The sequence below is a fragment of the Ochotona princeps genome, chromosome 13 (assembly GCF_030435755.1).
Source record: "Ochotona princeps isolate mOchPri1 chromosome 13, mOchPri1.hap1, whole genome shotgun sequence".
In the NCBI taxonomy this organism is placed as follows: Eukaryota; Metazoa; Chordata; class Mammalia; order Lagomorpha; family Ochotonidae; genus Ochotona; species Ochotona princeps.
The window spans coordinates 18,235,016-18,379,194 of NC_080844.1; the positions used below are offsets into that span (position 1 = coordinate 18,235,016).

A 144,179-nucleotide genomic window follows, 5' to 3' on the forward strand; every position below is an offset into this window, starting at 1 on the left:
TGAAGGGAAATCCACCTCTTTTTGATGTTGAGTCCTTGTATCCATTATATAGAATTTTTATCAAACCTATTTTCATGTTTTCCTAATTTTCACATTTCTTAGTAAATTTATATCTTGATTTTGATGTTTATTTTTCTCTCAGTATTTCTTTCAGTAGGTTACTGTTTGAAAGCTATTGATATCTTGTATGCCCATTTTAAACCTTGCTACCTTACTAAATTCTTTTTCAGCTTGTGTTTAGAAAGGTCAAAATACTCTTTGGAAAACTAGCACAAACTGTAAGAATTAGCTCTCTTTTTCTGTTTCTAGTTCTCCAACTTGACTTGTGTAGTTGTATTAGTTAAGATCTCCAATATAGGATTAAAGAAGAATGGAGATGGCCTTCTGGGCTTGTTCCACTGCTTCCTATGCTAACTTTTGACTGAGGCACATATCTTTACATTTCTATGTTGGTGTAGCAGGCCAAGGACTTGAGTCATCCTCTCCTGCTTCACAGGTCATAGTCAGGGATCTGGACTGAAAGAGGATATATATAACCATTTTTAGTTTTTTTCAGAGTTATCTGATTTTAAAAAAATATCTGGAAGTCCTGTGTGGTTTTGATTTGTGCGCACATGTGTATTTTTAATTTGTGGTAAAGCTCTTTTGTGATATTGTTTATTACTTTAATGGATATTAGTCTGGACTGACATTTTGTCTTTACTGATTTCCGTGTAAGCAGTCATTCTTTCTAGGTTGGCACGCTTCCATTTATCTTCCAGGACTGAAAAATAGCGTTATATTTGAGGGTTTTCATTGGTTTCTTCTCAGCAACATAATTTTATATTGGTTGTTTCCTAGAAGAGGAATGTTCTTTCCAATATGTATAGTGCACTCTCCTTACAGTGTCTCCTGCTCAGAGACACCTTCCTTAATAGCCTGATATAAAGCAGCTTCCTCCCCTGATGGCTCCACTTGTATTATTTCCTTCCCAGGAATCATCAGCTTATTAAATTGACCTAAGGCATTATTTGTTTACTGCTGTGATCCCAGTGCCTGTAACATGGCTTGTTTAATAACTTTTTCTGGTGAACAATTCTTTTTCTAAAGATTCATTTTTATTTCTATTGCAAAGCCAGATATTCAGAGAGGAGGAGAGGCAGAGGGGAAGATCTTCCATCCGATAATTCACTCCCCAAGTGGCTACAATTGCTGGAGCCGAACTAAACCAAAGCCAGGAGCCCAGAACCTATTCCAGGTCTCCCATGCAGGTTCAGGGTCCCAAAACCTTGGGCTGTCCTCAACTGATTTCCCAGGCCATGAGCACGGAGCTGGATGGGAAGTGGAGCAGCCGGGATTACACCCAGCGCCCCATGTGGGTTCCTGGTATGTGCAGGGCGAGGACTTTAGCCACTGAGCTGCTGCACTGGGCCCCTGATGAACAATTCTTAAGAATTGTTTCTGAAATACAATGATAAGATGTATCTTCTGTGTGTCTAGACTCAGATGACCTGCTTTGGGAGAAGGGGTGATTGCTCCTATTGTAAGAATGTCTTGGTGCAAGGATTTTCAGTTTATCATAGACATCATCACAAGCTTCATCTACCTTTGATGTTGAAGTTCTGGTTTTGAAAAAGATATTTATTTCAAGTGTAGTCACCTGTGATGATAGACTGGATATAAGGACAAATTATATTTCTGGAACTAAGAAATATAGGAGAAAATGGGTAATGTTCCTCAAATACCTGGATGCATGGTCAGTTGTCTAATTTGTGTAGCAGAAGTTGCCATTCAACACAAGGCACGTCAGGGAACGCTGGTTCTTTAGACACTACAAGCCAGGGGGCGGAAGTGGGAACTATGGGATATGTGGGGCCTCTGATGCACTTTTGTCTTTATGTCCACATCAGTGTTTTCAGAAGAAAATGATAAATGAATCAGAGTTAACAGGAAACTATAATCTCATGGTTCCCCTGATTTCCTATAAAATTCTTATTAAATTACTAATTACATATGAGGAAACAAAATTAGGCATACATTCATTTTGGTTAACTATCTTGGACAACTGAGAACAAAACAAACTTAAAAATATTAAAAGCACTGAATACCACAAATCAGTAACCATCAAATAATAGTAATTATTCAATGTGATTGCATAAGGCTGTATTGTTGAAATGAAATTGCCACTTGAAATGTAATTACGGTCCTGGCTGTTCTTGTCTGGGTTTTTCTGAGCCTGCCTGTGATGTCCCACTGAGCTGCGATGACTCATTCCGTTTATTCCTGTTCTCGGCTTGTTCCAGTGCAGAGTTCACAGTGGAGAAGGTGCTGTGGCATCCGTTGGTGTCTGTGCAGCTGAAAGCATCAGCAACATCTGACCCTGCCCCACTTCTTTCTCTGGGAACTTGTGACATTGGCATAAGTCTGTTAATACTTTACGGCATAGCACAGGGTGTGGCTTACAAAGGCGGACCTTGGTGGCTACTTGGCTTGGATTTGAGAATCATCCTCATGTGTTATTGGCTGTGCACCCTTGAGCAAGTTAATAAATGTCCCCTGCTTTTTCTTCATCTCTAGTTTAACATTTTTGTCTCATGGTTGTAAGGTTAAAATACATATATTAAACATTTATCAAAATGTCTAGCACATATAATAACTCAATAAAGTGTATCGTATGCCTACATAGATATTTTAAAAATTTCTTTGGATTCGAGATATAGCATTATATACTTTGTACAGATGTGTATTGAATTCCTGGAAAGAACTGTGTGAGAAACACTGTTCTACACCAAGACCACATAAAAATGCACAGAATAGCAGCTTGGGATACTAGAGAGGGCAGAGAAAGCCACATGTTCATGCCCAGAATGATTCTACATGTGCTGAGTTTTCCCTACATTAAATCTGCAGTGCCATCTACTGAATCAGACAGGAACTAATGTAAAGGCTGCAAAAGCATGCCAGACAGCAACGAGAAGAGATCTTGCACTTTAAGATCACATGTTTTGGGCCAGCGCAGTAGCTTAGTGGCTAAAGTCCTTGCCTTACACTCACCAAGATCCCATATGGGCACTTTTTCATGTGGCCTGGGAAAGCAGTCAAGGATGGCCCAAAGTCTTGGGATCCTGCACCCATATGGGAAAACCAGAGGAGGCTCCTGGCTCCTGGCTTCGGATTGGCCCAGCTCTGGCCGTTGTGGCCACTTGGGGAGTGAACCATTGGATGGACAATCTTCCCCTCTGTCTCTGCTCCTCTCTGTATATCTGACTTTCCAATAAAAATAAAAAACTTTTTAAAAAATCACATCTTTTACATTTGTTTATGCATTTCCAGCTACTTGAAAGGCACACACAGAGAGACAGAGAGAGCTCTCGAGCATATGTTCACTCTCCAAATGCTGGCAACATCCTGGACTGGGTCAGCCAAAGCCAGGATCCCTGAACACGGGCCAGCTCTCCCGCTTGGGCAGCAGGGCTCCCACCCCCACCCAGGACTCATCCTCTGATATGGGATGTGGTGTTCCAGCTGGTGGCTTAACCTGGTGTGCCAGAATGCTCTCCTAAATGCACACTGCAATGTTTTGATTGAGCTATTTTGGAAAGTTCCCACAGCAATTTTAATTTAATGTAAATGACAACCATGCATATATTGTCAATGCATGTTGAATCATTGTTTCTTTCTTAAAAATTAGAATTGAAGTGAAGGAATTAAATAATTTTAAAAAATCCAAGCCAGAATTTTACTTCTGATAACTTTCTCTTAAAGTTTAAACAAGTGCAGTATGAGTGGAGAAGTGTTTGTTAAGAATCAGATTTTGCTCCAGTTTGGTGCTTGCAACATTGCTTGTTTTAGTGTTTTAAAAGAGGTGAAAGAGGTGTCACAATTCATGGTTTGGGGAATTGCATGATTAATCCCTCGTACAGATTCATAGGGTATGTTTAGATAGCCTGGAGTTTGAGAAGCTTTTGAAGATAAGACATCTGCTTTTTTGTTCTAATTTACTGTTTCTTAAGTGTAGTTGAAGCATTTCACTATTGGTCCCTCATGTGACAGATACTAAAGTAGGGGTTCCCTATATGCTAACTTATTTAAGTCTTTATAACAACTCGGTGACCTTATCCTCATTTCAGAGAGGAGGGAGTTGGAACCTGTGCAAAGTATGCCATTTGAGAGTGTCAATGGTAGCATTAAAACCCAAGCCTGCCTTGTTCCAAGCTCAAGCTGTTTCCACCAGGCTATTGTCCGTTCAGTTTTTTTTTAAGATTTATGTATTTTTATTGCAAAGTCAAATATACAGAGAAAAGGAGAGACAGAGAGGAAGATCTTCCATCTGATGATTCACTCCCCAGGTGGCCACAACAGTAAGAGCTTAGCTGGTCTGAAGCCGGGAGTCAGGAGCTTCTTCTGGGTCTCCCATGCAGGTGCAGGGTTCCAAGGCTTTGGACTATCCTTGACTGCTTTCCCAGGCCACAAGCAGAGAGCTGTAAGGGAAACAGGGCAGGCAGGGTTAGAACCAGTGCCCGTAAGGGATCCTGGCGCATTTAAGTGAGGACTTTAGCCAGTAGGCTACTGCACTGGGCCTGGTCTTTTTAGTTTTCAAAGTCCTCTGATAAGGAACATCACAAAAACCCTTGTCAGTTGGCTTTTCACTGAGATGGACATTTTAAAGTTTCTCCTTGGAGAATGAAGTGGCTGCTCCTTCTGGATGCTGGAAATTCTGTCCTGTGAGTGCCAAGCAATCTTTGTGTGTCACTCCTCAAAAACACAATCCACTCAGGCTACTCCTAAAGCTGGCTTGCTTTGAAGGATACCTTGAAAGAAAGTACATTTCTGGAGAATTCTCTCTGTGTAAGATTAGCATTTCCTCTGTTCCATCCCTAGGTCTCTACTGGGTTGTTTTTTGAGCCATGAAAGTAGAACTCACTTTTCAAAGTCACTCTCATGCAGAGATCTTAGATTGTATACATTGTCAGGAACAGACATTGAAGAACAGACAGCTCCAGGGGATTCTTTACCCAGAAACTGCTTTTAGGTAGACTGCTTAGGGTGGGTAATGTGTGAGAGCTGGTGGGGATAGGAGTGTCCATGTATGAGACAGGGCGAGATGGGTTCTTGGACTCCTGACTCTGCACATTGTTTGATGTGCCTCTGAGTGTCAGTTTCTTCACATGTTAACGGGAAATAAATGCATCTACCATTCTGGGCTGGATTGGTTCTCAGGAGGTACTGAATCTTTTCCTCATATTTCAAATTCTTGTGAGGCTTTAAAACCACATGAAGACAACCAGATATGAAAGCAATTGACATGATTTATGAATCTGGCAGAGGACACCTGAGAGTTTCATGAATAAATAGAAAATATATTCTATATTCCGCTTCTGCACCCTGTCTGCTCCTGAGCTGTGGCGACTTTCCCACTGAAAGAGATCAGCTGCCCAAGAGACCTTCTGGGTTTCTGAGCCTATAGCCGTTGTCAACCAGCCGCACTTCCCTGCAGCTATTGATCAACTCTGTGCTCCTTGTAAGAATTATTCCCACACCCTTGTAGCTTTCAAATACTCAAATCATTGAATTGTCAAGGATGCTTCCTTCCACAAGGAAATCTTCAGCAACTGGGCTATCACCTTGATTCCAGGTACCATCTATGCTCTGCATTTATTTGGGGTGGAGTGGGGTATTTCTCAGCAGGTAAGCGACAAGTAGGCAAGTCCTGAAACTTTGTATATTGCCTGTTTCATTGAATTACTTCAGGTGCTCCCTGTGTGTTTTCAGAGTAAACCAAGCAGGGATTGCACATGTGGGAGAGTTACTGGGGAAGCACTTGTTTAGGGTAAAGGGTGACGGAGAGGTAACAGGCTAGAGGAACTGTAGACTGCAGGGCAGAGTTGGCATTTATAAAAGGAGAGATGGGGAAGGAATGATTGAATAGTGAGAGCCTCAGACCACAGGGCAGACTTTAGAAAGCACTGGACAGGCTGATGAGGAGTCCCTCATGAAAGGATGCTTGACAAAGCAAATCACATGAGGGAAAAGAATGGACAGAATGGCTCTTTTCTAGTACATTTCTGTGCCTTGTCATTTTGCCCAGCTCATGGAAAATGTGGCCTTGATATGAACGATAGGGTGGACCCAGCTATGCACATTGTGGCAAGTTCACTTAAAGGATGTGTGAGTGTCACCGCTTCACGGCCACTACAATGGTTAGTAACCTCAGTTCTCAAGTCAAAAATTCCTGAGTTTGAAACTTGATTGTGTGACTTGGTTGTGATCATTCACAAGGCACTTAAAAGTCTCTCAGCTCTACTGATTACATCTTAAATCCTGAGTTTCATAATAGTTATCTCATGGGGAAGCTGCAGCACTTCAATCAGTTAATTCATACAAAATTCATAGGACATGTTGGACATACAGAAAGGGTGTAATAAATGGTATCTAAGCAAATAAATATATGACTGGCGGCTCTTGATCCATTCTCATCTTTTTGTCTATCCTACTGTACTTGGATGTGAACTAAAATGTCCTGGTAGTGCAGTAAAAAGGAATACATTCTCAATGAGAGGATCAGGAAGTTCTTTGAAAAGGCGATTGTATGTTATTTATGTTCAGTGCTAAAATGGTTAACTTTTGACCAGTGGGAATGGGTAAGAAGATTATGGTGATAAGACCTAAGGGAGGTGGACATTAGGGAGAAACTCCAGGTAAAGGAAAATCATGGTTGGCAGAGAAGTAGAGAAACATTTTAGGGGGCAAGGTCAGGGAAGAGGGAAGTTGGTGAGGCAAACAGGTGGCAAGGCAGGAAGATTTTTTTTTTTTGCCAAGGTTACTGGGGCTTTGTATTCATGTTCCCTCAAAGTCATTGGGAAATTAAGTAAAGGATTGAATTCCTTGTAAATAGTTTCTTCAATGTGACTTTGCTCTGAGACTAGACTGAAAGGGACTAGTTTTATCAGAGCAAAACAGGCAGTGGGTATTACAAATAATTCTTATCTGGGAAAAGTATCCCAAGTATTTGTGGCTAATCCAATGACTAATGGTATAAAAATTTCTGCCTGGGTAGGAAATGACTTATGACTATTCCTGTAGACTGTGTTTAAGGGTTTAGAATGTGGCAAACCAAAGCCAATTTAGCTGCAAGGAGAATGCTCCCTCTCACAATTTGAAACTTTGAATATTTCTAAGTTTATATTTTCTTAGTGTATTTTCTTACTTGATTAAACACAGGACTCTCAGACACTATGAATAAATGAGTATCCCTTAGTGACCTAGATTCATCATTACGGATTTTATAATAACTATTACATCACATTGTATGGGGTGAAACTTTTGGAGCATAAAGTGTGTTGGAATTTTGTCCCTTTGGTATCAGCACTACGTACCAATTTAAAATACACTGTCTAAGATTATTACTTCTGTCTCCTTAGTGCTGACTGCTCTTGGGATGTGAAGGCCTTAGGCTCATTTCTGGTCTCCAGATTGTCAGAAGAGGAGTTTCATGGTAGCTCTGCCGGTTTTTCAGGATGAATAAAGGATCCTTGTGACCACAGTTAATGTTTTAGAAGCCTTGCCTGCAGGTAAAGGGCATGCTTATGCTGGCTATAACCATAATTAATTGACAGATAACGTTTGTGAGTTTTAGGTTCCAAGCCCCAGATTTGTTCTCAGTTATGTGTTTTTTATTTTTCTTGTATCACATAACCTTTCTGAGACTGGTTTCCATTTGTAAAATTGAAATATGTTCTTTGGAGTCTCAGAAATATGCATGTAGCATGGTTTCAGGAGTCAGTATTTTAAAATTTCTTCTTTGAAGGCTTGATACAGTATTTGGGCAACTTAGTTAACCTCTGTGCCTCTTTCTGTTTCCTTTAAAAATTTTTTTCTTTCTTAATTTTTGTTTAATTTAAGGGAGGGAGGGAAGGAGGAGCGAGCACACATTTACGAAAGAGGTAGGTAGATAAAATACAGTAGTTCATGTAGTTTCTGCCCCAAATAACCACAGCAGTCAGATTCTGGCCAGGCTAAAGCCTGGTGCCTGGAACTCAGCCCAGGTGGCTGTCAGGATCCCAGTGGTTTGAGTTTTATCTGCTGCCTCTCTGGTGGAAATCCCCAGGAAGCTGAGTCAGAATCTTATTGGGTAGACAACTGTGCGTTTCCAAATGAGATGTGAGCCTCCTGGCAATGGCTTTACTATGGTGCCCCGGGCCCACTGGTCTGTTAGTTTGTGGTTTTGGTGGAGAATAATATTGTTTTCACGGCTCCTATGGAGGGCAAGAATAAATGGGAACAATCTCTTCTGCAATGCCTGTAAACCAGTGGAGAATATTTGTTATTTCCAGTTTTTTCTTCAGTTGAAATGTTTCTCAGCCAGATGAGTGCCAGTGAGGTCAGAATCCTCCAGGTGATTTGAAGGTCTCTGTGTGTCATTAGCAAAAGAGGCCACTGGATGTCACACTTGATCTAAGCTACTGTACTCAAACTGCCCAGTGCACTGAGGCATGGATACTGGTGAACTTTTAGAACTGGAGTGACTATTAATGATTTTTGAGATCAGGTTTTGAAAATAGCCTACTGGCAAGTTATGTTATATACATATTTAGTTTTTCTCAGTTTTAATTGAAATGGTGCACATTTGGGCAGAGAGTGTAGTCCAGTGTAACCAAGATTGGGACCCCCTAGAGGCCCAGTTGTTTGCATTACCTGCCAGATTCCATAAGGCAAAGGAGGATGGAATGCTGTGATTTCCTTTTATGGAGGGACTCAATCTCCCAGGTAAACCTAACAGAGCTGGACTGAGGACACAGGTGAAGCTGGTAACAAATCTGAAGCTAGAACTCAGGTCGATTTTCCAGGTTGGTCCCTGGCATTTGGCCTGGCACTGTGGGGATATGTGAATGTTTTGCACCGTTAGGATATTTCTACTGTGCAGTGTCAGCTGAGAATACCTGGCTCTGGCTCTCTCCCAAACTGGAGCTAATCACAAAGCACAAACTTTGTGGGGCCTTCAAATTGGCGCTAGATTGGGTGTTTTAGCTCATGATTTTGGTTGAGGCAATTGGGACTGTGGTTGAACATCGGAATGTGATTCCCAAGACTCTTCACAGAGACACGTCAGGCTGAAAGTCAGTAAGACCAGCTAGGGTTATGATTGACTCCAGCTCTTATCAGCAAAAGCAGACCAAAAGAGCTTGTTCAGATGGTTCGTAAGTTGTAAGTACATGTGCGCACACGCACACACACACAGAATTTTAAATTTTGTAGCTGCCGAATGGAGGATATAGCCTAGTATTTCTCATACAACCCACTCTCTTTGGAAAGTACCAAGAGACCAGGGAGAAGGGCAATTGCCTCTGAACTCTAGGTTTCTCAGGCTGTATTCTAAAGAACAGTAGAATGCTGCTTGTGCAATCTTGGTGGCAGAAACACAGACCTGCACAAGAGAAGAGTGACTGTAGCTTCCTTTGAACTCGCTTTGCTATTTCAGAGTTCCTGTTCTGAGAGATTGTGCAGTTCAGGGAGATGTAGTCTCTTCTCTAAGGATCTGGAAATGTGGAGGATAAGCATGTTTATCTCTTTAGTTGACAAGAATTTTCAAGTTTCCCAAGGAAGCTCACTGACAGTCTCTATAAAGTCTATTTTGAATAATCCCTCATTAGTGGTTAAAAATAGTAGCACAGCCTCTTAGAAGTAGAGCAAATATTAGAGAGCATTGCGTCCAGCTACTTCATGCCATAGAACTAAACATGGATATCTGCTGTGGTTATGCAGCCATTTATCGGAGCCAATTCGTTACTTTTGTGAAAATGTATTTATTTGAGGATTGGCATTGTCTTGCAGCATGTAAACTTGAAGCTTATGATGCCAGCATCCTATATTGGAGTGCTGGTGCCAGTACCACTGTTGTTTCCAGTTTAATTTCCTGCTAATATACCTGGCAAAGGTAGAGGCAGACAGTCCAGGTACTTGGCCCATTGCCACTGTGTAGGAGGCCATGATGGAATTCTTGGCTCTTGACTTCAGTCTGGCCCAAATCTTGCTGTTGCAGTCATTTGAGGAAGTGAACCAGCGGTTGAAAATTTTCCATTTTTCTCTTCTTCTTGCTCTGTCACTCTGACTTTAAAATATATATAAAATCTTATATATATATATATATATATATATATATATATATATATATATTAATAAGGAGAAAAGATAGAAGGTGGGTGAGAAAGACAGAGAGCTCTCACTTACTGGCTTACAATGGCTGGGGCTGAATTGGGGCTGGAACTAGGAACCTGGACTGAAATCCAGCTATCCCCAAGGGGTGGATTAACTCATTCATTGGGACATCACTGCGGCTCCCCAGGGTAAGCATTAGAAAGAAGTTGAACTCCAGAGCTGGAGCCAAATCCAGAGGATGAACCTAGATCCACACACAACTGTGGGATGGATCCCAAGCAGTGATGTCAAGCGCTTGCCCTATGACCCAGTACTTTCTAGTACTGAGATAACCAGAATGCACATTTCTTTATTTCTTTAATTACCATAATAGTTTTACTGTTTCATATACTTTTTGCTTTTCTATTGAAGTATTACTGATACACAATGAACTGCACATAACATTGTATAACTTGCTATATAACAAATTGAGTAAACATGTCCCTCTGGCATTGCCACATGTCTATTGAAGCCCAGTAACTCAGATTTTTTGCTCGTTTCATGCTGTGCCAAAGTTCCTGTAAGCTTTGTTCACTCCTTTTGATTGTTTCTTTCTTTTTCTCCTCCAGTTGTGTATTTTCATGTAGCCTGTATTTGAGCTTAATGGTTCTTTCATCTATTTGATCTATTCTGCTAATAATGGCTTCTTTTTAACTTTACTTAATATACTTCCCAGTATAAGAATGTCTGTATGAATTTCTTTAATTACTTGCATCTCTCTATATCTCCCTTAGAATGTTAAAGGTTTCTCTGGGCTCCATTGGATTTTGTTGAGTTTACTCAAAATAGCTGCTTGAAAATGATCATCTGGGCAGAAATCTTCATCTGAGCATTTGAAATTCTCGGTGTTGAGGTGGCTGTTTTTGGGTTTTTTGGGTGGCTTTGCTCTTTTAGGTATATTTCCATGGAAATTCTGGACACTGTTGATGTGTGTTATCCTCTGTTCACTGAAGGACTAGTTATGGTCACCTGAGTGTTTTGTGGTATCCTTCTTGTAACCCCAGACTGTGTATTTTCTCTGAGCGTCTGGATACTTCTGTCCTAGAGAGCACTAGGTAACCCTCCGAGTTGAGGTTTTTCCTGATACATTTTTTCTGACTCAGTCCCTTTAATACTTCCAAAACTAAATTTTCTCAAATCTTTGATATGCTAACTAGTGTAAATTAGGGGACTGCCAAAAAGGGGATGGCCGATTTCTGCAACCTCTTCCTGGACCAGTGGCACTTCAATATTCTCTGCCCTGTGTCCACCAATGAATGCCACAACGTTAGATCATACCCTGAGCTCCGAACCCAACAAGACTAGTTTAGCCTAAGGACTAGACCGAAGCTCCCCTAGTTGTGGCTCTGTTCTGTCTGCTGCTGAGGTGGATTCACTCCTTGATGCTACACCCAGCCACTGATGATGCTTGCTAAAGTACACAATTACTCAGCTGGGGCCCTGGAACTTGACTAACACTGAGTAGGCACTGTCTGCAGGCACTCGCCTGGAGAATGGGACTGTTAGGATCTGCTCATTGCCCGGTTTTGCCAGCCTGATGCTGTGTTCCCAATCAGTCCTGTGACTCCTTGCTGTCTTTCCAGGGCTGTAGGAGGGGTCATAGAGGCATATTTGAGCTATGCAACCAGGTACTAGAGTCACACTTGGGTGTCTGTCACCGTGTTCCATGAAATTCTGTCATTTCATGTCAGTGCTATGTGGGGCTGGTGGTGGTATATTCCAAAGCAAGTCCATGTCACCTGAGCCTAAGCCTCCACCTGATACCAGGAAAAGCCCAGGAATTCCATTCATAGGCACTTAATTTCAGCTTTGGATAGGTTAATGCTAATATATAGAAACGCAGCTCATTTTTTGCATATTGTTCTTATATTCTGCAATCATCCTGAATTCACTTATTAGCAGTAACTCCTATAGAATTAATCATGTTTTCTCTACAGCCTCTCAGTTGTCCGAGTAGAGACATTATTGATCCTTTTTTTACAAGCTGGAATTTTAATTTCTTTTTCTTACTTTATTGGTTAGAATATCCAATATTTGGCTAGATGATTACTTTTGATTAGTATTTGTGGAACCATACTGTGTAAGATCCAAATATTTGGAGATTTTCCAATTATCTTTATGTTATTATTGACTTTCATTTTAGATCCATTGTGGTCAGATAACATACTTTTCATGACTTGAATTATTTTAAGTGCATTGATTTGCTTGGTGACCCAGATATAGTCTATCTTGTTAAACATATTATGTGTTCTGGAAAGGATATGTATTCTTCTGTGGCTGGGCATTTTGCAAATTGTGATTGAGTAAAATTAGTTGATGGTGTTTTTTTAAAAAAATATTTATTTTATTTTATTGAAAGGCATGGCTACAGAAAGAGAGGGAAGAAACAGACACACACACACACACACACACATACACACAGAGGGAGAGAGAGAGAGAGAGAGAGAGAGAAAGAGAATCTTCCATTTGCTAGTTAACTCCCTGGATGGCTGCATGTGCCAAAGGCAGGCCAGGTCAAAGCCAGGAGCTTCTTTCAGGTCTCCCAGGCGGCTTACAGGACCCAAGCAATTGGAATATCTTCTACTGTTTTTCCAGGCCATCAGCACAGATCTTCCAGGATAGGAACCTGTGCCCATATTGAATGCCAGCGTTGCAGGATGTAACAAAGATGGCTCTTTGAATGTCTGTATTTTAAAAAAACCTTTCAGACTTTCATTGATCTTCTTCCTATTTATTCCATCTCTTATTTAGAGGAGTATTTTCATCCTCCAAATGTAATTATGCATTTCTGTACTAATGCTATCAGGAATCCTATGTAGCTTTATTTTTCTAATAAAAAGGATACTTACAAGGTTACTTCAAAAAGATAATGGAAAGGTTTATTTAAAATAATAATTATTGAAAAGCAGCAAATTCACGCTCATGACAATGTGAATCGCTGCCACTTGGGTGAGAAGTAACAAATTGCTATCTTAAACTGCCGTTTGTTGAAAGGTTTTTCAGTACCAGCTGAACCTGATCTAGTTAATTCACAGGTCAGTACCTACAGGTGAGATGCTACTTTTAGTCACACCAAAAGTAGTTACATTGGTTTAGGGTAGAGTTGGCAAGCTTTTCTGTAGAGTTAGATAGTGAATATTTTAGGTTTTGTAGATTTTATGTAATCTTAATCACAAATCCTCCATTTATTGTTTTTAACAACCTTTCAAAAAAATGGAAGAAACATTCCAATATCCAAGAGGCAGCTGTACTGGGGACCGAGGCCATTCGCGGCAGCCATTTGTGTGTGCCTTCTGGGAGCAGCAGCTGATCCCAAGAGCATGTGTTGGCTTCAGAGCTCTATCCCTTTTCTGGAGTCCTGTTTTGTCATTATTTCAGCTTCCAAGTTTTCCTCTTATTTTCTTTATTGGTTGCAAAACGATGCACTCAAGTTAAATTTACTCTCAGAAGATGTGTGAGAAGGAGCATACAGAAAAGGCATAAAGAATTCATCCCAAACACATTACTGTTATGGATTATTAATATTCAGATATGTACCCCTAAAAGTTAAAATACATTATTTGGAAAGAAAAAAAAGTCAGAAACTCATGTTGATAGTTTGTAAGGCTTTATGATGTTACTTGAACATTCAATTAAACATGTTATCATCCTGGAATTAATTACACAGTATTGTATTCTCTTTTCATGTGATTTATAATTCTAAAGTGCCCATTACATTAATATCAACTAAGCTTACAATTATTTTCCCAATAAGCAAATGGTGTAATTTTACTTAACAGATTACAGACTTCTATAAAACATTGTACTCAAAGTACAAAAATATGTGTTTTATTCACATTCTTTAATACTGTTTTATCTCTTTTTGATATACCTTAGATAACTATACATAAATAAAAACAGTAACAAAAAGGAAAAGAAACAGATTTTTTAACATCTGGGACTGGAAATGCATTTTTCTGATAGCTAACTTTTCAGTAAGAGATTGGAAATAGCAACCTCTTGCTGCTTTGCTGTCATAAAAATAGGGGAAAAAAGTACATGAAAGAATAGAAAAAAATATAGAATTACAATAAATATCTAAGCCAGTGGTTGTGAAAATTGATGTAAGTGGATTTCTCTGAGGTCTATGAGCCCAAAAATATCATAGGAATTAAAACGAGGAATATGAAATTTGTCATTTATTTTTTTAAAAAGGTGTTTGTCCTTCATTGCAAATATTTATTGCAAAGAAATATATATGACTAAGGCTTGTTAAATACCTTTTTGTAAACAAAAATAGATTTGGAAAACTACAATAATTAATGATCAAAATGTTTTCAAGTAAATTGAAAGTATGGTTACCCACTCATTAACAGTACCTACTCGTTAACCCATTACACACTCATTACTTTAAGAATCTGTCAATTCTGTCTCTTAAAACTCCTTTTGCATCTCCAGCTAAGCCGCCTTCTCCTCCAGTTTTGTGCAGTCTTTATATCTGAAAACTCACTTTACCTAAAATAACACTAATGGTTTAAGTGTTGATTCATCTTTAAATCTGTCTTTTAGTGATTTCTAAATACCGTATCAACCTAGTGTTTGGTAATAATAATGGAAACCTGAGGTTTAGGTCAGAGTTGATTTGGGATTCTGAGCAGCAGAATCCATGAGCTGATGAACGTATGTCCTGTTTTTAAAATGCAAATGGTTCTCTAGACCTCGCACTTCACTGAGGAAAGAAGGAAGAAACATGAGGGGCTCTCAAAAAGCTCATGAAAGTGCATATTCTGGAAAAACTGAGTTGATTTTAAGAATATTTTGCACCAAAAGAAATATTTTCCAGGAAATTTTGGAAGTACCTTTGTGTGCATTGGTGTTTAGTTTCTGGCACAAGAACAGGTGCATAGTAAACACAGACTGATGGTACATTCTTTGAAGAACAGATCTGTGAATCAATAGTCATGCAAACTATAAACTTATTTAATTCTCTATATCAACAGACAATCAAGGAACAGTAAAAAAAATCTATAAAAAGGAAAATAATCAGTTAATATTACTTTTTCATTAAGATAATTAAATTTAAGAACATGATTGCAAGATAATTTTGGTAAGGAATAACTGATAAGTTACCATATTAAGTTTAAATGCAAGAGAATTAGTCTTTGAATGAATTTGTGAACTGCATGCAGGAAAATGCAAACATTTTTTGAGATAAAAGACTCATAGAAAAATTTCCCTGGTTTGGAGAATAGGTAGCTTGACTCAAGGAAAAACGGAACCAGCAAATAATCTCTATTATGCCTTGTGGGTTTTGACAGGCCAGGCAGTGCACCAAAAAGTTGCCTTTCTTCTTGCTCTCTGATTTATCTGGTTCAGTGGCTACCAGCTCTGCTAAATGCAGGTAGAAATTGGGACCCACAGCCCAGGAATAGTGAGCGGGAAAGAACTAGGTAGAGGGCCCGCTGGAAAGGAAAGGATTAAAAGTGATATTGGAAGAAAGGAGGATATGTTCTTTGCTCACTGTAATCCTATCCCAGTCTGAAATGTAATCTGGCCTCTTAGCTTTAAGCTGTGTCTGCTTTGGAGAGAGCAATTCTTCAATATTACAAAAATAAAATAAAATAAAATAAAATAAAATAAAATAAAATAAAATAACCTACAAAGATGGGGGAGATGTCACTGTATAGTGTATTGTCTTAACTGAAATGTGTTGGAGATTAAGTCATGGTTAATATTTATACTGAGACAACAGGTATTAAGGCAGTATTGTTGGAGCAGACCAGGGTGTACTGTCACCCCACAAAAATGTTACTGAAAACTCAACCGCATTGACTGTCTTCAGTCTCCAGAAGTTCTCATGGAAACTTATTTTTAAGGTGCTAGGGATCATCATATGGATGTCAGAAGAGGATCAATGATAATGGCCTTAGGTGATTATTTGGCACATTGTTCACTTTTATTTGTAAGGTATAACTTAGTTTCCATCTCACATTCAAAAAGTTGGTGGATTGTGCTTTGGAAATAGGACCTCTTTTGTAAAATAGTTTTTGAAATTTTATTTCGTCAATACAAGGTAGTTTTTTAGCAGCATTTTGGGTCATGTTACCAGTGTGGTTTGGTGTGATCCAGGGTGGGAGGAAAGCATCAGCATCTGGAATTACTTGCTATGGCAGGTGAACATGCTCTTCTAGCTATCCTAATGCGATGACAGAGAAGTAGTGTTAGGAGGCATCAGTCTCATGGGGGAACGTAGATACCCAGTCTCGTTGTTGTTCCATTGTTGTCCTCCCATCTTAGTAACTTCAGGCTGATTCTAATGATAATCATCAACTTTAGAATCCCATTTCTAGTTTATGACATGTTTCTAAAGTATTGGTTAGGTTGTTTTGTTATTATCACTTGGGAGGCTAATTTTAATTTTTCCTATGAAGAATTAGGAAGCAGTGAAAATAATAGAAAAAGGGGTAACTAGGATGAAGTCATGAAGCTACTACATAGGTGCTAATTTCTCAAGTCTAAATATATAAACAATTTGGAAAATTATCTTTGGTTCTACATTCCATTTTAAAGAGCCCATTTTCTGAACATTTTCAATGTAGTGTAGAATTAGTGCTCTACAATACTGATGTTGGAGAAAAGTACGAGTAAACATAGATTGTGGTAGAGGCAATGACCCTTTCCATGAATATATTCTAACGTAATTCCGAATATTCACCAGATGTTACCAAAAGGCAGCAAAATTCCATCGAAAGACAAATCCCATGGGTACAGCTTGTGTAAAATCAATAGTAAGAAGGGAATACTTGTGCTTTTCTTTGAGGCAACAAGACAGTATGCAAGGGTAATGTTGACACACACTCATATCCTTAAAGGTTCAGATATTAACTCCCATAAAAGCTAACCTTATCTTGAACAATGATTTTTCTCATACAGAAATTTCTGAGTTAATTATCTCTTCATTTTGATTACTTCTAAAACTTCTCTGACCCAGGCTTTCCATTTTGTAGTGACTAATCATGCAGAATGCTTTTTGCTACTTGTTTCCAAGGATTCTAACGGAAATCAAAATTTTTATTTTTGGAATTGGTATTTTTTTTTTTTTTGACTTAGTAGAACTTGCCTGCCCAGGGATATTTGCTGTTTTACTGTAATTGCTCTTTTTGGGAATGAAAGCAAGTCTGGGGGAGTATAAATCTGAATCTAAGAATTACTTTAGGAGGAATGTTTTACTTTTCAATTTTAGAGTTATTTTGGCCCAAGCATAAATGTGAAACCAATATGAATTATGTTCAAAATCATGGTTTTTATGAGATGAAAATACAGGAAGAAATATTTGGCTCTTTGTTTTAACTTTTACTTTTTTCTTACTTTTTCTATTAAATACAGTGAAATAAAAAGAAAAAAAAAACCCTAGGGGATAGAAGAAACAAGGAAGAACATAGCCATTCCCAAACTTCACTGCATATTGAATTCACCCAGGAATTTTTAAAAAGTACTGATGCCAGCTTCTCATTCCAAGCCTGTCTGGTGCATTTGGTATGAGGAGTGATGTTGGCATTAGAATTTTTAAAAGCTCTCTAGGTGTTTCTAATGTGCAGCCAGGTTTGGGAACCACTGTCCTTGGCCATGTGAGGAGTTAAATGTAAAACAGAAAACAGAATCTTACACGAACCTGAGCAGTAGGTTTGGAGCTTTTGCTATCTGATTGGAGTCAGGACAAAAAATTACAAAGACTTTCACCTGTGACTGAAATTGATCTAATTTTGATTGCAGTCCGGCCTGAGTTTGACTCACAGAACTCCATGAAAGAATTGACCACATTTTCAACACCTTTGCGGGTGTCTTTTCCTTTGAGTCCTGTTGACTTTTATAAGCAGCAAGGACATTTTGTTTTAAATGGAAACTGTAGCGCAGTAACTCTTACACCACGAATGTGACTGGAACAGGACCGTGGGACTTGGAGTACTCGTGTTTGGAACAAAGCAGTCATTTAAAATTTGGCAAGGAAATAGTGTGTTCTTCCCGCCTCCATTCTGGATCTGTAGCGCACGACCCACCCCCACCCTAACCACAGTCAGGTGTGTGGTGAGAAGACGCCAGGAGCTGAAAGGATTTTTGAAAAATAACACCCTTACTGCATTTCTGAAGAAACTTTCTGTCAGCAGTGATGGAGGTAAGATTTGCTTGTGACAGCTTCAGGATAAAAGGATGCCAGTAAGGTAAAACTGCCGGATACTGGAAGTCTTTTTTTTAAAAGGAAGATAGGGCCTTTCTCAGCACAGTTAACAAGCAGGCGAGTGAGAAAATCCATGGTTCAGTTCAAGTTAATATTCACATGTCTTTGAAGGGTAGTCCAACAGTTTAGATTAAAGAAAATGAGAGCAAATCACTGCTCTTGTTGAAAGGACCTCTTGACCAGTGTCCTAAATAGGAAAAAGTATCTTAAATGACACTGTACGTATCAGCCAAATAAGTCTGAGGTGAATGTAGATCCATGTGGAGCAGTCAAACATTTTTAAATGAGAATATGTCATTTTATATCGGGGTAGCTGTGTTCTGGGGATTATTGGTGAAGGTGTGGTAATGAGTTGGGCCACTGAGTAAGCACAGGGCCTGGATTTGTTTTAACCGTATCTACAGCCTGTCCTGCCAATTTGTTGGAAACCCTCAGTCACTGCAGGGGATGGGAAAGACCTGACCTGTGGCACGTTAACTGGATGGCATTTTCAGACTGCTGTGTTGCTGAGTTCAGTCCACAAAACCTTGGAGAATCTTTTATGGCCCAAGTCTGTGGGTGATGTGGACAAGTTTGAAAAGAAACCTACTATTTTCCATTTGCTTCTTTACAACTATGTATTGTGAGCCAGGAGTTGAGATTTTTGGAGCTTAGTGGACTAGTCTGTGGTTCTGACCACACAGGTCTGCTCAGCCCCAATTGTGTAGCCAGCTAAGAGGGCCCACTGCATTGCTGGGATGTGTAAATACACTCCCTGGCCATCCAGGATCCTTGGAAGAATAACTTACAGGGGTAAGGGCTCTTTTGCTTTTTGGTAAAAGAAAGGATCCTTGACATGAATTTCAGTTAGGGATATCATTGTCATTTCACAGTTCTACAGTGTCTATGGTATACAGTTTCAGGAGAGCATGCTTTAGGGAAGGTATGACTTATAACTAGCAGACTGAGTTAGAGGTTTACTTCTTCTCTGTAGAGCTGTATAGGACTTATTCTTAATTTAAAAGGAAGATATCTTCAGAAGGCACCGTATCCATCTCCTCGGGCGGTCACTGCAAAAGTAGGGTAGACCTCATAGGCTGCATATGCTGCCAAGTCTTGTCCAAGCGTTACTGCTTGCTTGAGCTGGGTTGCAGACACAGGAGCAGTGGCATTAGGGATGGCATAACCTGCAAGAGGAGGCAAAGAAAGTGTCATAAAAGGATTCAAATTTGTTCCCTTTGGTTTACCATGATCTTTTAGGATAGGAGAATCTAACATTGCTTAAAGCTAAAGTGTGCTTTCAGGAGATCCACCTGTAAACAGAATACAAGCAACAGCTGGGGTTTAGCTAGCTGACACCAGGAGGTGGGAACTCAGCACAGGGCTCCCACAGAGATGACTGGCATCCAACTACTGGGCTATCACTTATTGCCTCCCAGGGTTTGCATTAGCAGAAAACTGGAATCAGGGACTGTGACAGGGGAGCAAGCCTGGGAACTGTAATGTGTGACATAGGTGTCTTAACTGGAATGTTTCCCAGTAAGCCAAATGCCCAATCTAACTAAGTGATTTTGATATGGCATTTGAGAAGACTCAAAACTGTTCAAGGTGACCACTTGTGTCAGCATTCCTTCAAACTTAGAGAATTAAAAACATGAGAGATAGGATTCAAAAAACAAATTCAGCAGGATGCAGGGTTGATAGAGGCTTGTGATTAGAACTTTTTCATAGGTTCCAGGCAGATGTAAGTAAGGGAAGGTGTGGAAGGCAGGGCCAGGCCATGGTGGAAGTTGTGCTATTGGTTTGGGATGTGGTTCAGCTGTGACTCCACACTTGCCTAAATGAGACAGGAAAAGCCATTACTGTCACCCAAGAAGGATGCATGGAGACTGGGGAACCCAGGAGTAGAAAGAAACAGTAAAGTCTGAGTGTGTTCTTTTAGATCATACTGTGCAAGCAAAGGTGTAGCAGCCCCTCCAAATCCAAAGCTCAGAGTGAACAGCAAGAGCATCAGTTTGTGATCCCATCCTCAGGCTTTTCTGGGTGTCTTTAGAGGGCTTGCTGCTGACCCTTGCTCAGAGAAGTGGTGAAGGAAAGATCCCATGCTTTCCCATTACCATTAGGTAACACACTCCCGGAGAAAAGAGCTTAATGACTACAACCCAGAGCAATACTTCCCTGTAAATGTTTATGACAAGGCCAGGCTATTTCTGAGACTTGCAGAAGATATTAAGCAAAAGGACACGGTACATGCAAGTAACAAATGGGGCCAGAATTTCCTCTTAAGCAAGCCCATTGGGTGCATGTGTGGTGAAGTCTGCCCAGCTCCAGATGCACTCAATATGTTTTTTCCCCAGTGGCTTCTTAGGAAGTGGTGGCAGGAAGCCGGCTGGACTGTTGTCTTATAAATTGATTCCATTCCGTGTCTCATTCAGTTTAGTCAGTAATGCTGACTAATGCACAAGTGAAATTTGCCATATATATATACACACACATGCCAGAGGAATGAAAAATGTGTTAGCAATTACTTTCTTGATTTTTGTAAGCAGTATTTCTCAAATAAGCAGGTAATGGGAATGTGAAATTTGTGTGTGTGTGCACGCGCTTGCACATGTGTGTACAGCAAAGATTTTACCCATGAGGATTTTGATCCCTTTTCAATGTGTATAACTTCTTCAGTGCAAAGCATTTGTATTTCCAACACTCTGTTTCCTGGGAGTCTATGCTTCGTTTGTTTCCACAGCCATGTTTAAGGGAGGCCCTCCAGTTCTTATGTGTTCTCCAGAAAACTCACATGCCCTAAATATTTTTAACTTCTTGAAGGAGCAAATAAAAGTGAGGATAAGAGAAAACATTCCAATAAGAAAACAAACTTGACAATCCTGCTGGCGGTGGCTGCTTTATTTTTACAGTGTATCATTCATTAGGTGTCTTTGGAGTACGCCTTTTGGCAAAACACAGGCTCAGCTTTCTCCAGGAACTGAGAAGCCCTAGCCTGTCTTGAGAGGAAGGGCGTCTGAGCCTGCTGCTCCCTGGGTGACAAGCACAGGTAGTGAATCCCGCTCAGCTGGGAAGGACTCCTGCCCTCTGCAGGGTCAATGGTCACCTTGGGAACCTCTCAGGGACTCACCAGAGGGTCTGCATGTTCCGCTGGAGAAACAGGTGGTGAGCGTGAAGTGTGATCGGCCTCACTTACAGTGAAGCAGTAGATCAAGTCTGAGCCCAGATGTCTTGGATGTGAAGAATGTAGACATTCTTACACTTAACACATGACTGATGAATGAATTATTTAAAAGATTGTCATATTTCTAGGGGTAATCAGGATTCTCATGTGGGCACATCAGGAACATGCTGACCCAATGGCGTGGTGGAATGATACATTCTTTAGGAAAAAAAATACACTTTTATTACTGGAAAAAAAGAAAAGGAATTACTCCAACTGAAGAGAGCAAGTTTTTGAGAGACCATCCTTGCCTAGTTCCTTTTCATCTCTAGCAGATTCATTTATTCTTATTATTCTTATTCTTATTGCAGTTGTTACATTTGTAATGGCCACAAAATAACTGGAGAAAAGCCTTTTAAAAAGGGTCCCCAAAGACATGTTAATTGCAATAGGCTTTATACTAAGCAGTTAGCATATGCTTCAGGCTCCAGTTGCAAAACAAGTAAGTTGAGGCATGATGATTTACGTTTGAAACGGATCCATCTGCTTGTCTTTGTCACTAGCATAGGCAGGATTTTTGACTTTAAATAATGGAAGAACAATGTGATCTACACATTTCTTTCAGGAAACAGAAAAATAGGTTGAGGGTTAGAACTAGGAAGGAGCTCAAGGAATTGTTCCAGAGCTAATTGATATTGATTGAATTATTTAACCCCATGAGTACTCAGTTGCTTCACCTGCAGAATGGACTTTATGAGCAAATCTTAACTCTTGGTTTAGTACTATGAGGATTACTGCGATAACATGAACTCTGCTGAGCATTTAGGTGAATTCCCTGCAGAGTGGGAAGCAATCACTAGCTCTTAAAATAGTCCCAAATTCTCTTACTAAGATAAATCTCCACCCAATTCAACCCAACCCAAAGAAACCAGACCATGCAGCTGCTTAAAGCTGAGCTGGGATTGCCATTCACATGTGCCTAGCTGAGTTTTCTGGCCTCATGTTTTCATACTTCAGTTAGGAAGTTTTTTAGTCCACACATGGCAGAAGTCTGATTTATTGCAAGTGGCATTAAGACCGTGGTACCAGGAAGGCCCTCCCAAGCACCATGTGCAGGCTGCCCTTTCTGGCACCGCTCCTCTTACCTGGGAAGACAGCAGCAGAGGTGGCGGCAGTGGCAGTAGTGGTCCCCGTGTCGCCTCCGTCGGTGGGGATGCCCAGGGTCTGCAGTGTGTATTCAGCGGCATAATTCTTTGCTTCATCCACGAAAGCACTTAGCTTTGGAGGAGTGAAAGGGTGGCTGCAAGGCATATGCAGGGAAAGCAGGCGCTTTTAAACTTGTGTTATAGTCAGTTGAAAACCTAAGGCCCCAGATTGGATGGTGGAAGTTCATTCTCTTTGTTCGTAAATACATGTGTATTCAGAAACATCTGTAAATTCACATAGAATTCAGGTGGTGGTTGACAATATCAGGGCACATCTGTAATTCACAACATGGCTTTTCCTAAGGTATGTGCGGAACACATTGGTTCCTAAAATGCAGATTTCAGGTAAAAATGCAAAAGGTGTTATGTGCCAACAGAGACGTTGTATTTGCTTACGTTCTAAATAATGAAGTATTTTGTTCTTATAAAAATGGCAGTAAATATGGCAATTTCAGATGATTCAACCTAAGTACTCCATGGATAAGGGAATGGGTTGTACTTTACATGTCTGCTACATTTCCTATTACCTACTTTATTACAGTGGTTGTGAATACTGCTGCAGTATTCACTGTGTGTATGAAATTTTGGGACATTAAGATGCCGGTCTCTTAGCTGACAGGTCAATTCCCAATTATACATCTTGCTGTTGACATTCACTAACAAATGAGTGGAGAGTAGCTCTGAGCGTTGGTAGCAGCAGCACACTTCATTTGCAAGGGAATCTTAGCCTAGCTTGGGGATGACTAGGAATTTGGAGGAAGTACGCACATTGCTGGGTTCTGGCTGGCCAGGGCTGGGATCGTGATTTTGTACAGGAAGAGTTGCCTTTGATCTTGTCCAATGGCAGAATGAAGCTGATATACAGGCTGTCCCCAGTTATTTTTCTGACAGATTTCCTCTAATATCTATAAGAGTTAAAAAAAATGTCATTTTTTCCTCAATTGTCATATTGGCATTATTTCTCCAGTTTTCAGTTTTTTAAACTTTACTCTTTGAAGTCAAAGCTAATAGGAATAGATATAATATGCTACATGGCTTAATGTATGATTCATAAAATTTAAGTTGTACTCAGTTTGAACTCTCTAAAATGCTGTATCTATTCATAAAAAATCATTTTCACACAATTTGCTTTAATGTTTTTAGTTTAGCCTGCTAGCTGTAACTTTTTTCCAGGAGCTTAATTTTATGATTTGTTTGATATATTTCTTTCTTTAAAAAATACATGCTTCAACACTATGTGGATGGACTTACTTATTATTTTGTTAAACGCCTCTGATTATAACGGTTTAAAGAAAACACTCTAAAACTATATTCTTCTTTAATGTCATTTGTCAAAGTGTTTTACTTCACATTTTCACACACACACACACAAACGCAGTGAAAAAAAGTTCAGTGTGTTTGTGTTTTCCGGTGAGCATCAGTTATGGGTGTGGACAGTGTCAGTGGTTTAGTTTCTGTGACAAGGCACTCCTCCTGGCTATTTCTATCATGGTCTGATTTGCAGCACCTGCCTGTGTGTTTCTTTTGCTTCTACAATGAGTTCAAGTTGAATCTGCTGAAGGCTGGTCATTGTGTGGAATTCCTTTCCAGGGTCCCAGAGCTCCTGAAGTCCCCCTTGCTAAGCAGAGCAGAGGTGGCCTCCGAGTGGGTAACTGGCACTGAACGGGGTCCCAGGGTTTCTGCAGATGCGATCCAGCTGTAGGAGCCTGCCATTCCCCAGTTTATTTGTGGATGGTGCCTATTTTTGCTATCATTTTTTTCTTTTTAGCACTCTTGTAGTTGCTGGTGAATCTTTAAAGCATTCTTTATCTTCCCCAACAACAATAAATTCGCTTTTTTCTGGAAAAATGTTAGGTAATTAGTTAGCTGTTGCTGGTTCTGCCTGCTTGTTTATACCAGGTATACAAACACAGCACTCATGCCAGCTGCTGACTTTGCAGGGCAGTCCTTGTCCTGTGCTCTTGTCCTTTGAAGTTCATAACCTTTCTGTGAGACTGCTTAAACCCCATCTACATTGGTTGAGAGTAGCATGACCTTCTATCTGTAAGCCACATTTATAGGAATTCAGAGTCAATTATAAAACAGCCACTAATTTAGAGATGGTTACAGACTTAAAAATATGTATCTATTTGAAAGGCAGAATTAGAAGTAAGAAAGCAAGGGGTGTTGGGGGGAGGGAATGGGGGATAGAGAGAAGAGAGAGAGAGAAAGAACAAACGAGAGAAAGACTGATAAATGAGTTGATTCCATTTGCTGGTTTACTTCTCAAATGACCACCACAACAGGGGCTGGTCCAGGCCAAAGTCAGGACTCTGGCACTTGGGTCATCCTTTGCTGCTTTCCCTGGTTCTTATTAGCAAGGATTTGGTTCAGAAGTAAAATAGCTGGGACTCAAACCAACACTCATATGGGATGATAACATCACAAGCAGTGACTTAGCCCACTGTTCCATGGTACTGGCCCCAGGTGAATGCATATTGATATAAGGCATGATCCAATTCTAACCTCCATTTAATATAGAAAGTACAGCTTTTCATTCATGTGCTAGTAACTCTTAGATCTGTTACACAATGTTTGTGACTTCTTATTTTCCTCAAACTTTCTTAGAATATTTACTTTTGAGTTAAATTTTACTTATTTGAAATGCAGAATGACAGTGAGAGTGAGAGTCACACAAAAAATATCTCCTCCAGTTTGTTCATTCCCCAAAGGAATGACCATAACATCTAGGGGTAAGGAAGGAGCTGAAAGCTTCATCTGGGTCGGCCTCCGGGGTGGCAGGAGCCCAAGTACTTGGGTCATTGTCCACTATTTCCCAAGTGTTTTCTCATGAAACTATATTGGAAATAGAACACCTAGAAGCCAAGTTAGAGATGGGATACTGTGGCTTCACCTGATGTGCCACACACACAACTGGCCCCTATCCCAGCACTTTATTTAGGTTATTTTGGGTTTTACCCCAGGAGTCTTGAGTGACTTGGGTTTGTGTGTTTGGAGCTAGCTCTATCTCCTTACTTAACAAATGTTATTAGAATTGCTTATTTATGTGTTCAAATTTCTCCTCTGGATATGTTTTTGATAGGAAGGATTTGAGTATATTCACTTTTACAAACACCTCCGCTACCTTGTATAACAAACACATGGTTGCGTGAAAGTCTAATAAATATTTTTTTTTTGGACAAACAACTTGTTTATCACTCTGATAAGCTTTTTAAAAAATGGTTATAGTTAACAGAAAGTTTATATAAAGTAATAGAAAAAGAAAGTTTTTAATCTTCCATCTTCATCCAAAAATCAACCAAGGTGAACTTTTTAAAATCCGGTGTTTCTTCTTGGTTGCAATCCTAAGGCTTACTTCCATAAACTTGGAGCTTACACTGTTCTGGTGGGATGAGGAAAGCTTCCTTAGGTGCATGTAGACTGTAACTCTGATATTTTCAGCCAAAGTGTATTTCGGAAAGGTCACCCATAGCCTACACAGTCTTAGAGAATAATCCAAAGGTTAATATAGGTCTTGTTAGATTTTCTTGGGAATGTGGGCATTCCATTCTCATTTGAGTACAACTTTTGTAGCTTTTCATTTTCTTACAATAAAAACCATAGCTTCATTCAGAAACATGGAAACTTACGACTATTCAGTAAAAACAAAAAGATTTGCCATAATGTCACTGTCCAAACGGGAACATTATAGAAGACTTGTCTTGGCATGATTGATGACACCTTAACAGAGATGACAGTTCACCTCCATGTCAGCCTGCAGTTGTCTCTCAAGTAGAGTGTTTTCAAGTAGAGTTGCCCTGGATAGTCTTTTCAGGATTTTCTCTCTCTCTCTAACAGTTTTCACTTGGCAATCAACATGGCTTTCACGCCATATTCATCCATGTTGACCCCCTTTGGTCTTTCCTTGATTTGATTTTCACCATACATATTGGTTGGAAATTTTTCATAGCTCTGAAATCATTTGTATCTAAGTTGAAAATTTATACCTTACCACTTTAAAAAAAATGAAGAAGATAATGGAACAATGCCCACGCCTCCCTCAGACCACTTCATGTTGATGGGCCACTCAAATAAAATTTCAATAAACCAAATAATTTGATGGAAAGTGTATGATAGTTATTGATTCCACTTCCAAACCGTGTCTGGAATGACATTACCTACCTGAGGTGCAAGTTTAATTCCCTGAGGTTTTAAGGTGACAGGATTCATTGGAGTGAGCTCCATCCCAGGTAAAATGTCATAGAGTTTTTCTTCTCTCTTGTCTCCTTTGACCTGGTATCCTCGACCCAAGCCTGTGTATGCCAAATAGCCACGGCCGCCCAGGCCTCTCACTCCCGCAGCCCCTACAGGTACATTCATGTAAATTTCTAGGAATGTAAGAAGGCATTAAACTGAATCAAACCACCAGAAAATCACCCTGAATCTTACTGTAATGGAAAAGTTAGCCCAAGTCACATTGATTATTGCCATGAAGATGGGTGGAAAATGCTAGGATTCTAATGTAATGAAACTCAACTTAAGGTAAGGTTCATCATAGCTCACTCGCTTTCTCTCTCTCTACTGTAAAAAAAATTTAGAACACAGAAATTCTTGAATTTATGTCTTCAGTTAATGTTTTCTTGACATTTTTCCTTAGACTAGCCAAATTGGGAATGTGCCTATTAAAACATTCCAACATAGAGTGATCACTCATATTGAAATCTGTCTTGCATAGAGACTGGCACTGATCACTACATTAGAAACAAATTCTACCTTCCCCAGTTACACAACCCCCAATGACTTACTGGAAAATCAACACTTAGAAAGCCATGTTTTAAAAGTCACCATCTATGATCTTACATTCTGACAGTGTGAGACTTAAATTTCCGTTGAGTTTCATGCATAGATTCCTTTTGATTTTTGTTTTCCTGTATTCTTACTTTGATTTCCTATTAGTGGCATCAAGAGATAAAAATTAAACTGATTATCCTTCATCTGTGAATATTAATTATTCCTTCCTTTCCTTTAAAGTTTCCTTTTCTTTGCATTACAACTGGTTGACAACTTACGTATAATGTGTAGATTGGTTAGTGACATAATTGTAGGTTATAAATATGTAATGTTTCTGACATTAGTTTGTTATATAGACAAGAAATTTTGAAGGAATCTCTGATAATTTCTTTTACACTACAATTTGGAAGTAGAGCAGTGGCTGCATTTTGAGTAAAGAAGTTCCAAGATTTTTGAATGCTAGAACTTCTAGGTTTCCCAGTCCAGCTCTCCTGAAAAATGTTAGAACAGATGAGAAGGTTGTTTCTACAGTGATCTGGAGGTGTCCCCTTTGCTTGTAGGTCAAACCAAAGAATAAATTTAAACATAGTTTGTTGAATTGCTCAGGTGGGTTTGTATTTGGAGATAGAACTGGAATTTTATTGCCATTTGCCACATCATAGAAAATCTATTCAGGAAGAGTCCAATAAACAGAAAAAATTTGATTTCTAGGAAATAAAAAATAATGTATTTATCGTCTACATGGCTTGAACTAACTGAATCAGAAAACTGCTTGAATATTTGGCATTCTTACAGATTTGAAATATGAAATATTTATTGTCTGGTAAACAGATTAAGTTTTGCTTTCCATTTGGAGTTTATTTAGTTACCCACATACTACAGATGTAAGTTGATATCCTGGAAAGTTTACCTTTTTAAAACTGCAATTCCTATTTCTTGAGATGTATTGTAAGACACCTTCTATTTCTGGAATGTTTATGATAATTTGTGATTTAATAGTACACATAAAGATGATGCCACTGAGTCGCTAAGGAGTACATATGTGCCTTGAAGTGTTTTTGACTAAGATTTTTTAGCAACCAGTTGTAATGTAAATAAAAGATTCTTAAGGAATGAGAACTTTTGATGAATTTGATTTTTGGTACACCATTTATGCATCCTTTTCTCCCAGAGGAGTCATCCATTTTTTCCAAAGCTATTACAGTGCAAATCATTTGACATCTTTGGGTTGTTGTAAGACCAGAGCTAACTGATGTTACCTCTCACAGAAGGGGCTCGGATAATGGCCCTGTTGCTGAAGTGTCCCTTGGTAGCTGGGAAATGAAGACTGGGAATTGCTGCATAGGCCTGGGGGGCGTAGAAGACAGGCGCTCCAAGGTAAGCTGTGGTGGGATCATAAATATGGCCCAAAGAGTAGGCATACTCTCCTTGCAGCATGGTGCCCCTTCCACCTGTGCCTCGGGTGTACCTAACGTAGCTGTCTTTGTCCACTGGTTTGGCTAGGGTCACTTCAATAGGAGAACCATCCAGTACCTGTGTGAAGAGCAAAGACACCATGAGAAGGTCTGATTCCTAATTAGCCACACATGTTTCCTTCTAAGGGCAGGACCATTTGCTGGGTGTTGACTGTTTCACTTACTTATATTTTGTCACTGTATTGGCTTATGTTTATATGCCAGTTGAATTTTTTCTGGTCCAGTTGGTGAGTTACATATAAAATGCTACCAGGTTTGGCAGTCATTATATTGGGCATGTCCATTAATGTGTTGGTTATAAATTTTAATTTTGAAATAATCACTATGACTGAAAAGTATGCAATATTTTTAATTTCATTACATATGTATTAATAGTACAATTTGCAGAAGTAAATAAAAATTTAGGTTATTGATGAGTAGAATATATTCTCCATTGCTAAGTCAGTCAATGAAGATGAAAGCAAAACAAAGAGATCTTATGAAATATCATCTTGGCATGGCAAACCAAATTAGACTTTTCCAACTTAATGTCTTCTTCCTTAGAGCAGCCTGCAGATTTGGTAAATCTTTTCTTAGGGAAGAGGAGAGACTTAAGTATAACTCTACTTAAGGAAGAGGAGTCTGTGAGGCTACTGCATTGTCTCCCACAGGTGCTTCATGACTTGCTAAACAGCTGGGAATTAAAAAAAAAAAAGATAGTAGGGACTAAGGGTGACAGTGGGAACAGTACTGAGGTCTCCAAGGCACACATCACTTAAAGCTGTGCTCAAGAATCACTGCAGTAGTTCCTCCTAAACTTTTGTAATAGCAAAGCATTCCAGATGTTGAAGGCAATGGGTGTGTGCAGGTCTACACACACAACTAACTTCTACATATTGATTGTCTACCAAAGAAACCAAGGTGCCTCTCAACAACTACTTAACAGATGGGCATTCTCCTCATTAAAAAGCACTGTCAGAAAGTGTTTGGACCTTCTTTTTATATAAATAAAGGAAATACTTAACAAAATCTTGAGAAAATTGCCTTTCACATCACTTGAATTTTCAACCTTGTTCACATCCCTCAGTGGTCCATGTTTCTTAGTCACCTGGGCTACTTTGGTCAGCTGTTGAAAGCAGTCTGTTCCTAACTTCATGTTACCTGCCTTACATTTTAGTGATCAGAGGCAGTGTCAAATATGACTATGTTAGATGAAACACACTGAGAGGTAAGATACAGATAATCTGTAGCAGTCTTACATTAGAAGAAACAGACTTGGAAGGGTTATCTCGGACTAAACATTCTCTATGTATTTAGTCCCATCTTGGGGAAGAAACTTAAATAGGTCTATAGTTACAGGCACTTCCATATCAGGAGATGTTCTGAGTTGAATGAATCAGTAATTCCTGACTGTGTAATAGATTTTGTTCTGCATTCTTTTGCTCCTTCCAAGAGTGCATCATTCTTAAAGTACTTGATTTAGATATTTCAAAAACTTGGACAACACCTTATTCACTTATATTGCTCAAGCCCAAAAACATTTCCTTCAAATCACAGATATTGACAAATTTATAAAATAAGTGGATACTCATAAATATATGGAACAAATTAATAATCATCTAAAGCTCAATTCATCACTTTTCTTTCCTAATGGACTTGCTTTCCTGAGTTCCTTAACAGGCTTTCATATTGAAGACTTACAGTGACTATTCCTTCCTGAGCTCTAATCCCAAGCAGCTCCTGGGTGTTTAAATTTATTCCCCGCAGAACTTATAGAAGTTCTCTGCTACATTCCATTCCCATTAGTTTAAGGTCTTATTCCATCCTAGCTGGGTGACTATAATAGCCTTCTATTAGTTTCCATTACCTCTGTCTCTCTCTCTCCTCACCCTATGAAAAATTAACACTCATAGGTTAATTTCCCTAAATTATAATCATTACTCACACACACACACGTGCACACAATCCTTCAAAGCTGCACCTGATCTAATAAATACAAATTTCCATACGGATGTTCAAAACATAGGTTCTAGAAAAACATCCTTTAGTTTTCCTTATCCCACATTAATGTTAATTATAATATGCAATAAATATTTACTGCTAATAAATCTATTTCTGTATGACATAGGTAAAGTTTGCTGCAGAAATATCCAGTTATGAGATCTGAACGTACTTTGAACACCTCTTCACTGGCATGAATCCAATGTGAAGATTTAGCATTTAATTATGGGCTGTGTGTGTATGTTCTTAGTGGTAACATACACACTAAGAAATGATTCCAACAGAAGAAAAGTGAACTTACATGTTGTTTTCAAAGCAGTTACAATGCTTTGTTACATATGTATTAAATAAGTGCGAACTTTTTTTTTTTTTAATCCACAGAGTTTATCTGTGTAGGCCTCTGGGTAGCTCATAAATCGGAGAATTCCCTGTGTTTGGCTCATAGCTCCCGTCTGGGCTCCAGATCTACTTCCCACTGGCTCTGCTCTGGGAGGGTCCTCTACATGAAATCCTTTGCAGAGTTCCCCAACCTTCTAGCTTTAATTGAATTTGACCGACGTGGAGTCTTTGTGGAAGACTGGAGAGAAAAAGTGATTTAGGGCATTCATTCTCCTGGCTCACTCTTCATCCCTCTACTCTATACGTAATTTTGGACTTTTATTTTTTGCTAACAGTTCTGTTGGTACTCTGACTGATGTTTCCCAAGCTTGCATTACAGTTCCCAAATCCTGTGCCTTTGCTTAAAATTGTCTCTTTTTCCCATATTTTGTTGTTTGAAATTAGACCAAATTTTTTTTAAAAAAACTATTATCATCTTATATCCATGATTCGTTAAACTCACTTCTTTCTTTGAACTTTGTTTTTACTTTCATCTCTCTCTCTCTCTCTCTCTTTTATGATACTTACCTGGCTGCACTTTGTATAGATATTTGTGTTTGTTTTATTCCTCTGGCAGATTTGACAAACATCTTTGGCTTGATTCTTTCTGTATTCTTGACTTATGTATAGTAAGTAATCTACAGAAGGATTTTGATATTTATTGGGATTATATTCTATGGATACATCAGCAAAAGGATTTATTAGTTTTTTTCCTCCAGAATCTACTTATAAGACTTTCAGTTTCAAGGTCAGATTCCAAGTGCAGCATGTGGCAATCTTGATATCTCATCATCAACCTCCAACATACTGTGCTATAAAGGTGATAGTATTTTTGAAAAAAAATTTAAAAATGTAATTAAGAGATTGCTTGAAATATTTTACTTTCATCTTGTCCTCCTAAGGGAATTGAAGGCCAGTGATTTGTCCAACCCCCCCAAAATTACAGGGAGAGTTGCAGCTATTAGTCTTATCTTCATTTCCCTTCACTTGTTTTTTGTGCATCTTAATTGGGTAGATGCAGCCATGTCAGAGATGGAGATCAGGGTAAGATTAACTTGTAGGGTTGCTCTTTTGAATAGAATGCCCACGCCAAACTTGGATGGAGTCTGTACCTGTTTTCCATTCCCCCTACATTACCTTCCCATTTAAAGCTTTCATAGCCTCAACTGCATCTTCTCGGTTACTAAAATGCACAAAGGCGTAGTCTCGGATTTTCTTCACCCTTTCCACAGCTCCTGTAAACGGAGTAAAAGTAGTTCTATTAGGAAACTTGAGTCTGTGCTGAAATAGTGCATGTAATTTCCAAGAGTTGAGACTATATCATGTATCTGACTTTAAAATTCACTGCACTTCTTAGAAGATTTTGTTTTAACTTTAAATAACTTTTATATTCTGATATAACTAGCTGTGGATTTATGTTTTGTATTGTCTGCATTAGAAGAACCTTAAGGTAGGAATGTTATGTTAGTCATATCTTATAGAATGTAAAAATATATTTTATTTATAAATAAAATATTTGTTGAATTGAAATCAATAACTGGTCATGTTAATAAACATATATTTACGTGATTACCTTGTTAAGTTCTATGCTTTTATCTCCCAAGAAATATCTCTCCTGCGTCTTGGAGGTATTTTAAAATGTTCGTAGGAAGCACATATTGGAAAAATTATACATGGACTTCAGTTCTTTACATCACAAAAATGTTACAATTTAGTACACATTTCCACAAACTTTTTGAAGTAAGCTTGAATAGTAGAATTTGGGGGATTGTAGCAATAATTCTTTCTAATTTTATGTCATTTCACTTAAATATTAAGAAACTATTATCCTGACAAAAAAGGTGAAAGAGATGATTCTGTATAGCTTAAGATCCTTAGTGTTTGCTAGGCGAAATAATAATAATAATAGCAATTGTTTCTTAAAAAACCTGAGGACTATGATGGTTCTCAACTATGCTGCCATGATGTCTAAAAGTTGGAAACAGTCACAGATATATTTTAATCATATTTGGAAAACTATATTTTACATAAGTACATAAAGATCATTCATAAAAATACCACTCCACTGTTGAAAAAGCCAACATGGAATGACCTAAAATCTAAATGTCATAGGAATGATTAAATCTGGTACACATGCAAAATAACAAGGAGTCTTTAATGAGGACAAATGTACTTGAAAGATTCAAGAATTTCTGTTAAATTTTTTAAAGTAAAAACTAAGTACAGTATTAGAGCATTTTTTTAAAATCTCAGAGTCCAAATTTGCATCCATTAATATAAATGCACACAGAGAGGAACTGAAAGATGGGGTGAAACTTCCTAGTGTTATTTCAGAAATAGAAAAAAAAATAAGAAGGAAGACTGTGGCTTACTTGATATACTTTGGCATTTTATAAATATCTGTTTCTGTTATATGTAGGCACTCAAAAGAGCTATTGATGATAATTTACAAAAATAGAAACCTATGTCACGATGATTGTTATATTTTAAAAATACTGTTGCTTACTCAATTTTGAAAATAAAGCTTATTGTGTAGAGTGAGATTAAGATAAAGTCTGGTTTGTATGCTATAGGTTATGTATGCCAGTGGTTCCCTTTTAACTTTTTTTCTCATTTGGGGCATATTGAGAGAATAGATTTTCTCCTCTTAATCTTAGTTCCTGGAAATAACCAAGGATGAGCCATTATGCCAGGGAGGATAAGAAGAGGAGCTTCTGTCGTTTCTTCCTTTCCCTATCAGAGTTCAGTTAACCCCTGAAGAGTCAAGGTCCCAGAAGCACTTGGAATTTATGCTGTACCTCACAGTGTGATGACTGCAAGTTATCATCCCATGGAAAAATGGAAAAATGATGTGGTGCTTCTTTTCCTCTTTCTTCAACATTCACCCAGTGATGTATGATACTGGTTATAGAGAGCAAACTTGGCTCAACTGAGCCAATGAAGGTAGTTGATGCTGCGACGCATGGGAAATGTAATGGATTTTCAATATGGTATCTTTATTCTTTTCACTCTCAGGTAAGGTGATTAACATGACTCAACCCCATTGCTTGTTTAGTGCTTGGGAAGGACTGGGTCAATAGGTGGTCACTTCCACCTTTCCAGCTCATTCTTAAACACCATCCTCTGCAGTGCTAAGAATAGAATTTACTTCAGAGGTTCTTGCAATCCCAGTCACCTAATATCTGCCCAGTGCTCTGGACACATGGGACACTCAGTGAATACACACCAAATGAGAGGACACTATCAAGCAGACCAAACTCCAGCCTCTGTAACCAGTGGCAGCAGGTGATAGTTCAGATGATAATGATCTTAGGTTTTCTAGAATTCTGCTTTCAGGTATTTGAAATTGTCTTGTGTTTTGGGGTGTTACTGTTCAGATTCAGATGTAAAAAAAATTTTGGAAAAATTCATGAAGATTTAGCCTTACAAAAAAAGATGAATCAGAAAGACTTCGTGTGTCGTAAAAGCTGATCTTCTGTACAATAATACTTTCCACATAGCTTATTTTAATTTTATTTTATTTAAAGAAGAGAGAGCATGCTCCCATTTTCCAGTTCATTTCTCAAGTGCCCACAATGATTGAGACTGGCCAGGCCAAGAAGGGGATCTAGGGAATTAATCCGGATCTCCCATGTGGTTGGCACATGGGCTCAGCTACGTGATCTGTCACCTCCTGTCCCCTACCGTGCACGTTAGCAGTAAGCTGGCATAGGCAGTAGAGTCAGGACTCAAATCCAGAAACTCCCATATGTAGGTAGTGCTTCCTGCTTTAGGACATGTTGATTTTTCTTTGATTGTCACTGACTAGAGAGTGAGGTTATAGACCAACAAACAGGGATCATAATTAATGCAGAATCCATCCACAAAGAAGAAATAAGTCTTCTGAAATCATGACATAGGGAATTGGAAACCAATTGCTCTGTTCACTAAGACTTTTCAGCAGCACGTCAATTACCTAAAGGCAACACCTCTGTGTGCACGTGAGAGTTACCAGGGGTCGTGGTTGTCTACGCGTGGCCACCAGCAGCATCAGTTTTACCCAGAAACAGTAAAAAGGCAGATACCTGGGCCTACCCCAGGTAGCGTAAGGTTTTTGTGTTTGAAGAAACTCTGGGCAATTCTCATGCTGCTGAATTACAAAAACAGATTTTGTAGAATGACTATAATTAAAACTGTGCCCTTAGGCTACACTGGACCAGAACCTACATTCTCTGGCTTCACTTTCTGTTCTAATTGTCATTTGTGTTTTTTTTAAAGATTTATTTATTTTATTACAAAGTCAGATATACAGAGAGGAGGAGAGACAGAGAGGAAGCTCTTCCGTCTGATGATTCACTCCCCAAGTGAGCCGCAACGGCTGGTGCTGCGCCAATCCGAAGCCGGGAACCAGGAACCTCTTCTGGGTCTCCCATGCGGGTGCAGGGTCCCAAAGCCTTGGGCCGTCCTCGACTGCTTTCCCAGGCCACAAGCAGGGAGCTGGATGGGAAGTGGAGCCACTGGGACTAGAACCAGTGCCCATTTGGAATCCTGGGGCGTTCAAGGCGAGGACTTTAGCCACTAGGCCACGGTGCCGGGCCCATCTAATTGTCATTTGTATTTGTGAGTGCCAGTTGTTTGTTTGCTTGTTTTTAGGCTAGCCAGTGCTAGAATGAAACATAGTCAAATATTTACAAGGCATAAATACGTTGCTCTGAGGGGTCCAAATTTTAAATAGAATTTTAAATGTTATTTTCTTGTTGCCTCTCTACAATTTTGTTCTAGGCAAGTGCATCCTAAATACATCTTCTTAAAAAACATTTTTTATTGAAAAGACAGATTTACAGAGAGAAGGAGAGACATAAAGATCTTCTATTTACTAGCTCACTCCACAAATGGCTGCAACAGCCAGAACTGAGCTGAGCTGATCTGAAGCCAGGAGCTTCTTCCAGGTCTCCCACATGGGTGCAGGGTCCCAAGGCTTTGGACCATCCTCCACTGCTTTCCCAGGCCACAGACAGGAAGTTGGATGGGAAGTGGAGCAGCTGGGACAGAAAGTGGTGCCCATATGGGATTCTGTTGCATACAAGGGGAGGATTGGCCAATTGAGACATTATGCCAGGCCCACAATGTGTCCTTTTCATTAGAAAATTAACTCATTAGTTTTGACTTTGCTTTCTTAGTGCAGCTGATGCCTGTTCGTTGTTCAGCCTTATAATTCACATTTATTTGCAGAGTATCCAAAAGAGGAAGCCACACATTACAGAATCTGAAGAGTTTTGTCTCCAGTGTTAGAATGCACTACACCATTACTGCATATACTTTAGGCTCAGAAGAAAAAAGAGAGGAAATCTATCTAGCATCAGTTATTTTCATTATAATAAACAGTGTCTGGGCACAGGTTTCTGTTATGCCAATTTACCGATTGGGGAAGTTGATACTCTGTGAGTATAAAATGAAGCAGCTTGTTAGGAGTTTCCCACTTTAGTCCTTTCTTGAAAGAGGTAGTTTTATTTAGATAAAAATATGAAGTAATGGGACCAGAGTTGTGTTATTGTAGGCTAACCTGCAACTGATAGTGCTAGTGTTCCATATCAGGGTGTTAGTTTGAGTTCCTGCTACTCAGCCTCAAATCCAGCTTCTTGCTAATGTGCCAGTGAAGGCAGAGGAGAATAACCACTAGGATGATGTCTTTGGCTTCTGGCTTTGACCTTGCCCAGAACATTTGTTTTGGCCATTTTAAGCATGAATCAGCAGATGGAAGACTTCTTTTTCTCTATATCTCTTTCTGTGTCACTCTGCATTTCAGATCAATAAATAAATTCTGAAAAAATATAACAAATATCATTCCTCCTAGGAGAGCAGAAAAGGAAAGGCAAAAATCAATACAATGGATGAGAGGGTGATGGAATTATATATAAGACTATATTAAATATTATACATTATTTTAAAGGCAAAGTGACAAAGACCCATTGCCTCATACCTACCCTAAACGATTGCACTAGCAGTAGGCCAGGCTAAACCCAAAAGTCTGGAACTCAATCAGGTGGCAGGAACCCAAGAGTTTGAGCCATCAGCTACTGCTTGCCAGGGTACACAGCAGCAGGAAGCTAGATTGGAGGTAGAGGAGTTGAGACTGAAGCCAGATACTCCATATTGGATGTGGGAATCTCTGATGGCATCTGAACTGCTCTACCAAACACCAGACTCATGTGGAGAAATGTTTATACTAAAGGACTAAACGCTCAAAACTCTCGTAATAAAGAAATTGTTTTCATATTGTATAATTTGGTGATAACAGATTGATTTGGCTTAGAACCGTTTTAACAGTAACAGCTACTAATAATTATTGTGGTGATAATTAACTATTCTGATAGTTCATTGATTCCAACAAATAATTGATGTTCTGAGGTGACACTGCTTCTGATGCTTCCCCCGTCTCAGGGCTATTCCTTTCATTTGGAAAAGAAAGAGGTGGAAAACTACTGACAGGATGAGTAGCAACTGAGTATTTCCTTCCACCCTGTCCCCATACTCTTCACCGAAGTGCATTTCCTAGGATTAATTGCCACCTCCTTGCTAATGTGCCTAGGGTCACAAACATTAGACCAGTGGTTCTCCACTGGAGTCAGTCTTGCCACCCTTAGGACATGATAGGGAACTTCAAAACATTCACAGAGAAATTGGATTAAAAAGAAAGCTTTATTGGTGCAGAATTTTTTTTTTGAAAATTGCCTATGTTGGAGTTTTTGAAAGTTCATAGAAATGAATATTATACACCAAGAAATGATGACACATTGCAGTATCCATTTCTACTCCTAAATAAAAGACAGCCTCTCAGTGACACTGTTAAATATATCTTAACAATAGGATGCTCAACTTTTTACCGTTGTGTGTACCAATGCTGTGATACACTCCAATAGCAGAATTATGGACTTGTAGCTGTTGCTGAAGAACTGTACTATGATAATAATATGGGAAAACAGTAGGGGGTGGAGGAGGAATGGAGAGGATGGCAGAAAAAATCCCTGAGCCTATGAAACTATCATGAAAACTGAAACACTAAAAAAAAAAAAATCAATGCTATGAAAAAACTACACAAGTTTTAAAATTTTGGAACAAAGCATCTAATTCCATTTACCATGTCCTTTTTAAGTACCTCGCAGTTTGCATTGTTTGATGACATATTTGATTGTGACAACCTGGCAGTTGCTACTGATTTCTAATGGGAATGATGCTAGCATGCTACTGGCCTTCATGCGATCTAGTGGACCAACCCCACAGCAAAGAATAATCTATTTTCAAAAGCCAATAGTAAGACTGAGAAACTCTATTAGACCTAAAGTTAAGACCTTGCATTTATGAATACAGTAAATATTAATACAGTAAATATTATTAATCAATTATTATCTGCCAGGCCAAGGCCTGAGTCCTGAGAAATACAAAAAACATGATAGAAACAGAATTCATAGAATTTATACTTTATGGACCAAATACATGTTTATTAAATAATCCCCCAGATAAGTGTACAATTATCACATTGATTAGTGTTGTAGTGCCAAATGCCTGTATTTATAATACATAGAAATATTATTTGAGAAATCTGCATGCAAGAATGATAAAGCGCTAAATAAAAGTCTATTAGAGTTCTGGGAGGCCATTTCCATCATCAGTGCTTGTGGAATATGTCTTACATACATTTCCTACCTGGTTTAATATTGTTGAATTCCTTTTCGATGGTCTCTTCTGAGGTAGATAGCATAAGGTTTCTTACGTACAGGATTTTCACTGAAGACATTGTGTCTTCATCAACTTCCACTTCTGGTTCTGCCCAGTCTACTGCGATCGGATGTCCCCATAATTGAATCCTTCCTGTTGAAAATAGTAACAGATATAATGAATTATGTATACATTAGAACATCTCAGTTCATACTGATGGATTTTTAAATTGACCTGACCCTTGAGATCTTGAAAAATCCACATCAATAAAAAGGGTGATTATTGATTTTAAGAGATATAGAGAACAAATCTAAGACTTGGCTAAAAGGGAGTTCTGTGTGACTAGAGGTTTCTTGCAGTAGTTGTGTAGAAAGGAAGTAGGATGTGATTTGAAATGGAGCAGAAGAGAGTTAGCAGTGGCCATGTTTGGCTCTCAGATTGTGAAGGTCATTGTTCCAAGTGAGATTGCAAAAGGGAGAAGGACGAGGAATGAATTTGGGGTTCAGATATAGTGCTGATCCCATGAAGTAATACAAAGGTCACTGCAGTTGAATCTGTTATGGTGTTGGTTAGGCACCACCACTGAGAGCACAAGGATGGAGAGAGCTCAGACATCACTCCTCTGTTCCTTGGCCTTGGTCATTATCTGCATCAACCTTATTCCCTCTTAATCCCGTGTCAGGCCAGTTAAGAAGATGGATGAAGAATAGCAGTGGGCACGATGTGAAATTTAACTGTTGCTGAAAAGATAGCTGCTATGACCACATATAGATTTTTATAGTCCTATATTATTGCATTATGTGTTCCCTATATGTTACAGCAATTACTTTCCACACTAATCCTGTAAGGAGAGGAATGAGTTCACTTCAACAGAAGTGATTTTCCACTTTTTATATTAGTTGTTTGAGAACAAGCTACATCCTGCGAGCAACACAAAGCTTGAGAGAATAAAATCAGACACATGCAGTGCTCAATTATTACACATGGGAGGCAATTGTTTTTGATCAGTATGCGTCGTTTTTATTCCTTCAACAGCTGTGAATGAAGGCAACTGTGCATTGGCATTCCAAAACCCAAGTGAAGGACAGACACATCCTATCCTAATGAGTTAGTGGATTGCACAGCGGCAGACTTGCTACCACAGTTGCCATGTCTGGTTCTACATTGCTTCCCAGGGCTAGTTTCATTCAGGATTCTCTTCCTTCTCTTTCTTTCCCTTGTGTCATCATCCTACTCTTTCCCCCAACCCTGATATCCCTTTCCTCTTTGTATACCTTAGTAGAATTTTTTTTATCCCGGTACTGTAAAGCTTCTAGGTAACTGGTTTCTGTACCCCTTTGGTTGTTTCGCATAAGCAGAGCTTTAGTATGCCAAAGCAAGTTTCACATTGATATGTAAGAATAGACTTACGTTTTCAGATTTTTCTTTTCCACTTTGTTAATATGTAATAATAAATATTGTATATGTTTATCATGTGCACTATAATGTTTTGGTCATTTTAAAATGATAAAATGAAGTTAATTAACATATCCATCACTTCACACACTTATTTTTGTGGTAAGAACACTTAGGACACTCTTAGCTGTGTCATGTGTCTAAAACCTCATCACTAACTCTGTTCAGAGACCTGTAAAGTTTGTCTCCAGTAATTTTATTCTAACTGGACGTTTGTACCCTTTGGCATAGTGTCTCTGTTTTCCTCAACCTGTGTATTGGCAAATACCATTATACTCTGCCTCTATGAAATCAGCTTTTTCAGATTCTTCATGTGAGTGAATTCAGGCAGTGTTTGTCTTTCTGTGTTTGACTATTATCATAATGCCCACAATGTTCATATTTTCACAAATGACAGAATTTACTAGTCATTAAGGGCTAAACAGTGTTCTATTACAATCAAATAAGTGAAGTTGTAGTGTATGAAGCAAACTTACAAACTTCAATGGTGTATCTATCACAGCAACATGAACTGACAGTTAACTGGTCTTTCAAATAGTTGCCAAGAACATGGGAAGCAGAGGAAAAGTCTCAAATAAAACGTGTTGGGAAATGGGATCTCTTACGTGCAGATAAATAAAAATTGAATCTTATTTCATACTTGTTGTGAAAATCAATTCAAAGTGGACCAAAGGTTTAAATATAAACCTTGAAACTCTGAAATAACTGCAAGAAAACAGGGTGAAGTTTTTTCACATTGGTCTTAGCAATTTTTTTTAAACTTATGGTCTTAAAAACACAGGCAACACAAGCAGAAACAGAAATTCACTGGATTATAGTAAACAAAATGATTTGCAGAAAAAGAAAACAGTTGAAGAGACAAGGCATTTCTAAATGAACGCATGAATGATTGATGGGTACGTGAATATCTGCTCAACATCACTGTCAGAAAAATGCAAATTAAAACTACAGTATACTATTACCTCACACTGGGCAGAATCAAAAAGACAAAAATAAGTGTTGATAAGGATTTAAAGAAAAAGAACCCTTGTGCACTGTGTGAATGTTAATTAGTGTAGCAATTATGGAAAACATTAGGAAGCTTTCTCAAAAAACTAGAAGTAAAATCACGATGTAATCCAACATTTTTACCACTGAATCTATGACAATAGAAAATAAAATAAACTTATCACTCCCCCCTGTTCACTGAAGCATTATTCATAGTAGCTAAGACATGGAATCAGCCTGAAGGTCCATCAACAGGTAAATTAATAAAGGTACATTCAGGATTCTGTGATACAGTTCTTACCACATTGATACTTGAATAAGCCACAGTGAAAGTATCAATACTTTGAAAACAAGCAAATGTTATACTTCAGGATATTTAATTTTTTCCAGTGAGCAGGTTAATAAGGATTTCCCAGCTCATGGCTGATTCCTGGACTGTTTCTCACAGTGATGATGGAAGGGGTTTGGGCTTCAGAAATTTTCAAAGCTTCTCTGTTTATTCTAATGCACATGGAGTCAAGGCTGCATAGCAGTGCTTTAGCTTTTGCCTTCCCAGCCCAGGACTGTCAAAACACAGGGCTGATGAGCTGTAAATGGTTGGAAAGAACAGAAATAAGAGGCAGCCTGAGAAGCATTGTCACCAAATTTCTTTCTAGAAACACTTTGAAAGTATGTGCTGAAAGCCAGTGATACAGAGTGATTTGAGAACACTTGTTTAGACATCTGAGTCATGATCATGGCTAGAGAACATATCCTTGCAAACAAAACATTGCCTTCATTATCTGGGAAATCAAGAGAAAGACAGCACCTAATATGGTTGTAAAGACAGAAGACAATGATGTAGATACAGAACTTAGTTTATTACTTTTAAATGATGACTCAATAATATATTCTTTTAATATATCCTCTCTATTTGTGATTTGTGTTCTTGTATGAGTAGCTTCCTGGATTGTAACATGAACTTTCTGATGCCATGATTTCCTATTATTCTTTTTTTAAAGTAAATCTCTCATGCAAGTTAGAAGAGAGCAGTATATGTTGTAGACACTTCATAAATGCTTACTGAGTATCCCCTGGTGTTCCTGTTCACGTCCATGCAGGTGAATGCCCAGCATCATTAGCTGATAGGTTTAGCAATGGGTCATGAAGTCTGGCTAAAGAAGGGAATTGTCTGGAAAGCTTAAAACATCAGCACTGTGTCTCTAAACCCCAGAGAAGCCAACTTAATTGCATGGAGGCTCAACTCCTGGAAAGACAGCATCTCTCACAGTGGGTGCATTTGTGTGGGCTCTGATCAGATCTCCAGCTTCACACGGGCCAGGCTCTGGAAGCACTGTTGATCTTATGTCTTTCATTGTGCTGAGGGATGAATGTGATCAATGTGGACTGGAGAAGACTGGCAGTGGGTTCACGAGTAGGTGGTGGCTGAGCTGGGGGAAGGAGGGGCAGATCTTTCAAGCAGTGGACACAGTGTTAGGATAAAGCATGATGATATCCATGTGGTGGTATCTAGCATAGTAAAGAGTCTGTCCTGACAGCTAGGAGAGGTCCCCCCCTCCACACCCTGCCCCACGATTCATTGCTTTTTGAAAGGCAGAAGGAGGCGTGTTTCCATGCATTGGCTCACTTTCCAAATGGCTGCAATGGCTTGAGCTGAGTTAAACCAAAATTTCCACCCTAGTCACTTATATAGGTGGCAGAGGTTCCAAATACTTGGGACAGCTTATGCTGTTTTCCCAGATACATGAGTAGGGAAGTGGATCAGAAACAAAGCCACCAGGTCTCCAACTAGCATTCTATTGTGAGATACAGCTGTCATCAAGCAGCAGCTTAACTTGCTGAGCCACAAATGCCAGCCCCAGAAAGGATTTTTTGGGGGAAGGGAAAGACTCTAAGTTAGCAAAAGTGGTCATAAAGTAGTGGGGGCCTGAATAAAAGGTTTTGAATAATAAGCTCAGAGATGAAGTTCTTCTCTCATGCAACTAAGAGTGGATGAAGTTTTTTTTTTTTTAAGATTTGTTTTATTCATTTGAAAGGCAGAGTTAGAGAAGGAGAGAAGGAGAGTGAGAGATGGAGCTATTCCATCCACTGATTCACTTCCGCAGTGACCACAATGGCCAGGATAGGGTCAGGCCAAAGACAAGAGCAGAAATTTCTTCCAAGTGTCTCATGATGGTGTAAGGGCCCAAACACTTGCACCATTTTCCACTGCTTTCCCAGCTGTATGACCAGGGAGCTGGATTGGAAGTGGGGCAGCTGACTCCAACTGGTGGCCCTATGGAATGCTGGCATTTGCAGACAGGGATTTAATGTTACACTACAATGCCAACTCCCAGGTGAATATTACTACACTGGCGAGTGAATGACACCATGCAACCTGCCTACTGTTTGCAAGAAGTTGTTAGAAGGTTGATAACATTTTAGAGACATTACTCAGGTGATCATGTACAGAATAGAGCAGGCAGATGGTGGGGTATGTGAAAGAACAGTGCTGGGAAAATTATTAGGAATTTTAAAAACAATGTAAGATTTAGATTAGGATGGTGGCATGAGAACTGGAGGCAAGGGTCTTCAGTGGCACAAGTGTTGGTACTGAGAGAAAATTGAGGAAGATAAAATATGAAGTCTAGGAAACCAGCAGACTGCTATGTCCTGTGATCAGTTTCTGGGTGTCTGTCTCTGGGCCTGTGAGTCAGATGATCTGACCACTAGGAAGTACTCAAAGAAGAAACAGAGAATGGCAGCTTCAGCATCAAAAATATTCACCTCTGTAATAAATGGAGCAATTTTTTGGAGCTATCTCATAATTTTTCACCTGGGGCTGACTTATGAAAATATTATTAGGACATCTTCCCCAACCTCAAAATCCATCTCCAAAATCTTGAAAAATTCCAGGGGCTAGTCCTATATTAGTTGCTTCATTTTAAGGATAAATGCAAAGGCAAGGTAACTCTGAATATTTTGGTGCCTTTGTTGTTTTTTGTATTTTGTGGTTCTCTGTGATTTTCATGAGGGAAATTGATTCCAATGCAGTTAGTCTGTCATTCTTAAAATCCTCTTACTTCCATAGTAATTCATTTTAGTAGGCAACATTGTGTTAAGCTTTACTATTTTATATTGAGCCATGAACTTTCATGAAATAATTTCTCCTAAGTTGTTCTGACCGAGACTGTGTCTTAGTGAAGTCATTTGAACCGAGGAATAGATGTTTTTTGCTCAAATGAGACCAGACATGTCCTTGTAGCATTTAACAGAGGAGCCCTTCAAAGAAGAGCTGTTATTTCTCTTCTCCTAAATTAGACAGAAATTATCACACATGAGAGTCATATTAAAAGTATATCCCTTAATTGTCATTGAGATAATGTATAATTTCAGTTTTATTATTTCTGCTTCTTAATGGATAATATACCCTGCTTCTAATAAGCCTCTTGATAAAGTCTACACATAATAATCATGATGGATACATTTAATTTTAAGAGGTTTATTCACTTTAAATATTCATTGAAGGATTGCGGTGGCTTAACCTTTTGGGTTTCTGCCCTGTATATAACTCAGGCTCAGTGCATGGAATGGTTATTTCTTCAAAACCTGGGTTGTGAAGCCTTAAAAGACTGAATCAGTAAGAAAGAGGAAGAGTTTTAAAACACAACCTGCCAAAGATGCAGAGTGAGAAAACAGAAGGGCATAAAGTACTTGGCATCGCTGCTAACATCGCCTCAGCCTGGGGCCGCCAGGCTGGCGGGGAGCAGTCGGATCTGGCAGGACAGGGCTGCTGACCTGGTAGTAGTTTCCTCCTGGCCATAGCTGCTGCCCGGTGACTCTCATACTCCACAAAGGCAAAGCCCCGGTTTTTGGTCTTATCCGCAGCACTTGGGTAAACAATGACATCAACAACTCCTTCAGTGACCTTCTTCATCTCTGATAAGATTTCGTCTCTCTTTTTGGCTTTTGGGATTCCTCCGACAAACAATCGACAGTTGTCCACACTGGCACAAACCCCTAAGAGACGCCCGTTTCTGCAGAAAGAGCAGGCATTTGATGGATGAGAATCCCTGTGTGATACAGCTGTAAGGCAAAGGTTGAAGACATATCACTTCGGTCCAGATATGCTGCACAGTACTGGATGTTTGGTGCATCCCAAAGCTGTGGCATTTTTTGAGAGATCAGAAGATGTGTTGACATAGGCTCTGTTTTTATTTTATTTTTTTTTTTTAATTTGAAAATTAGATACCTGGATACCGATGGTTAGAGAGAGTTAGTCCTATGTGCTGTTTCACTCCCTAAACATTGACAATGGCCAGGGGCAAGGGACCCTGATGCTGGGAATCAAGCAGTCAACGTAGATCCCTTACACGGGTGGCAGGAATCCAAATACAGGGACCTCCCCCGCTGTTGGTACTAGCAGAAAGGTGGGTCAGGAGCCAGGGCAGGCGTCAAACCTGAGCACTCTGATGTGGGCTGGGGGCATCTTCACCAGCTCCTTAACTACTAGGCCAAAGACCTGCCAAGGTTCTATGTTTATAAAGGAAAAAACAATGTATAAAGCCGAATAGCATCTGCTCTTTTCACCAGATGTGAGTTTGCCAGTTACTGTCCAACCTCACCATTCCCTGACACATGTCCGCTGAGGCCTCATCACCTGGCTTATATTCCACCTGCCTGGCCCTGAAGGCTTCTGCTTTTACAAACTTTGGGATATTCTTTTCTTTTCTAGCTAAAGGAAAATTTTGTTCTAATATGATTAATTTTAAAAGTAGTCCTTTGTATTTGAATAGTTGTTTACATGATCTATTTGGATTACCCAAGCAGCCTGTGAAATGGACAGGTAACTTGCCTGTTATTTATGTTTTATAGATGGAGGGCTTAGGACTTCCAGAAATTAAATGACTTTCTTAATAACTTACAGATTTTAGAGACAAAAACTAGATTCTGGGGACTCAGTTCCCATTTATCCCCTGTACAGGGGCTGCCTGTGAGAAATTACTACTGCAAGTTTACTGCAATTGGCAGAATAGAGCCTGGCCAATCTATTCTGGTGAATTTTGGGCAAAATATATCAAAAGTCTTTAGGTATCCATAAAATTTAACCAGTCGTGCTCCTGTCTGAAATGTGTCCTTAGGACATTCATATGTTTTGGGCCAAGCAGAAGTGACTCCTGAAGGAGCTGAGTATATCAGAGGATAAGGAAACTTATCACAAGCCAGGAACATCTGGTAACCTTGGAACACAAAGCAGCAGACAGAGTCCTGGTGCTACCTCTCTTTCCTGCCTCCCTCTGACCACAAATAACAGAAGAGAGCTTTAATAGTCTCATCGTTATCTTTGCCAAGGTCAAGCAGACACTCCATCCAGGAATGTTTGAAAAGATCAACACCCGCCATGGTGACACATCACAATCGTATGCAAACTGAGGATCTGCCACCTTCCCCACCCCCCACACCTATAATGTATAAAGCCCAGTGCTGTGTACCCTGGGTGGCCATTTCCCTCATGGGTCACCCTGCCATGTGGAAGTAGTTCCAGGCTGTCCCCCACCAGCTAGGGAGCAACCCATCAGACTCACTCTCTGTTCTCTCCTTCCCACGGCTACCTTCTGTGTGGAATAAAGACCTCCTCTGTGGCTTACTGTGTCTGGCTTTTTGGGTTTGTGACAACAAAAGCTAACAAAGCTGTTTAATATAGCACCCAAATTGGAAATGAGCATAATACCTCCCATGAACTGGTTTAATGTATCTTAAATGAGATGTTATTGACCCTGAGACTGGATCATTTGTACTACAGAGTGTAGCATGTTTATTGTCTTTGATTCTTGTCTACTTAAGGACCAATAGCTACCCACAAAACTGCCTCTCATCTTTCTAAATGTCCCTGTGGGTAGACAGAACTGCTAAGGACAGAATCAGTGGCAAACAACAAAAGAGTCTTTAAGACATAGGACACTGTGAGTCTTTAAAAATGTAAATGTTAAAGGATAATTTTTTTGGTCAAAAATAGTTCATAAAGGTTGTAGGGTTAAATAGATAAGTATGCAAGAGGGTCATTTTGATTTCAAATATATAGAAAATAGATAATAAAATATAAACACAGTTGTTATCTTTGGGTTTTGGGGTTTTGCTGTAATGATTTTAACTTTTATTAGTTTGTGTTTCCTGTTGTTTTACATGTGTTGAATATTAGGCTTCTGATTTTTGTAATTACACACTGTTATCAAAAATGAGTGAAGAACCCTTAACAGAAACCATTCACTTGTCAAGAATTAAAGGTGAGTGGGAGATGAATCTACTTTCCTTGGAGTCTGCGGCTCTTGGTTATTATGTGACACTGGATGAGGACTGAGCCACTGTCTTGGTTATCTGCTTTCCTGAAGAAGCAAGGCCGAAAGTCAGACCACCAACAGGCCATCTCAGCTGCTTAGCACTGACAAAGCGATGCACATTTGGGGGGGGGTGATAAAGAGAACTTTCAGTTTATTATTGTTTTTAACCTTCATTTAACAGCAAACAAAGGAGCCCTCTCTTCCAAGCTAGTACTTATTTAGAAATTGTATTATCTTGGCTAGATGGGTGCCTATCATGTAGCAATTACCAGCAGGAGGAGCCTGGGGTTTCCATATCCTATTTTTAAATGTGTGTGGTTGGTCAGGCACTTTTCCCAGAATTGCTCGGAGACAAAGAGCCACCTCTCGAAAGCTGAGAGCATGGTTTTAAAGTCTCCAGGAACCAGACACTTCGACAATATTCTGTGAATATTTGATGAGGAGGATGATTGGATAGTTATGGGTCTTTTCTGGAGAAGAGCTTTATCTATCCCCTGAGAGATGGTGGCAAAAAGCAAATTATAGCCTGTTTTCTTCCCTGTAAGGAAGGCTGTCTCGCTGGCTGGACTGACTCAGGGCAGCGTGAAAATAGATGAGTTTGTCTGAATTTTACATCGTGTTTTCCCTGTCTTCCAAGTTCTAGTCATTCTGTGTTTTTACCTTGATTCTGGCATCCAACCTGAACTTTTGTTGCAGTCCTGGCTACCAACTTTCTGAAAACGTATCACATCCCCTGCTTCCTCTTCCTCCTCCTATGTTACCACTGCCAAAGCCATCAGCAAACGTGGAGCACATAGTGTATGTCGGGCTCTGAGATTTACATGCCTCATTCATTTTTCACATCACGCCATGTGGTAGATACATTTTATCTCTCTTACAGATGAGACACTGAAATTCACAGAGCATACTATCGAATAACAGTGATTGTGACAGATTATTCCCACTCTATTTTTTTTTTAAATTGAACAGAAGCCAGTGAATAAAAATGTATTAAGTAGATGAAGCAGATCCTGTTGGTTCTTTACACAACAATCTCTACATCCATTTCAACTCAGAAACTGGGAATGACCACTATTGTTAGGATGTCCGCATTCCATGATAGATAAAATGTTCCAATCTATATAATTATGTAATTAAGAAGCTATAGTATCAGGTATTTTGTGCATTTGAGTGTATTTTATCTCCTGTGGTGGATCTTCTGACCTTTTGTGCCATCAGGTACTGATGAAACCAGTGATGCTATCAAAGGGGTTCTCTCCAAAGGATGCAGGGCTGGAACTCAGTCTCCTGATTCCTACTTCAAACAATCTCCACGTGCCACACAGAGATCTTTTGGGTTGGCACAATCATTTGTGAGAGAGGAGCCTTTTTTCTACTTACTCTAAGACCCTGGTCTAGAATCTGATCTTGGGGAAAATGCTTAGGCTTCTACTAGCTGCCAAACCAAGCTTATATTCCTAAGACTAAGATGTTCAAGAAACGTGACCCAGTAGTTGAAATATGTACAGAATTATAAGGATGATGGATGACTTATGTGGGACCCAGGAAAAAAATCAGTGAATTTTTTTCCTTCCTCATTTAAGGCTCAATTGTAGGGTACTTCTGTATTTTAAAAAGGAAATGAGAGTGTGCTTTAGTCTGTGGAAATTGAATTAAAGGGTAGATTTGGTTTTGTGTGATTTTTAAAATCCATGCAGATTTCTTTCCATAATATGTATTTTCCATTAACTTGTCAAAGTATTCTCAATAGCTGTGAAGAAATATATGTTAGAATTGATCAGTTATGCCAATACATTTAAGATGTATTTTTTGTTGACTCCAGGATTAAGCATTTAAAATCTTTTTAGCATCCCCACAATCATATCTGTGAAATGGGTGTCACCTCCATTTTGTAAATGAGCAGGCTGGGGCCCACAGTGGTGAAGGTCCCTTCTGTGATCTGGCGAGACCTGACTGACCCGAAAGCCCTGGATTCCCATCGGCTGCACTGTCTTCCTCCAAGACAGCCCAAGACTTTTCTGAGAAGGGATTTACAAAGGGTCCCTTGCCAAGCCTAGGTTTTAGAACTCAGCACTTTCATAGAGTTATCCCTGCTTCCATTTTACAGAAACCAGTTATTAATTGCACAGGTTCAATTATATCCTCTTCGCCTTAAATGCCATCTGTATGTGGCTGTTCCTCCACTGTACAACCAGTGGTAACCTCTCTCCTGATTCTATTTCCACACAGTTACTTCCTCACTGTCTCCTCTGGCATGTCTAATGTGCATCTCTAATGTAAAGTATCCCAGACAGAACTTTTATTTCCAGCAATTTCTCCAGACATTTGCATCTCAATGGCACTATCACATCCACCAACAATTGGCCTATAACATTTGGTATCTTCTGAATTTTCTCACATTTTAAATCTAGCATCTGGGTAGTCTTGTCTGTTCAAATGCCAAGGAATACCTTAGCTCTCTTCCCCCTGCTGCTTTGCACTCCCTGCTTCTGACCCGCTTGTCTAACTGCCGTCACCTCTTGTCGGGATCCAGGCTGCAGCAGCAGCCCTTTCCATGGCTTCTCCTTCTTAACCTCCATCTTGCTGCAGTCACTCTGCACCCACAGAGCAGTGCTTTAAAAAACATGAATCTGATGAAAACCCTCATGTGATTTCCTCTTTTTATGGGGATAAAATTCAAAATCATTGTCATAGAATACAAGGCTCTCCACCTGTAGTACTTCAATTCTTCCCTCCTCACTGTGTCTGGCCACGTGGGCTCTTTCTGTCTCCCAAGCATATAAAATTTGTGCTCCTTAACGGAATGTATAGTGATAGAGCAATACAAAGTGCCTTATTCAGATGTGAAGATGCAATGCAATATGCATCCCTACTTGCAAATCAAAGATGGACTCCTAATGAAACTGTTGGACATGTCTAGACAATGGGATGCTGGACTGTCTGGCATTGAACCAGCAGTGTCGGGGCACACTTAAATAACAGGCTGATGGAATTGTAACTTGTTATGAAGGACTGTACTATTATAACAATATGGGGAAAATCAGTCGGGGGAGGGGTTTTTGGGGGTGGAGATCCCAGACCCTATATAATTGTACCATAAATTAAAAAAAAACTTGTTCTCATTACAGGAACTGTGCACTTACTGTTCCCTTTCTCTGGGACAATCTTCCTTATGGCTGTCATGATTGACCCTCTTCTTTTTCCCAGATTTTTTTTTTTCACTATACCAAGTGAGAATGTAACTCCTCATACAACTTTATCCCACCCCTGGGTTTATTCTCTCATACTATGTTAAATCATCTCACTTTTTTATTTATTATGAGACTAGGAGATTGAACATTGATACATTTTCAATGTTTTGGAAGTGCAAGAACAAATTTAAGAAGTGAATAAATTCATGGATTTTGTTTCAACATTTCACAGTGCAGTTTGATATGTCATATAGAACCTGTGTTAAATAAACAAGTATATTCTCAACAATAAAAAATATTTTTTATCAGACATGGCTTTTGGGAAGGCATATACTGTATTAAATAATCATGATAGAAAAACAGATACATTGTTGGATTGACTTTTAAGCTAGAAGAGATTATCTTACCTAATTTCATAATTATTGAGTTGCTTGATTGCATTCTTGGCTTCTGATTTATTTGAGAATGTCACAAATGCATATCCTCTGTTGTTACCATTAAAATCCATCATCATTCTCATTTCATAAATTTTACCAATCTATAAGCAATAGAAATAAAAATTTACGTTTATACACATATACTTTCAGATTAATGGCACAAATACACACATATACACACACATACACTCATTTGCAATGTTTTATGAAGCCTGCTTTCTGTCAATACTGTTATTTGCGTTCTGTGTGGGATGGTTTCTGCGTTTTCATGTGGGGTAGATCAGTTACCTGACCCATGGGTAAAGTCAAGTTGAAGAAAATATATGTAAGTAACATTTCCACTTGGGTTAATAGAATCTGGTTTTGATAGAGCAAATACCTCTTGTCACATGGCTATCTGGAAGTCAATGCAGTGTCTTCGAGCCTTTCAAATCAATTTGCCATTACAAGTACAATTTCTTGATAGATTTTTCCATCCCCTCTATATTTTCCTCTGAGGTCTCCACAGTTTGTTCTTTATTAGCTCATATTGTATCACTAACATTGATATCAGAAACCAGGAACACTCATTTGGAATGTTGGTGAACGTTTCTTAGCTGAGCTCTCTCATCAGAATGAATACAGGCACTTTCCAGGGGCTGAGCAAGGACCATATGCATACACGTATATATGTATGTATGTTTGAAAACATTATCAATAGGGCTTCAAACTATCAGTGATGGAACACAGAGTGGAGTCACGGCAGGCATAGGAAAGGAACAGTTGTTAGTGGCTGGGAAGGTTCTAAGCTTGTCCATGTTGAGGAATAGCTGTGGGAAGAAACCATTATTGATGAAACTGAGAGTGAAAACAGTAAAGAGAATAGAGATTTTTGTTGTTTTTTTTTTTCCATGAGAGATAAGGGAGCATTAAATGTTAAATCTTGACTCACTTTTTCACATAATGGTATGAGTTCATCCTCAAAGAGGTCCCGGGGAAGTTTCCCAATGAAAATTTCACAGCCTCTTTCCGGGGGTGCAGCATCCCAACCAGGTGGGGGGCCACCGTACTTTCTTTGTCCATTTTCCTGCACAATCGGGGAGTGGAATAAAAGGGAGAGAAGAAAACCATAATTCAGTTTAATCTTCTTAATCATTTTTTAAACTCTTTTTACAGTGAATAATATATTTATCTTTGTCAAGTAATGATAGCAGTAGATAAAAATGAAAGTCTTTTATGTGAATAATATGCCAGGCTGTGTGCTTCGGAGACTTAAATACTTGCCTGAGATGAGCATTATAAAAATTGTCAAGAGATGGTTAGATAAATGGGGTTATGGGATAAAGCTCATTCATTTTTATTATGGTAAGAAGACTTAACATGAGATCTGTCTCCTTAATAAATGAAGGGGTTGCATATTTTCCTATGCTACAAACTTGCCAAAGCCTGGTCATCAAAGGATCAAACTATCATTTAAAATCGGAAGCCTTGGGCCTTCAGCTGAAGGCTGTGTGTTGTGGCAACAAGGGTCTTCCAGCTGAACTACTTGGCTGCATTATTCACTAGCTGTGGGACTTGGCAGCCAATGACTTCTCCAATCCCCAATTTTCCATATGGAAGATGGGGGATAATATCTGATATAATGAAACAATATAGCTGTTGAACAAGGGCGATAATGCAGCACGTGCATGGTACGGCTCTAAATCTTTGATGTAGCTGCATATTCTAGATGAGCTCCTTCTTCCCCGCTTGATTGAGGCGGTTACATATGATTAGCAAGGTCCTCTAAAGAGAGACACATGCAGATTGACATTTGGAGAAGTAAAACTGGCTAATTTGGGGAAAGCTGGGGATAGAGTTCAATCTCCAAAGCTGATAGGATGAGAAGAGGTGCTTCTTAATGCTAGATTTTTTTTTCTCTAGTGGCATCTTTATTTTTCAGGAGTTAAAGATCCTATAACTTTAAAGATTCAAAACTGGAGCCTGGCATTGGCCTAGTGGGTAAAGTCCTCTCCTTGCATGCTCCAGGATCCCATATGGGCGCCGGTTCTAATCCCAGCGGCCTCACTTGCCATCCAGCTCCCTGCTTGTGGCCTGGGAAAGCAGTCGAGGATGGGCCAAAGCCTTGGGATTCTGCATGCATGTGGGAGATCCAGAGGATGCTCCTGACTTTGGATCGGCTCAGGTCTGGCCATTGTGGCCACTTGTGGAGTGAATCATTGGACAGAAGATCTTCCTTTCTGTCTCTCCTCCTCTCTATATCTGACTTTCCAATAAAAATAGATTTTTCTTAAAAGAAAATATATAAACAAAAAAAAACTTCGGTGGTACCAATTTGTGCATCTTTAGAAGTATTCAAATAGCAGTCATCTTTTCCCAAGATTTTTCTAAGTATATTTTAAAAACATACATTAATGGTTTGAACATACTATCTTATATGATTGGTGTTTGATATTTAAAATCAATTTGTAGCAACTTATAGTAGCACTGTGTAATGACACTTTACACCAACTTGAGCCTTTCTCAGTTACAAAGATAGCACAAATACTCTTTAAATGAGATCTGTGGTCATGATTGCTCTTACATTCCTAGTAATTTAGACCAAGTCGTTTTGAATAATTATAGGAAAGATAACAAACAAGTATTCTTCCTTGCCCTGATCATGCTTTACTACAATTTAGTATTTTTCATCTTACTGAATATCTAAATTGTGTCTATAACGTTCTTGTATTGTCTGTGCTACATTCCTACAGTACTACCTAGTACTAGAGAAATCAGATGAAATATTTCATGCTTATATTATAAAACAAAACATTGGAAACTTTGCTGTATTTCATGTCCTTCCCAATTTCTAGTAACCTTTTGGTGAAAAAAAAAATACCTATTTGAGGAGCCCAGAGAAACAGAGACACCAAGAGCTTCAATCTGCTTATTGACTTCCTGGATGCCTAGACGGCCAGTGCTGGATTCAGGAGCTGTTGTTCAGTAGAGAATGCAAGTCTTGATTGCTAAGCCAAACATTGCATGCTGACTTACAAAAATTTTAATACACAAAAATTTGAGGAGAGCATATCCCACATTCATTGCTGGGAGAGATACATTACTATTGCCAAATCACTGTCCTGTCTAGACCAATATTCACTGGGTGATGTTCTCCCTCTGAGTCCATTTCTGCATTTGTCAGCAAAGAGCATTAAAATAAATTCAGTACAAACTTGGCAGCATTTTAGACTGAAGAAACCAAACTCTCTTCCAGAATTTTTGATTTGATTTGAAGGCTTCATCTAATTTGACAAGAAATAGGCAATTTTTCCTTTTCCCTTTTACTCTCTTGACCGCTGTTACTGCTAACAGTGTCACCACACTATACAGACATCCTGAAAGGGGTGTAAACTTGCTGTGTGAACTGCCCACTAGGTTGCAGAAGTCTGGGCCACTTTAAAATCAGCTCTGGGTGTTAAGTCTGGGGTTAGAATAGCTGTCCACTACTCAGAAAAACAATTAGGCTCTGGGTTGCTGGTATTTTTATAATTAAGAAGTTTAAAATAGATAAAGCTCAACCATAACTGCCCTTCTTTCCTTTCCCCTAACCCCTCTGATGTCCCTCTCCTTGGAATCTTCCACACTGTGCAGGAGTTATGTCTTGCCATAGAAGCAAGTCATTTCTGAGCTTTACTATAAGGTTGACCTGTGGCTGACTGAGGTGATAAGCTTTAGGAAGCATGCCTGTGATGATCTACTGTTCCCATTCTATTCTGTATATAGAATTAGAATCCCTGTTACTTGGTGAATGCCCAAAGTCTTAGATAACAGGGTTGTGAGCTGGTGGTGAGTACAGGTGATAGCAGAGAAAGCAGGACCCAGAGGCTGCAAGTTATCATGAAGCCAAATTCCTTCTTCTGTCCTGGGATTTTCTCTGCAGTGTTTGGAAATAAATGTCATTGCCACCATGTTTTTCCATCTGCTTCTCTCTCAGCCAACTTAGTGAACTCTAGGATCTTAAAGTTGCTTAATTATATTGTATTATTTGTATCTGGTTGCTGTGTTGAATTCCCTTGTTATCTAATATTTCAGTTTCTTCTCTCTACAGCTTTTACTTTAAAATCCATTTTTTATCTGATCTAAGTATAGCCATACCAGCCTGCTTATTTTCATTTGCATAGAAGGTTTCTCCCCTAATCTTTTGCATACAATCTCTGATACTGCAGTTTCCATTAGGCTGCATAGAGTTGTCACTTTAAAAAAAAGTTTATTCAGCCACTCTGTATCTTTGTGAATGATTTCTCTAATTATGAGTAATAATTGATAGGAAGGGACATGTTAACTTCAGTTTGTTCATTGATTTTTAATTACTTTTCAGATTCCTTTTTCCTTTCTTCTTTTCACTGATTTTGGTTACCTGATTTTTTCTAGCAGTATATTTTAATACATATTTTCTATTTTTAGTGAACTTATTAGGGGATTTTGATTTATGGTCACAATGGTGCTTAACATAAACAGAGTTGTAACAGATTGTTTTAAACTGACAGTAACTTGATTTTGATCACATTTGTGGAAACTTTATACTTTAAATCCTTGCCTCCATTTCTGAAGGATAGTTTTGTTAGTGATAAGGTAGAGTACTGGCACTTTTTTCTTTGGCATTGGGAATGAGCTATTCCACTTGCCCCTGGCTAGTAATCTATCCATTCACAAATTAGCTGCAAAAAGGGTATGTTTTATTTAAACTTTTTTTGTTATTTTTTGGGTAGGGGGGTTCTTTCTTCTTCTTCTTCTTCTTCTTCTTCTTTGATACTTACAAAAGCTCTCTCTTTTTAAAGATGTATATATGTACAAATGTATGTATTTATTTGAAAGAGTTACACAGAGAGAGAAAGGAAGTAGGAGAAAGAGATAAAGATATCCCTTCTGCTGGTTCACTTTCCAAATGACTACAATGGCCACGGTTGAACTGAGCTAAAGTCAGGGGCATCAAAATCTATCAAGGTCTCCCACGTGGGCACAAGGGCCCAAGTACATGGGCAGTTTTGCAGTGCTGTCCCAGGTGCATTATCAGGGAGCTGGATTGGAAGAGGAGCACCCAGGATTTCAACCAGCACTGCTGTGAGATGCTGACATCCCAGGGGAGGCTTAACTTCCACACAATACCATCCCTCACTAACCCTCTCTTTTTGTCTTCGATCTTTGACAGTTTGATAACTCCAATTAAAATTACTAAGTATATTACATCAAACAGCAAGAGGAGGAAGATTGCTAACTTGAATAGAAATAGTATCCTAATTGATCTGAGGATATTTTGTGCCTTATTGGTTACATATACTTGTTATATATACTTGTCGAAAAAAAAATCAAAACACATGATTGCATTAAAGCTATGTTAAATATATACAGAGCAAAATTTGAGGAATGGGAATTTCAGGCTGTATTTTTTATTCTGTTGTTTGAGGGCATTGCTCCCAGGAAATCAGATGTATGCTTGACAAGTAAAGAAAAGAAAGATGAAGCCCAATTTTTTCTCTTGTTTGTCTGCTGTAATCTACTGAATGTTTGAAATTAAGACTCATGCTTATCTTGCTTGCAGAATGATAGCCTGAATTCTATCAGCATTTTGGTTAAGGTGTAAAGGTGCATTGCCCTCTACTAGAAATACTGATTTTGTCTTGACTTGGGTCCAACATTATCCTGTCTGAAGAAGGTCAACTTCCAGCCTTGGTCATAGTCCTGGTTTATGATATTCACGGAATTCATCATAATCTGTGTTTAGTTTATTTATTCATGTAAGGAGTTTTCTGTAGTTTGTTGAATCACTTCTAATGAAGAGTACTCAATTAAAGATTAGAGCTTGGATCAGCAAATTTTTCTAGTAGAAGGAAAATTGAAATTTTAGGCTTTTAATAAAACACTCATTTAAAATGTAAAAACCATTTATAACCTGAAATGACTACAGAAACAGGCTCTAACCATGCTGGCCCAGGACCGTGGACTGCTGACCCCTGGTTTGTAACTGTGTTTCTCTGGAGCTTATTTCCTAAATGCATGATTGTAAAGTTAGACTGTCGCTATATTAAATGAACCCAGACCCCTATCATCTAGATTCAATAATGAATCTTTCTCTGTGAAAATTTCTCATTTTAACTCTTAATGAGATGATTCTTCGAAATTTTTTCTGCTTTATGAGACTTCACAAAAAAGATAATTACAGAAAGTTTAGAAAGCAGAACATCACGAAAAAAGCACACATTACACTTAGAAATTGCATTTTGTCATTACCTAATGTTTTATTAACAATATTTTTAAATAATGCGAGCCTTATGTATAGTATTCAGATTTTAACTGAGTGTTAAAATTTGGAAATTGCTCTATGACTCAGAAAATTCTTTGAAATAATAGATTTCAAAGGATTTGCAATTTGATAAAAAAACATTTTATTTGGCCATTTATATCTTATTAGAGATTTAGGATATGTTTAATTTTTTTAAAAAAATCATGAATTCTACTATGATGAACATTCTTAATTCCTTAGCTCAAAGAGCATAGTCAGTTTTAGGATTTTATAGGAAAAGTATCCTCATATTTTGTAGTAACCACATGTGTTTGTCATTCTAGACTCCCTAGGCTGTCATCTGAACTTTCAACAAATTCCTTTTTAAAATCTCATCTATATTGCATGCATTTTAGATCAGGTACTGCATTTTAAACTTCTGTAATCCTAAGGCCTAGCACAAGCACTTTGTTTTTAGTGTGGAGAATAAGGAAATAAAACAAAAACAATAAAGTCCTTGCTATTTCTTCAGCACGGATAATTATTTGAAAAGGAATGGGACTATCAAACCTCGAAAGACTTGACTGTGTGGTAATAATTTTTAGGAGACTAATAATAGGATAATTGGACAGACAATGCTAATACCATATTTTAAATTGCTTGAAAATACTATTTGGTATATTTTTTAATGATGTTCAGATTATTTGAGGATATTAAATATGAGGGAGTATCCAAATATTCAGGAAAAATATGCATTATTTCTACATTCTGCTTTTCCATGAATTAGCTGAGTCTTTATTATATATTTAGTATCGATTGTAGTAGATTTTTTAAAGATTTATTTATTTTATTGGAAAGGTAGATATACAGAGAGGAGGAGAGACAGAGAGGAAGATCTTGCGTCCACTGATTCACTCCCCAGTTGACCGAAACGGCCGGTGCTATCCTGATCCGAAGCCAGGATCCAGGAACTTCTTTCTGGGTCTCCCACGCATGGTGCAGGGTCCCAAAGCTTTGGGCCGTCCTCGGCTGCTCTTCCAGGCCACAAGCAGGGAGCTGGATGGGAAGTGGAGCTTCCCGGATTAGAACCGGTGCCCATATGGGATCCCGGCACGTGCAAGGCGAGGATCCTAACCACTATGCTATCGCGCCGGGCCCCTGTAGTAGATTTTAAAATGATATAAACTGATCCTTTATTGGGTGGAACATTTTTAGTATACCTGAGAGAATGTGTTTTGTTGGTTCTAGAGAGAAAATCCCAGGTGGAAGGGACATCACATGTCACAGGCTTATGACCTGTGTAATTCATGCATTCTTGAGAAAAAGACTATCATTTTTTTCCTCTTTGACTCTCAAAAAAGCATGAGATCAATAGAAAGCCTGGAAATGGAGTTGGGAATGACCAGGAAGGGTCACCCATGGTTAGATATTTATTGAAACTGTTTACATGTTAGCATAATAGCATATTTCCTTCCCAGATATTTTACAAGTTTAAAGCTTAAAGTTTAACTTGTTAGCATTGTAATGTGCACTGAATTATAGTATGAATGTGTTCTGCTGCATGCAGATTACTGTATGAAGTCCCCCTTATTCTTTGAAGTAGCTTAGTCAAGCTTTACAGCCATTAATACCCAAATGTAACCAATTACATAAAAGATCCGATCCCACAGCATAGTTTCAAGGGTGCACAAGCACATGCTGCATCAGTTGCTATGTAAAAAACTGACGTATGTTATTGACTAGCTGACAAATTTCTTTTTTTATCGCTGTATTTGTCCCGCTAATAATAAGAGATTACAAATTGATTTTCTGATTTTTTATTTATTCTTACATAAGAATTCAATATTCATCAGATACTGCAGAGGTACTGCAAAGGGAAATGCTTCAAACCTTTTGTTAGTAAGTACAATAAAATTCTAAGCTATTTCTTTATGGCTGTCCTCAAATTAAGACGCCTCTTGTTCAGTTTTCAACAGAAACGCTTCACAGACTAAGCCTGATGTTGCTTTCTCTTTTATTTTTGTAAAGGTAGACATTCTAATCATTCCTGTAATGCAGAATGAGATTACTGAATTATTTAGATATTGGAAAGACTAAAGGATTGTCTCTAATTTATAAAAAGTTTTAGACTGTTGAAATATGCCTGGGCTGCTCTTGTTTGCTGACCTGTGATGGAATAATTCAGTAGGTTGGAGCCAGATTATCTTCCAAGGAATGTAGGCCAGGAGTGCTTAATGAAAACCATACAGTTTGTAGGGGGTAAGCAGCAGGTCAGGTTATCGGATGCTGCATTGAGCTCTTGGGAGATACTGTGCAGACAAGCTCAGGAGAGATTTTCTAGTTCATTCAAAATGATTGAATCATATATGCTTACATTTTGATTCGTTTTAGTTTTAAATCAGCTAATAGGTTTTATAATTTTAGACTTGTTTGCTTTCTTGCCAGACAAATTCTGATCCAGTAGTCATTTTCCTAATAAATGTTAAACATATTATGAAGTTTAGGCTCCTACTTTTTTTCCTGGGTTGATATTGTGGTGTGCAACCTGCAAATGTTGGCATCCTCCATTGCAGCACTGGTTCAAGTCTTGACTGCTCTACTTCTAATCGAGCTTCTTGATAACTGGTTTGGTAAGGCAGGAGAAGGTGTCCTATGTGCCCATACCACTGCTGGCATGTGAGAGGCCCAGATGAAATTCCTAGCTCTGGACTTTGGCCTGACCCAGCTATAGCCATTGCAGTAATTTGAGGAGTGAACCAGCAGATGGAAGATCTCTTTCTGTCACTCTTTCAAAGAAATAAACTTTTTCAAAAAACTTAAATAAAAATACTTATTTTTTGCCCTGGAATACCAATTTCAACAATTACCATCTTAAAGATCACCTTATAGTAATTCCTACTGGTTTAAACCTGGCTAGAAATTTGCCACTAGCAATGGACTTCCAGCGTGTGAATTATGCATGTTCAAATCTCTTTTACCTTACTTCACCAGATAACTGGAGGTAATCATGGTAGAAACTTCATGGTGCTGTAGTAAAAACTAAATGGAATAATACATACAAACAGAATATAAGTTCCTGATGCAAATGTTTTGTGGTATTTTATTGTTATGGCAATGATTGCTATTAACTTGTGAACATTCTCTATTATGTCTGTTTTCCTAAATCATAGCATGTTTTACAATGAAGCAAAATGATCTCCATTGAGATTTGTCTCTAAAAAATACATTATTTGCTTGTTTGACTTGTACATATATTCTCATAGATGAGCTGTCTAACAGAGACTAGCATACCAGGAAGTGAAGATGATCCACAGTGTAAATCATTACTCATTAATGAAAACAGGACTCTCAATGATCCAGTTAAACATATCTTTACTGTACAATATTGGATTTTCCACCTTTGCCTATTCCTACAATGCCATGGTTCAATTAAATAGCAGAATGTTAAACTTGTGATTGCTAGTAAAGGACTATACCACTGTAGTAATATGGGGAAAATGCTAGGAGGAAAATAGGGAGGGAGAAAGGGAGTAGGAGGAAAAAAAGAGAAGGGTAGGAAAGAATTCTCTCCCTGCAAAACTATATCAGGGAAAATGATTATACCACTATAAAAACAAAACTACATCATTTGCCAGCTCTATACATGGCTGCAATACTGTTGTGTTACAGTTTCTGATACTTAGTTTTTGGGGTTCCTGGGTGTCACCCTGACAGGGCTATAGTTCCTGTGTGTGTGGGGGGGGGGGGCAAGTGTGTAGTGGGCTGGCTTGGTCTGGGCTGCAGTATCCATTGGTTTGTGTAAGAGATGGGGCTGGAGATATAACTGATCCAGCAATGAACTACCATTGTGTGCACAGGCTGATGTGGGTGACTGACTGAGCCAGACCCCATCCTGGCAAGAGTAAGGTATGGGATCACCTCAGACAAAGTCTTCTTGGGAGGCCCCCACAACAGAACCACTGGACTCTTAGCTCCAATAATGGGGAGAATTTCAGGATTGGTGGACTGACAATGGCATGTGTCAGAACTGTGCCTCCTGAGTGGCTAAGATGGAGCAGTGACGGCATGACCAGATGCTTGTAGAGGATATGGCAGTCCATTGGAGCCTGCAGAAGACATCTGGGCAGAACAAACTGAACAACTACCCCAGCCAAGTGTTCGCAGCAAATACCTGGACAAATGGAGACACTAAGGTGGACTATGTCAGCCCATGGACCTTGGAAGCATTTCCTCATCTTTGGATCTGTGAGATCGATAGCATTTCAAACTATCGAAATCGCTTATGCAGAATCCTCGCAGCATGCTCCACGTCAAGGACCCTGGGATGGCATTGGGTTGCTGTTCCCCATCCCCAGATACAACTGGCTTCTGAGCCTGTAGTTTAGATATTAAACCAAGATTCCAGGGCACCCAGCAGGGCAGGAAGTAGCAGGGGATTCTTTTTCTTTTCTTTTCTTTTCTTTTTTTTAACTTCCTGAGCTTAGCATTTGGAGAATTTGAACGTGCAGGTCTTGGACACTACGCATGACATTTGAAGACAAATGTTGTTGTGTGGAAATCCCTTGCTTCTCCTAAGAGGCAGGAATTGGGAGTTGCCACTCAGTTTTCCTAGAGCAGGGGGAGAACAGTAAGGGAATCCTTAGAGGACTTGGTGTGTGTTTCCTACAGCTGGAAACATACCTGCAGCTGTGGCTCTCAATCACTCAATGAACCATAGCATGGCCTGCTGCTTTGGAGCTGGCAGCAGAGGAGCTATTTGTGCTAACTGGACTTCTGGATTCTGTGGGGGTGGAAAATGTGGGAGTATTTCTAGGGAACACAAATTTGGTAATAATTGGGGTTGGCAGTTATCTTTCATCTTCTCTAACATAACTGCCTCAAGAATCTGAAACTTTGGCAGGAGGAGCCTGAGGCCAAGTACGTGGAAGCCGAATGAGAGACCACCAACAGTGGATTGAAGGACGTTTTTAGTGACCCTACAAAGTTCCCTAGCAGCTTCACATGGCCATGTGGCCCAGAGAGCCCAGTGCTAAAATAAAATAAATACTTTTTCTTCCTCTTCTCTGTTATTGAAAAAAAATTAAATATTTATTTTCATTTTATTTGAAAGTCAGAGAGACAGAAAATTCTAGCTACTGGATCATTCTCCCACAGGCCTGTAACAGCCAGGACTAGGCCAGATCAAAGCCAAAAGCTTAAAACTTAACCTGGGTCTCCCACATGGATGTTAGGCACCCAAGCAGCTGAACTGAGCCCAGGACACAAAGCTGGAATCAAAAATGGAATTGAGATTCAAACTGAGGTGCGCTAATCCCCGATACAGCATTCCTTTGGTATCTCAAATCCTGCGTCAAATGCTTGCTGCGCTGTGATGCTTTTATCCCTTTTTCTGCCTCGATCCTCAGTAGACACCAGTTGACAAACTGGTATAGCAAGTGCAAAGCATAAACCACAAAAGCGAGAGTCACTCTCTACCTTGACCTACTTGGGAAAGGGCACTGGATCTAGCCGAGGATATTGTGAGTTTTCATTCTTATTCTGGACTAAAAATATTACTTTTTTTAAGTGGAAGATCTTTTATTATCAGAAAGTTACCAAAAAAAATCATGAGGCTGCTCTGAATTTCATCTTGGAGAACAAGTAGACCTAGACCCTAGAATGAAACTAAATGGAAAATTTCTATTATTTTGAAATTGTTTCCTGTAAGTTGTATTTGCTTAATATCATTATTATATAGCTTACTTAATCATGCCATTATTTTTATTTGTTTACTTTTCTGACAGCAAGGTATTGTAAGGTCTGCACATATTTCTGTCATTGTATTGTGGATCATTAAAGAAGGAGAACATTCTTATATGTAAATAATTACAGATTGCTTCTTAGAGGGTTCCATTATCATTGCATTTGCATGAAAGTTTCAGACCAAAAGTAATAAACAACAATGATTTTAAAATCTCTTTTATGATATTAACAAAATTTCATGACAAAAGAAAAATCCTGTTCAACTAACTGTAGCTGAGAAGATAGAAAATTATTAAATAATTTGTTTTGTGGATTATAAAATCTATAGAATTTTCTCTATAGATTACAAAATACTGCTTTTGAAGTATAAGGCAGCACAGAAATTTTGCATTTATTTTAAAGTGTATTAATTTTGGAGATGAAACCTTTTATAGGTTTATGAATAACCCTAAGTTTACTTGACTTGTATTAAGTAAATAGAAAGCTACCATAGCTCCTCTAACTTAAATGAGACTTTAAAAAGTACACCATGAAATAATAGAAGCATACTGAAATTTTTTAAATTCCTAAGTGGAACCCAGCATTGTGGTGTAATGGCTTAAGCCACTGCTTGTGACACTAGCATAAAGTCCCATGTGAGAGTGCCAGTTCGTTCCCTGGCTGCTCTGCTTCTAGTCCAATTCCCTGCTACTGTGCCTGGGAAGGCAGTGAGTAACTCAAGTACCTGGGCCTCTGTAACCTGCATTGTAGACACTGATAGAGTTTCTCTCTCCTGGATTCAGCCTGGATAAGCCACAGGTGTTGCCATCATTTGGGAAGTGAACCAGTGGATGAAGGTTATCTTTCCCTCACTCCCCCATCCATTACTTTGCCCCTCCCTTATCCTTATTCTTATTCTTATTCTTATTCTTATTCTTATTCTTATTCTTATTCTTATTCTTATTCTTATTCTTATTCTTATTTTTTTAAAGATTTATTTTTATTACAAAGTCAGATATACAGAGAGGAGGAGAGACAGAGAGGAAGCTCTTCCGTCCGATGATTCATTCCCCAAGTGAGCCGCAATGGGCCGGTGTGCACTGATCCGAAGCCGGGAACCAGGAACCTCTTCCGGGTCTCCCACGCGGGTGCAGTGTCCCAATGCATTGGGCCGTCCTCGACTGCTTTCCCAGGCCACAAGCAGGGAGCTGGATGGGAAGTGGAGCTGCTGGGATTAGAACTGGCGCCCATATGGGATCCCGGCACGTTCAAGGTGAGGACTTTAGCTGCTAGGCCACGCAGCCGGGCCCTCTTATTCTTATTCTTATTCTTATTCTTATTCTTATTCTTATTCTTATTCTTATTCTTATTCTTATTCTCTCTCTATCTCTATGTCTCTATCTCTCATACTCTATGTTTGGTATAAATAAATAAAAGGCTAAATAATATTTTTTTATTAGGATGAAGAATGTAAATAAATAACCAGGCCTGGCACAATGGCTCAAGTACCTAACGTTTCCCTTGTAAGCTCTGTATGGGCATTGGTTCATATCCTGCTGCTCTAGTTTCCATCCAGTTCCATGCTTGTGGCCTGGGAACGCAGTCAAGGATGGCCCAAAGCCTTGGGACCATGCACACATGTGGAAGACCTGGAAGAGGCTCTGGGCTCCTGACTTCAGATTGACTTGGTTCTGACCATTGCGGCCACTTGGGAAGTGAATTATCGGATGGAAGATTTTCCTCGCTGTCTCTCCTCCTCTCTGTGTATGTGACTTTCCAATAAAAATAAATATTTTTAATAAGTATTCTCATAAAATAATACTAATACATACATCATTTCTAAAACCCGATTATTGTAATTAGAACTTTTTTCCTTTTCAGAATGTAACATATAGGCAGATGTTAGCATTATATTTCCCAGACTGGATAAATGGGGATTCTGAAAAATAAGCTTGAGTAACTAGACTGTCAACTGTTTGCATATAGGATCCTGCATCTAGAAATCCTTCTGTATCTTAGTTTCTGTGATATTGGGTAATTTGTTTTCTGTTATATTTTTTAATGAAAATGATTTCCAGCTGTATTTTCATGTGCTAAAATGATCTTTCAAAATTGTGATGGTCTCTAATTCTGTTTTCAATTGTCAAATTAAATTTGAAAGGCCAACCCAGAGTAGAAAGAACATCCCTGGTAGGTTTATCCATGCAGCTGAAATGTAGCTTCCTTCTCTTTTGGAAAAGGATATCTCATCTAAGAGTTCTGCTATCTTGACTGTTCACATTTTGCATCTTAGGACACTAATGTTACCATCACTCTGTGAATTCAGGGGTCACCTTCAGCATGTGCAATAGGAGTCTCCTACCTGGACCAAGCTATATCCTGTGCGCTGGACCAGTGCGCGGAGGGCTGCTTCCTTCTGGGTGCCGCTCAATCCATCCCCGGATTTGTGATTTGATTCCATTGACAGTGATTATCAGCAAAAAATCAGGTTTAATTAGGGTTGCTCACTGAAACCAAATTTAAAATAAATTAAGTAAATTACTATCATCAAGTCCAAACTTGACCATCTCATGAGAATTAACTTTAGGATACATTGTCTATAAGCATGTCATGAAAAATAGATCTAATAATAGCTGCACATGAACAAGGCAGGTTAAATGGATTCATTAAAAGAGATTTTTTTAAAAGTTCAACTCCAGGTGAAATTCAGCAGAACAAACAACGTACATTCCCTAATTAGAATGCAGATCTGTAGTTCTTATTCCAATTGAAAATGACAGTAAATGTCCTCCTAAATTATGATAACTACTAAAAATGATCTTTACAGATGTGAGAGAACACCATTAGTAAGACCAACCGAGCGCGTCAAGCTTCTCTGAGATTCAGTTTCATTTGTCCATTCTTTGTGCTCCCCAAGACATCTGCCTACTTCCTCTGCAAAGATAAATGTCCAGTACAGAGTGCTAATGTCAGATGTGCAAATGCCATCATGCAAACTGCCCTGTCATCAAATCTACATGGGTTTGAATAAAAGAACAGTGAATTCTTTCAATGGGAACCATAAAAGAGACTACTGATACTCAGACCATATGCTCCATACACCAGTCAAGAATCTTTTGTAAGATCAAAGGAATGATGAAAGTTAACATAGGCTTGTGTTTCCATTGGGTGGGTTGTATCCAGCCTGCAGGTTGTATAACTCCCAGGAAATCATTTGGTTTGACCCTGCTTAGTAAACTGAGGTGGGACTAGAAATTTATTAAATCTATAACAGACTAACTTTTAAGCTTTATAATTTGAAAGGCTCACAAGTGATTTTATAAGTATCCAAATGACCCTTGATAGAAAAGAGGTTCCCACTCCTGATCATATGTGGATATGCAATTGCGGCAGTATGTTTTCTACATGATCTGATTTGGGAATATGAACTAAACGTCATGATTACTTAAATCCACAGGGTACCAAGACAAAGATAACAGCCATTTGGAAGATTCTGGACGGTTGTTGTTGGTCCTGGAGGATCTCAGGTACATGGGGTTGCATGCTGGCTGTCTGGGTACTTTGCAGGTGAGTGACTCAGTGAAGGTTCCTGGAAGGATTTTCCCTGTGCTTGCCTAGGCTCTGCCAACCAGGACAGAGGAAATGTATTCTGCAATGACTGAAATGAAATCCAGCTCTAATATGTTTGTAGATCCTTTTATAAATTTCATGTCATACGCCTTGAGTTCTTCCACATAACTTGTTATTGTCATATAGATTCAGAGTGAGTAGGGAATTAATAATACGGCAAACTGACCAAGAAAAGTGAAGTTGATATGATCATTTCAGAAAAAATGCAACTTGAAAAGTTTTTTGTTGCTACAATCACTATAACTTAGTAATAGTAATAATAGCAATGTTATTAACAATGACAGCAACAGATGTTCCCTTTCTAAATAACAGAATTTAAAAACATTCCCGAGATGTTGCCTTTGACCTTTCTGGTAGTTCTTGTTTGCTTCTAACCCAGGTCATTTCAGTTTGCCTTCATTTGTTGTTTCAAGAACAAATTTGGTTAGTGCTGATTGTGTGCAAAACTCCATTCTCTACCTAGCTTTAAGGAATTGTGTTTTATGGGCAGCCTGCTGATGTGCTAACTTACAGTTCCATTGTCTCAGAAACATGCAGTGGTTTAAAAAAAAAAATCTTGATTTGTATCTCCTGAGATAGTTAGAAAACTTCTTTCTGATACTGGTGTTTTGATTTGTGCATAGTGATCCATGCTGGGACTAGTACCCTAATTGATGTTCACAGTTCTTCTGTGTAACCCAGAGGTGAAGTGAAAGACATATTGGGCTTATAATCCTACATTGTTGTTAAACATAGTCATAGAAATGTCTGCAAATCAATGCACATTATTTTATAACAGACAGGTAAGTACAAAATATTTACACACAAAAACTGACCTCTAAGACAAAATCTTGCGTTTGTTCCAAATGTTGCTACAACTATCTTTGGATCAGAATACTCTCAGACTTCCACACTGTGCTGAGTGAAATCCACAAAGGCTGGGAGGCAGTTGATGAAATCTGATGGGATATTTACATGTATCTTCCAGCTCTTTGAAAGCAAAGTCTATAGTGTTTTGACCAGCTTGTCAGTTTGCTCTATGCAAAACTTAATGTTTTCTATGAAAAACCTAGCAGTTTATGGTGAAATCCATGTTTATTTGCAAAAATGTACCTTTGGTTATGGTTAATAATTAGTAAAAAGTGATTAAAGGTGTTTTGACATCAGAAATGTCTTTGACTCGAGTGTCCCTTGAATTAATTGAAAAAAATCTGAATGATATCTCAACATAATTGCTAATCAGTCGAAATCAGGTAATAGAAATAAAATTCAGAGTTTTCCGCAAAGAATATTGATCATCAATTTTCTTTAAAACAACAAAAAAAGAAAACTTCGCATCCTAATATTATTGGTCTAATTTAAGGGGTAAATTTGAATCCCAGATACACACTTTTTTTAAGCAAGTCAAACCTTTTTTTTTTTTTTAAGTTTGGTCAATTTTAAATAAAGATTTCACAATATACTTTCTACTTAAGTTCCTGGCAAATTCTTTCAGAACTGAGACCTAGTATTTTGAAAGAGAAGTTCCCAGTGATGTTTACTGAGCTGACAGAATTCATACCCTACAAATAACAGGCATTAAGACCCTTGGAGCTAGAGGAAAGCAATCATAAATATTTATCAAGTATTAATTTAAAAGTACCTCAATAGCTACTCGCTTCCAAGAATGTTTGAAACAAAGGAAAGAAACAGAAAACAAAATAGGCTCTTGCCCCACCACTGTAGTGTCAGAGACAAAAAACAAGTAAGTAAAATATAGTGTACTAATGATAATTTTGAGAAGAAGATAAAGATTGGAAAAGGACTATGAAATATGTTTGTTTCTGGTAAACAGTATGTTTTCGATAAAGTAAATTTGGGAAGAGGCCAGGACAAAAGTGAGGAGGTATTTACAGCACAGCATTCTAGGCAGAGGGCTGAGCGAAAGTAAGTACCGGAATGGCAGCTCCTGTGGGTGAGCCAGGGCTGGGTGAGCCAGGAGAGAAGAGGGAGCAGGGGTTGGATCGTGGCCTGTATTATCCTCACAACAAGGACTGTGGATTTTTGCACTGAGATGTGAAGCCAGAGTATGAGCAAAATTGTATATAGGATTTAATACTCATTGTGACTGGTGAGAAATCATGGACCAGGCCAGGGACCAGAGTGAAGCAAAGCGGCGAATGATGCAAACACAGAGCTGGTCCTGCTTTTATTGAAAATCTTGCTATTATGGGTTTATTGAATTGGCTTTGATTGTTTACATGAAAATATCTTAGTAATTGAATTTTTGTGTGCCCCTTTCAGGTTTGCCTTCCTTGACTTATTAAATTCTCTAGTCAAAAGTCAAAGCAGGGAGATAGAAATCATTGCCCTATTAACGTGGAAGATGGCAGTGACCTACACTGCTGTTGATGGTGGTGGTGGTAAAAAGCGGCAGATCATGGAGATACTGTAGACTATTTGGATGTGGTGTGTGGGAGGAAAAAGGGCATCAAGGGTGATACCAAGATTTTTTAGCCTTGGTAGTTGGAAGGATGGGTTAGAGGACTAGCAAGTCTGTGGGAGAAGAGCAGAAACTGGGGCATGGGATTTTTGAAATGCTTTTTACATATCCACGTGGAGAAGTTGAGTAGATAGGATGCACAAATGTAAATTTCAAGAGACAGTTTCAGGTAGGAATATTCATTTAGACATTATCCGTGTAAAATGATATGTAAGCTGTGACTCTGGATAAGATCATCTCAGGACCAAGTAAAATAGGTTCAGGACTGATCTTTGGTGGCATTGTAGCTACTGGAAGTCAGGGGGAGAAGGAATCAGCAAAGGAGATGGTGACAGCAACAAAAAAGAGGAGGTGAGATGGCTTCAAGACATATAAACACAGTTTGTGAACAAGCAAGTAATCCGCTACAGCAAGCCCTACTAAGTCACCGGGCTAAGCCGGAATGGGAGTTCAGACCCTGGAACTAGTCTCCCTGGATTCAGATCATTGTTCCATTTCTTACTGTGTGCTCTGGGCAAGTTGCTTAGCCTTTGTGTCTCAGCATCCTCAACTGGGGGTGATAGAGGTATCTCTTTCAAGGTCATTGACAATTTTACATGACTAGAACATTGATAGGACTTTGGAAGAACTCGTGAAATACAATAAATACTAGATCACATATATTCAGCATTACATATATTAAACAATGGAAAGAGAAAAGCTGTCACCAATTTCCCTCTTAATTAGGAGACTCAGTAAGATGTGCACTATTGGGCTTGGCAGCGTGGCCTAGTGGCTAAGGTCCTCGCCTTGATCCCATATGGCCGCTGGTTCTAGTCCTGGCAGCTCCACTTCCTCTCTGTCTCTCCTCCTCTCAGTATATCTGACTTTGTAATAAAAATAAATCTTTAAAAAAAAAGACGTGCACTATTATCAAGAGGGGAATGAGCAGAGAAAGAGGATAAGAAGTGGACGGTGAATGAAGTTTATAGTTAGTATTACAGGGAAGGATGACTTCTTCAAAAATCATTCTTAGCTAAGCATCTGTTTCCTCATTTATGAACTGGGGAAACTGAATGTATTGTGGCCAATGCTGTTGTGAAAATGACCTGAGAGCACTGTAAAGCATTTGATTTAGGTGCAGCATGTACCAAGTGCTTCAACATGACAATGTTTTTGCTAATGTCTCGTGTTGAAGGGCTGAGGCAGATCGGAGGCAGCACTGAGATCTCAGCAAAAGACTGTTGTACAAGCCTTTCTCATGTAAATGCCTTCCTTTTGCTGCCTTATATTCATTCTTGAAAACAAGTAAAGAGGGGGATAATAGGAGTAACTGGAATTTTCCTCTAGTTCTGCCAACTTTCCTTCCTCTATGATCAGTGTCATGTCGTCCTATCAGTGTGCTTCCTTAGCAAAGGAATAACTTAGTTCCAATGTACCACTGCACCTGCTTTGTAATGGTGGTCCCCACTTTTATTCTTCTGCTTCCTTGCTTGCCAAAGCTCTCTGAACCTCAATCTCCTTATACACAAAGTCAAAAGAGAAACAATTTCTGTTTCATAGAGTTCTTTTGAAGATTAAATGTTAATACACATTTAAAATACTTGGTTCCTGGGTGTAGTTACTGTCCAATGAGTGCTAGATATTATGTGTTTTTGTTATGATTATTAGTCTCTGTCTACTTCCTTTGGATGGTGTTTTAAACCATGTATGAGAAGAAACAAGTCCCAAGTCCTTGGCCAACTGACCCTTTAGGGCTGGGTTTAAATGATCCTTTCAGTGTCATTCACATTCCATGACCCTGGATGTGAACTTGTCTCCTCTCATCTGCTGGCTGTCTGCTTGGAATGCCTCCCCCACCCCCTCCCTGTTTTACCACATTAATAATTCTTCCTTCCTCGATTGAAATATTGTCAGCTCTGTGATGACAGCTTCCATAGGTGACTTGTCCCTTTCTCAGTGCTGCTCCAAAAGCCTGCACGTTCCTGTATTACTGCATACAATAGCATCGCTATCCACGTTCATGTCCTTCTCACTAAACTATGAGCTTCCCGAGGAGAGAGCTGATGCTGTTCTCAGTTTACACAGCCTTAAACTGACATCATGCTAAACGTGCAACAGATACTTGGGAGACAGGCAAGAGATTTTGGATCAATGATTTGGTAAATATCAGTGACTTCTCTGCTACCTAAAATGTAGAATACAGTAAAATGTTTTCTCTATGAGCAAAATTGTTTACAGCCTTTTCCTGTACTTTTGAGGAACAGTGTTTGACTTTTTTGTGTTTGTTTCCTACTGACTGTTTATTGAATTCCTTGTCTTCATGGAGTGTCAGGCCTAGGATGTTGAAGCCAAATAAAAGCATGTCACTGCAAAAATTTAAAACAAAAACAGCAGAAACGCATCAAGAAGAAAGAGGGTGGGTTAGGAATGTAGGCAGAGTGTGGGTAGAGTGTGGAGTATCACCATGCTGCTGTATCTGCTGCAAAATACATGAGATTTTTTCAACTTATATAAATAAAATAATTTTAATAAGAAAAACGTTGAGAAATGGAAAAATGCTCACAAAGCAGAGATACATCATGTTTATATTTTACTGATTGTAGGTAGCCCTTTTTCTATATTTTTAGGTGGCTTCTCATTAAAAGAAACAAGTTCAGAAAAAATAAAATTTATCCAAATATAATATCCTAATACTTATTGTTTTTCTTTCTCCAATCACTTTTTAAAAATTCTATCCTGGAATGAGCTGGCTTTATGTGAGAATTCATTTTTATGGCATCATATTTATGACAGAGATGAGACTAGAAAAGAAAATGAAAACTAACATTGGTATTTGAATATATGTTTTTTCCTCTATTTCTAGCTGGTTTTAGTTTGATAGAATCAGTGCCATTCTAACAAAACAATGGCCTAGAATTTGGAGTTCAGGGTCACTGCCTTCCTAAGAGTCATGGGGGAGACTGAAATGAACACATCTTATCACTGAGGCTGCTCAATAGAAATTGCTGCAGTTCACTGTGGGGCAAGATCAGAGCTATAGTTCCTGGCCCTGGTGACCTCATGTGTGAGACCGTCATGGTTCAGGGCTGGTGGCAGGGAAACATGATGTGTGTGTGCATCTCTGAGTCTGTTCTGACTTCTTTAGTTCCAGACCTCATAGATGGGTACTGCATGCAGTTCTGTAATTATAATCCTGATCTAGAAACAGGAAACATATATTTTCTGCCTAAAATGGTCCCAATTGCAGATTCACATTGCAGGAGGAAAGCTAAGAGGAAAGTTATGGCAATGGTGAAAGATTTCCCTGGAGGAACATATAAGTTGGTAGCTAGGAAAGCAAAGAAAGTGAGAAAACAAATTTTGTTTTGTTTATCAAGCCTTGCAGAGTGATTAGTTGGGCATGGCATGAGGCCAAAGTTAGAGAAGCATATGACAGGAAAGCACACTGAAACAGTCGAGAGAGAATAGCTTGGAAATGCAAAAGCAGAAAGGGTATCCATGCATGACAGGCAGAAAGGACACAAAGCAGACAAAACATAGGGAATCAAAACTTAAACTTTTACGGGGAAGAAAAGTTATTTCAGCCTTTGTAAGCAGAGGAGAGGAGTTCAGTAATTGGCGGTGGGGAGAGGGAGAGTGGGGCAGGGTATGTGTGGCGCTGGGAATTCCTTGCATAGAACTCTCTCCTAACAGAATCCAGCCCTTCCCCAGTGCTTTATTGTCTCCCGACTCAGTGTGATGTAGGCTGGATGTAGCTCTGGTGTAACTTGAGGGTTACAAGTGGTTTGGACATGACTTTCAGCCTTTGACTTTCTCCTGAGAATTTTACACAAGAATTTCAGCTAAAACAGAAATAGCTTATTTAAGATGAATGATCAAATGCATTTGTCTGATGATGTTAAATATATGTTCCTTGTACTGTTTGATAAAATACATGTAGGTTAGCTCTAATACTCGCCTTGGAAAAATGGTTATGATTGCAGTACATTTATTTTCTAAGTAAGTGAATGTGACAGTGGTTGTTGCATCATGAAGTAGAGTGAAATTAGCCGAGAATATGTAGTGTATCTAGAGTTTCAAAATGTAACTATAAAGTTGTCATACAATGTTGCCATATGTGACATCTTTTGGAAAGTTATATAAATACCAGCAATAGCAAACAAACAAAACTCAAAGAACTGCAAATTAATTAGAACTAGTTTTGTTAAGACATTAATAGTAAGTGATGCATTAATTTGAGTTGCCTCAACATGCACGTTGACAAGGCTTAGGGAATGCAAAATTTAAGCTCTTCAGAGTACAATATAAATTTTATTTATGATTATGGACAGCACCCTCCTCTGTATTTGACTTAGTATTTTTAGAGAAAGACAAGCATGCCATTTTGCCACTATCATGTAAATTTTTCTAAGACTTGGTTTCCTATTCTGAAAACAAGAACAGGAATATTGATACTAAATTTGAAATTGGTGGTATTCTTTTGAAAGAACTAAATAACAGATGAGAGAGCACCCAACATAATGGTTGGCATACAGATGGTGCTCAATAAAGATGCCTTTCTTGTTTATCACTTGTGTTTGTTGACTCAGATATCATCTATAATTTTCTCCTTGAGTGTTCTCTTTTCTAGCAATTATCTAAGGTAGAAATAGAGTGTTGAATGCATTATCTTGAGTTCTTTCATATTGCCTAAGCAATTGTTACTTTATTTGCCTTTCGATTTTTAGAGGAAAATGTCCTTATGGCTATGAGATTATACATATGTGTCATCTCTCATGGAGTACATTATGGTTATAGGGTACTATTCAACTGTCTTGTGTCTATTTTCATTTTTATATTTAGCAGCTTATAGTGTTCAAGCTCGATTTTTACTGAACTTCGTGAATGTTAGGATAGTCCAAACAGGCTTATAACTCAAACATGTCATATGTTAACAACTGAGGAGCAGAACAGTTTTAGGAGGGGTGTGCAGAGAAATCTTCAATACCTTAGTGAGGAATAACTAATTTTTGTGTCCTACCTAGTAAGGTATATGGGAATCCAAGCTGACGGTTTCCTGTCTGTTACTAAACTTTCCATATTAGTCTCTGTCTATCTGATCTAATTTTGGGGGGTTGCTCTGGAGCAACCCTGATGGTCATTGCAAGAGAGGGTGGGGAGCCAAAGTTGGAACTAAGTAAGGACCAGAGAAAGCACCTCTCCATGGAGTACATTAGTTAATGAAGTTCATGTAACGCAAAAATCTACAATGTTAAAGACACGTGAATAAACAGTACTATACTATTGTTAATCTAACTGATATTCTGGGAGGATATATAGCAACATAGAAGGATATTTGTGCAATATAACCAAACATAAAAGGCTGGTTGGAAAGTAGAATGCATGGTTTTATTTCCTTTGTGTTCATTTTACAGTCATAAAGACCTTGATTAAAACAACCTAACTGGTTATCTCTAGGTGGTAGACTAGCAAATCACTTTTGTTTTCTTTCTTCTTTTTTTTTTATTTTTATTTTTATTTTATATGAGAGTATTACTCATCTTTGTTTTTAAAAAGCTAAAATTGCAGCAATAAATGGATGTTCATGAAAACATCGTGTTTTTCTTCATAAGGTGTGTTTAAGATTCTATTCTGAGGCTTGGTGTTGCGATGCAGACTTGAGCTGCTGATGCCCCATGTTTGAGTGTTGGTCGGACTCTTGGCTCCTCCACTTCCCATCCAGCTTTCTGCTGCTGTGCATGAAAGGGCAAGGTGATGGGCTAAGTACTGACTCCTGACACCCCTGTGGGAGAGCAGGGTGCAGCTGCTGGCTTCAGCCTTGCTCAGACCTGGTTGTTGCTGCTGCTTGGGGAATGAACCAGTGGACGGAAGATCACTCTTGCTTTTGCTCTTGTCCTTATTCTTACTCTTGCTGTCACTCTGCCTTTCAAATGAATGAATGAATGAATGAATGAGCCTTTAGAGTTAGAGCCTATTCTGAAGAAATTGCTTACATTTATCAAAAAACTGACAATAACTAAGCATTCAATTAAATAAGCTAGGAATAAAATAAAATATACTAAATGAAATGAGAAGCAATCGAAGATAAGCACATGATTAATAAGCCAAAATCCTACAGACTTAATAAATAGAAGAGCTGATTGACAAAATTAGTACATAAGCCTAATACTAGCATTCCTTTGAGGTAAAAAGGAGAAAAAACACTTTTAAAATAAAAATAAAAGCTGGACATAACCAAAGATTCAGAGATATCTTTAAAAAAGACAGTGTTTTTACCACAAATTTAAAAAACAGAGTTGTAGTATATAATTAGAAAAATGGGTATTTTATAAGTTGCTTCAAGGAAAAGTTAAACATGTGAATGAGCTGGCGATGTGGACTATACTGAAAACATTCAATGTTTTCCTACCAAATAAGGCCAGATACAGATGGCTTTATTAAATAAATTTTAACATAAAGAACAAACAACTTTACTATATGAAATATTTTGAATAAGAGAAAGTAATGGAATCTTATGTTATTAACTCTAGAATTATCCTATATCTTTAAGCCAAGCATATATCACAAAGCAACAAACTAGACCAATAGCAAATATGAGTATAGATATGAACTACAATTAGCAAAATATAATAATAATAATAATACATAATAAACAGCATGGGGTTGTTGTAAGAATACACCAATACTTAGCATGAGGGATTCTGTTTGATTTTATTGATAAAGATGAAGTGTGATCATCACAATAAGTATGAAGGTGCACTTAATAAAATTTGCTACCCTCTACTGACTAGACAATAAACTCTCCGCAAGTCAGCAACAAAATATTATATACTATTAAATAGTTTTAAAATTAAAAATTTTAACATTTTAAATCTAATATTTAAATATTTAAAATTCAATAATTAAAAAATCTCTAGTAAACATGCAACAAAAATCATACTTACTGAAACAACACTAAAATCAATTATATAAAGCTTTTGAAAGTTTTATATAAAACTGTATAAAGCAGTAGAAGTACTATAAGGACTGTTATTAGGTGTTTTCAAAGAGAAATAATAAATTTAATAAAAAGTAAAAAGTATAAGAAACACATAGAATGGACTAAATTTGAGGAAAAAGAGGTGAAGAAAATTATTCTGCTGAAGGAGCCCAGGGCATGACTAACTGAGTCTTATCATTGTCAAGATATCAGTTCTTCCCACATTATTAATTCAATGCAATCCCAATTTAAATCCCAATAAAATTATTTTGAAATTTGACAAATTTGATTTTATAGGTCATCTAGTGGAATAAAGGTGCCATAACACATAGATTTGGAACCATCTTAATCAACATTTAAATGAAATCAAGGGCAGGAATAGATAAATGAATTAGTGGGATTGAAAAAGAGTTATGCTTTTTTTTTGAATTTTCATTTCAAATTACGGAGAAATCAAAAATCATTTGAAGATAAAACAAAGCTCTTTTATCATCCAATCACATATATGAAAATGCTAGGGCCCGGCGGCGTGGCCTAATGGCTAAAGTCCTCGATTGAAAGCCCCGGGATCCCATATGGGCGCCGGTTCTAATCCCGGCAACTCCACTTCCCATCCAGCTCCCTGCTTGTGGCCTGGGAAAGCAGTCGAGGACAGCCCAATGCATTGGGACCCTGCACTCGCATGGGAGACCCGGAAGAGGTTCCTGGTTCCCGGCATCGGATCGGCGTGTACCAGCCATTGTGGCTCACTTGGGGAGTGAATCATCGGACGGAAGATCTTCCTCTCTGTCTCTCCTCCTCTCTGTATATCTGACTTTGTAACAAAATAAATAAATCTTTAAAAAAAAAGAAAATACTAATTAAAGAAACAAAGGAGGGATAGCAGAGAGATTGTATAATCTTGTTCAAATTTCTTTCAAGCAAAATACATCAGTTATACTTGAATAACTAACAGATCTGACTACATAAAAGTTACAAATCTGAATAATAGCATCCTTCTTTACTAGAAATGTATAAAAAAGGTCGCAGACTAGAATAAAGTTACTGTGATTTATATCACAGAAAATTCTATCTGTAACATGCAAGCAATACTTTTAAGATTTAAAACTCGGTGGATAAACAGGACACAAAAAAACAATTCACATGAAAAAAATAGTTTACAAACATATAATTTAAACATGGTTATGTACCTCAGGGATCAAGAAAAGGCAAGTTAAAAAATAAGACCCTTTTCTGCCTATCGAAGAGTAAGAAGCATAGTTAACATTTACTGTGTACAATGGATCTGATAATCTAGAAAAATTTAAAGTCATTTAATCTTGATAAAAATGGGAAAGTATAATATTATTCCTATGATGCAGGTAATAAATCAAGGTACAGAGAGATTAGTTGAGGGCCCAAGGTCACAAAGGAAATAAGTGGGGGAGAAATAATGTGAATCTAGGTGGGCTGGGTGCCGTTTGTGCCCTTAAGTAGTACATTTTACTTGCCCCCAGTTTCCTCATGTCAAACACACACAGACAGTGGGGAGGGGGATTACAACATGTATTCCGCTTCCCTTAAAAGGTTGCTGTGAAGCACACTGGATGCCCTGATGATGCTGATAAGGCAGAGTGGCACACTAATTCTTTCTCCCCTTACACAGAGATAGGTGCCCTCGGCCATGGGAAGACCCTGGTTAATTTGGTCTCCTTACTAGAATGAAAATAAGCAGTGCTGTGGGTGGACTGTCTGACAGTTCACTTGGACCCATTTGGGATAAGGACCCCTTCAGATACAGGGTGGAATGTGTAAATTCATTGCAGGCTTTGGTAGGTGCTGAGTCACAGGTCAATGTGAAGTGTCCTGCAGTGTTGTGGCGCCCTCATGGGGTACCCAGTGATGTTTTACTTAGCAGGATCAGACTTGACCCCTTATTTCTATTGGTCTTTAGATTTCTGGATTGTAGGTAATCAGAAAGGAAAACATTGCCTGTGGATAGGATACCAGAAATAAACGACAACAAGACATTGTGGGGTTGCATTTGGAACCAAAGGCAAAGTGCTTCTCACAGTGCTCAACAGTGTTGGGAGTCATGTGTTCTCAATGACCTCACTGAAAATATTCACGCAACTCCTTTTTCCTTCTCTGGACTCTTCTGCTCTTCCATGCGTTCATTCTTTGTGTTCTCTGCTGAATGCTGCTGAGAGTCAGAGTTAAGCTGCTGATTGCATCTAAAATATGTAATTATACTTTAAAGACAAGATGTTAATTTTTCTGGAGAGGCAGGGCTGATAGACACAACCTTCTAAGAAATGGTTATTTTTTTGAAGGTATTGTTCGGGGCCAGCTGATATTCTGTTGGGTGTTGAATTTGAAAATTCACGTACTATCCTATTTGGAATCATTCTCTGTCTTAGAGTAACTTAAAACAGCAAAACCTAAGCTACTATGAAGATTGCACTGTGGTAAAAATATTTAAACAGAAACAAACTGTATCAGGAAAGAATACAATTGGAGCTACTGAGAATTTATTAGAGAAAAAACAAGCTGATGTATAACACAATATTATTGTTGTAGGTTTTTATACGTGTTTGCTTTGTCTGGCCTGTATATTTACAACATGTACGAAGCAAGAAGGAGGCAAGTCCCTCCTTGTGCTATTTTATTGTTTTTACTCCATGAAAATCAGGAATCAAACAATCTTATTTAAAAAACTGTTGTTCAAACTCTTGGGAAAGTTAAACATACTCCTTTTTTTTTTTTTTTTTAAAAGATTTATTCATTTTATTACAGCCAGATATACACAGAGGAGGAGAGACAGAGAGGAAGATCTTCCGTCCGATGTTTCACTCCCCAAGTGAGCCGCAACGGGCCGGTGCGCTCCGATCCGATGCCGGGAACCTGGAACCTCTTCCAGGTCTCCCACGCGGGTGCAGTGTCCCAATGCATTGGGCCGTCCTCAACTGCTTTCCTAGGCCACAAGCAGGGAGCTGGATGGGAAGTGGAGCTGCCGGGATTAGAACCGGCACCCATATGGGATCCCGGGGCTTTCAAGGCAAGGACTTTAGCCGTTAGGCCATGCCGCCGGGCCCTAAACATACTCCTTTAGCCTGTAAATAGTTGTTCTTGCAAAAACAATCCAAACATCCTGTAACTCTGTATTTTGTTGGAGTAAAAAGTAGCTTTAAACACAACAATTTCTTTTCATTTAAAAGTTTGTATGACTTATGATCTAGTAGAAATACAACCTGAATTTTAACATATTCTCATTAAATGAATATAATAGTGATACATTTTGTCTGTTTCAAAAAAAAAAAACTTCTCATTATTATTTGCTTAGCATGCCCTTTAAATATCAACAGGAAGCCCTTTAAAACCCTGGGATTTCGTTCAGAAATGTAAATTACACAAGACAAGAGCAAGTATTAACTTACACATGTCTTATCATGGATGGGTTTTTGATATTTAACTAAAGTGTTTTTACATTTTAGCAAGTAATATTATATTAAACCTCTGTTGTTTCTAAAATATTTTTAGTTTTTCAGTTTTTAAAAGATTCAAAATAGTTCACATATAAAATTCTATCGGCGTCATGATTTTCCTTCTCTTTTCAGTAAAAACAAAGGCATAAGAGTTTAATATGTTCTCCGATTTTTATCATGCTGGCAAAAACAACTTTTGATAGAATATGCTGTTCAAACAGAGGTTGTGTTCAGTTTGAGTGAATTCCACTAAGCATGACTTGCAGTAACTTGGTGGACAGCCCTGTCCTTAAAATGCTGTACAACTACCAATGCATACCCTTTAAACCAGCTCAAAGGTTAACTAGGGAATAGCTGTGACAGTTCTAGCTGAAACATAGCAGCTATGCAGATAAAGAACAAGCTCCCTGCCTGGCCTCACATTTGAATCGCCAGCTAGCCCTTGGACATCATCCTGTCCAGCTCTAGAGTGATTCTAGTCTGGAAAATGGCCCAGGAAATGATGTGGTTTAAAGCACCCCCTCCCTAGCAGGTGGTAAATAAAATGCAACTGAGTTTATAACAGCTGATTTAAGTTCTAATTTATAAGTCTTAAATGTCCAAACAAAGTAATTCAGAGCCATTAATTTCACTCCACCTGACAAAAAGACTAGATGAATACTCAGGTTAAAAATATTTTTAAAATACTAAAGGAAAACTTAGAAAATAATTACATGAGAAAAGGAGGGATGATCCCAAATTTAATCAGATTGCCATTTTTGTTTATAGTCTTACCATTTCTAATGAGTAAATGTTTTCAAAATTGTTGGCATTTAGACATATCAACCTAGAATTACCTGAGACAAACAAAAAACACAAAACAATCATTCTTACTAGTTTCTGGCTTAACTGATTTTTCATTTAGTTTCAGTAAGGACCAACCAAAAATGTAGTTATTTTACCACTATACATGTGAGTTAGGGTTAAGGTTTATTTTTAATTTTTGTTGTAGCCCTATATGTGAAGAGGAAGCAAAAAGCTGTAAGGTAGAGAAAGGAAAGAGTGAGAAAGGCTCTGGCAGGGAGAGGGCTGATCAGGAAGGAACTGACTCAGGTTGACAATGAAGTGTCTAAGTAATTCTGTGGATTCCTACCTTTTACATCCTTCCAGTCCTATTAACTACAGTCTTCTCCCAGGTGGGCACCTCATGAAGCCTTGGTCTTCACTTTCTTTCTGTTTTCTGTCCTTACATTTTTTTGCCTGTTCTTCCTCCTTTCTGCCTTCTCCCTGGCTAAGATATTTCCGATTGCTCCATAGCTCATGCGTGTGTGACATTGTGTGTGTATGCATGATGAGTCCTCAGAAAGTGCATTAAAATGCATATCATGAAAAAAACTATGGAAAGCCAAATTCTGGGGACTAGGACACCTTCTATTTCAACTTTTCTGTGAAATACCTGTGGGTGTGTGAGTGTAGCGGCAAGTCATGTTAGAAATGAATGTGTCATCTACACAAGACTGAATAAACTCTTGGTGGCTGGTGTTGGTACCACCACCAAGTGAGAGACCTCTCTTGGTCCTTGCCTTAATAATTAGCTCCAACAGCAAGTCTCTGTCTTAATGATCCTCCATGCTGTGCTCAACTTAACATGGGTATCAGAAACTCCAAAATAGTGAATTCTCCTCATTGATTTGTAATATCAATACTGGAAACTAGGAAGTGATGGATTTTTTTTAATTTCAAAAATATTTTGCAAAGTGTTAATGAAAGAGACTGCAGATGTTAAAAGAAGTGGATAGTTGGATGGAAATGGATATATCAAACCACATGAGGAGCTGTCTGCTACGCTTAAGATCAGATTGATGGCTTAATCTGATGTGGCACTGTCACTAGGCCACTAGGTGACATTTGGCCAAATATTATTCTGGGTGTTTCTGTGAGGGTGTTTTGTGGATAAACTTAACATTTGAACAAGTAGACTGAGTAAAGCAGTTTGCTTTCCCTAATGTGGGTTAGCTTTATTCAGCTAACTGAAGATATGTATAGAACAAAAAAGCTTAGGAAAACTATGCCTGTGTGATGCTTTGACCTGGGCCCTTGGTTTGGTTCTGGCCATTTGACTTAAAAGGAATTGTTGAAGATTGAACGTGATGGCCTAGTCACTAGATCCTCACCCTGCATGCGCTGGGATCCCATATGGGCACGGTTCATGTCCAGATGCTCTGCTTCCCATCCAGTTCCCTGCCTGTGGCCTGGGAGGGAAGTTGAGGATGGTCTGACCCTTGGGACCCTGCACCAGCATGGGAGGTTCAGAGGAGGCTCCTGGCTCCCGGCTTTGGATTGGCTTAGCTCAAGCCATTTTGGTCACTTGGGGAGTAAACCAGTGGATGGAGGATCTTTGTCTCTGTCTCTCACTTTCTCTGTATATCTGCCTTTCCAATAAAAATAAATAAATCTTAAAAAGAAAAAAAAGAAAAAACGTTGTCTCTTCTTGCATCTCTTGCCTGGCAATACCAACTGGAATGCCCTTTACACTCCTGATTCTAGAGCCTTTGGACTTGGGCTGGAGCTACACATCAGATCCCCTGTTTACAAACTGAATCTTGGAACTTGTATTTGCATAGTCACGCAAGCCAATGCTTCATAATAAAACTTTATCTGTAATAAATGATTGTCTACCTATCCATCAATCAGCTATGTTTCTCTGGATAATCCTGACTGTGCATATGTTAGTGATTCTGATGGCCATATCATTGTGCTGGTTCCCATAAGCTCAGACCACAAATGGCTGTTGTGTTATTTTCCTTAGGTCAGTGACACCAAATTCTTTCAGTGTGCCTAGATTCCTGAGAAAAATGTGTCAGAATTTAGAAATTCTAGAATGACAGAGTTTAATGAAAAGCATAGATTTTCTTTGCATATATTTTAGATTTTAAAGTGGAATCATAAATTTGGAAAAGTGGTGATAATGACAAGGTAGCTATCTTTAAGTTGTTTATTCAGTAGTCTTAGGATCAGTATTATGGAGCTCTGATGAGTTGGGAATGCTGTATTTCACTCATTCTTAGCCTACTGTTGCCCCTTCTTCCTATATACATGTAGATACATGTATCTACATGTATATATATATGTGTATATATACATATACGTGTGTGTGTATATATATATGTATATGTATGCACTTGCACACATATCTTTCTCTCTTGCTTTGTTAACATTGTACCTTTGAACTTTAGGTCCGCATGTGATGCCCTCAGACCAATTTAGAGAAAGTCAGGTTGAAATTTCTCACCCAGACTGACAGTTACTGACAAATGAAATATATGTGTTCCTTTGAATAAAGCTTATAAAATCTAGCTAGAACTCTGTTACAATGACACTGAGTTGCAGTGAAAAGCAGTCTATATTTCCCTTTAACCAGGCTATCTGTTACAATTTTATGCTAATTTATATGGACCAACATAACTGCCCTTACCAAATTAGTGACTCCTTTTCTCTAGCCAGCCATGTCCTCCTCATGTGCTGCACTTCCTTTGTATTCTGATTGTTGTTAATTATCATCTCTGCTACCATCAGATCATAGCTAAATGATTACCTCTTCCTTCAGCTGTGATGTTTATTAATTCTAACCCTATCTGCGTAACAATGGTTAAATTTACTTAATGTAAATTTTTAGAGAAACTTATTTACTTATTGCTCTCCTATTAAAATGCTTTATGTGATTCCACATTTCACCACTCTGTCAGTTAATGTCATCTTTTTGGTTGTATACCTGTCAAATTTATCCAACTGTGTATTTCATTCATGTCCAGCATGTAATTTTTTTCTACTCAGACAAGTTTGATGGATGGTCAGGAATTAGTTGAAGAAAGGAGAAGAGAATATTAGTGTTGTATATTTACTACGTAACACTGTGCTAAGTTTGAAACTTAAAACATACACCGAATATATTTCTTTTTTAAATAAGCTTCTAATTTAATATGGTATATGTTAATTTTCCAGAAAATTTGAGACCTTAGAGAAGGAAGTGATGGATTATCCAGTAATTGCTACGGGAGCTTAAGAGAAGCCCCCATTTCTTTAAAATGGACCATGACCCATAACTCCTTTCACTGCGGTCCTGGTGCCCCACTTACCCTCTCTGCTACCTTACTCCCTACCCGCCCTCAATTTATTCTTTAGGGATTTGAGCTTTCAGAAAGTCACAGTGGTGGTTACAAGGGTCTATTTTGGAGCAGGCTAATTCACTCCATGCTTGCATTTTTGTTCTGCTGACAACCACCCTATTTTCAAGCATCACCTGCCTTTTCGCAAGTGGCTTTGAGCACTGATCCTGCTTTGCTGTGACTGTGAAGCTAACTAAACCCAAGAGATTTGAACTCTGGCAGGAGGATCTGTATTTCTACTCTGCTGCCCTTAATTATGACCCAAGTGTCTACAAATCATTCTATACTGACTTAAGTAAGAGGCCCAGATGGACATAGAGTAGCACATCTCTGCCTTGAAAAGCTGCAGCAGAGTTTGGGAGAGGCAGTTTCAAAGTTGCACCACCAGAGAGTGGTAAGAATAGCCTTACTTTCTCAACCACCTCATTGCACTATAGCGAACAACTTTCTTTTCCCTTCATAGCTTCTCTCCTTGGCAACCAACTTTCTTCTATACAACCCTACGTGATACACACACAAGTGTGATAAGAATGATAGCTGTGATAGCTGTTTATGAATACTTACTTGGTATTGTCCTGAACAGTTCATACGTAATTTCTGTCAAATTCTTAAAACAACTCCAATTGAGATAAGCAGAAATTAAAAAAAAAAATTGGCCAAGATCATGTAGTGCTGGAGCCGCGATTTCAACCTTGATATTCTGGGTTCAGAGCTTTCTAACATATAGTGTTTTTGTTCTTTGCCAGGTCAATGGTGTAAATCAGAGCTTTGGGTCATCAAGCTTTAAGAAATCCTTTGCAGCTCTGTTATTGCATTATTATTATAAAAAAATCAAACATCATTGCTTATTTCTGCAGAGGAAGTGAAAACAAGACTTTCTAAGTATTACAGTTTTTCTTTTAGAATTATTGTGAGGGTTCAGATAATATCATTCCCTGGATGATTCTAGTCCAAATTAATGTATCCGTTTCAATGGCCTGTTACACTCTATAGGAGAGACGTGGTGACTTTAGTTCCAAATCAAATTTGAGGAACATTCTTCATCAAAGATCTAGCAAACACCTGCTTTTCATATCCCTTCCATCACTTGCTCCCTCGGTCAAATGCCCTTCCTGTCTTTTTGCCTTCAAAGTTTACTACTCCTCACTTTCCTTCCCACAGCCTGTGCCAGACTAGTTACTCTGTCTGCATCCCAACTAATTTGTATTTTAACAAGGAAGTTCTGGAAACTGTTATCCTAAGTGAATGTCTATTTGGGCTGCTGAGACTGGTGTCAGGGAGCATCTGAGTTTCAGAGTTTCAAACTAGGCCAGTTTAAATATGGAACTCCCTTAGCAGATACAGACCTCACAGCCCAATTACCCTTTCCCTGGCGAGCAGGATGTGTTCTTCAGGCAAGACACTTAAGATGGGAGGTGCTGTGTCCTCGTCACACACAACCAGCATTTGTGTGTAAGACAGCCCAATCATTCAGGACAATGGCTTGGTATTTTTAGCAATGCCTCCATAATTTAACATGTCACTGTATTCATGGTGCCTGTGCCTGCCTTCCCCCTCTCCTTCCATGTGGACCCATATGTCTCCTTCATGCTTCTTCCATCATCTGGGCCTCAGAGTCTCCTCAGTAGGGGGTCCACTTTGAGTTAGTTTTCTGAGTTTCTTCCATGTTAGACTGGGAATCTAGGCATGGCAAGAAGGGTGTGATTTTAGTGAAGGAAATAGTCTTCTTAGTCCTGCATGTCTAATTAACCTGTCTCCTAAAACTCATGCAGTGAAATGGGCTTGGACTGAAAATGGTATTGTGGGAGTTGGTAGCATGGCAAGGGTCCACTGTAGGGCTGGAGTTTCACACTCCATGTCTCATAATAGAGTATCCCTGGATTCATGTAGTTTTCCTCTGACAACTGAAGGTTCTTGTAGTTTGCTTCTAGATCCAAGCCTTAGCTCACACTGTTTTCATTTATCCTGCCTTGCCAGGATAGTCTGTGCCAGATTGACAGGATTTATTCCTGATTCCACTATTTATTAGAATGTGACCTTGGGCAAGATTCTTCACGTCCCTCTGCCTTAGCTGCTTTGTTGGAAAAATTGCATAACACAGTATCCATTCCAGAGGGAGGATTAAATGGATTGACCTGAATGCTGGCACATAATAGGAGATGTTAAAGTTGGGTTATGATGTGTATCATCATAGCTATAGGGTGCCAATTCCAGTTAGTTGACAGTGACTTCCTATACCATGAAGCTCTGTCTGAAATCCTCAAGAAAATGAGGAAGAGAATTCCTGGTATGTATATCTCCATATGCCAAAACCATTCTGCCACTTCATCCCTACCCTCTTCCAAAGGCATGGTATCTGGGATTCTGATTTCTGACTTCTGAAAATAATAAGAGGCACTGTGATTTAACTACATCTAATAAACCAATTTACTTCATACTGAAGGGCCCAGCTAAGAAAGATGAGCATTAAACTGAATCCCAATAAAAACTGAATAGAAAAATGCTAAAATAACTGGAGATGAAAAGCAATTGAAATTGGACCTTACCTTCATTCTAGTTATAGTGCCTGTACTAATTTAAATCTTTTTAGGGGTATTTTTCTTCCTGAACCAACATAGGACTGGTTTTCCTCTTATCTTTGTGTGTACGCTGTTTGCACTTGAATTGATTGGTGAACCTGTCAGTGTCTAGTAAAGTAGCTAAAGGCCCACTATATAATCAGCACTGTGATTATCTAAACACAGTAGGGGGAAACCTCTTTCAGTTAAAATCACCTTAACATTGCAATGATGAATAATGACTCCACCACCTGAAAGAAACTAGCCCAATCAAATTTACTATGAAGAAATTCAGCATTTTTAAAGAACCCCCCACAAAATATTCTATAAGAGATTCTCTTATAAACTAGAGTATGCTGTGAAAATAAGCGACTGCAGGAGTTAATCTTGTGACTAAAATCTAGCTGTCTTTGGTTGAATATCCCAAAATAAGGATTATATTTTAACTGATGGAGGAAGGAAAAACATTCCAACCCCACTGAAAGTGACATTTTATGGAGTTATAAATTGTTTGTTCTCTTACACATTCTGTCTAGCCAAACTGTCATATATTTATTCTCTTTAGCCTTCCGACTGGCACACAACCCTGTGGGTACCTATGCAAGCCAGAGGAGGCTGCCTTACATCCTTATTACTGCTACTGTCTTAACATCACCAGGCACTGATCCCTGCTGGAGTAAACAAACTTGGAAAATGCTTTTTATGAAATGTGTTAGTAATATTTCATTATGTTTTCACAGAGGATGAAAAAGATTTTGTTTCTATATTTGCAAAAGTAAAGTATCAGGTTTCAAAGTTACAACAGAATTTAGTCAAAATGTTCATTCTTACAAAACCGAGATGCTTAAAGTTTTTGTTTTCCTGGTTGGAACAGCATGAATCTCATTTTACCTCAGCTTATTAAATAAAAAATTCTAACTAAATTTTGAAGCCAATCACTTAGTTATCTGAAACAACATGCCTCTCGAGTTGATCAGCAGGAAACCCTTGACTCTTACTGCCTGGGTTTTCCGTATCAGGTGACGGGACAGCCTGGATTTGTGTTTCTAGTATAGAGTGAGTCAGGAACACTGCCGCTTTTCCACCTGCTTTCCTGACATAGTGTGAGCTGTTAGAACTGCACTTCAGAGGAACCTGGTTACGTTTCCATGAATAAGGTAAAATGGTGTTTATCCTCTGTCGCTCAATACTGCCTTGTTTGAACTTATTGAGTCATTTAAAAACATGTAAGGTAATGAAAACTATTGTGCAATAGTACCCAAAGTACTACCCAGCTTTCCAAGGGACAACAATGTTTTAGTAGGCGATAATTGAAATAGATTTTTAAAACCAACTGTGTGAGGAAATGAACGTACACTGTGTCAGAGTGTCCCAAGGGTTTGAGTGAAATGGGTATTTAGCTTTTAACCATGAGTATTCTTAAACAGTGGTCTCTGAAAAATATGTGTGTGTCTTAATATTAAAAACAGATTTTCTCATAAACAGAGTAAGGTTATTAGTTATGAGTAATCAAAATTTCATTGTTTATATATAAACATAGATGTATATATATACAGTTTCTGATATGAACTGTTTTAGTAATATTTTGACTAAAAGACACTAATGAGTAAGTTCAGACAGTTGCAGGAAGTTTTTTTCTGGAGATTGTTACAAATAAGGCGATGGAAAGGAAGAGAGGTAAGCTGAATTCCTAAGCACCAGGACTATAGCCTGTTTTGTCTTCCCATTCAGTCCTCACACAACTCTATTTCTAGATTCTTATGCCTTTAAATATTTGAGAAATCTGAGATTCAGGGAAGTCAAAGAATGCGCATGAAGCCACAAACCCAGGAAGGCTTGGAAACACACTCAATCTGGCTCTATCTGGAGAAATGCCCAGTGTCCTTTCTGTGATTAATTTCCAAAGTCTCTTCAACAAGCATAATCTTGTTTGGTGCAATCTGACTAGGCTGTATGCCTGCTGAGATGTGTTTGATGGTGATGATTTCCATGATGATCCTTTCAGTGAATTCAGGTTGTTATTAAGCCTGGACGTGGGCCATAAAAACCATTTGTTCGTACATCATCTGGGTGCAAGGCATCTGCTTCTGAGAAGTATGAACAGTTATTCCTGAAAGAAGATATTCCTTATAAATCAAACTTAGGAAATAAAATATGTTCTCTTCTCTGTTGTCAAAAATGAATGAACATATTAATGGGCCTGATGAATCTCCAGCACTTGCAACTACAAGGTAGTATCATGGTTACTCAGACTTTGTGCTGGGGAGCCTGGCTCTAGCACCTGCTATGGGACCTGGAGCTGACACATAATTTATCTGTGCCTCATTCTTCTCATAATAGTAGCTGCTTCACACAGTTGTTATAGGAAAAATATAAATGTGTGGAAAGTGCTTAGAGATGTACTTGACCATATGCTGCTGAGTAAATCTATGGATGTCGTTATTTAAAACTCTCATTGTCGTACCAAGACATTGTTTTAACTTGGTTGACACTCACTGCCTAAACATTCTTGACAATGGGGCCATTTTTTTCTTTTGATGTACAGTTATTCACACCCACTGAATATTGTATAAGAAATATGTGGAATGACATAAAACTAACTTAGTGTAAGTGCAGATGATATTATATTTTCTATCTCTTTGATGATTTTAGTGACGTACTACATTCTTTCTACCTTTACATGTGATACAAAAATTGGAACAATACATTGTACAAATTACATAAAATGGGCAGTGTTGATGTCATCCCAGCAAGACTAGCCTTTAAGAATGACCCTACTGGGCCTGGCATGGTAGCATAGCGGCTAAAGTCCTCGCCTTGCATGTGCTGGGATCCCATACGGGCGCCGGTTCATGTCCCTGTGACCCCACTTCCCATCCAGCTCCCTGTTTGTAGCCTGGAAAGCAGGTGAGGATGGCCCAAAGCCTTGGGACCCTGCTGCTGCATGAAAGACCCAGAAGAGGCTCCTGGCTTCAGATCAGCTCAGCTCTGGCCCTTGCGGGCACTTGGGGAGTGAGTCAGCAGATGGAAGATCTTCCTTTCTTTCCCTATATCTGACTTTCAAATGAACAAAAATTAATAAATCTTTCAGAATGAATCTACTAGTATTTTTCCTAGTTTTCTGTATTTACAAGGGGAAAAAAGGCTTCATTTAGTTGATGGGTAACTGATTCCACTTTGACAAGCCTACCTATTGCATGCTTCCCAACATTTATTATAAATAATGATTCAGACATAAGTAAAATACTTTTGACGCTCCTAAATTATATTGAGAGTAGACTAACAGATGCCTTATGAAACAATATTCCTGTAAATTGCAGAAATAATGCTCCTCATCTTTGTTGAGATGCACAATACCTATTGAAATCATACTGCAAAGTCCATTTTTCCTTGGAACTTACATTGGCAAATAATTCAATTAGAGGTTAGGATATTTCTGGTGGAAATGCAATGTTCTTTTTAAAGAACTTGTTTGATTTCTTTTGTTAGGTAAAATATACTCATATTTAGGTTGGAATGATCTTTTTTTGGAATGAATAAAACAAGAACGTGAGTATACATCCACTGTTGCCCAAACTGTGGAAATGATGTAATAATTAGCTGGTCCATGGTTGAGATTTAACACTCTCAAAGCCAGTTATTTTCATGACTGACCATGTTTTGCTTTTTTGCTAGATTCAAAAGTGAATAGCTTAAGGTGATTTTTTTTGGTTAATAGGAGATAATAGCAAGAATTTAGAGAGAAAATAACAAGAATTGACCAAGAAATTTTCTATGGTGACTATGGTAGTGCAGGGAATATCTGAATATATGAAGTCTAATATATGATAGGAGTTAGACCCATTCAGAAAATTAAAAAATCTGCAGTGATGCTAAGTGAGTTTTTGTCCTTGTTATTGACATTTTATTTCCAGGGTCCTACAGCCAGGATAGGCAGTCAGCTACAAAGTTCCCTGCTATGTGGCTACAGCATAGAATCCTTGGAGCATTAGCTGCACTCTTAAACCATAGGGACATCTATTTCTGGTTTGGTTTTTTTAGCTTCAGAAATCATTTAAGTCAAAGAACAACATAGAGAGGCCATTTCATTTTGAGATTGTGAGGACACTCTTAATTACTTTCTTGTTTTCAGTTTGTTAAATCCATCTAAAACCAAACTAGACTATTCCCTCAATTAGGTTCAGTAGTAGGAGAGGGTAAAAGCTGTTTTCACGACATTCCCACCAATAGTACAAGGCAGTCTCACGAACTTGAAACAGAAAAAAGGACATGGACCATACCTGAGTAATTTCAGAGATCCCCACCCGGAAAAGGTTTCCTTGATTATGGCGAATTCAACGTGTCCCTCTGGTTATATTCTAATCATCATACCAAGCTCCAAAGGTTCAGTGGCTTTAGGTTTGGTTTACAATTCCTGGGAGTTAAACTTTAACTCACCCTGTCTCTTGCATCCATCCAGCCCTTTGACCAGATAATTGGGTCACAACAGCCCTCACACTATACAAAATTACTCTTGTTTTGTGCTTCAAACTTAAAACTGGCATCAATATTATTTTGAAGCTATTTTACTCATGTGCAATCATGTGTTAAAATCCAGAAATCACCGCAATTTGGGCAATAAAGCTTTTTTAATGTTATCTTTCTTGTTTTTTGGTATGCCAAAGTAAAAATCAGTGTAGCATAACCAGGGAGAATATTTTTTTGTTTTACGCTTTTTTTTATATCACTGTGTGACATGGAATTCAGTATCGAGTTTGAGGTCAAGTGTGTAGATAAGCACTGGCTGGTAAACAGAAAAATACAAAGTAATTATATAACCAAGCAGCTAGATGTAGGCCAGCTTAGGTGTGGAAGGGGGGATACAATTTTTATGCAAGCTGTTCATTCCGATTTTAAGAGGGAGCTGTGATAGTGAAAGCCTGACACTCAGCCACACATGGACTTTAGGAAAGCTGTGGCTTTTGTTTCTTACCCCAAATCTCAGGGCCTGATGATGTCTCCAAAACAGAGAAATTGCATTTTTAAACACACAAACTCTATATTCTAAATTCTCTGGTAAAAGCTGTAGTCTTTAGAGGAAACCTCTAAGGATGATAAATCCCATTTTAAACAGAGGAAGAAACAAACTCTCCTGATTTAGAGTAAATTTTGGCTTTGGGGGTTGTAAACCACAGGCTGCAAATCTATAATTAGTGGATACTCTCACTGGCCTTCAGTTGTAGTGAGTCAAGTTTAATTTTCAGGGAACCAACTGTTACCAGAGCACTTTTGTTTAGAGTAAAGCTTGGAGAAAGAAATCCTTTTTTAAAATATAGACAGCTAGAAGGACACATTAGTACATTGGTTAAGTACATCTCTAAATACATGGAAGGGAAGATAAAGGATACTGTTGGAATGCTAGTTGTGCCTACACTTTCCAGTTTTCAAATGCCAGAGACTTCTCATTTACACATACTTTGCTTAAAGTAATGCAAGACAGGATTTAACAAAATCACTCAGGAGTGATTGTCTTGTTCTGGGATTGTGCTAGGTGGATGTGTGGTGACACATTCCTTAATTTCCACCTTAGAAGTAGATGCTCTTATTTGGTTTCTTGGCGAAAGCTGGTCTGTGCGTGTATGGCGCCCAAATGAATTTTTAGTTATAATTTGCCTGGTCTAACACAGAATTGTTGGTGTTGCAAACTTGACAGTTCTAGGAGGGGTTGTTTCTTCTTCCTCCCCTTCTTCTTTTTTCTGTGATAGGTGCTAAATGGAGATGAATGGAGGTGAAAAAATGAAAGGTAGGATTCTGAGGTGTCTTCTAGAAACCGAAAAATGTAAAGTGTAAGACAATAACTTATATAGATATTTCAGACTTCACAAACATGTTACCTCCCAGTAAGCCCATCAAACATAAAAAAAGTCAAACACATATTTAATATACCTGCTTCCCCAAAATTCATGCAGAACTTCTCCCCAAATGTTTGTTTCCCACAAATTCATGCAGAAGATTAACACCCCGCCCCCCGATCTTACACTGATGGTTACTAAAATAAGGAGGTTTGATTTGATTATGGCATTGGAGGTGGGCCCTGTGGGTAGCCTTCAGGTCACTGAGAGATTTCCGGAGAGTTGATTTTTAAGCTAAACGTGGCCTCGTTTTCCTGATTTCTCATTTGCCATGTGATCATCTTTCTATCATTCTCAGCTTTCACCAGGTATCTCAAGCAGTGAAGCCATCTGACGCTGGACTATCAACCCTCAGAAGTGTGAACCAAAGTTAACTTCCCTCCCTTTGTAAAACTTGTTCTCAGGTATTTGAGTCACAGCAGTGCATTTGGCTCAGGTAATGCCTAACCCAACCAATATCATAACCAAGTGACAGAGTGCACTGCAGAACAGTGATTGTTCCTTGATGTGTGGCTGGCTGGGAGCTGTGCCTCACTTCTGTTGCCTACTAGCTAAGACAGAGATCAAAATCTAAATTCAAAGTGTAGTTTTTTAACTAAAAAGTTGTATGTCACTTTTACACTGTCTTAACCCAAAAAGTCTTAAGTTGAAGAATCATAAAGTAGAGACTCTATTGACCAGTGTCAGCTAATTCAGGATGCTTTCATGGAATATCAGACACTGGGTAGCTTGAACAGGAAATACTGCTTTCTTACAGCTCTGGAAATTCCAACACCAAAATCAGGATTGTCAGTAGGGTCTTCTTCGGGTCATGTTCTGAGGTCCTGAACGAGAGAAAGCAATTGATTTGAGTGAAATCAAATTCCTGACCTTGATCTCATTAGTCTAATCAAGGGATCTGACTACATCCCGAATGACCTGGCTTAATTTTCCTTTGTAAAAATAAATCCAGTCTAGACAGTGGCTAGCAAGCATTATTTTTCTAATTGTTCACTTTGCAAACAACTGTAAAAGATCTGATCTCTGCTAGGTGTTATTAAATGTGGTGATGATTTAAGGTGAAAATTAAATCTGAGTGTCAGCTATAAAATCAGTAACATGGATATATTCCAAATATTAAATACATATTAGAAAATACAAAGTGATTTTCACCTTAAAAAGATATATTATTCATAAAGATTTTGTTACATTACACACATTTCTCTGCATACTAGTTACGATGTAAATTTATTTTTAGTAGAGGGCTACAATTTTAACATTTCCAAGATACTGCAGTAGTCTTTAGGGGACTCAGTAGTTAACAAACCAGACACAGGGTACATACACTAAATTACTAAACTACTGATCAACTAGATAATAGCTATACACTGTGTATTGCTTCATGATAGAATGCTCTCCTAGAAATTCATTGTTAGGAGACTTTTATCACTGGACACATGCCACAGAAAATACTTCTACGAACTGAGATGGTTACAGCATCACCAGGCAATGTAATCTAATAGGACCACTGCCATATATGCAGGACTGTCATTGATCTAAATGTCCGAATGTGACACATGGCTGCAACAACTCTTTTTTTTTTTTTAAGAAAAAGAGATTTATTTTATTTAAGGCAGAGTTAGAGGGAGAGAGAAAGATAGGGGTGTAAGGAGGGTGAGGTAAAGACAGGTCTTCCATCAGCTGATTTACTCCTGAGATGGCTGCAATGGCCAGATAGACGCCAGGAGCCTGGAGCTTTGAAATGGCACTGATACGAAATAACTAATTCTGGTTTTAGTATTAATCTATATTTTTGCAGGTTAAGATGAAATCCAAAGCTTTAAAAAAATTAACCATGTTATTCAAAGATTACCAAGTATAAGAAGCTTCCTTCTCTGTCACGATCTTATTTTTTTTTCTCAATAAAATATCTCTGCACTTGATCTAAGTCCAAACAGGGAGAAGTTGTGTCAGTAAAATATTTCTTCACTGGTTTTAATTTCTTAGAAATGCATAATTTGGTTTTTAAGTCTGGTAGGTGGGAACATTCACTGAACTGGAAGGGAACATTATAAGAACATGGAGGGGCTGTGCTGGACACATTACAAAGGGCAAAACCCACACTGCTTTTGCTTGCCAGTTGTGTAGAAACAACTTTGGTCTAGGAGTCAGGATTTTGTGATTCCAGTCTTAACATTGTTACTTAAGAATTATATAACCTTGGAAAGTTCTTAGCTCTTGTCTGATTTTCTGAATCCTTCGGTTTAGTCAGGAAAATAGCTACATTCATTATTTACCCTACTTATTAAAAATGCATTTAAGGGGAGAGAGGGAGAGAAGAAAAGGGAATTGAGAGGAGGGGAGCTATCATATCCACTGGGTAGCTCCCCAAATGCCAACAGCAGCTTGGACTAGAGTCAGGAGCAAGAAAGCCCATGTAGTCTCCAGGTGGACAACAAGAACCCAATTATTTGGGACATTCCTGTGACCTGCCCAGGATCTGTACTGATGAAGCTGCAGTGAGAAGCTGGAACTGGGAGCCCAGCCATTCCAATAGGGTATAGAGGTGTCTTAGCTGCGGGAACTGGGAGTCCAGCCATTCCAATAGGGTATAGAGGTGTCTTAGCTGCGGGAACTGGGAGTCCAGCCATTCCAATAGGGTATAGAGGTGTCTTAGCTGCAGGGCAGAAGTGTCATCACCTAGTGATGATGCAGCCACTGTAATGTATTGTACTCCTTTATGGTGTAAACAAGCCTGCTGCATTACTAGTCATAGCAAAGCATGAAAATGAGCTTTAAAAATATGAGTGCTGTGTGAGTAGAAGGGATGATTACAAAGCGGATGAAATGAAGATATGTCTGTGTGATCTGTTGTTTTGATCTGTGAAATAAGTGCTTCTAGGACTTTAACTGCTCTTTCATAGATTCTTAGTATTTCAAGCCTAAGTTTTTAATACCTGTAAAACTCCCCAACTGTAGGCAACTGCTTAGGTTGCATTGTACCTAGGCAGGTGTTACACTCTTGGGAGAAAATCAGCTACTGGTTGGTGGGAATCCTGGACCTGGCTAATGCCAAATTTGTGTTAACTATATCAGTGTGCCAGCATAGTCACCTGACCTATTCTGTTTTTTATTTTTAAAGATATGTAGGGGCAGGCGCTGGTATACCAGCAGACAGGGTCTGGGGACCCACACACGAGTGTGCATGGACCCTGGGCAGGCAGGTAGGCAGGCAGGCACCAGACATAGCACACCACTGGAGGACCTGGCTGAGGGATTTGCACATTCATGGACATGGGAGGCTGTGGATTGCCCAAGGAAGGGGGTCTGCAGTAACTTCTAAAGGACTTCCACCAATCAGACTACTGTACTAGAGGTAAACGAGAGGGCTGAGGCTGGATGGTTTAGAAGAGAGAACCCAAAGCTCTTCTGGAGCCAAAACCAATACACCCACCCACAGGGGAGACCTGAGCTAGGATTGTTGTTACCAACCACTGCCTACTGGCATACATAAAAGCCATGGCTGGAGGCCCTACCTGGCAGAGCTTGACCACAGTACCTCCCAGTGAGTGTTTGAGCAGGTTGTAGACCATATCAGTCTGGGTCATGACATTAACCAGCTCACAAGGGAACTGGGTCTCAGAGCAGATTCTGTGGGGATTGGTTCACCCCTGTGGGACTACCATATCAACTGCTTTGCTTAAGGGCTGGGGTGGTAAAGGGCTGAGTAATCATGGGTACTGTGGGTGGGAACAAGCTGGACTGGTCCGGCCTGCAGCACCCACAGATGCAACCAAGAATGAAGTGTGGGGTGGGATGGGCAACAACATCCACGTAAAGGCCAAGACTGGGTTTGGGGGAGGCAAGGGCCTAGTACCTGCTGGCAGGTGAGATCTGGGTTTGAGGGTGGGCCTGGTGGGGAAACTTGGGGAACTCTCCTGGTGGGTTATACTTCCCACTAGTGAGCATGTTAGTCAGCTGGGTGTTGGTCAGGCTGGGCAGGGCCTCTTCAATTGTCAGCAGGTGTGTAGGTTGGCTCTGGAAGGAGGGGGGCATACTGGGCAAGGCCAGGCCAAACCATAGCTCACTGGCATGCACAGGAGCCAGGATAGAGTCCGGGGCATGCTGGGTTAAGCTAGGTTATCATACCCACCAATTTGTATGAAAACCATGGATGGGGGCAGGCTGGGCAGGGCTAGGCTGCAGGACCCATTAGTGAGAGTTGGGTCTGGGGGCAGGCTGGGCAGGGCTAGGCTGCAGGATCTGTTAATGAGAGTTGGGTTTGGGAGCAGGCTGGGCCAGGCTGCAACATGTGATGGCAAAGATTAAACTGGGTGGTGAGTTTTGCCAGGCTGAGTCAGAGCAACCACTGTCATGTGCAAGATCTGTAGCTGGGAGCTAGCTTGGCCAGGGAGCTAAGAGTATACCACTGCCCATTGGTAAGCATGAAAACTGGGATGGTTGTGGTAAACTGGGTTGGACATGGCTGAAGTATCCTTCAGCATGGGTATGGACTGGGTCTGGGGTGTGCCACGCTGGGGTAGGCTCCAGCACCTGTTGGTACTTGCAAGAGTCAGAATAGGTATAGAACAGGCTGAGTTAGGTCTCTTTACCTGCTGATCCACACAACAGCTGGGTCTGGGGTGGACCAGGCAGGGGAGGAATATAGTATCCAGCAGTAAGAGACGGAATGGATGCGGGCTGGTCAGGCAAGACCCCTATATCTGCCAGGACCAAAAGTGAGTCAAGTCAGGGTAGGCCAAGAACACACTAGTGTGTGGGATCTGTGACTTGATAGAGGATCCTGGGGTACTCATATGTCAGGACACAGTCCCTGCAAGTAAGCACAAAACTAAGGTTGGGAACAGCCCAGATCAAGCCAGGTTATAGTACACACACTGGCATATAAGTGAGTCAGATCTAGGGGCAGGCCAGGCTGGACCAGTTCATAACATCCACTGGCAGATGTGAGAATCAAGTCAGGGTACAGGACAGGACAGGTTGGTCCACAACACCAGCCAGTTCACATTAGGGCTGGGGCTTTGGGCAGTCTAGGGTGGAATAGGCTGCAGCCTCCACCAGCATAAACTGGAATTGGGGTCAGACTGGGCCAACCCAGGTTGTAACACCTGCAGGTAAACACCAAGGTGAGGCCAGCCATGCCAGTCTTGGCTATAGCACCCACCAGCACAAGTAAGACCTGAATGGGAGGGCTCAGCAGGGAGCACTTGGATTGTGTGGTCCCCTGCTGGGCCACTGTTCTGGTGAGCATGAAAGCTTGGGACAGGGGGCAGACCAGGCTGCTCAGTGCTATAACATCATTGGCCTGCATGTGAACTGAGTAGGAGAACCAGGCTGGGCTAAGTGACTATCTAACTGGTGCATGCATGAACCAGAATAAGTGCAGTTTGGTTGAGCTTTGTTGCACATTGGCTAGCAGGTACTAGGACTAGGGGCTAGTCCTCTTAGACTAGACCGCAGAACCACCTGGGAAATACAAGATCTGGGGCTTGGAGTGGTCCTAGCAGGAAAATTGTGGGCACTCCTCTGACATTCTGCAGCTCTCTCTGATGAGCATGAGAACCAGGGCTGGAGGAGGGTCTGGCTAGACAGGCAGTGGCACCTGCTGGCATGGAAGAGGGATAGATAGTAGTCAGTTGAACTGAGCTAGGTTCCAACACCCACTGATGTGTATGAAAGCTGAAAGTGATGCAGGATGGATTGGACCAGTCTGCTTTACATGCCAGCATGTGCAGGAATCAAGGTTAGGGACAGGCCTGGTGAGAATTTCTGGAGCTCACTCCACTTATGTGAGGGCCAAATATGTGATATGCAGGGTTAGGCTGGGCCACAGCATCCATTTGTTTGCATGTGAGATGGGACTGGGGACAGAACTGAGCAGGTGACTGCAACCACTAGTGTATAGGCAAATGTGGGTGATGGACTGAGGTGGACCCCAACCTGGCTAGCACACACAGGAATTAGGTTTGGCTGGGGGGTCCCCTCTGGTGAGGTTTCTTTAGGAATACCACCCCCCCCCCCAAAAAACTGGATACTGGACACAGAACTCCAACCATGGAAAAAAATCACAGGATTTGTGGTCTAACCATGGAGTGCAGGTATCAGGACTGGGTCTCCTTGGTTACTGAGGCCTATGCAGTGGACGGCATACCCAGATGCTCATGGAGACATGACCACTGGTTCATTGAAGCCTGCAGAGGACGTCTACTATCATGGAAGGCAGAACAAATTAGATAGCTCTTCCAGTCAAGCTTTGACAGCAAGTATCTGGGTGAATGAAGACTCCAAGGTCAGCAAATGAACGTTGGGGCCACAAAATCAACAGCATCTCAGAAAATTCAAAACCACTTAGGCAGTATTCTCAAAACATGCTCAGAGCATGCTGTACACTGGGGACCCTAGGATGACAGCGGGTGGCTGGCTTCCATTCCTGGGTACTGATGCAGTTGGTCTTCTGAGAGCAGCCCTCTCCCCTTCTATCCCCACTTTCCCCAGATACAGGAAGAAGAAAAGGATATCGGAAGGAGTTGTCTTATCCACTGTTCCCATTCCTCAACCAGCCCCACCATAAATGGTGGCCCTCATGGCCAAGCATCCCTCTCAATTATATAAACATCATAAAAATGAATTTATTATTTAAAAATGCCTGTAAAGCTTTGGAAGATAGCAGAAATGATATTTAGTGGGTTAGAATCCATCTGTTATCCTAAGGTTATATCCCAGGGCTGGACTTTTAAATATGTTGGCTTTGCAGCTGGAGCCATCTAGTGTTGAGTTGATTCATATGGAGAGACAGCGAGAGAGACAGAGAGAGAGACACAGAGAGAGGATATGAGAATTACTTTTAGATTTCCGGGCGCATTCGAATGAGGTTTTAGTATCACTTAATTCTAGGATTAAATGAGAGCCTGAGAATTTATATGGCTTTTAGAATACATCTAAAGACCATGGCAGCAAGTGGAATGCTGTACTGGTCTTTTCCTTTAAACCTAAATAATGTATCTGCAGTGTTTTTCTTTTTCCTATTTTTCACAGTCATATCTGATTTAACGAATGAATGCTCTTGACACAAGGATTTTAAAATGCTTTCCTTATTCGTAAAACAATAACAACAAAAACCCGACATGATACTATTTCACTCTGAAAATCCAAAAGCAAAAATTGATCTTTGGAAATTAGGAATTTTAGAGAAAAAAATTCAGTTGCCAAAGCTGATATTATCCCGTATTAAACACATTAAAAAATACAGATCATTGCTCCTTTAAACTCTGCTATAATTTATTTTCTTTAGATACACAGAAAAATTTCCACTGGCTTTTAGATAATTTATTGAGGAATTGCCATATAATCTTTCTTTTAATGATTATTTTATTACCTATTTCTTTGAGCTAACTTCAGTAACTTTTGACAAAAAAAAAGAAATATTACTCTCAAAAGGCATTGAGCTACTGTGGAGCAAGCCAAATTAAAGCACACTCAGCCATGTACCATGTAATGAAGTCTTCATCAACAAAAGATGACACAGAAGCTGTAGATGATATCATGGAGTTGAAAATTCCCATCACTTAGTGATGTCACAGCCATTGTATTATACTACAATGCTTTATTTTGATGCTGGCATAGACAAACCTACCATATCCCCAGTTATAGAAAAATACGGAACATAAAGAGTAGCTTCCAGGTCTAAGAGCTCCATACATGTTCAGTATACCCCAGACAGATATACCATGTTTTTATTTTTTATAGCGTGTTTTCTGTATTTAAATGTTTAGATTGACAAATACCATTGTTACAGCAGTACACAATCATGAGTACAGCAACATGCTGTACATGCTTGTTAGCTAGAAGTAATAGTAACAGAGCAATGAAATGACCCAACAACACAGTTCATGTTTCTTAGAAAGTTTTTCATGCTTCAGTAACATGATACTCTATAGATGTGTGTTTGTGTATACATTGCACACATAAAACAAGATTGTGAAAAGACTATATCTTGTTTTCCTATATTACACTAATGTACCACTTTTGTGAGCAGTTGATATCTTGAATTCGTTAGATTAGCAAAGAATCTAAGAAATTAAGAAAATTGGGGTGACTTCTCTGGTCCTTACTTAGTTCCAACTTTGGATCATCACCCTCTCTTGCAATGACCATCAGAGTTGCTCTGGAGCCCCCTCCCAAACACACACACACACACACACACACACACACACACACAAATTAGAATAGATAGAGAACAACGAAGAAAACCTAGAACCAGACAGGAAATGGTCAGTGTGAACACACACATACCTTACTAGGCAGGACACAAAGATTAGTTAGTCTTCACTAAGGTATTGAAGATTTCTCCGCACACCTCTCCTGAAACTGTTCTGCACTTCATCTGTTGACATATGTCTTGTTAGAGTTATAAGCCAGTTTAGACTATCCTAAAATCTGCCAGGTTCAGTAAAATTATGCTTCAACACTATAAACTGCTAAATACAAAAATGAAAATAGAAATGAGACAGCTGAATAGTACCCGATAGCCATTTTAAGGTGTATAGAAGCTGGTTGTATATAAACTAAAATTGAAATGTCAATGAAGTAGTCACAGGATGTGGTTAAGAATTTGCATTTTTTAAAACATATTGATTACTCAAAATACCATGTCAAATAATTCCATAATGTTGTAAAGTGTTGTTGATGTTATGTTGTGGCTTTAAATTGATTGGGATGATATTCTGCCAACTCTGCCTTCAGACCAAAGATGGTCTTCCCAAGAAACCATTGAATTGATCTGGACTCTATGCTTAGTATATGCTTCCAATGAAAGAATCTTGACTGAATTTGAACTGTAATACAGCAATAAGTTGGAGCAATCCACCATGGGGGGAGGGTACGGGGAGGGGTGGAGGGAATCCCAGAGCCTATGAAACTGCGTCACATAATGCAATGAAATTAATATAAAATAAATAAATAAAAAGAAATTAAATACATACACCCATGACACCACTAGGCCAATTCAACTCTTAGGTATTTACCCAAGAGAAATAAAAATGTGTTCAAAACAAAAAAGGAGAAAATTTGGGTGGCACCTTTAAAGTTTTCTAATAAAAGCTAAATATGCTCACTATGATTGTTTTAAATCAGAACTAAATCAAATCCAGAATTACTAATCCAAATGATAAAACTTTTATCAGTGAAATGAAGAATCTTTTTTTCTACTTTTCTAATAAGTATTAGAGAAAATGAATATCAATAATACTAAAGAGGCAATTAAATATTGATTATAGAGGTTTATGCATTTTCAAATAAAGTTGAAATTAGTGTCAAGTGTTTTGTGATGAGAATGTTAACCTTTTACACAACATGGAATATGCTGTTTGATGATTCTAATTCTTAATATGTATTAGAAATATTAATAGCAGTTTATAAAAATTAAAGTACCTTGCAAAAGTGCATTTCAGTTCTGTAATACCTTCAGTGAATCTTTCCTTCAAAATGTCCTACTATTGATTTGAAAGGCACACTCACAGATAGGCAGAGATACATAGTTAGAAAGATCAAGAGACCTTCACTCTCCCAAATGGATGCGATGGCCAGGACTGGAGCCAGCTGAAGGAGAAGCTGGGACTCCTTGGGGTCTTTCATGCTGACGACAGTGGTCCAAGTAATTGGAGCACCCCTACTACTTTCTCAGGTGCATGAGCCAGGACCTGGACCAGGAATGGAGCATCTGGAACTGGAACTGGCACTCCAGCATGGGACACCAGTGTCATAACAGAGGCTTACCCACTGCACCACAATGATGGCCCCACAACAATCATGTCAGTAGTAAGAGTTACTGTTAGTTATTAAGGTGGCCAAGTGTGATGGTTCAAAGGCTAAATCTTCACCTTCCAAGCCCTGGGAATCCATAAACATGTTGGTTCGTGTCCCAGCTCCTCCACTTTCCTTCTAGTACCTTGGCCTGCTTGTGGCCTGGGAAAGCAGTGAAGGATGGCCCAAGGCCTTGGCACCCTGTACCCTCATGGGAGACCTGGGAGAAGCTCCCAGCTCCTGGCTTCAGATGGTCTCAGTTCTGGCTGTTGTGGCTATTTGGGAAGCAAACCAGTGGATGGAAAATCTTTCTCTCTGTTTCTTCTCTCCATAAATCTTATTTGCCTTTCCAATAATAAAAAAGAATCTTTTTTAAAAAAGATTTGATAGGATATAATGTTAAAAATCATAGGTTTTTCAGTTTAGTTTGTTGGGTTGAAATCTCAACCATTTACTTGTTACCTAGTTTTAAGTAAGTCATACCATGATCTAAGCACCTATTTTCCTATCTAGATATGAGGACAATAGTGGTACCTACCTTTGAAGTTCCCATAATACTCCAAGGAAAGAAGACCTGGAGCGTACTTCACCCTTTGGCAGTTTCATGGTGAATACTGACCTATACTAATTTTATAATAATCAAATTTTAAAGAAATCTGGAATGTTAACTGAATTCATACTGCTTCCATTATCACAATAAACAGAAATAAGGACTGTAATCCTAAGTTGTCCCAAATCTGTTCTGATAGCTGTTTCCTGCAATAAAGCCCAAGATCATCTGCATGGTTTGCTTGACAGCACCATGTGTTTACATTGTGCAATAAACAATGTGAATGGGCTCTGAGGTTCATAGATCATTGTGGAAATTAAGACGTTGTTCCATGTCTTCATATTTTATCCTTACAGCAATTCTGGGAAGTGATTAAGGAAGGAGGGACAGTTTCCTCTGTTTTGAAGAAGTGGAAGATGAGATAATGAGGATAAATGTATTGTGCAAAGTAGTCTTACAGAAGAAAGTAACAAAGGCTGAGTGGAGTCCAGGATTTTGCTGCTTTGTCACTGAGAAGGGTTGCAGGGTTTTTGAATGACTTTGGAAATCAGCTTCCTCAGTTATAAAGTGAGGTTGGTAATCTACAAATTATATTTTTTATCATTAAGAAAGCTGTGTGTAACAACTGAGTGTTGTATGCTTATAAATACATGAATAAGTATACATACCCTGTTTTATATCTCGATGAAGCACCTGAATTCAGCTTTGTGTATCATAGACTGTTTAGCTTGAAAGGAGATTAGAGAAAGGTTTTTTCTCATCCTGTTTTATAAATATGAAAACATTTGAAGAGATGAATGATGGAATGAGGTATGCTGCTCTCCAAAGACTTGCCACGAGGTTGCTGGGGCTAGAAGCATGGACACTCGGCTCAGAGAGGTGATGGTTGGAGATTGAGGAACTGCAGCATCCAGAGAACAAGCTGAATAGATTTCAGTAGTACTTGCACAACCTTCCCTTCATTGACCCCCTGCCTCCCCAACATTATACCCCATGCACATTCTTGGGACAACTATAAAATATACATTGCAAAAGTAGCAATAGTTGCACGCGGGCGTTAAGCTGTCATATGAAGGGACAATCAAGATCAATAAGCATTTGAGGAAAGGCAATTCCAAAATGGAAGCAACAAATTGGCAAGAGTCTAAAACTTACTGCCTAGAGATAAGTGAGATGCATTATTTTTTAAAAACTGAGAGGTTTTGTAAAAAGACAAAAAAATATTGGTATCGATATTGCTTGACCTTTGACTATGACAATGTATCATGTTATTTACTTTTTATTCTATTAAAATAGAGAAAGGAAAGAAAACTTTGCTAAATGCTTTGACATGCAGCTGTGTTCAGTCTAATGTAAGGAGGAACCGAAGTTAGGGACTGTCGACCTCTGCTCCCAAGTCCTCCCTCGCTGCTTGAGTGATCATAGCCGACCTTTAACGGCTAATTTCCTTTCCAGTAGCAAAACCTTGTGATTCTTTTCTTCCATGACCTTGACCCTGCCAACACTGTACTATGATTCCTTAAAGGGCCTGTGCATTTATTGAGGTTAAAGTTCTTTGCAAATTGGAAGCACACAGTGAACTTTCCTGTAGGCCAGTAAGTCAGAACCTCCAATCCTTAGGAAGACAAAAAGAATATTGAGTGAAACACAGAGATGTCTTTAGTCTGATGCTCACCTTTTATGATTGAGGAAACTGAGCCCCAGCAGGAATAGACCTTTGCAGATATGGTCAAAGTCTGGAGAGCAGGAACTGGTCTAAGCAACCTCAAGAATGTAGATTCTGGGCCCAGCATGGTAGCCTACTGGCCCAAGTCCTCACCTTGCACGTACCAGGATCCCATATGGGTGCTAGTTCTAATCCCTGCAGCCCTGCTTCTCATACAGTTCTCTGCATGTTGCCTGGGAAAGCAGTTAAGGATGGTACAAAGCCTTGGGACCCTGTACCTGCATGGAAGATCCAGAAGAACCTCCTGGCTCCTGGCTTTGGATCAGCTGAGCTCCAACCATTGTGGCCACTTGAGGAAGGAAGATTTTCCTCTCTGTCCTCATCTCTGTATATCTGATTCTCCAATAAAAATAAATAAATCTTAATAAAAATGTGGATTCCAAGCTTAGCGCTTGGTGTAGATTCTTGTTTTAAATTGCCACACAGGTACTTATAAAGTTGCTGGGAAATGGATTTAAAAGATCAGTTTAGGGGGACAAATGTTTGGTGCAGTGATTAACAAGCTGTTTAGGACACCTGCATCCCATACCAGGGTGCCTGGGTTTGAGCTCTGGCTCCTCCTCCTCCACTACCATATGCTTGCTAAAACAAACGCTGGGAGGCAGTAGTGGATGGCTCAAGTACTTGGGTCTCTGCTACCCAGGCAGTCTGGCTGTTGTGGCTGTCTGGGCAGTGAACCTACAGATGAATGATCACTCTTACTGTTTTTGACTCTGTGTGTGTGTCCATCTTTCTCTGTTTTCCAAATAAAAATAAATAAATACATATAAATAGAAAAGCTAAATTTCTTGCAGTCCAAAAATATGTTGAAACCTATATGTGATTTCTTCATATACACATTTTCTATGTTCCTTTGGACATACCCACAAAGGCTTTTTTTTTTTGTTTAAATGCTTTAGCTCCTGCACTCAATAGCTGTGAAATCTTGGTAAAACTGTTTGAATTCTTAATGTGTAATGCCCTCCTTTGGGCATAGGATTATTGTGAGAACTGATTAGTACAATGATAGGAAAACCTTGGCTTATTTTCTAACATAGAATAGATATTCTGTGCAGGTAAGCTATCTGTTATTGAAGTAAATAATGCATCCCAGTGAAATGATAAGTACATTATCTAGAAAAATTTACTAATAAGGAGGGCAGGGAAAAACTCTTGCTGTTGCTTGATAGAACCATAAAAGAAAGTATGTAAAGACTCACAGTACACTCTACTTGGATCAAAATATGTTCTTGGTGCTTAAGATAGTTCTATTATGCCTGAAAACTGGGTGAGAGAGTTGGAAAAGAAAACAGCTCCTGGTTTAAAATGCATCCCGAGTTGTGTTTACTTTGGCCAACCAAAATATTTCTAGAGTTTGTTGCTGAAAATATTTTTGCCTGTCCACACAGATTACTTCTGACCCATTAACTTCACACAATGGGGCACCACTGAAAATGAAACAACCAGAATGTACAACCTCACCTACTTCTGTTCATTCAGTTGGAAAATGAGCTCCATGTTAATGCAGTTATTGTAGATTCCTTTTCCACAAAAGAGACATTCAATCACAATACCAATTAAAGGCACACTTAATTCAACAAGACCTACTTTGCTGAGTTCCTCTGAGTTCAAACATCTGACTGCTGACTTTATGCCAGAGGAGTTCTTTTCAATATTGCTTAAAAAAACACAGAATAAAAGATTGACATTTTCACTTTTATGTGAACTTTATACATTCTCAAATGACTATGGCCAATAACTCGTTCTGAAAAGTGTTTTTTATGTCATAACGCTTTGTTCCTATGAGATAAGCAATTATTTTAGGTCATAAAGAAATAAGCATAGTTGGCCACATTTTCATTTAAGTCTGTGTAATTTCTGAACATTATTTTCTTCACCTGTAAGGTGAGAATTTCCATACCTATCTTCAAGAGTGCTGTGAAGACTATGAGAGATGCATAGATCCTGTAAAATGTTGCTGCCAAGCTGATCATAAAAGCATTTGATATTAGCATATGTTAATTTCCTTCATATGGTGAAGGGTTAATAACTGAGTCTTGTAGAAACCTCACATGTTTGGATCCCACCCAGGCAGTAGCCTTGGCTAAGCCTAACTCAATAAGTGACTCCAGTAATGTTGACTCTTGGATAAGAACACCGACCCCCAACCCCAGGCACCGATGTGGTTTGACAGTAGGGAGTGGCCCTCTCCTCTTTCTCCCCTGTAGACACAGCTGAAAATAAAACAAAAAACTGAAATATACGTGCCACCCACCTTCCTCCATACCTGGCCCTCCACACCTTAAACAGAGGCCCACATGTACATGCATCCCTCAACTATGTGGCTTAGACTGAGCAGTAGACAGCATATCCAGGTGCACATGGAGGATATGGCAGTACTTTGGAACCTGCAGAGGACACTTAGTACCATGATAGAGGACGGAACAAATTGATTAACTACCCAAGGCAAGAGTTGGCAGTGAGTATCTGGGTAAATGGGGACTCTTGGGTAGACTATGTCAATTAGTGGATTCTGGAGTGATTTCGTTGTGCTTGGAGTGATGAGATTGGCAATAATTTAGAACTGTTGAACTATTGAAACTTCTTGAGCAGGACCCTCAGAACATGCCCCACATCAGGGACCTGGGGTGGTGTTGGGTGGCTGTCCTCTATCCCAGGGTACAGAGGCAATTGGGAGACTGGGTGTGGCTTCTCTGCTTGTCCCCCTGCCTTCCCTCAGATACAAGAAAAAAAAAAGGAAAAAAGGAAAAAAAAAAGAATGTGGAAATGGTGATCTCACCCACCTTCCTATAGCCCTTGACCCTTATCACCCTAATCAACTATCATAAAAATAAATATAATTAATTAAATATTTTAGAGAAAATGTTCATTCCCCATAATTTTTTTTAATTTTAAAAAAAAGTTTAAAAGGGCAGGATCCATTCTCCACTTACCCTGCAACTAAAGTTTATTATAAATACTAACTGCTCTTTTAAAATTTTATTTTTTTACTTACTTGTTTATTTACTGAGAGAGAGAAAGTGAGGGAGAGAGAGAACTTCCAACTGTTGATTCACTTTCCAAATGGCTGAAATGGCCAGGACTGGACCAGGCAGAAGCCAGGCTCATGGAACTCTTGTCTGGGTCTCTCATATGGGAGGAGGGACCCAAGTACTTGGAACATTATCTGCTGCTTCCCAGGCACATTAGCAGGGGGCTAAATCAGAAGTGGAATAGTTGGTACCCCCACCAGTGCCCACAGGAGAGGCCAATACTGAGGATAGTGTCTTTAGCCATTTTTCCATAATGTTGCCCCCCTGATGACCTTATCTTATGGATAGAAATCTCTGAAGAGACAACAACCCATTAGAACTAAAAAGTGTTCAGTGAAATTCCAGTATATGAAATCAACCTGCAAAAATCAATGTTTTATGTTGTAACAACAAAATAACTAATAAAATCCCATTTATGATAGACAATAATAGGAATAGATTTAACCAATGAAGTGAAAGACCTTTACACCAAAAACTATAAAGCATTCATGAAATAAATTAGACTTAAATAAATGGAAAGATATCTGTATTCTTGATCGGAAGATGTAATATTGTTAAAATATTTATATTACTCGAAGTGAGCTATAGATTAAAATGCCAATAGCCTTTATTATACAAACAGAAAAAGCTGTCCTAGAATCCTTAATGGAATGCCAGAAGACTGAGAATAGACATAGCTAGCTTGAAAAAGAACAAATACAGAGGCATCCCATTTCCAGATCTCAAAGCATATTAACAATCTAGGTGGGGCATCTGGTGGGGCTCATGTCACCTGGCTCAGAACCTTGGACTTGCCTGCAAGAATATGTCCTCATCAGTGAAAAAAGTGGAGCAATGGACACAGACACTGATGCACATAGAGAATATTGCAGCCCATTTGGTACCATAGCAGAAGGAGAACAGAACAAATTGGATGAAAACCCCAGCCAAATGATGACAGCAAAAACCTGGATTAATGAAGATTTGAGGTTGACCATGCCAGCCAATGGACATTGGGAGGGCTGGATCAACGAAACAGGCATCCTTATCTATTTCTACATCATCTTGGATCAATGAAATAGACAGCATTTCAGAACTCTCCAAACCACTTGAGTAGAACACTCGGAGCATGCACACACCAGGACCCTGGGTGGATATCAGGTGGTGATTCTCCATCCCTGGGTACTGGGACATTAGGGAAGTTGGGTGTGGCTTCCTCATTTATCTCTCCCCTTTCCCCAGAAATAAGAAGAAATAGCAAATTTGGAAATAATGATTTCAGCCATTTATCCCTAACCCTCAATCCTTTCCATCCTGATCAACTATGTAATTACCATAAAAAATAAAAATTTAAAAAGTCTATGATAGCTAGAACAGCATGGTACTGGTACAAAGACATAAATAATGAATGGAACAGATAGGGATCTCAGAAATTAATCCATATTGTGGCAAACTGGTCTTTGACAAGGATACCAAGAATATTCGTATGAAAAACCTAATCTCTTCAAGAAAATGTAGTTGAGTAAACTGGTTATCTACATGCAAAAAGAATAAGAAACCTGATTTATGCCAGATACAAAACTCAAACCAGATGGATTAAAAATGTAAGCATAACACTGGGCACTCCAGAATTCGGTAGGTGGGGGCGGGCAGGGAGGGAACTGAAGGAAAATCTTGGTATTGGTCTTGGCGATTTCTTAGCAATAAAAGTGAAATTAGACAAATGGACCTAGATTAAACTAAAAGGCTGTGCAGAGCAAAGGAAATAAGTAACAGTGAAAAAGAAACCTTCAGAATGAGAAGCTTTTCAAAACTCTTATCTCTGGTTAGGGGCTGAATACCCAAAATATATAAGAAAGTTCTACGGCTGAACAAGGAAAAATTACCTAACATAAAAAGGAGTAAAGTGCTTGAATGGATGTTTCCTAAAGGAAGATATAGAAATGATCAAAAGGTTTACAAAAAGGTGCTCAGCATAGCTCGTTACCAGGAAAATCCAAGTTAAATGAAATACCAGTTCAACTCTGTTAAGCTGTCTGTTATCCAAGAAAAAAAGACCATAGGTGTTGATATGAATGTGGAGACACTGGAACCATTGTTCACTGTTAGCAGGCTGTAAACTGGTGCATTTACTATGGAAAACAGTATGGCAATCCCTTAAAACATTTAAAATGAGGTATCATCTGATCCAGTAATCTCACTTCTGGTTTTGAAGAAATCTGAATCAGAATTGTGACATCTGCACATTCATGTTCCTCGCAGAATTATTCATATAGCCCAGAGGGAAGGAATGCAAACGCCCCCCCATACAGATGAATGCATAAAGAAAATGTGGAAAGGTGGAGCCAGGATGGCACTCAGTAAGAGGCTCAGTAACTTTCATAAGCACTGCAGATGCCAAGTGAGAGACCACAGCACCTAGTTTTCGTGCAGTAATAAGAAAGGTTATGTTAAAACAGGAGGAAGAGTTACTCTTATCACTCACCCTCCAGTCCCAGTTAGCACAACATGGAGAGATGAGTCCTGCTTTCAGGAGACAGAGAGAATGTTTAGATACAAATCCCAATACCAGTTCTACCCTAATAAAATTGAGTTACCTGGGGCTTGTTCCCTGGTCTGTACCTACAAACTGAGTGGCTGACCTTCTTGTAGCCAGGTGTTTTCATTATCCTTCCTGCAATCCTTGTAAGACAGCAGAGCAACATTCTACTTAGGAGCAGGGCAGAAGGAGCGTGGAACCTTTCCTCTGAGCTCACAGCCAAGCTGCTGCCATGAGACTCTGAGCAATGCAATCCAAAGAACTTTACCCTAAGCCAGTGCTCCCAGATGAGTCCCTAGGCATACCTCAGTGTCAGACATGTGCACCAGTAGACAGATTGATGGTGGGGTATGTTGGTGCCAGCCTCATGTGGGCCTGGTCTGCATCCCTGAGACTTCATTAGACCTGCTGACCCAGATATTAGGTGACCCAGGCTCTAGGCAGCCATGGACTGTCTTTATTACCCCCCAAGCCAAACCTTGGGCAGACAATAGAGAATCGCAGGACTTTTAGAGCTGAGTCCTGGGCCATAAAGCTCTACACCTAAAAAAATCCTAAAGTGCTCCATTCCCGGACCAGTGCCTGTGGTGGAGCCTCTAAGTTTACTTGCCCCTTGGTGAGATGACTTGTGGTACCTGACAGGCTCACCTGAGACTGCACAGTATCTACTGACTGTGAAATTGTAGCTCAAGGTATGGGCCAACTGGTGTTTGGGCAACCAAAGGACTGCCTTAGTTACCTCCCTTCTAACCTCAGGGAGATGATTAGGAATCAAAAGACTGTATAGGAAACCAGCATCAAGCTGGTAAAACACTGCACTGGGCAAATCATACTTATCTGGGTACCCAGGCCAATGCTTCCTGGTTGAGCTTCTGGATCTGTTCTAGTACCAGGTGGCGATCTAGGGCCCTAGTAGATCTGTCTTATGTCCCTGCCAGCATCACCAGTGAGTGGTGGGAGTGAACCCAGGTTTGTTTGCTTCCAGAGAACCATAGCAGGGTGGACTTTGGTCCTACCCCCAAGCTGCACTGGTCTCACTGGGCTGTGAGCCGTTGGGTGTAGTCTAGAACTGTGCTGCTGGTGGCTACAGGACTGGAAATAGTTTTTATTTAATCCAGCTCCAGGAAAAAGTTTGTAGGGGTAGACTACACCTTCCCAGTTCATTGTGGACAACACATCAAGTGTAGACTGGGGACACATTTGAGCTTGAGGTGTATTTTAGAATTAAAACAATGAAAATACCAACAACAGACCTCTGACAAACCTCAACATTGGGAACCCTCTAGTGTTGAAATAGCAGATTTGTCTACAGTCTTAGATAAAAAGATTACTTTGAATTATTTCTAGAAGGAAAGCCACTAAATGGAGCCAGGTTCTGTTCTCTCCCTTCAATATGCAGTGTCATATTTCAACAAGCATCAGGATATTTGGGGGAACCATGAGCTCACCTTTCAAACCAAATAAAGTTCTAGACAACAATGATGAAGAAATTTAAATTTTTCAAATGCTTGCCTGAAGACGGCAAATTAATCGTTCCAGTGAAGCTCAACAAACTACAAGAAATATAGATAAATGATTTAATTCTCTAACATATCTGTGAGAGATGAAATGAGATGAAATGAGTTTTCAAAACATCAAACAGAAATCCATTTACTAAAAAGTACAGTAAACAAACTGAAAACATGATGGAAGGCAGAATAGAACAGAGAGGAATATGTAAAGTGCAATCCAGGCTATTTGAAAATACACAGTTGGAGACTCTTAATTGACTGGGATGATATTCTACCAGCTCTGACTTTGGACCAGAAATGGTCTCCCCAACAAACTGTTCAACCCATCTGGACAATGAGTAGCTGGACTCTATGCTGGGTATATGTTTGCAAGGAAAGAATCTTGATGGAATTTGAACTGTAATACTGCATCAAGGTGGAGGAATCCACCAGGGGGGAGGGGTGAAGGGAGGGGTGGGGGGATTCCCAGAGCATATGAAACTGTCACATAATGCATAATAATTAATAAAAAAAAAAAAAAAAAAAGAAAATACACAGTTGGAGGAGAAAAGAGAAACAAAAATCAAGAGGAATGAAGAAAGCTTAGAGGAACATTGAGATAGTACCAAAAGAGAAACTGTTTTTAGACTCCAAAAGGGACTTGAGAATGCCCAAAGGGTAGAAAGCATATCCAAAGAGATGACAGAAAAGTTGCCAATTTCCAGGTGTGGCAAGGATGGAAGTCCTCGGTCAGATTAAGCCCAATCAACTGGATCTGAGTTCATGTAATGATCAAGCTCTCAAAGGGAGGATTCTCAAAGCTTAAAAAAAAAAAAGATGTGAGGGACAAACACGTGAGAGTGTTTCTCACCACCAAGCCTGTCTGACAAGCAATGTCAGCTAAAAGAGAGATTAATGACTGAGAACACCAGAACAAAAGAGCTGGCACAGTTAACTATGCATTCAGAATGGAATGATGGTGCAAATATGGTGCATAAACCACTCATTTATGGTATGAAGACCATAGAACAATGATTTTAAAGTAATCACATAAAAATGGTAAGAGACAGGGAGTAGTTAGAGAGGTGAAATGCTACATCAAAAAATCACGATGTGGGGAGAAAAGATAAGTACAGAGTCCTTTGTTACTGTTTTTTACTTCTTTTTTTCATCATTCCTTATGATCAAACTTAAGTTTCTGTCATTTCATTAATTACCATTTCATTTCTGTCATTTTATTAATTGTTATAAAACATGTTTTTGAGTAAGCACCATGGTAACCACAAAGTAAAGCATGCAAACAAATGGAAAGACAGTTGGTGTTCATAGATCGGAAGTATCGGTGTCAATAAAGTGTCCATATATATTCAAAATGATTAACAGATGTAATGCATCCCCATCAACATTTCTGGTGACTTTTTGTAGAAATAGATAAAACAATACGAAAATTTGTGTGGAACCAGAATAGATAGCTGAAGCAATTGAGCAAGCTAGTAAAGAAGTAGGTATGTCACCACTTAACTTTAAAATATAAGGCTATTATCATTAGTAGCAGTGTGGTTTTGTGTAAAAACTGATTCATGGATGAATGGGACAAAATAGACACCCTAGAAGTAAACTTAAACACCACCCATCTAGTCAAAGGAGTAAAGAACACCTACCCTAATCATTACTTGTTTTATTCCGTGTGCTATTTTTTATTTATGACCAGTCTTCTAAAAGAATGTAGATGCCATGGTGGTAGGAGCACTGACCCTGCATTAATCTGTTTTTCATCCCACAACAAAATACCTGATACAACTAGTTTTAAGAAGGGAAAAAGATTTATTTAGCTCACAGCTTCGAAGAGTCAAGTCCAGCATGTGTGGCCTCATTAGTGGTAGCTGATGGTAGTGGTACAGCGAGTGTGGAGGTAATATGGCAAGCCAAGAAGCAGAAAGTGTGCCTGGGCTTCACTCGGTTTTTTAATCCACCTTCTCCTGGGGATTACTGTATGAGAGCATGACCCCTTGACCCAAAAACATCCGACTAAATTCACCTTCCAAACATCATAATTGAATGACTCTTTCAATCCTCTTAATTTATGATTTTGGAGCTTAAACATTGGCGTTAGATTTGGAGTCAAATGTTCAAAGTATAGCAGACTCAATCACTGGTATATTTCTAGTGCTATGCACAATGAATATATAAGGGAACATATATAAGAAAACTGCAGATAAGAGGGGATGGAGTTCAAGAAATAAACTGAAAAAGAATATAGTATAATATAAATGTTACACTGTGTCCCATAAGCAGGCACAATTATTGCTCATCAAAATTTTTACAAAGAGCAGAGATATATAGCTCAGTGCTTCTCCAGCTTTTTAAAACATATATTTCCTTTATTTTTATTGGAATGTCAGATGTACAGAGAGGAGGAGAGACAGACGAAGATTTTCTGTCCATTGATTCACTCTCCAAGCGGCCTCAAGGACTGGAGCTGTGCCAATCTATAGCATGCTTTGGGTGCAGGGTCCCAAGTCTTTGGGCTGTCCTCGACTGCTTTTCAGGGAGCTGGATGTGAAGCGGGCTGCCGGGATTAGAATTGGCACTCATATGGGATCCTGGCATGTACGAGGCAAGGCTTTAGCCACTAGGCTACCATGCCAGGTCCTTCTCTAGCTTTAATGTTCCTTTGCATTTCCAAGGAAAATTGGTGGAAGTGCAGATTCTAATTTGGTGGGGCTAAGATAGTGGATTTCTAGTAACTGCCAGGTGATGTTAGGGCCACACTACAGGGGCCACATTTTGAATAGCTGAGTCTATGAAAATTACTTAATTAGATAATGTAGGGATGAGGCTAGGAACTATGGTTTGTGTGTTTATTTATTGTTTATTTAAAATACTTCCCAAAGAATTTTGATGCCCATCTAAGTCAGAGAATACCTGGGGAATAATGGGTGAGGAAAATAGAATTTTTTTTAAGAGGTAGGGAAGGACTCAAGTTGTTCTTCCTCTGGGAGTTGATGGTTGTGTAAATTGTCTTACACACTTCCATTCACCTGGAAGGTGTTGGTTGCCATCAATCATTTAAACTCCTTCCTATGGCAAAGGACTAGACTTGACCCTCCTCTTTTTTCTTTATTTTTGACAATCTTTACATAATTAATTAGGGCACAAAGGTTCAAGGGCTACAGGAAAGTGGGTAAGACTATTATTCCCACATTGTTTTTTTCCTGTATCTGGGGTAAAGGGGGAGATTAAGGGAGAAGCCCCACCCAGTCTCCCAACCATCCCGGGTCCCTGATGTGGGGCATGATCCAAGGGTCTTGCTCAAGTGGTTTTGATAGTACAACAGTTATGAATTGCTGCCAATCTTGCCATTCCAAGCATGATGAGGTCACTGCAGAATCCACTGACATAGTCCACCTTAGAGTCTCTGTTTGCCCAGTTTTTCACTGCCAACATATGGCTGGGGTAGATGATTGATTTGTTCTGTCCTTGTTGTGATGCCAGGTATCCTCTGCAGGTTTCGATAGACTGCCATATCCTCCATGTGAAGCTGGTTATGCTCTCCACTGCTCCGTCTGAGCCTCTGAGGAGGCTTGGCTGTGGCACTTGCATTCCATGGCAGACCATGGGTTCTGAGTCTGGCATTTCGATTGGAGAGATCCCAAAAGAAACGTTGCCTAAGGTGAACCCAGACTAGATTGCTGTGTGTTCTTGCAAGTACAGGACCCAGTATAGTCCATCACTGCAATCAATTGGTGGTTGAAATTGCTGGTTTGGTTCTGTTTCCAGCCCTGTCTTCCACTGGAACCAATGGGTGTTGCAGTTCAGCCTGATTCTGCCCAGCACACACTCGTCCCCCACATAAACGAGTGGGAGCTGCAGCCTAATCAGAGCGACCCACAATAACCTCACCAGGCCCACCCCTTGCTCTGGTTTCCGTGCTTGCCAGTATGTGCAGCAGACTAGTCCAGTCTGTCCCACATCCCATTCAACTCTCATATATGTCAATAGGCATTGAAGCCTAGTTCAACCTAACCAGCTGCACTATCCAGCCCACATACATGCTGTTGAATGCCTTTCTGTCTAGCCATCCCTGCCCCTGTTCTGGTTTTCATGCTGTCCAGTTGGAGTGGTAACCCAAGAGGGAGGTGTCCACTATTTCCCTACTAGGCCACTCCCCCTCCCGAACTATGCACTCTCCAGGTGGTTCTGCAATTGAACTGGACAGATTTAGCCTCCAGTGCCAGCCCCTGCCAGCTGATGCTGCAGCAATGCCCAACCAACATTCACCCACTCTAATTTTTGCTTACACCAGTAGGAACAGTCAGCCCAACCTGGCTTTTCCCTGATCTAGTTCACATGAGGCTCTCAGGTATGGTAGCCCTGCCTGGCCTGAAGGACTAGGCTTCTTAGAATCCCAGGCTTTGGTGAAAAAGTCAGGGAGCTTTGGCAGAAGATAATCTCAGATCTTATCTTTGGAAGACATGGAGCTAAGTAAAAACTCCATGGGAATGCAGAAAATATTCCTCGCTACTGCCACTGACAGCCCCAACCATTTTTCCTCAAGGCCTTATGCCCTACTACTCCCACAATGCAGGAGCTCACCTTTATCTTGGCTCACTTCCATGGAAACATGTTTTCCTGTAGTTCCTTCACCAAGCTGTACATTCTCTGAGACCAGGAGCTGCATGTGTTGTTCTTGAATATCCTATTCCACAAATGTCGATATTGAACACCTTATCCAAGTGCTTCTCAGTCACAGAGGATGAAATAATCCTGGGGTGAGAGTTGATCTCAGTATCAGTGCAGGGCTGGGACATGTGAAGGGTGTGGAGTGGAATCCAGTTAGTTCAGGGACTTCTCTCAATAGCCTCTTGTGTCCTTTGCAGTCATCTCATGTGTTCATAAAGCCATTCCTGGAGGAGGGGCTGGTCTACTGGGCTTGGCTTTCTCCCAGTCTCCTTTTCCCCCGGCACTGTTAGCTCATTACTCATTTCTGACAATAATTAGAAGCACAGGCTACTGTTAGCAAAATTCCAGCATGAAAAACAAAGTGGACTCAACACACAAGCTTCACACACAAATAACTTGCAGAATATTGGACCTACATTAACTGCCTATCCCCAAACAGGCCCGTGACAAATTTGGATCCTGATTTAATCAAGTATTCTGGCAGGCAGCCATTGTGTTGGAACAGCTCTGACAGAAGGTGGAGCAGTTTCTCCCTATTTCCCAATCTGTCCATAGGCTTTAACCTCCATTCCCAAGCCAAGAGCTGCTAAGTGCTTGAGTGGTTTACAAAGTACTTCATTCTAATCTGGCTGTAGGTGGCTATGATAGACATTGTAGAGCCAGTGTCAAACAGAGCCCAAGAACTTTGCTGCTTCAAAATGAGCTGGATTTCTCCATAGCTAAATGTTTTATGGATTCTACAAAAAAAAATGAGAATCTAAAATGAGCATAGCTTTGAAGTGTGCTTTGCCTCAGAAGTGCTCTTGATAAGAGGTAGGCTACCTTCTACACAGTGTACTTAGCTACGTCCCAGCCTCGGAGGCAGCAGGAGAACATGGTACTCGGGCCGCGTGGTGGGTGTAGGTTCACTCGCAGGCTGAGATGATTTGATTTTCTTCTCTCACCAAACCTCACTCTGGGCTAAAACACCTCTCTCTCACATTCTTTTTCTCCCCCTCTTCCCTGCATCTCTCTGTCTGCTCTTTACTCAGAGTTCATTGTGGCCTCTTAATAGGATCAGAGTTTGAATCAGTGTTAGATAGCATGGCAATAAAATGATCAAGTATATCAAAGACCAGAAACACAAACTGCCAAATCCTTCTTCAGGTTTGATTTATGTCTGATGATTCTATAGGTGGGTTAGAAGACACAAGTGATTATGCTACTTTTAGTCACTTGCTGTTCTGAACTTCAATGCATGTGTGCCACTCTCATCGCCCATAGGGCCCTTCAGTTAGCTACTGTTCTCCATGCTGTTAGGAGAAAAAAATGTCTTTTTTTTGATGCTTTCAAAGTTCCACATCCTCTGCCCCTATTAGCCCAACTCCCCCACCCCCACTTTGCTGATGTCAACCGTCAGGTATTCAGTTCCATTGCTTCCAGGGTGGATTATGATGGAAGGAGGAAGAGGAGAAAGTGCTACAATCTCAAGTGTAACATCAGCATGGTAGTCACACCTTTACCCTACCATGCAGGTTGGCCTATTTGGGTGCTTTCTTGTGGATTGCTCTTTGCTTTGAGTCGCAAAAAGGGGCTTGGATTAGAGAAGGCATGTGATGATAGAAGTTGAGGGAGAGAGGATATTGTGATACTGTACAGTGAATCAAGAAACGAGGACACCAGGCCCGGCGGCGTGGCCTAGAGGCTAAAGTCCTCACCTTGAAAGCCCCGGGATCCCATATGGGAGCCAGTTCTTATCCCGGCAGCTCCACTTCCCATCCAGCTCCCTGCTTGTGGCCTGGGAAAGCAGTTGAGGACGGCTCAAAGCTTTGGGACCCTGCACCTGCGTGGGAGACCCGGAAGAGATTCCTGGTTCCCGGCATCGGATCAGCGCGCACTGGCCCGTTGCGTTCACTTGGGGAGTGAAACATCGGACGGAAGATCTTCCTCTCTGTCTCTCCTCCTCTCTGTATATCCGGCTTTCCAATAATAATAAAATCTTTAAAAAAAAAAAAAGAAAGAAATGAGGACAACTTCAGATACCAGAAGTGGCAGGGTGATGGATTCTCCTCCATTGCCTCTGGGAAAAATCAGTATATGCTACACCATGATTTTAGCTTCACAAAACTCATGGTGAGCTTCTGATCTCCTCAACCCTAGCAGAATGTATCTGTATTTCTTTGAAGATTTTTAAATTTTGATTGGAAATCAGATTTACAGGGAGAAGGAGAAACAGAAAGTTCTTCTATCCACTGGTTCACATCCCCTAAGCAACTGCAATGGCAGGAGCTCAACCAGTCTGAAACCAGGAGCCCAGAGCCCCCGCTAGGTATCCCATGTGAGTGCAGGGTCCCAAGGCTTTTCCAGGCCACAAGCAGAGAGCTGGATGGGAAGTAGAACAGCTGGGATATGAACCAGCGCCCATATGAGATCCTGGCACAAGCAAGGCGAGGACTTTAGCCACTAGGATATATCTGTACTGATTAAAGCCACAAATACTATGGTAGTTTGCTATAGCACACATAGGAAGCTAACACTCAGTATTTGAATCACCATTAAGAATCATCCAGCCTCAGAATGGTTGTTGAAGAAATGGAGTAAGAAAATCAATATGAAAGTGAGAGGGTTCATGTTGACATCTACATAGTAAAAGTTCAAAAAAGAGCATTTTAGCCACTACCAAAGACAACAAAAGTAAATGGTAAGACATCTATTCCATTGCCTAATTGCCAGGGCTTTGTTTTCTTAGACACTATGTCATCTTAATTGGGAAAGACTGAAAAAGATATCTGTCCTAGGACTTTTTGTAGTGCTTGTTTTGTTCTCTGCCCCTTTGGCTTTGATTCATGAAGGTCACTGGAGATACTTTGCCTTCCTGCGAAGGAAGCAGTTTGATACTTTTTGGCCTTAAAATTACCTGCTCCAATTGTCCATGCTTCTCTTATCTGCACTGAGGATGTAATCACTTATATTTAAAACCCACACCGGCACATGACACCATTTAAAGTTTAGCATCACTTTACTATACATTCTTATTTTGAATTAGTGATTTTAAACTAGTATCTCCTTTTGGATTCATTTTATATTTTGGCTCCTTTTATGGCTTTATTTTCCTTTTCACTCTCCATGTTATCTTTAAATTTCTTTAATGTTGAATCCTTTTGAATCTTTTCTCTGTTATATTGTAACAGCCCTGATTGCTGTTTACCTTCACATGATTATCTTTGCTGCGCATATTGTTTCTCATATTTTTCTTCTAAATTCTTTTGCCTGTAATTAACTTACTATCTTTATTTTGATATAGCTTTCATGTATTTTTTAAAAAAAATTTATAGCTTGTTTTTATGAATGTGGCAGGAAGTCTATTCTTTGGGAACTAGGGAAGAAATTCCACTATAAATGGAAAACTTTATACGCCTGTCTCTCTAGCCAGCTCTGTAAGTATCACTTATAATAAAGGTTGGACTCAAAGTTTTTTTAAAAAAGATTTATTATTATTGGAAAGCCGGATATACAGAGAGGAGGAAAGACAGAGAGGAAGATCTTCTGTCCGATGATTCACTCCCCAAGTGAGCCGCAACAGGCTGGTGCACACTGATCCGATGCCGGGAACCAGGAACCCCTTCCAGGTCTCCCACGCGGGTGCAGGGTCCCAAAGCTTTGGGCCGTCCTCAACTGCTTTCCCAGGCCACAAGCAGGGAGCTGGATGGGAAGTGGAGCTGCCGGGATTAGAACCAGCGCCCATATGGGATCCCGGGGCTTTCAAGGCGAGGACTTTAGCCGCTAGGCCACGCCGCTGGGCCCTCAAAGTTTTTTCAAACACACACACACACCCTCAGTAAGTATAGTTCAGAAATACATTTAAATCTGTTTTTTTTTCCCTTAGTGTCACAAATGACCACCTGTTCTAAAGTCTCTGGGAAAGCTCTGTACAGTATGTAGAGCACCAAGTTATTCAAAGCTGCTTCTTGGAAGACTGACTTAGTTCCACCTGCATCTCCCAATACTCTTATTCCTATCTTAGGCCCAGAAGAAAGAAAATTCCAGACATCATTGAAAAGCACTGTCTTTCTGAGCTTCTTGAAAGGGCTTAATTAATTGAAAAAGCAGAATTGCAGAGAAAGAGAGAGAGGAAAAAGATTTCCATTCCTTTGTCATTCTCTAAATGGTCACAACAGCAGAGGCTAGGCCAGGCATGAAGCCAAGAGCCAGGACCACACACAGGGATGCAGGGACCCAAGCACTTGGGTCGTCTGCTGCCTTCCCAGGTGATTTACCAGGGAACTGGATAAAAAGTGAGTATTCTAGACTTGAACTGGTACCCAAATGGGATGCTGGTTACCTGCTAAGCCACAACACTCCTTTTTCTGAATTTCGTTTTCACCGGTTTATGCGAAAACTAAACTTTTTATAGCTTTCAAAATAATTTAAAAAAACCTGTTTACTAATTTGAAAGAGTTATACAGAAAGAGGTAAAAACAGAAAAAGATAATCCATCCTCCAGTTGGCTCCCCAGATGGTCCCAACAGCCAGGAACTTCATTTGGGTCTTCTAGGATGATAAGGACCCAAACACTTGTGGTATCTACTGCTGCTTTTCCCAGATCATTAGCAGGGAACTGGGCACAGCTGGGACATGAACAAGTGACCGTATGGGAAGTGGGCATTGAAGTGGTGACTTTAACCATTGTCCCACAATGCCACCATACTAGTCCTAAGCAGCCAGTTGTTAGTTACCCTCTCTTACTCAAGCTTTTGGGAGTAGATAGAGCATAAAAACTCCCTTTGATTTACACAGTAAGAGGCAGTCTTAAAATGAGAAGGGCGTTAATGGTGCCCAAAATGTCACTGACTGCATGACAGAGCCTTCTCCCAATTAATGTGTAAAAGAGGGAGGTGTTTGGGGTAGGCTAACACAGACCGTATCTGCAGAGCTCTACTTTTAGAGTTTAACTTCTTAAAATCTCTTTTCTGTTGATCCTTAAAATGATAAATGATAAATTTTTCAAAGATGTAACTTTTAATGCTTCTCTTTTGGTAAATTACAGGGTCACATTTTCTGAAAGTGGGTTTTAGAAATAAAGATATTTACTGAATAAGGTTGATTTTAGCTACAGGCAATGTAGTATCCAAATAAAAATAGTTTATACAATGAGAAATTATTTAATAATAACTCAGAAATTCCAAGCTGTCAGGGCTTGGGCTTGTAATCCTCTTGGCTTTTAGGTCATAGTTGCATGATGGCTTTTACCAGACATGAAAACTTCTAAAGACATGTAGGAGGGAAATTTGTTTTTAATATGAAAAAATATCTTATCCAGAAAATCCCAGATAGAATGATCAGTTTCTCTATTGAACAGATCCTTTGCTATAACTACATAGGCTAGTTGAGTTTGGGCAATAGTGGGATGTTCCATATGAAGTCTTGTATCAGCCACAGGTTATGTTTTATTTTTTCCATGACATAGTTTTTGGACCACTGTGTATTGCAAACAATGTGAAGTTCATCTATAACAAAAAAATTTTTTTTTGCTTTTCTTCAGCAACTAACATTAGGATTAACATACTGGAAGAAGAGGGGAAAAATACGAAGAAAAAGTGGTATAGCAGATGTTTGACATGGTGGTGAAGTAACTGCTTGTGATGCTTATATCCATACCAGGGTGACTGGCTCTAGACTTAGCTTTATTCCAATGAACCTTTCTGCTAATCTGCACCCCGGGAAGGCAGCAGATCATGAGTCAACTGTTTAAGTACCTGCCACACCTATGCAAGGCCTAGACTGAGTTCTAGGCTTCTGGCTTCAGACTAACACAGTCTTGATTATTTGGGCATTTGGGGATGAAACCAGTGTATGGAAGATTTCTCCGTTTCTCTGCCTTTTAAGTAAGGTGAATATTAAATAAAGGTTATAAAAAGAGACTGAGCTGGTAAATAAGTAAATAAAATGTAACTGGTACAACCATTATGGTGGCAATATGAAGATTCCTAAGAAAACTGGAAATTGATCTACCATATGATCTAGCCACTTCATACCTAAGAATTTAACCAAAGGAAATGAAGTTAATTTATGAGAACGTTATCTTCACCCCAATACTTATGGCAACTTAATTCACAATAGCTAACAGATTAAATCAACCTTCATGTCCATCAGCTGGTGGCTGGAATGTTAGCCAGTCACCCCAAAAAACAAATATGTTTTCTCTGACTTGTGATAACTATGTATGGAATATAAAATGCAATGTATGTGAGTAAATTGAGATTTTGAGATTTATAGCACTTATCAGTAATCCTAAGGAGCAACAATTTTTCTATTTAAGATTTATTGAATTTTTTATTTAGTGAAAGGTTCATTTTGTGAAGATAAGGTTATTTTGAAAGCATATCAATGCAAAAGTGAAAAATAAGAAATGAAGGAAGGAGGGTGAGACTAGGGGAAGGAATGACTATGGGAAGTATCATTATGTTCTTAAAACTACATATATGAAATAAATGAAATTGGCTCTTTTTAACTTAAAAATCTTAATTAAAACAAATATGTTGTGCCGCTAGATCAGTTTAATCTTCTCAGCTGCACAGGGAGCACTCGAGTCACCCTGGGCTCCTCTCTGAATGCATTGTAAAGGGCATTTATGAACATTCTGTCCTCTTTTCCTGCTTATCTCCATGATCCTCAGTGTGCCAGCTGAATTCAGACTGAATGAACAGCCTCTTCACAGAATTGCTACAAAAGCAGACAATTGTGGCCACTAGAGGATCTATGTGAATTTTGTTCTGTTTAAGTACAACCTCGGTTCTGATGGTTGAGGGTCTGAAGTGGAAGAGAATAAAAGAGATGTGGGAGGTAAGCAAACAAATACAAAATGAATTTGAACCCAGATAATCTGTAATAATAAAAAAGGAGTGGGGGTAGAGAAGAATGGCAGATTATTTTCTATAAAGACTTGCAGAGGCTTTATGGGAGGAATCCATAGGCTGGATCCACCAAAGATGTTTCATTCATATCTAGACAAAAAGCAGCTGTTTTCATAAAATCAGACAGTAGAAGAGTGGTGACCAGAGGCTAGGGAGGATAAGTGAGAGCCTATGGAAAGGTTGGTCACTGACTTCCAAATAAATGTTCAGAGTAGAGAAATGAATAATTCAGTCTATTACACAGAAGGATGACTATGCGTACGATGGCGAGTCAGCAAGTTTTCTGCATTGGTCCGGAAAAAAATCAGTGGAGCCAACCCGACCCTTACATACTCATCCCATTTCTCTGCCTCCTACACATGTGAACTGAGACACCAAGACTGATTCTAGTTGGTGATGGGAATAACAGCTAAATCTTTACAATGTAAAGTTGCTCTGCCAGCTACATTGAGTTAAGTCCAATTATAAGGTATAACTCAGAGGATCTACATCAAAGAACTGAAAAGTCTGATATGTTTTTAATACAGTTTGTTATTCCGCAATGGGTCGAGAGAGCAGAGCAATCTTCCACTTTCTTAGAGTGTGTGAGGAAGATGTTAAGTATGTAACAGGTAACATATGGATAGCAGACTGGAATCTGCATTAGACATTAGCAAAAGCTCTAAAGACATACAGTGGGATCCAAGAGCAACCCTGAAAGCCTTTTAACAGGAGGTCATATGCATAGAGCAGGAGGGGACCCAAGAGTGGAACAGGAGGACAAGAAGAGGTCTGTATCCTAGTCCCAGAGACCCCCGGTAACCTCCCAAATGCTTTCGCCACAGAAGCAGTGGATACTTCGTCAAGGACTGTCAGTATGGGCACCAAGGACCATATCCCAACTGCCAAGGAGATCACGGGAATTTGAGTGCCCTTTTAGGCCGAAAACTCTGAGGTCAACCATTCCCTATCGATCTCCCACACAGGATGGAAGAAGTCCAGAACCCCCCTCACAGGGTCTAATGGCATTGGAACAACAGCCAGGAAACCCGGGTGATCCTCAGAGACGGAAGAATAGTAAACTTCCTTCTGGACTCAGGAGAGGAAATTTCTCTGGTCCTTAGTTCCAATTTTGGCTCCCCATCCTCTCTTGCACTGGCCACCAGGGTTACTCCGGAGCCCCCAAAATTAGATCAGATAGAGACTAATAAGGAAAGCTTAGAACAGACAAGAAAAAACTTGGGTTCTCATATACTTCACTAGGTAGGATGCAAAGAATGGTTACTCCTCACTAAGTTACTGAAGATTTCTCTGCATACTCCTACTAAAAAACTGTTCTACTCTTCAATCGTTAATATATGGCTTGTTAGAGTTATAAGTCTGTTTGGATTATCCTAAAATTCATGAAGTTCAGTAAAATCTCACTTGAATACTATAAACTGCTAAATATAAATATGAAAAAAGACTCGAGGCAGCTGAATAGTACCCTATAACCATTTTAAGGTTTACAGCAGTCAGTTTTGTATAAGCTAAAATTGAGATGTCAATGAAGTAGTTACAGATATGATTAAGAACTTGCATTTTCTAACACATTGGTCTTTCAGTAGCATGTTAGTTAACTTCATGATGTTGTAAATTTCCATTTTTCTTCCTGTTGTTGATTTTGTATTGTGGCTTTTCATTTAAGGGGATGATATTCTGCCAGCTCTACTTTTAGATCAAAGATGGACTCCCAATGAAATTGTTGACTTTATCTGGACAATAAGATGCTGGACTCTCTGCATGGTCCATTCCTGCAATGATGGAATTATGACTGTTTCTGAACTATACTACTGTAATAATATAGAGGAAATCAATACAGGGAGGAGGGCTTGGGCAGGGGTGAAGGGAAATCCCAGAGCCTATGGAACTGTGTCCTAAAATGTAATAATAATAATAATAATAATAATAATATAACTGACAGAGAAGAAGCTAGAGAGAAGCAGAAATAAGAAACCGTGAGACAGAGAGATAGAGAATAGTAACTGGACCATTCCAGTTTCCAGTAAAAATGCTGCTTTTAGTATACGAAATGTCCTTATTCTTTCCTTTCATTCCACTTCATACTTATGTTAGCATATTTTTGCTTGTTATAAGAGACATAAGATACTATGTAGTCACATACCCCATTAGCATGAACATTCATTGCTGGGAGCTTCATATCCTGAGCTAAATTTTAAATTTTATTCTCTCCTGGGTCATCTTTAAAAAACAACTCCTTGAAAGATTTCTGTTAACGCAGCTTCTTAATCTACTGGGGAAGGTTAAGAGAGGGGAAAGGAGGAATCTGATATTTTCTTATATAAATTAGACTCCGTTTTCAAGTTGCTTTTTCAAAGCAGAGCCTTTAGAGAGAATAAAGCATTGAAAGGAGCAAGAGGAGTTGTTGATTCCTAGAAACAAATTGTGCTTTTGTCATTCTGGCTAGAGACACTGGTCAGGGCAAGTGAACATGAAGGCTGACATATTGTTGTGACAGTCGGGATGGAGTCAACCTTGGATGCAGGCATAGTGTCTGACCTCCAGTAAAACACTCATTAATTTAAAAAAAAATTAATTGAAAATTGAAAAAACAATAGAGAATGGGGCATTATTGTCATTGATGCAGGACCAGAAATCTCTGAAAGACCTTTAATTAAATGATGACCTTAGAAACTCCCATTTTGTCTTCCTCTTGATTAGCAACAAAACTTGAACAGCAAGGAAAAACTTTATAAAATGCTAAAAAAAAATAGGTTAAGAACTCTCCACTTCCAAATCAAGTTTAGCCAGTGAGTTAAGTTTTTAATAAACAAGACTCTGTTTTCCACCACCACTCTTTTTTCCCCCTAGCTTTAGCATAAAGAGAAAGTGACCTCTCACAACAAAAGATTAATCTGGGTTGACCTACAAGTGACATAGTGATGATTAATTTTTAGAGCTCTAGTGTTCTTTGCTTATGAAACCTTTAATCTCAGCTGAGAAAAGATAGGTACATATTGTAGCAGTATTATTAGCTCCTTAGTGCAATCTCATGATCTAAAATTATGATTCTAAAATTACTAGTACAAAATTTAGGGCACTGATGAGATTCCAGGTCATTCTTCCCTCTCTGATTTAAAATTCTTTTTCTGAGAAATATTAGCAACCCAAATATTTGTAAGAAAGAGGCTAGCTTTGGCTGGACTCCAGGTACTTATGTGTAAAAAATAAGCATCAGTGTCTATAAAAATGAAATTTATGTCTGTGCAAAAATCAATATCATTCATGTCTAACTATTAAATCAAGAGCTATTCATTTTAAGATTGTAGACTCAAGATCACATCCAGGAATATGTAAGGAGATAAAAGCAAACTACAATTTCTTAGCCAAACCAATTAACAACCTACTTCATGGGTACACATACTCAAATGTAGTATACTTTGAAAAACCATTTTGACAACCAGAAAAGAAGATATTTTATGAAATAATGAAGTGTCATTCATTTTTCTAAAGGGCTTTCGACTTCAAAGATTTACTAAGGTTGGAGGTAGCAGCTGGAGGCATGGAGAGCATGCCATTGAAGAAGGTGAAATGAACAAAAGTATAGCTTTAACATCCTCCAACAGGGCTTACTCACAGCTGTTAGGTTTCTACGCTGTCAGTAATGCAGGGTGCTTAGGCACTTTTAGATTGTAGACTGTAAGGTGGGCAGAAGAGAATTCCTAAAGAGATGTGAGATGAGAGTATCCCGCTGTCAGAGGCCCAGACTACTTCAGTGGCTCAGGAGGTGTGAGCAGCATAGGTGAGGTTGTATCAATGCACCCTTGGAGGAAGGATGATGGGAAAAAGCAGGAGATAGCTGATTCCAGAAAGTTCCTGCCTCCTCTGCCTCTGGCAACAAATGAAAAATATAAGGCACAGGTGTTAACCTGAATCAAAGTATGAGTTTAGCTATTGGGTCCTGATAGCTGATGTATGAAGAAATTTTAAGGTCATTTTAACCCAGTTACTTCCTTGTTTCTGGCTCCCCCATTTGGGAATTTCCCAGCATGATTATCACCCATTGATCTGATAGCAACAAGCTACCAACCAGCATGGTGCTATGCTAAAGGACACGTGTTTAACCTTCCCTGATCAGGAAAAAGCTCTTTCATGTCTAATGGGATACATGGGGCTCTGATTTCAGGCTGTACTTTTAATTAAACAAACCCTCAGGTGTCCACAAAACTTCTTTTGGGCATTCTGGTTTCTGGTTTTAGTCCACGGGGCTTTTAGTCACAGAAAAAAAAATCATTCAAAATGTGAATTTCATTAAGATGAACATGATCTTATGAATATTTTCTTCAGGAGCATTCTTATTTCTGAAAAATTGACAGGAATTGAAAAACATAACCGAATAAAGGGTACAATTTCAACACTCAGGTGAGTTCAGAAATTCACAACTTGTAACCTCAATAGTTTCTCTGGTGGTTTGGAAGACTCACTTTGCATTGTTTTTGGTCTTCCTAAAAAAGAAAAAAATTATAGAGTGACTTAAGGGCAAAGAAAACTTGCTGATGAAGAAAAGTTAGATGTAGGGAAGTTAAGTAACCAGTTGACTGTAACATAACCTGGGAGTTGAAAAGCTGGTACTTTAGGGATGTTTTTCCTGCTTCTCCATTCAGCCGTTCATTCATTTTCTTATTTCCTCAACCATCTAGTATGAGCCAGAATCTGGCGTCACAGTAGGGTAAGGGAACACAATGCATTGTCCTTAGGAACTTTACAAACTAGTGGAGGAGACAAATAAGGTCACCAGCAGTAATTAGATTATGTAGGGCCTTCTATACTACAGTAAGGAGTGTAGGTTTTGTTCTAAGTGTGATGGGAAATAGAGTATTTAAACCAAGGATGGCACAAACTGAGTTCTAGTTTCAAAGTAGTTGACTTTTGGGAAGCCGGAAGACTAGAGAGCCTTGTTAGGAAGCATCTGCCGCTAACACTGGTATAAGGCACGTCTTGGTCCTGGTGAGAGATTCAGGCCTGATGATCCCTCCAATTACAGCTTTCATTGCTTTCTTTTTCTAGGCAGCGGAGTGCTCTCTCAAACTCTTAGGGCCTCTCTTTGTCTTTAGTGGCTCAGATACCTCTACCTTCAGACTTAGTGGGAGGGACCAAGCAGAAACAGAGAATAGGGATGAAAACAATGCAGTCCAGGATTCAGACAGACTGAGGTTTTTGTAAATTGTCTTTTGCTTTTTTTTTTTTTAGGTTATCCTACATCAGATGCTGGTTGCTATACATTTGACTTGAGTTGTTAGGGAACAACTTTTACAAATGTTTTTAATTCAGCTTTAGTTACCAAATCCATCTTGATGTCTGAATATAGAAACCTTTATCTGCACTGTGATGAGAGCTGACCAAGATAGCACTTGGATTAGAACTGTCCTGACACCAGGGACTCTGAACTAGTATTCGTTGACCTGAGAATGAAATGTGCTCATTAACAAAGAAAATTGAAAACTTGGTAGCTCTTTTCCATTACAGCTCAGTTTTCAGAAGCATTAATGGACCTTGCTACTGCTCTAGAAACTATTAATAATTCCTCTCCTTGCTGCTCAAATACAGAGCTGCTGACCCACCATCAGGAGGGCATGCGATTGGATAAATGTATAATTATTTGAGCATGCTGGCAATAGATATTTTATTAATCAAAACTGTTATTTCCAAGTGAAAGAAACCAACCTATACAAATTTGATAAAAACAAACTAATCAAATTGATTGTACAAAGATGTTTTATATAACTAAAACTAAAATGATGGAATTGATATCCTTAGATATCAGTGTAATCAGAAATCTGAAAATCATCAGGATCCAATACAACTTTTTCTTATTTAAGATAAAAGATTTGTTTATTTGACACAATGAAAGAGAGGGAGGGAGGGAGGAAGAAAAGTTTTAAACGAGTGTAACTACCAGTTTTTTGTTTTATTATTCCCTCAAGAAAAGCACAGAGAAGTGAATAGCTTCCTCCCACCCTCCTACCCCCCAAAACTCCCGGTATTCTCAAATAGTAGTAACAGGAGTGGCAGCAAAGATCTTGTTTCTTTTTGGAAGACTGATGTATGTGTTTTAAGTTTGCTGGTGGTGATTTTATTTTTAAGTTAAAAATCAGAAGCTGTTTTAATGAATAGGGTCATAAATGGAGATAACATTTGCTTCACCTTGGTGTTAAGAAATAATATGGTATGTGCATTATTGTGCCAACAGATTCTCTTAAACATATTTTGATAAAATATGTTTTGATAAAAGCCATCGTTAATTGTTGAGGTTCTTTCAAAGTTTCTCTGTCCTTTCCAATTGTTAAGTTTTTTTTTTTTATTATTATGCTGAATAGCAGTACCACCTACCTATGGTTAAGGTGCTAACGTTTGGAGATTTCTTGCAAACTGTGGTCAGAAACTTCAGTTATCTTAATTGAATGATTTCAACTCTTTCATAACAGATTACTAGTGACATTTGAATTTTTTACTTAAATATGACTTATAATGAAAGTTTTAAAGTTTTTTTTAGCATTTTACAAGCTTATGAGTTAACTAGCAACATATGTTAAAAATACAAATAGTTTCAAAATGGCTTTCTACAGAGAAATTGAAGAAAATTTAGCAATATTTAATCTTGATTCTCATTCTGCTGAGGGTATACAATTAATATGGAATGGAATTAGGATAATTTTGTTATAAATTCTTCAAAATCATTTTTATTTAATAATATGTAATCTACTTTTTTGACATGGAAAAATTTGAAAAGTAGCAGTTCTGTCTCTGTACTGTATTTTAATTTATATATTTTTTTCAACCTGCCATTAAATGTTTAAGCAAGCCCATGCATTTTTTAAAGAGGTAATTAATCCCTAGCATGCTACAACATCAGAAATAATTTGCTTACCAACTTCCTAACTCAGGTTGCTTTTACTACCCGTAACTTATGTAGTAGATGTAGGTCAAATAAATATTAGGGATTATTCAACCTAGGCACTAAACTATAGAAAAACAGTTTATTTCCTTCTGTCATAGTTAAGAGAGAGTTTGAAGGAATATTACGTATCTTACACTTCTCTGAAAGGAGTACCAGTATTTTTGAAATGTTTTCTTATTTTTTATGGTTTCTCAACATGGTTGCTATTTACCTTAACATAAAATGATCTGAAACAGATGTTACATTAAAAGAAGCTGCCTTTATAGGATCATGAAATATTGAATTATTGACTACACAGTCAATATTCTGTATTAAAATGTAAAGTTTTATCTTCATGGAAACATCAATATTGCATGTAAAATTTCCCATCTATTTGTGCATTGCATTTGATGCCACTTATATTATTTTAGTATTGATAAATTTTGGGATGAACAGTCTGATTTAATCTCTCAGGTAATGTGATGATTACTATTAAAATTTACTAATCATGGTTGGCAATGTTTCAGGTCATACATGACATTGCTGTGTTAAATAATGTGCAACTCTTCTAGGAATCTATGTGCATCACTTTGTTTCAATCCTCACAACAATCCCAGAAGGTAGATTCTTTTAGGCCCATTTCCTGGGCAAGGCATCCAATACAGAGATTTATTTTAGTCCACCATAGCCTAAGTGACTCAGATGATTAGGTGGCTGAACTGGTTGGCTGACTTAAGAATGTACATCCTTAATCGCCCTGCATAGAAGCTCCATCCTACAGAGAAGGACAGACACCCTACTGGTTTTGCCCTACTACTCTACCCCTTGTTGCCTGTGCTTTTCATCCGCTGAGAGGCTACAAATGTTTACCTTTTAACATTAAACGTTACACACACACACACACACACACACACACACACACACACATTCAAAAAACAGAAATCTAACTCATCAGAAGAAAAGAACTATAAAAATCTTTACAGTCCAGTAAGTCATAATGCCCTATCAAATAGCTAGCTGAGAGCGTCCCTCCATCCTGCATAATACTCTCTGTCTATGTACCAATCAAATGACATCTCACCTGGGACTTGGGGACTATATCGTGTAGTCACTGCCCTTTCTAGGCTGGGATTCAGGCAGCTAGAAGGGATGCTCTCTTCTCTCTCTTCCCACAGACACAAGATGACAGTAGAAACAACCCTCCCCATCTTTTCCCTCCTTGCTCACTATATCCCTGAATGTAACCCATATGCAACTGTAATGTCCTCACATTTTAAATAAACCTTTCCCAAAAAAATCCCTATCATTTCTTCATTTTGAAAGTCTCTCCTGCATATTTGTGATATAACTTAAGCTTTTTAAAATGAGACATTTTCAGTTTATATAGCTAAATATCTACCTTTCATGACATGTGGGAAAGTCACCACTTTCTGAACTTAAAATTCCAAATTCTTCACCCACATCAATCTTTCTTTTTCCACCAAACAAAAGCATTAGGAGTTGAAACAGCCTGTTAGAAAACCTCGAGAAGTCTAAGAAAATTGTTTTGACTCAGATTCCAGTCTCAAATCATAGTTTCTTGTTTGGAATGTAATAAGCTCTCTGTGTAAGAAGAAAGAGATTTTAATGTTACTTTAGAAACTTAGTCCACTGACCACATATGAACTTCTGAAAAGATTCTGTTGGTTTTGGTGGCAAAAACATCTTCAAACTAGGCAGGTGTAATTATTTTATATTCATGTTTAATTGACTTTCACAACAATGTTTATTTTCTTTTGAGCAGTCATTTAATGCTAAAGCTAGACTACTCTTGACATTCATATCCATAATGAAACATCCGAAAAAATATATAAATATATCTTGAGAAGAAAATGCCCTCTTCAAAATTACACCAGATTAGAACTGAAACAAGACTAGACATTTATGTTGCAAGGTACATAACTATAGGTGGCATAGAACTCTCAAGAATGTTCCTTGTTAGAGCTTGTTTTGCTAAGGTGGTAGGCTGTGACCAGAAAGAATAGTATTACCATCATTTCAAATCTGCCTTAATGTTCAGGACATTAGAGTTTATCTTTTGTTCATTTTGACTACGAAGTAAACAATACTAGCTAAAGTGCTTGTTATACATTGTTGATCACTGTGTTATGTGTGATGCTCATGACTGCTTTGCAGTTCAAATGGTTGATGAAGAGATTATTTTAAGCTCAAGCTCCCCCGAACAAAACATTCATGACAGCGAACGGCATCGTGGCAAACTAGGTCTTTGGAAATCTCCATTATATTTCAATGACGTATGCGTAGGTACTTGTAGAGTATATAGAATGTACAAGTTTATGGCTGGAATAGATCCAAATGCTTGTTTAACTCTTCATTTTGATTTTTGAGGAAGAAAAAGTGATTAGGATTGCAACTATTAAAGCAGCATGTTTGTTGTGAAGTGAGAGAGAAGATGGAAGCAGAGCTCACTGTGGACTGCAGAGCCTCCTACTGTTGGGATGAGATCATGACCTTAACATAGCCCTGTGTGTGTAGCCCTTTACTGCTGTCCTCACAGCACTCCTTGACCTTTTCCAGTTCTGCAAGTATACCGATTCCTTCCACATTCAGAGTTTTCTAACTGCTAGGACATCTGGTTGGGCTGCTGTTTCACCTAGTTGGTATCTAATCAACCATCAACTTTTACTAATGATGCATACCCCTTCACCAAGTCTTTGATGTCTTACTTTTCCACTTACAGCCTCTTATACTACTCTATTTGCATATTTGATCATAATTGAGATCTACTTCCTTCCTTACCATGGACTGAAAGCTTAAGAAGGTTATGGCTTGTCAGCATCTTCCATCTCTAGTCTATCCCAACCTTAGTGACTGATACACAGGACATATTCAGTATGCATTGTTAAATGAATGAATTTTGTGGATGGATATATTGCTTTTATTTAGGCAGACTTGGTTAGGCTGGTCTCAGTGGATAAACTGAGTTATTAAAAGGATGCCTAAATAAAAGGCAAAAGGATTTTTCCTAGGGAACCAAACAGGGTTTGTTTCTTGATGTATCACAGTATTGCTGTTGACTACCAGTTTGAACTGTGTGATAACTAACTCTATCACACATTGAATAATCAGTGCAAATATGACTTATACAAACAACATAGGCACTAAAGGGCCAGTAGTCTATCATTTTTGAAAAAGACATTATGAAATTCCTGATCATATATGATTTTATAGACGAGTAAACAAGATATACTTGATCAGTTAATACTTTAAAGTATTCAGGGAACTAAAGTTGGGAGAGAAGATTACTATTACCCTCAAAATCTGTCTTTCAGATAGTTAAAATCAATATAGGAAACTTGTATTCTTTAGACTCATCAGTTCTGCCTCATTCTGGGTGATGTGGATTTAATGAGGTGTAGCCACACCTAGACAGTGTCATCTTCCATTCTAAAAATGATGCAGGAACCTGGTTGTCTGTCATCACGTTAGCACACACTTGCATTAGGGAGGTCTGGGATTCCTGGGTAGCTCCACCACCTCCCCTTGCCCTGGGTTTTGGCCATATCCATTATGATTCACTGAAGTCCACAAGTTAACTCATTTGTGACTACCTGCCTTGCTGAATAGCTTCTGCTATTCTGAACAGTGGAATTATCTTCTGCTTTCACTGGAAACTGTGGATATTTGCAAAATATGTTAAGATGTCTGTGATGTCATTTTAAATGATTTCAGTATTCTACTGCATAAAGGTGTCTTAATTTCTTAACCAATTCTCTAGTTTTGGTCATTTAGATTGTTTCTAATTTATCATTGTAATATACTATAGAGATCTTTTTTGTAATTTTTTTAAAGATTTATCTATTTTTATTACAAAGTCAGATATACAGAGAGGGGGAGAGACAGAGAGGAAGATCTTCTGTGCTCCGATGATTCACTCCCCAAGTGAACGCAACGGCTGGTGCTGCGCCGATCCGAAGCTGGGAACCTGGAACCTCTTCCGGGTCTCCCACGCGGGTGCAGGGTCCCAAGGCTTTGAGCCGTCCTCGACTGCTTTCCCAGGCCACAAGCAGGGCGCTGGATGGGAAGTGGAGCTGCCGGGATTAGAACCGGCGCCCATATGGGATCCCGGTGTGTTCAAGGTGAGGACTTTAACCATTATGCTATTGCGCTGGGCCCTCCCTCTTGGGTATTCTTTTGTGATTTCTTAACAGATACGAAAGGCTGTGTTCCATGTTAATGTTGGCTACCTGGGCTTTATCACAGACACACAATCACAATAAATCTCAGCATCTTTCTTAAAAGAAGTATTTCTTTTATTCATATTGCTGTAGAAATGTGAATCTGAAACTTTAACATCTTTTTGAAATTACCAGTCTTTTTCAAGACAACTCAAGTTCTCAACACTAGATGGCACGGTAGAGTTATGATACTATTCTTGGAAAGGAAGTCGGCTACAAAGAATGGACATTTTTAGCTTTGAAAAAAGCTGTTATCTGAAGGAGCCAGATATAACATGCTATGTGTACAAGTCTTATAGAAAGGAATAAAAGTAAAAGTCACTAAAAAACCTCATTATCCCATATTGTTTATTGTGAATCATTTGGCATATTTTCTTAAGATCTTGAAACTTTCTAAAGTGTATAGAAGTATTTACAGAGAGATAGTGCTAAATATTTGAAAAATAACATTTTTTTTTTGTATAGGGTTTTTTTTTTGCCAAATAAATTACAGACTATTTTTGGGTCAGTAAATAAGCAAGAGCATTTTTAAAATGTTATTCTAGTTATACATATGCAGTGTTGTCCACAGAACAGAGCTATCATAATTATTTACCTAGATAATTTCTTATGAAAATCATTGTTTCAGAATATTTGATATTGTAATTATTTGGGAAATAATTATCTTTTATTTCAATAGTTCTTAAAACTTTTTAAATTATTTTCTCAGATTCAATTTCTAGGTAAAACAAATGTACTTACTGAAAATGTTATCAGTGTTGTTAGACTGACCACCAGAATGATTGCACCAATTAATTCTATTACCTCACAGAATGCCCGAGAGCCCTGTTTCCTCAGCAGGTACACTGCCACTGGGCATACTCATCTTTCCCAGTGACTGCAGTATCAACAGTAAAGGCTGATATTACCCTGGTTTATAGGCTTCAAAAAATATGTGAATTTTAAAAGTTATTTTTCATCATTTATATTTTTCTTATAAAATCATATGTGTGTATTATATGCTGATTATTAATCTATGTTATTATTGTGTACAATGCAGGGCTGAGAGAACCTTTCAAACTCAAGACGTTTTATGTGTTGCATGTTTTTGGTTAGTTTGTTTTCTTTCCATTTCTAACAGTATTTGTTGATTTGTTTTCTGTGTTTGTATGTGATGTGTGGAAGTTTAACATGTTTATATTTTAAAATATCCTCATTTTTCCTTTATATTTCCTTTATATTTTTTGAATTACAAGTCCATCATTATTATATTTAGGTGTATCATGACACTGTAAGCATAGACAATGGTAGGAAGTCCAGCATCCTATTGTCAAGATATATTTATCATTTTCATTGGGAGTCCTCGTTTTATTCGTGAATAGAGAGGCATACTGTAATGTATCTGTATTTCTTGGTAGGTTAGTCTCCATTGTACAGTCTCTCTCTTTAGATAGTTATATTATGTACATGTTTACCTATATATCTACTTTTTTGTACTTTACATGAAGGTTACATAGTATCAGAGAGATCATATGATATTTGTCCTTTTGTGATTGATTTATTTCACTGAGCAAAATGGTGTCTGGTTATGACCATTTTGTTACAAATCAGAGAATTTCATTATTTTAATGGATGAGTAGTTTTCCATACAGTAGGTGTACCACAATTTCTTTATCCATTCTCTTTTTGATAGGCAACTGGGTTGTTTCCATGTCACTGTTATTGTTGGTTGGGCTGCTGTAAAACTAGGATTACAAGTTACTTACTCATATGCAGATTTCATTTCCTTTGCAAATATTACCAGCAGTGGGATAGCTGGGTCCATTTTCAGTTGTCTTAGCACTTTCTATACTGAATTCCATTGGGACTGTACTAGCCTACACTCCCACCAATGGTGAAGGAGGGTACCTTTCTGCACACATCCACACCAGCAGGTCTTGTTAATAGAGTTCTGAATGTAGGCCAGGAGAACTGAAAATAATCTAGGCAAAAAGTTTGGTCTAATCAAAAGAATGCTGTTGGGACAAATAGTAAGCAAGACCCCCACCTGACACCTTATCTGAACATTAGCTCTATATGGACCAAGAACCTAAATCTACACCTGGAAACCATCACACTATTAGAAAAAAAATAGGAAACACTCTGTCTTGTATAAGCATCAGTAAAGACACTTTGGACAAGTCACCCAAAGCACAGGCAGTTAAATCCAAAATAAACAAATAAGAAGTTTCTGTACAGCAAAGGAAACAATCAGCAGAGTGTACAGGCAACCAAAAGAATGGTAGAAAATCTTTGCACACTACACAACTGATAGGAGATTAATATCCAGCATTTACAAAGTGCTTCTGAAGCTCAATGACAGCAAAACAAACAACCCTGTAAAGAAAAGAGTGAAGGAAATTGACAGACATTTTTTCAAAAGAACAAATCCAAATGTCTAATAGACACATGAAAAAGTGCTCAGGCTCCCTAGCTAACAGGGAAATGTAAATAAAAACTATATTGAGATTCCACCTAATTCCAGTGAGATTAACCTGCATTCCTAACTATAATTTTTAATATGTGAATATGTTTAAGTCTTCTCAAATTCACTTTTCCCCCTCTAAACTACAGAATCTTGCCTTTGGGATGTAAGTGTGGGCAAATATAAAATAACTGTGTGGGCAAATAACAGAATAACTGTGGAACCAACAAGAGTATATAGAGTTTCAGACAAACAAGAATCAGAAAAAGATGAAACTTGAAGTTGAGTAGGATTTATCCAGATGAAGAGGTAGTCTGGAGCTGGAATCAGTAAGCATCCTGGCACACTTTGACCTCTAGAATGAGACCAGAGTGGTTGTAACAAAGGAGTGTTATAAAAAGTAAAGATGGTGAAGTATACAGTGTATAGACTAGACATGCAAGGACACAAGCTGCTGTTCTCAGCTCCATAGAAAATTATTGAAGGGTTTTGGGTAGGGAGCAGAAACTTGCATGATGTGACTGTGATGTTAGAAATACATTGGTGGGGTTGGTGTGGTGGCGTAACGCACTAATCCACCACTTGCAAGTTCTAGCATCCCATATGGGTGCTGATTCATGTCCTAGTTGCTCCGTTTCTGATGCAGCTCCATACTTATGCCCTGGGAAAGCTGCAGAAGATGGCTCAAAACCTTAGATTCCTGCACCTATGTGGGGGACCTGAAGGAAGCTCTTGGCTCCCAGCTTCAGATCAAGTTCAGTTCAACTCTGGTTGTTGCAGCCATTTGTGGAGTAAACCAGTGGGTGGAAGACTTCACTGTCTCTCCTTCTCTCTGTAAAAATCTGTCATTTCAATGAAATGAGTGCATCTTTAAAAAAGGAAGCACATTAGAAATGAACCATTATAGATGAGGAGAATCAATGTGAGAACCCTTACAGTGGTACAGGAGAATTATTATGATAATATGAACGAGGCTAGTAGCTACAAATAGCATGAGAAGTGTGTGGCTCTGAGAAATGCTAAGGAAATGAAAATAACAGATTGAGGAGGTAGGTCGAAAATGAGTCTGGTGCAGAAGGATATGTCAAGAATAGTTCATAAGTTTGTGGTTTTTGCAACTGGGTAGACAGTGATGTCACTCACCAAAGAAGGGTCTGCAAGAAGATAGATTTGAGACAGAAGAGCTTAAGTCAAATCCAAAGCATGTTGAACTTGAGAGGACTCTGAGACATAAAAGTGGAGATGTTGACCATTTTATAGCATATCTAGATTTCAAAGGTGCGATACAGGCAAGAGAAATATGTTTGGAAACAACTGATCCATGTATGTGAACTGAAGCCATTAGTGTGTTAGAAATTGTGTGTGAGAGAAAAAAATAGAGAAAAGCCCTAGATTTACCTTCAAGGAAATACAGCATTTAAAGCCTCAGCAGCAGAGAAGTGTGCCCTGAAAGTGTATGTAAGGGGCCAGCTGGACAAGTGGTGGAACATTCAGGATGGTGGACTAGTGTGAGCTTGGCTCCTAGGTCAGGGGTGAGTGTTGAACCCAGAGACTGCTGGTCTGAGGGCTAGTCAGAAGCAAGTGAGGTGTGCTGACATAAATTCTCCTGTGAAGCAAGTCTCTTTTGAAAGGAGAGTGAATGACCACATTGCTTCCCCATGTCCTGAAACTGTTGAATGGGAGACCAAGGGAAGATATCCTTTCTTGGAAGAGTAGAATCCAGTGGCTTCCAGATTAGAGCAGAGGCAGAAAGGGTAGCTGAGTTGCAACCATGGTGCAGTGAGATACAAGAGCCAGAAGGAAGAGCTAACCCAGGGTCTAGAATTCTGTTAGGTTATAAACAAACTCCCAGTCTCTGAATTACATTTCCCTCTTGTGAGGCCAAACTGTGTTGCTATTTATAAGTTTTTGTAAACACAGGCTACTTGGTGATAAGTCTCATCGTGCTTTGTTCAACATGTATCCTACGAGAAATTTTACTACGGAGGAAACCGAAGGCTATTTTATACAGTGTAAACTGCCCACTCTGAATTCCTCTCATGCCCTTTTGTTTTCTCCTTTTTTTGTTCTCACATGAATTTCAGCCCTCTAGCCTCACTATGATTGTGTCCACATGTATTTATGAACTCTTATGTACAAACTCCAGTAAAACTCATAAACCATGACCCATTAGTCTAGCTTAAGAATGGTTTTGCATTTAAAGAGACATGGTCCAAACAGGAATTTTAATCTTATTTGTTTAATCTTAACTTTTTAGTGGGATCCATGCTCTTTGCCCACACATATTTTTTAATCAAAGATCCTGCCTTTTAGGATTTTCAGCTATGTTCAAGCTCCATGATTGGTCCTACTTCCTAATTTTAAGACAGTGGCTGTACCAGAAGGTCATTAGAAAAGGATTTAGCTAGGGCTATAAAATGTCCTAAATTTATTCTTGTTGACTCATCATAATCATTAACAGTACCCTTTTCTACTCAAAGCTGGTTGCTTCTGTGGTCAGTCTAGTGTAATCTTGCTCGCCTGATGTCTGTCAAGCAACAATTTCCATCAACCTTCCCCGAAAGTAAACATAGAATCTCAGCTCTGACCTTTTATGGTGCTCATAGCTTCTGCATTCTCTGTGTCACATTAAAGTAGGGAGGATAATTCTTCACTGATATATTGTTTTGCAAGGATTTCATCTTCAAGTCCCCTGTCCTTGTTCTCTTCAGAGATCAGAGCAGGAGGCAAGCTGTGAAACTCCACATATTTACAAGTTCATTTTGCCCTCTCCTACATCTTCACTTTTATTTTAGCGAAAAAACATAAATCTCACCACTCTGATTAGAGTAAACTTTTCCCTTAATCCAGAGACCATGTCCTCAGTCACTGTTCCCCAGATTTATTGTATGAAGGCCTCTGTGTGGCAGTGGGTGACAGTGAAGGTTGTGGAGACAGCCTGCCTGTAGGCAACTCTCGTCTCACCATTCGAAAAATCTGTACAGTTGGGCAAACATTTGATCTATCCTAATCAATAACCATGGATATAAGAATATAGACTATGTAAAGTTATGAGGCTTAAAAAACATGACATAATAAAAACATTAAGTTAATAGTAGTAGTAGTAACTATCACATCATTCTTGAAGCTCACCCTGTTTGTCTTGCTCAGCTTCTCATTATTTCAACTAAAATACCTGAGAAGAACTACTAAGGTAGGAAAAAGATTTATTTTGGCTTATAGTTTTGATGATTTGAAGTCCAAGTTCAGGCAGCCCCATTAGTTCAGGTGTCTGGTAAGGATATAGGATTGCATAGGGTTGTTCGAATTCAGGGAGCACAGAAACAAGCAGGCTCTTCATTGTGATTTTTATCACAGGATTCCACTCTAGCAATCTCATCCAATCTAAACTCCACCTACAGACACCAAAGGGGATCTAGCCTCCATCTACCACTACATTTGCCTATTTCCTGTTAATTTAAGAATTTGGTATTTAAATGTCTGCATGAGTTTGGAGATCCAAATCTTATTAAGACTTTGACTTTCTACCCTTTGCTGTCCAAAACTCATGTCCCAGTCACAAACAACATATAGTCATTCTATCCTCAAATTCCAAAGTCATAACCAATTCTGACATTAATTCAGACATCAAAAGCATCTTCTGAGGCTCAAGGCAAACTCAGTAACTATGAACATAACTATGTAAAATCAAAAACAAGCTATATATTCCGAAAGATACCATGATGAAGCAAGTACGATCTATAAATTTCCGTTCTGAACAGGGGAGAAAATGAAATAGAGCTAATTGGATACTTGCAAGGCTGAAAACTAAAGCTCTTATCTGGCATCCAGGGTACACTGTGTTGGGTGCTGGGATCACATTGACTCTGGCAGTACCACTTGTATGGCCTAGTCACAACCTGTACTTTGGTTTCCAAATAGTGTGTGTAGTGTCTTCTCCATGGCTTCACTAGGCATTGGCTCTGGTGGGGACTAGGCAGCAGCTCTGGCACCAAATTTCTACTTGGCATTGTCCTAGTGAGACCTCCTTGTAGTGATTGTACCCCTGTACCTGATTTGTGAGTCATAAGTTTCCCAAAACATCCTTTGAAATCTCTGTGGAAGCCTCCATGGTTCCACAGCGCTGTTGGACTCTGTCCACAGGACAGCTCTCTGGGGCTGCATGCTGATATCTGTGGCTTCCCTAGGCTTGTCTGACACACTGTTTATAGGTTTCTCTGGCAGGTGTTACCATTCTGGTAACTCTGCTATCTTTTTCTTGCTGTAGTGTTAACTCATTAACCATTTAGCTTGACCTTCTAAGGCAAAGTTGTCATTTATTATAGGAATTGATGCTTTCTGTTTTCTTTGTAGGATGGCTTTGGAATGTTGCACTCTGACCCCAAATCAGCTGAGGTTGAGCCCCATCACTGTCATTAAATAGTTTTTTGTGACTTTGGAAGCTATACAGAAAAAGGAGAAAATAATATTTATTACACTGAAAAGTTCTTACATGCATTTAAAGCCATACTGCATGTTAAGTATACTGCTCATGATTACAACTGAGTAAATCTCAGTAATTACTGCTATTGTGTTTATAGAACAACATGTTGCCAAACGTGAAAACTAAATTATCCTTAAGCCCTCTGATAATGATTCTCTCACTATTTCATCTAAAACTACCTACTCATTATGTAGAGAAAAACAACACAAAATGTCTCATCCCACTGATGGCATAAAAATCAGATTCAAATTTTCTGTCTGAAGATAAAATTTGCCATCCCAGAATGAAGCAAGCAATGAGTCTTTTAGGTACTCTGTTTTCTGAACTTTAGTGGTTTTTAGAGTTGTCTTCTTACAGGTGGATGGTTTTGTCAGATTGTATTGTTTAAGTAATAACCAAAGCTCTATTTTAAAATATCAGTCTTTGTATAGTTTGTCAGTCCTTGGAGACTACAGTTGTCATAAAACATTTGAATGGAAAAGTTATATTAGAAGAAAGCATGAACAGCTTTCTTGTAAAAGCTGACTCCATTCTCTTTGTGTGTTCCTAAATGACTTTAGTATAGAGTAAAAGCTCATAGGACCTGGCATTACTTGGCATTATTTTCTGCTTCAATAGCATAACAGAAAAAGTAAAAGGCAAGAAAGACAAGTTGATGGCCATGGAAATCCATAAAAATACAACCACAGGGCCCTGCATGATAGCCTAATTGTCAGCAACGCCTGCATCACCACATACCCCAAGCCCAGCAGAGGGACTAGGGTTACAAAAAAGACAACACACAGTGGGTTATCCATGTAAAGAGAATGCCATTTATTCGAAGTTAGTCGGCCTCTTTTATAGTCTTCCTAGTTCCTCCCAGTATTTTCCCAATGCTTAAGCAACTCCTAAGCTCCCCCGAGGGCATCTTAAAAAAAGGGAAGCAGGAAAGTAGGAACTTGCTGTCAAGCCAGGAGCTAAATGTATCAGGCCAAGATTGCCCATCCTGTTACCCCTTAGAAACAAGCTAAGCTGTGGTTTTAACACTTGGGAGACCGGGGCCTACACCTAATGGCTAAATCCTCACGTTGTACCCACTGGGATCCCATATGGGTGCCAGTTCTAATCCTGGCAGCCCTGCTTCCCATCCAGCTGCCTGTTTGTGGCCTGGGAAAGCAGTTGTGGATGGCTCAAGGCCTTGGGACGCTGCACCCACGTGGGAGACCTGGAAGAAATTTCTGGATACTGCCTCCTGGCTTCACATCAGCTCAGTTCCAGTCATTGTAGCCATCTGGAGAGCAAAACAGCAGATGGAAGATCTTTCTTTCTGTATCTGCTTCTCTCTGTATATTTTCCTTTCCAATAAAATAGTAAAATCTTTAAAAAAAAAACACATATAACTTCAATTTTAGATAACAATCATTTTCCTTGGAGACTCTTGATAATAATTTGTTTGCAATATTTCAGTGACAGTTTTCTACAGCACACCTCTAAGCCACTTAAAATGAGTCATTGACTGCAAATAAATACTTAGAGCTTCTCAATTCCCACACTTTTTCATGCTAATGATAACATAATGAAAATACTGTTTATTTCATGGATGATGCTACTTGAAGGGCCTCAATAAAGGCTATAGCACAAACTATAAAGCTTACATGCTCATGATTTATACCTCCAACATCACTAAATTGCAGTTCTTTTTCACATACATTGTTCATTTCATGTAGTCCATGTTTCTTCAAATTCCAGGAACATGGATATTTGAGTGGAAAGAAAGATGAACTTCTCACACTTAGGAATATGGATAATACCCATTTTCTCCCACATTAGGAAAATTCCTGATTGAAGGGCCTCTTCTCTCAGTTTTATCTCATAACCGTTATTTGTGTTTATGGAATGGAGAGCTGGCAATTTCATATGAAAAGTTAAAGTCAGGTTGGCATTTATGAAAGCTGGTGCTTGCTCCTATTTCACTTCGAAGACTGGAAATCTCAATTGTGGTAAATGTAAACTCTGGAGTCCAATCAAAATGTAAAGTAGATGGGTGCCCTTGAACAAACCACTTTATTAAGGTTACAAAGCTACTATGCTTTATAATTACAGATAAATCTCAAGCTGGATTGTAACATTTATTATATTGAAAAAGTTCATATTAGTGAGAATGTGGGAGATCCAGAAGAAGCTCTTGGCTTTGGATCAGCTCAGCTCTAGCCATTGCAGCCACTTGGGGAGTGAATCGTCAGACGAAAGATCTTCCTCTCTGTCTGTCCTCCTCTCTGTATATCTGACTTTGCAATAAAAATAAAAATCTTTCTTTAAAAAAGAAACGCTTCGCATCATTGTCTCTTCTTTCTTTATGCTTTTCCTATTTAGTTACATTGAAATCCATGAAGTTTCCCTCAAGCACAAACTTTATCCTAAGATTTGCACCATTTTTTGTTTGAATACATGCCCCTTTATGTACTGCAGCACTCAGAATTGATATGTCCAAAATCAAAGTCTTCTCTTTTTCACAATCGTTTTGCTCATTTTCAAGTACTGTACCTACCCTTCCCTTTGATAATCCTCAGTGCTGAATGTGTCAGAACCATTTGGTTGCCTATGGAAAAGCCACTCCTGACTTTCTTTATTGGCCAGACTACACCGATTCTGGAGTAGCCATGCGTCTAAATTCAAAAGGCAAAGGATTTCCTTTTACTTTTTGTCAGTAACACATTTCTCTAACTTTTTCTGCACCAAGGACAAACTGTTTAACTCACTTAAGGTTAAAAAACAGTAAGTAGTAAAGTAGTAAAGGTTATTTTGGTGGCCTGTAGCCCTTGGCAGTTGCTTTATACTCAATTTCTGCTCTCAACCATAAGAGACACAGGATAGTTGATGTTTGGCCGTGCAGAAAAGTGACTGAGAAGAAAAACCTATAATGAAATATTTGCAA

The 144,179-nt window shown here is 39.1% G+C and overlaps 1 protein-coding gene across 2 annotated transcripts; it reads right to left on the minus strand.

Annotated features, from left to right (window-relative positions):
* Positions 1-19,331: 19,331 nt before the first annotated feature.
* Positions 19,332-90,975, minus strand: A1CF (APOBEC1 complementation factor). 2 transcript variants are annotated; one of them, XM_058671736.1, is made up of 12 exons: positions 90,882-90,975; positions 65,745-65,889; positions 52,352-52,486; positions 51,391-51,521; positions 45,253-45,491; positions 39,022-39,186; positions 32,476-32,573; positions 28,765-29,038; positions 26,897-27,078; positions 23,504-23,640; positions 22,676-22,830; positions 19,332-19,554 (listed from the first exon to the last, which is right to left on the minus strand). In XM_058671736.1, exons 2-12 carry the CDS (start codon positions 65,841-65,843, stop codon positions 19,403-19,405), a joined length of 1,767 nt encoding a protein of 588 aa, XP_058527719.1. In that variant the 5' UTR covers positions 65,844-65,889; positions 90,882-90,975; the 3' UTR covers positions 19,332-19,402. The 2 variants fall into 2 exon arrangements, with proteins under 2 accessions (XP_058527719.1, XP_004583442.1); XM_004583385.3 differs by having other exon boundaries at positions 26,897-27,102.
* Positions 90,976-144,179: the final 53,204 nt, after the last annotated feature.

Excerpts from the sequence above, each read along its gene's own strand:
- A1CF (XM_004583385.3), bottom strand. The coding sequence starts at position 65,843 with ATGGAATCAAATCACAAATCCGGGGATGGATTGAGCGGCACCCAGAAG. Across the intron at positions 32,574-39,021 it reads ATTCAACAATATTAAACCAG|GAGCTGTGGAAAGGGTGAAG; the intron begins GTAGGAAATGTA and ends CTCCGTTTACAG. Across the intron at positions 23,641-26,896 it reads GAATTAAACTTGCACCTCAG|ATATTAGAGGAAATCTGTCA; the intron begins GTAGGTAATGTC and ends TAACTCTTATAG.